Source organism: Oncorhynchus nerka, linkage group LG8 (assembly GCF_034236695.1).
Source record: "Oncorhynchus nerka isolate Pitt River linkage group LG8, Oner_Uvic_2.0, whole genome shotgun sequence".
Classification (NCBI taxonomy): Eukaryota; Metazoa; Chordata; class Actinopteri; order Salmoniformes; family Salmonidae; genus Oncorhynchus; species Oncorhynchus nerka.
The window spans coordinates 26,713,736-26,816,707 of NC_088403.1; the positions used below are offsets into that span (position 1 = coordinate 26,713,736).

General features: G+C 42.8%; 7 protein-coding genes across 7 annotated transcripts; 2 read left to right on the forward strand and 5 right to left on the reverse strand.

Annotated features, from left to right (window-relative positions):
* The first annotated feature begins 529 nt into the window (after positions 1-529).
* Positions 530-4,360, forward strand: LOC115133049 (V-type proton ATPase subunit E 1-like). Its single transcript, XM_029665879.2, has 10 exons — positions 530-635; positions 728-787; positions 1,445-1,510; positions 1,887-1,996; positions 2,211-2,277; positions 2,401-2,490; positions 2,916-2,984; positions 3,085-3,179; positions 3,353-3,440; positions 3,714-4,360. Exons 2-10 carry the CDS (start codon positions 755-757, stop codon positions 3,774-3,776), a joined length of 681 nt encoding a protein of 226 aa, XP_029521739.1. The 5' UTR covers positions 530-635; positions 728-754; the 3' UTR covers positions 3,777-4,360.
* Positions 4,361-4,462: 102 nt separating this feature from the next.
* Positions 4,463-8,234, forward strand: ada2b (adenosine deaminase 2b). The gene is made up of 10 exons (XM_029665878.2): positions 4,463-4,709; positions 5,318-5,708; positions 5,829-6,048; positions 6,178-6,388; positions 6,541-6,668; positions 6,786-6,876; positions 7,037-7,145; positions 7,284-7,441; positions 7,647-7,849; positions 8,095-8,234. Exons 2-10 carry the CDS (start codon positions 5,333-5,335, stop codon positions 8,192-8,194), a joined length of 1,596 nt encoding a protein of 531 aa, XP_029521738.1. The 5' UTR covers positions 4,463-4,709; positions 5,318-5,332; the 3' UTR covers positions 8,195-8,234.
* A 388-nt stretch (positions 8,235-8,622) lies between these two features.
* LOC115133047 (probable polypeptide N-acetylgalactosaminyltransferase 8) lies at positions 8,623-12,746 on the reverse strand. The gene is made up of 11 exons (XM_029665877.2): positions 12,493-12,746; positions 11,654-11,900; positions 11,247-11,413; positions 10,936-11,119; positions 10,657-10,854; positions 10,339-10,453; positions 9,973-10,158; positions 9,584-9,721; positions 9,248-9,343; positions 8,930-9,094; positions 8,623-8,757 (listed from the first exon to the last, which is right to left on the reverse strand). The coding sequence occupies exons 1-11, from the start codon at positions 12,686-12,688 to the stop codon at positions 8,623-8,625; spliced, it is 1,827 nt and encodes a 608-aa protein (XP_029521737.1). The 5' UTR covers positions 12,689-12,746.
* Positions 12,747-22,404: 9,658 nt separating this feature from the next.
* Positions 22,405-32,057, reverse strand: LOC115133045 (probable polypeptide N-acetylgalactosaminyltransferase 8). Its single transcript, XM_029665876.2, has 11 exons — positions 31,656-32,057; positions 28,250-28,496; positions 27,633-27,799; positions 27,318-27,501; positions 27,039-27,236; positions 26,721-26,835; positions 26,355-26,540; positions 25,951-26,088; positions 25,694-25,789; positions 25,375-25,539; positions 22,405-25,251 (listed from the first exon to the last, which is right to left on the reverse strand). The coding sequence occupies exons 1-11, from the start codon at positions 31,849-31,851 to the stop codon at positions 25,117-25,119; spliced, it is 1,827 nt and encodes a 608-aa protein (XP_029521736.1). The 5' UTR covers positions 31,852-32,057; the 3' UTR covers positions 22,405-25,116.
* Positions 32,058-39,363: 7,306 nt separating this feature from the next.
* LOC115133807 (probable polypeptide N-acetylgalactosaminyltransferase 8) lies at positions 39,364-74,819 on the reverse strand. Its single transcript, XM_065021602.1, has 11 exons — positions 74,580-74,819; positions 50,034-50,280; positions 49,414-49,580; positions 45,613-45,796; positions 45,332-45,529; positions 45,014-45,128; positions 44,648-44,833; positions 44,244-44,381; positions 40,579-40,674; positions 40,260-40,424; positions 39,364-40,131 (listed from the first exon to the last, which is right to left on the reverse strand). Exons 1-11 carry the CDS (start codon positions 74,770-74,772, stop codon positions 39,997-39,999), a joined length of 1,824 nt encoding a protein of 607 aa, XP_064877674.1. The 5' UTR covers positions 74,773-74,819; the 3' UTR covers positions 39,364-39,996.
* Positions 74,820-80,728: 5,909 nt separating this feature from the next.
* Positions 80,729-87,394, reverse strand: LOC115133713 (dual specificity tyrosine-phosphorylation-regulated kinase 4-like). The gene is made up of 14 exons (XM_029667200.2): positions 86,767-87,394; positions 85,737-85,826; positions 84,660-84,833; positions 84,384-84,498; positions 84,018-84,181; positions 83,755-83,891; positions 83,483-83,623; positions 83,144-83,282; positions 82,905-82,986; positions 82,613-82,785; positions 82,433-82,493; positions 81,794-81,923; positions 81,228-81,415; positions 80,729-81,030 (listed from the first exon to the last, which is right to left on the reverse strand). Exons 1-14 carry the CDS (start codon positions 86,821-86,823, stop codon positions 80,747-80,749), a joined length of 1,935 nt encoding a protein of 644 aa, XP_029523060.1. The 5' UTR covers positions 86,824-87,394; the 3' UTR covers positions 80,729-80,746.
* Positions 87,395-93,428: 6,034 nt separating this feature from the next.
* Positions 93,429-97,641, reverse strand: LOC115133714 (RAD51-associated protein 1-like). Its single transcript, XM_029667201.2, has 9 exons — positions 97,374-97,641; positions 97,079-97,125; positions 96,809-96,953; positions 95,977-96,083; positions 95,683-95,775; positions 95,398-95,535; positions 95,085-95,288; positions 94,827-94,979; positions 93,429-94,681 (listed from the first exon to the last, which is right to left on the reverse strand). Exons 1-9 carry the CDS (start codon positions 97,469-97,471, stop codon positions 94,554-94,556), a joined length of 1,113 nt encoding a protein of 370 aa, XP_029523061.2. The 5' UTR covers positions 97,472-97,641; the 3' UTR covers positions 93,429-94,553.
* Between the last annotated feature and the right edge of the window lie 5,331 nt (positions 97,642-102,972).

Genomic DNA, 102,972 nt, shown 5'->3' on the forward strand with positions numbered 1-102,972 from the left:
TTTTTTGGGGTATCTGTACTTTACTATTTATATTTTTGACTACTTTTACTTCACTACATTCATGAAGAAAATAATGTAACTTTTTACTCCATAAATTTTCCCTAAGACCCAAATGTACTTATTACATTTTGAATGCTTAGCAGGACAGGAAACTTCAGGAAAATTCAGGCACTTATCAAGATAGTCTCCCTGGTCATCCCGACTGCCTCTGATCTGGCAGACTCGCTAAACATACACAAATGCTTTATTTGTAAATTATGGTGGTGTCGGAGTGTAAAAGAAAATGATGGCGTCTACTTTTACTCAAGTAGTATTTTACTGGGTGACTCACTTTTTCTTGAGTAATTTTCTATTAAGGTATCTTTACTTTTACTCAAGTATGACAATTGTGTACCTTTTCCAACACTGTTTATTATATATTTTACAAATGTATCCACTGCACTCACTCGTTTTTGTAAATATATAATATATCCCCCTAACCCAACGTAGCATACAGTACCCGTCGTCACACATTTTAATGGTGGGTGAGACCGGAAGTAAACATCATGTGACGTTGAAAATCAGATGATCAAGTGTAGACATCTTTAGTCACGACTACAACGGTTAATTCATACATTCCTGGCTGTATTTCTCTGGTAATTAATTGATACATCGCACTAAAGGATGTACAATATTTTAAAGCATGTTGAATGTATTGTATTGAAATGACGGTGTTTATATTTTCAAGGAAACAAGATCCTAGACTGCTGCAACCATGGCGCTCAGCGATGCCGACGTTCAGAAGCAGGTACATTGCAATTACAGCCTTTTAACCTTCACCCGTCTATCCATCTGCTGCTCAATTTAGGCCTTTTTTCTTTCTTATCATAAATTATGGCAACTGTATATTTGTAAGGAGCAGAATTGTGATTGTATCATGCCAAGGTTGTCATTGAAAAAAACCTGAAATACTACTAAAATACAATCACAATGTCTAGTATGATTTAGACATCTAATTGCACAATACATTTACTCAGTGCGGTATTTGTGAGGGAGAGATGCAATATATGGTCACATGATGGTAAAATCCATGGTCAGCTGAGGAGTCCTATGTCCAGTTGTCTTATCTCGCCAACCCTTATCATGCACTGTATATAAAGTAGAATTGATTAGGAGGCTTCATAATTACAATTCCCTCTGTAGTTTATGGTTTAGAAACATGTTTTGTTACATGAACATTACATGGAAAATTATGGAACAGAAACGTAAGCTATACACCAGGCAGACACATTCCACACCACATGGTGGAACCAAAAGAGACAAGTTAATTCATGTACAGGGTAATGATGCTTTTTAAGTCAGCCTCTTGACTCTCTTCAGCATGAAATATGACTTGGAAAGCATGTGGTGAGTCTTTTACTGTCAACTAATCTCTAATTCCCACTATTTTTTTCCCACTGTATAGATCAAACACATGATGGCCTTCATTGAGCAGGAGGCCAATGAGAAGGCAGAGGAAATTGATGCCAAGGTACAGTGCTTATTCACAAGTGACTGGCATAGTTCAGCGCACACACACATTTTTGTGTGTTTTCAACAAATAAAAACTCAAAAGATTTGCATAGGCACATTCAACTGAAATAAGAAGGCATGATCCCTCCTCTAAGACATAGTGAGAATTTACTAAATTAAATCAATCATTTTAGTTGTACCTTTAACTGTTCTACTGGTTCAATGCTTCTTAAAATGTATCCTCAATAGTGAGGAATGACCCTACCATCATAAACATTTACATTTAAGTCATTTAGCAGACGCTCTTATCCAGAGCGACTTACAAATTGGTGCGTTCACCTTAAGACAGGGCCTCCTCATTGCATGCTCTGAGTGACAAGTGTCTCCCCCTGCAGGCGGAAGAGGAGTTCAACATCGAGAAGGGCCGTCTGGTGCAGACACAGAGGTTGAAGATCATGGAGTATTACGAGAAGAAAGAGAAGCAGATCGAGCAGCAGAAGAAAATGTTAGTCACTCTTTTTCTTTACAGCTCAGGCAGTGTTGCTGCTAGTCTCTCAGCTCCCTCAGAGACTTCCTCAATCTCTTCTTTCTCTATCTATCTCTCAACAGCTCATTCATTATAAGAAGCACAGTATATGTGCTATGGCTTACACCTACTTGGACTTGTGATGTGGTCCTGTGCCACAACCTCTTGTTTACTTACCTCTCTTCCTCTACAGTCAAATGTCTAACCTGATGAACCAGGCTCGTCTGAAGGTGTTAAAGGCTCGCGACGACATGATTTCAGTAAGTTTAATTTGTCTTGGCTGGCATATTATTTTGTTCAAACACAGCCAGAGGCATGATGTTCTGCTACAGCACCGCATTCTATGTAAATAATAGGCTAACCCTTTCAATGTGTGTCCTCAGGAAATGTTGAGCGAGGCGCGTCAACGGCTGGCCAACGTAGCCAAGGACCCAGCCAGGTACCCAGCACTGATGGACGGGCTGGTTCTGCAGGTGAGGCCTTTTTTTGTAATAATGCAATACTTGTCACTGACACAGTTTTAGTGTTTTATTAGGATTCCCATTAGCTATTGCTAAAGCATCAGCTACTCTTCCTGGCGTCCACACAGAACATAACACATGACATAATACTGAACATGAATCAACAAGAACCGCTGAAGGAGAACTACATGCGTGGAAAATAAGACCAACAGAACTTAAAAAGGTCCTGTACTGGGACAACGCTGAGAGAAACAGAGATAACTATTACTTTAGGCCTACATTCATATGTTACATTCAGTATAGTTTATCAGTTATACAGTCCTGCATACATATGCTGTACATAGGCCTGCATGTTATTTAGGTCAAAGGCGTTGTGCGGTGAGTTTTTGATTTGATTTAAAGCGAATGTTTTTAATGTGTCTGTTGTTTAATATTAGGGTTTCTATCAGCTTCTTGAGACCAAAGTGACCATCCGCTGTCGTAAACAGGACCTGCAGGTGCTTCAGGTCAGAATGATCCTTTTCACTCTAACAATTCAATGTTGTTCAAGTGTATTTCCTTTTATACCGGGTTGATGAATGATTCATATGTTCTATTCCTATTCAGGCGGCTATCCAGAAGACTATTCCTGTCTATAAAGCAGCAGTGAAGAACAATATTGAGGTTCGCATCGACCAGGACAACTTCCTGTCTCCAGACATGTAAGAGGACAGTCCCTTGTCTCAATGTGAACCCATTCATTTCAAATAGGTTTTACTTTGAATTAGTATTGATTGATTAACACATCATTGAAAAAAATGTCTTCTGTGGTCTTTCTAAGGTGTCAGTCAAGGGTTCATGAGTTAATTCAAAGTTGTTTGTATGTCTCCTTCAGTTCAGGAGGTATTGAAATCTACAACGCTGATGGGAAGATCAAGGTGTCCAACACCCTAGAGAGCAGACTGGACCTCATGGCTCAGCAGGTAAGGGCACAGGGACAGTCTCACAGGAACTATAGTGGCACTATGAACAGCTAGCACATCTAGTTCATTGACAGTTGTCCTATATAAACAACCAACAGTGTGAATATCCTCGCATAAAGCTATCGGCAAACCATCATTCTTTAGATGTATACACTGTGTGAAGTTTTGCACATGATTGTACTGCAAATTCTCAGATGTAGTTTGGCCCCTTTACTCTGTGGTTTTTCATGAGGTTCAGCTTGGCACTAATCCAGTGTTTGTCTTTCTGCTCAGATGATGCCTGAGATTCGAGTGGCTCTCTTTGGTCAGAACCAGAACCGCAAGTTTTTGGACTGAGTGTCTCCATCCATCGTCTTGAAGAGGAGTTATTTATTTTTGTCGTGTGAAAGTTACCATTCCTGTGTCTGTGAGAAGAATTCCAAAAACACAGTTAAAAATGGAAAAGACACCATTTGTTGTTTTGTCATGTATTGTTGTATTTCTGTGCATCTTGGGACAGTATAAAAGTTGAACTTCATTGCAGATGTGAGTAGGAGGAGCAACTTTTGCACAGTGGTAATGGATCTGCTGCTCCCCCTGGGGATCTTGGTTTACACACCGCAGTCATCTTTATTATGATTGGCTGGACAGTAATAATTTCAGTCTGATTGGTTCAGGCTAATAACATCTTCCTCTCATGAAAAAATATAATAAAAAGTTGCATGGAGCATTGACTCACCCGTAGCTATTTGCTCCCATCTATCACAATTAAAATGAAGTGATGCTGGAAAAACATTGAAGACCAACTATGTCCTCATTGAATCCAATTAATTTATTGATGTAATGTCTGCTCTTGTATCATGAAACAGAAGGAAGGGTCAATATTTCCATCTGAAGAGGTTATCGTGAAAATATGTTATAAAAAGTATAAATCGATAGTATCAGTTGCCTGCTCTTTTTTGACCTCCACATTTTTCTCTTATCGTATCGTAATACAATGCATTTTTTGTCTGACAAAGGAGCTGCTCTATAGTCTCTTGTTATTTATTAAATTGAATCATCCATGGCCCCTCCAGAGAATCTCATGACATGTTACATTTTTGGGCTGCAGTCTTCTGACTAGCAACAGCCATTAACTAAGTGGGTATAACACAATGGTATTGTGAGCCTGTCAAGTCAGACTAAATAGCATAGTACTGGGGTAGTTTATTGAGAAAGGTTTGCACACTTGAGAAGGAAAAAGTGAATAAGGAAAAGGGTAGAATTCTTTGCTTCTGTTGCTTTTCATTTGTAAGTATGCTTTATTTTATTAATGTAAACTTTGGTTGAATTCAATTGTCTGATTCAAATTGTATGATTATCTCAACATTCCTGTTCAGGGCTGTGTTTCATTGTTCTTAGAAATCCAATTTTATTTGTCACATGTGTATAGCAGATGTTATTGCGGGTGAAATACTTGTGTTTCCAGCTCCAACAGTGCAGTAACATCTAATACACACCATCTAAATTGAAGGAATATATACATATTTGGAGGAGCAATGTCTGAGCGGCATAGATTAAGATACAGTAGAAAAGGATAGAATACCATATATACATATCAGATGAGTAATGCAAAATATGTAAACGTTATTAAAGTGACTCGTAATGCTGGTGAGTTACCGCCGCTCTGACATCCAAAAGTTCTTCCCGGCTGTATGTAATAACACAAAAAAAGTCCTGGGCTAATAATGTAATAAATTATACGTAAAAAAGCAAAATACTAAGTTTCCTAAGAGCTTGAAGCATGGCAGCCCTACCCGTCGGCACCCTTTTCTCTAGGTGCATATGTTTGCAGTAGTAGTACCTTGTGTTCTTAATTACAATCTCTGAAAAACTCTTTGTTCATTGTTCAATTAAAGCTAGTATTCAGTTGAATGAGTGGCCCCAAGAAGGATATCCACAGCTGGTTCTTCCAACCTCCAATGACACTGCAGAACAAGGTGGTTTTGCCCTCTAGAGGGAGGTATACCATCACCCTCCAGTTGGCAGCTGTGGTGTGCTGTGTGACGGTATGCGGTGGGACCCCTGACCCCCGTCAGAGGGAGACGATGATGCACCAGGAGGCCTCCAGACAGATAGGGGGTCGTGTGCATCTGACAGGTGCAGAACAGCGGCTCGACGCACACCTTCGCAAGCTAAAAGAACAAGAGATGGCTGCGGCCCAGTTCCCTCCTGCCTTTCACTTCTTCAAGGCACGGCCCCTCATCCATAAGAGTCCCATCTTTAGCCTGCTGCAAAGGATGCCCAAGGGTAAGACAAGTAATACAGTCCCACTGCCCTAGTGCAGCTGAGGATCACCTAGGCTCACCTTATAAATATGTTTACCATCAATTTAACTGCATTTAGTACATTCTCGATACTGGGTCACAGGGGCAGCTCTCCACATCCACAGCTCATCCCTGGTGAGTGTTGATTGGCTGGTGAAGAACATCACATACAGGCCCCATTGTTACATCTGCTTCACATGGGGCAGGTCTGTACGGTTTGTCTTCTCTAGTCGCCGGCCCTTCCCTACCTGGGACTGCCTCTACTGGCAACTGTTGAAGACCTTGAGAGCCAACATGGTGGATCCTACAGACTTTGACTACAGGTATTCCACTATATCATTAGAGCCAAGCAATTCAAATAGGCGTCTTTGAATTAACACATGTAGTAGCAAAAAGACAACTTTCTTATTCATGGAAGGGTAGTTAATTGTCTTTTTGGATTTTTTTCCCAGCTTGATGCAGAACCTCACTCTGTTCACTGAGGATCCAGACACTACCTACCCGAGCCAGGATGCAGTGTGGGAGAGGTTTGAGATGGCATTCGTGGCCATAGCTGGGCTGGTCACCTACGCTCCTGTGTTTAAAGACTTTCTCTACAAGGGCTTAGAACAGCTGTTTCATGACAACATCATGTACCTGGAACTAAGAACTGGACTATCAAGAGTTAGTACTGTGGGCCTTAATTAAAAGTATATTGGGCAATGTAGTGAGCTGGAATTACATGTTACCTAGGCTATATTAGATACCTAGATTTTTTTCCCCCCAAGGGTTTTTGGTGATGTGTTTTGCCTGTTTTTATTCTTCACATCCTGCAGACATATGAGCTGGATGGAAGCATCCATGATAAAGCCTGGTCCCTGAGGACTTATCAGGAAGTCACTCAACAGTTTGTGGCTGAACACCCTGGCTTTCTGGGAGCTCGACTCATCATTTCCGTCCATAGGTACAGTACAGACAAATACTATTTATAATCATTTTGGGCACTATCTGTGCTTGATTGTGCTTGCCTGTTGCAATGGAAACAATAGAATGATTGGCACTGCCCTTGTGTGCACCTTAGGCTTCTAAGTGTGTCTGATGTTAAAGCAGCTGTAAAAGAGGCCATTCAGATGCAGAAGGATTTCCCAGAGTTTGTTGCAGGATTCGACCTGGTGAGAATTCTCTTGAGGGGTAGAACCAATCATTATGCCCACTTATTACGGAAAATAAATACACAAACAATTTCATGACTTAACACATTGACATAATTATTTATTACATTGCATCTATTCGACACACATTGCAAAATAAACTGTTCTTTTGTGGTTTTAGGTTGGCAGGGAGGACAGGGGAAGACCTCTCTGGTTCTTCAGGGAGGCCTTATCTCTACCTGCAGAGCTTGGAGTCACGCTGCCATACTTCTTTCATGCAGGAGAGACTGGTAAGCATAGGATGATTGATTTAAAACAATTGTGTAATTAACAAAAACAAATCCACGGTATATACATGTACACACTATTGTGATGCACTTATAGTATAATGTGTGTGTGTGTGTGTGTACGCATTCATACTTGCGCAGACCACGAGGGCACTGAAGTGGATGAAAACATTCTGGATGCCCTACTGTTCAACACCACACGTATTGGGCATGGGTATGCCTTGGCACACCACCCACTGGCAAAGGAGCTCTCCAGGAATAGAAACGTGGCCGTGGAAGTATGCCCCATCTCAAACCAGGTAAATGCCATATTGTCAGTACTCATCATAGTACAACTAATTCCCATTGGTTAAATAAAAAAGCAGCACTGTAGGGTATTTCAGTTGGATGACAATAAAGTAAGTAATCTTAACTGTAACTCTAGATATCTCTGTGTCAGTTGTCATTAGTCCATTGAGTTAAATGAGTGTTGACGTCTCTGAATCCCTGTGTGTCTATGACCAGGTGCTGAAGCTGGTGTCTGACCTAAGGAACCACCCTGCAGCTGTGCTGATGTCTGAGGGCCACCCCATGGTGGTCAGCTCTGATGACCCGTCCCTGTTTGGGACCACTGGGCTTTCCTATGACTTCTATGAGGTGTTTGTGGGCATCGGTGGCTTGAGGGCTAACCTGGGCACTCTCAAGGAGCTGGCCATCAACTCCATAAGGTGAGGTCAAGAGTTGTTTCGAGAATTTAAATGTAATAGTATTTCATGTACCTTTCATGTATCTTTATGGTATTACCTCTGTTTGCTCTGGATAATAAGTGTTTCATCTCTCATGACCGTTAACATAGCTAGCTAGCGTATGGGTGATTGGGTTCAGAGATGACCAACTGCTTAATTTGTAGTCATGAAAAGTATGTTTGACAAAGTTGTAGTTATATGTCCTAGTAACCACGACTCTACCATAGATATAGCTCACTGCCATCACAGTTGAAGGAGAGAGGGCTGGCCATGTGGCAGAGGACGTGGGATAAATTCATCTCTGAGAACTCATACAGTAATCCCTGAGCAGTCGAGGACGGGACTTCTTCAAAGCCACAATGTCAACTCAGCTCTATATGATGTCAATGCAGACATATATTCTATGACCCTCTGGTGAAAATCTACAGTGAATCAATAACAAACCACAAATGAGCGGAAAATACAGGAATCATGTTTATTCTTTGTTTGCATTTACATTCAGGACCAAGGAGAACACAGCTCAATAGCATTTCACATTCTGTGAGGAATGTCCCCATGAAGCTATGTACAACCAACAGCTCACTAAGATTACACAGTCATCTCACTGCTGACCACTGCTGACCACCAGCTTTTCAAAGCATGATGATAATGATGTGTTCATAACAAAGTGGGAAGGTGGTAATTACCAGTTGATAATAACTCCTATAGTCCCGCTGTATTGTCTCTGGTACAGTAGGCCGAACTATCTCTGTGTATCAGAAGTCTTTAATCAGATTCTGTATGTTCCAGTGCTGCCCACTACACTCCTGAATGATGAGCTGGTAGTAGGTGTCCTCCCCTGGGGCAATCTCCAGACATCTCTTTGTCTGTCTGTTCTGGATGGCTTTTCCCTGTAAAATACAACAAACATTCTACTGTACAGCATCCCACAATAAAAAACACTCAAATGTAAATTACAGTTCTTTTAGCCATGGTTTTGTGCATGTTGCCTTTGAAATTCACTGTGTTTCAATATGCTTATTAGTATACATTTTCCTATTTACAGAGTGTTGTAATACTCACCTGTTGGAAGTCCCAGAGCATGTGGAATCCCTTCTGCTGGGCCACCTTGCACTCATACAGTCCTGGGGTTCGAGTGCCAGTGTCCACCAGACAGCGATTACTGTCGTACTTATGAGACCTAATGCCTCCAATGTAGATCTCCCTACTGGCTCGATAATAACAGTTCTGGACAGAGAGTATAGATATTTAGGCTTTTCTGAGTCTGTGGTATTGACAGTACTTTGCATTGTGGTATGGGTTGAATCCCAAGTCTGCCATGGTACGAACCATATTATACATGTAGTTAAATACAAAATACAAAGCAATGATTGTACAAACCTGAGGACCATAATAATGGCATCCATATAAAATAGGTGTGTTCCCTGGAAATGGGCCTTGATCTATACAGAGATCCGTCTTCTGGTCATTGACCAGCTGTTGGTTTTATGGATACAGATTAAACAATTATAAAAGTGCAGATTATCATCCTGGTACAGTGTATATACATACAGTATAGATAATGAATGTGTTATGTCAAGTATGAATGTATTTCCAAATAAAAAGTGGGTAGTGTCTTGGTCGCGTAGTTGAAATAATAGTATATAATAGAACAGCAGAGTGGACTGTGTGTGTGTGTCTGTGCGAAGAACAATGATACATTTTAGCACGACTCACAGCTCCATAACCAAGCAAGTCACCCAGGGGGTCTAACATGGGATACACGTTATCCAGATACCACTGGAAGGGTTTGCAGTTCAGCCTCTTTCTCAACTTCTTCCTCTCTGAAACATCCCCAATGTCTATGCCGTGATCCTGTGGTGAGAACGAGGAAGATTTCTAAATCAGAAACACAGGCCATGTGAGCAATCCACCTATTATCCACCTACTTTTTTTTTACCCTCCAGATATTTACATAGATCATACTTCAATATCCTTATTGTGGCATTGAATAATGTAAACCTTTCACACGAAGTGCTAATTCTGACTGTCTAGTCTTCTTTCAAGCTGCAATAACAGTGACGATTGTTATTCTATATTTTGGAACCCTTTTTCTTAGAGTGTACCTTCAGTGGGATGTTCCAGGCAATGTTGACATTCTGTTTGTAGTCATCCATCCAGACCTCAGCCACTCTCAGAGCATTCCTCTTCATTGTAATGCTCAGGTCAGGGAGATAGGGTTTATGGGCCCTCTCGATGTGGGCTATTTTAGAACAAGGTATGACCTCGACACTTCCACCACATAGCCACACCTCGACACATCAAACACCAAGAGAGAAGGAAGAGTTTATAGATATGGACTGAAGTGTCTGGATGTTGGATGTAGATTGGTTTGTTCAAAATGAATGACTCAAGAACAAAAAGTAATTCTGCAAACACAAGTCTGCTTTGATTTCAAACATTCATTTAGAAACTGTAGCAGAGGGGCTTACCCGGATACCCAGTTCAACATTTTCCCCTCCATAGATCTTCATACCACCATCAAGAGCACCAATTTCCCCAAAGAACAGGCGATCAACCACTAGTATGCCCATAATGGAGGGGCTCCTGACAAACATACAGTACAAATCATGGTCATTTCCACATTGGGAGAAGTGACATTCATTTAATGAATATATAACGCAAAATAATAATCCAGGTGTAGATATTAGGTATGATTTTCATCCCAATGCTGTGCTTTCCTTATCGCCTATTCAAACAGATTTGTGAAACTGGACTATCATCCTATGATGAAATCACAACCAACTCACTTTCCTGGCTGTGACTCGTCTTTCAAGGCATACCACTCAGGTTTGAAGGGCTCGTACATACACCACAGGGCCCAGTCAAAGGTGTCTGCAGCAGGCCCATAACGTGTGACTGTCAAGTCATCGAAATGGACTTTGTCAAACACCGGTGTCAACACCAACGTGCGGTCCTCCTTTATCCGAGCTAACAGAGGCTCCGCCCTGTTCACACAAACACAGAGTCAAAACACCATGTTGAGGGGGGATTCAAAACGTCTCACTGAGATATTTCATTTAGACTACCATTCCACATGGACCTCTATGTGGGCATCCAAGATGGCCACCACATCTCCTTCAGCTTCCCTCCACCCTGAGAGGCGGGCCTGTGTGAGACCGAGCTGCTCTGAGTGTCTCACTCTCTTCACCAGGCCGGGACGCTCTTCATGGATGAAGCTGATGTAGGCATCCAACTTCTCCTTTAGATCCTCTGTGAAAGCACACAATTGCAAATCAGTGATACACAACAAAAGTTGAAAGCCACACCTACGTTCAATCTATATGTTACCAAATATTGAAATGTTTCTAAGAGGTGAGAAGAGACCAATTAGGCAAACCATTGGAGCTGTGGTCATCCACCAGTATAATGTCTTTGAGCAGGCGTTGGGGGGTCTTGTCTATGATGCTGCGGACGGCTCTCTTGATGATTGACAGGGCCTCGTCCAAGTAGATCAACACCACGCTGATGGTGGGCAGGTCATGGGGATACTGGTGCTTAGCACACCTAACAGGCACAACAACACACATTTGGTCCACCTCCTATCATTCATTCACTTCACCAAAGCTGCTGCTTCACTCTTAAAGTTAGTCCATTTCAATGTCATTTGTCAAACTTAAAAGTGCTGGAGATGGAATTGACCTCTGATGACCTCGGATGCAACAGACTGTGGTTAGAATTCAGAAGTCTTGAGTTAGACATAATTTGCTGTGTAGAGGTGGTGGAGGGATGAGGAAAATGATTTACTTAGGATCGCGAGTATCAGGGATTTCCCTGTTCAGGGGTAGTCGGTCACTCAGGAAGGCATTGTATCCATACATCTGAAACAGCCCCTCTGCCTCTTTCTGCTCCTCCTCTGAGAGCTCATCACCCCAGGTTGTAAACAGAGCTGAGTTGGGGTACACCTTCTTCACCACCTTCCTCTCCTTCTTGACCTCGGGAGCCTTCACAGCCTGCCCCTCTTTCAGACTGATCCCATTGTTGATTGACTTCACTGTGGACAAACATGACAGCTGCTCATCAAACGTAAATTAATTGGTTATTACTGAATAATTCAGATTGTTTAAGGCTGCCAAATCAATGAATTATAGGTGAATAGTTGAGCCACATGAGTCACTCCTTTTGATACTGTACAAACAAAGCATGAACTTATTTGCACTGTTTGCATTAGCTTCTTCAAAGTTGATTAATAAGACTTGATCTGCCTTGGAGGATTACCTTGACATAACTGTAAAAGTAAACATTGCGGAAAACTTTGGCACACAGACGTCGATAGAAAAATGTAACACGTTTTGTGCAACAATCAACAGTATACAGGATTAAAGAACTGTTTATTAAACTCTTTATTTAATTGAGAACAGATTCCCTTCTGCAATCATCACTGTGAAGTGTGAAATAACTTTTTCTGGGATCAACTCTACATGTTGGTTTGGTCTAGATTCTAATGATTCTCAAATCCTCCCCTCTAAATCTGCCCTACTATCTAGAACAGTGGCAGACTGCAGTCCAGGTACAGTACGTGGACAGAGCTACTGCCAATTCCCTTCCAGGTAAGTCACAGTTAAATGAAGGATACTGAGACTCACCCAGCTTCTCGATGTGAGCCTCCATCTTCTCCAGCCTCTTGAGAATGTCCTGGCCCCTGGCCGATTCATTCTGATGGGCCCCCTGCAGTCTCTCCCCATGAGAATGAACCTCCCACTTAATGGATGTGATGTAGAGTATTCCAGCAGCCATGGCCAGCAAAGGGGCCAGCCCTCGAACCCAGCCTAGCCTCATCATCCCTCTGCATGTGAGTGCTCAGCCTGGGGATACAGACAGGATAGCCTTCCTCTCTCACTCTCTCACTGAGATCCAGGCTCGCCTGAAAGGAGGGAGGGGTGATGTAAGACATTTCCAAGTGAACAAAAGAGAAGAGCAGTTGCAGATAGTCAATCAAAAATATATTTTGTTTATTACAAGTTGCAACAGGGAGAAACCTCCAGGATAGAAGCACAGAAAATGTCTAACTGGCCTTCTCTGAGAACACCCTTATATCCTAATCAGCATACAAATGTTCTGTAAACACCAGTCCGATAGGCTTGTAGGAAGTCAAATCAGAAGGCAGTGACTTTGTCAGCAGCTACAGAATCACATTGTTTCACACAATATAGTAATAATCAGTGTATCCTCTGTCCTTGTACCTCCAGTCTGGCGTCAACCTTATCAGCAGTTATGAGTTTAATCCATAACATACAGCCTCTAGTCTAGTGACCATCAACCCAAGTGTTACAAACAGAACACTGGAAATCACATGTATAACACAAACTCCAAATATACTAACATTTTTGTTGAGCCCTCTAATTTAAATATGAACCTTTGTCATCTTAAATATTCCCATTACAGGTGAGGTGCACCATACCTGGCTGGCACTCAGTGGGTGTGAGTTTCCCCTAGACCAGTGGACCTCTCCTTGCTGTCAATCACTCACTGTCCCTGGTCCTGGAGGTTTGGTCAATATGATAATTGCCAAAATGATGTGTAAATGTGTAAAACATAGGGCTTTTCAGAGGAAACATGCACTGAAGCAAACAGTCCCTTATATTTGTCTTAGGCCCATGAACGTGTTCCTTGTAACTTTATTAGCCTTTAGTCCTGAAAAATACATCAACAATGATAAACTAGGTTATAATGAGATACATCAAACATACATACTTGTGCAGACCAGGTGGGCACTGAAGCGGATGAAAGAGAAGGGAAAGGGGGCCTGGAAGTTTGCGCCATCTCAAACTAGGTAAATGCCACGTTGTCTGTCAGCACCTGTAATAATATAACTAATTCCCATTGATTCAATAAAAATCAGCACTGTAGGGTATTTCAGTTTGGGGACAATAAAGTTCCTCTTAACTTAACTAAAACTCCAGACACAGTCGCTACCCACTGGGCACACACTGGTTGAATCGTAATTTACCAACGTATGATGACGTGGAATCAACGTGCAAAATACATTTGATTTGAAAAAAGTATTCAACCAGTGCGGTTTTCATCTAATTTCAACCAGCGTTGTAAACATTGAAATTAGGGTAAGACTTCAACCTAAATACATTGACTTAACCTGACTATCAGGTTGTTACATCAATCTAAGTTCAACATAATCATCAGAGCTATGTATACGTTGAAATTACGTAGAAAATTCCAGGTAGAAACATTTTTTATTTTATTTATCATATTCCCGTTATATTGGGTGGTTGAAATTATATTGGTGGCCATCTTGGATGCCCACATAGAGGTCCATGAAATTAGAAATTTATATTTGATTATAAATGATTATATATTGATTATTGATTATATATTTACCTTGTTTCAATGCTGATAGTAAAATGCTATGTTTGAAGCAGCATCATTCTTTCAATATCATAATCAAAATAAATAGGTTTATTAAAATAAAATGTGAAGCCACATTGCAACTATTCTTGCCTGAACAGTGACTCCTACTGGAATATGTGACCCGTTTCAAGAAGCTAGGCATATGTCATACGTCACTACATCACTACTTCAAAATGCATTTTTGGGGAGAATTGCATTCTGGAACATGTGAACTTTCAAATGCCTTAATAACAACATTTTAAAGCATCTGTAAATACAGATACAAATTGAAAATGATAGTTGGTTTAGCCACAGAAAAAAACAGGAACCTTCCCACTAGCTATGATTGGCTGAGATAATGGATTGGGCTGGATGTGCCGAGATATGAGTATGGTTTGGTCTGCCATGTAGCACCCTTCTGTCTATAACATGAGCTGCTCAGTATGTGGAGATAATCCTTGCTACCACAGCTTTTTTGAAAGATATAACGTTAGCCATGGAGAACTGCAAAAGTGTTGCTACTGCTCTCAACAACATTGCTAACCAGAATTTAGCAGGTGCTATCAACAAATATCAGTGTGAAAAATGTGTGATGGACTACTTTCTGCACACGGTCCGTGTGGACCAGAGTGACTTGACACAACAACGGGCCAAACAAGCTTTAGCTAGCTACAAAACAATCGGAAAAGACATGCTGCCATGAAGCGCTCATCCATGTATGAGCGCTTCATTAAGAGTCTAGCTACATTTTCAGATATTATACATATCAAATTTAGTCAGAAAGTTGTTTTCATTGCAAGTTAAAGTGTACTGTTAGATAGCTAGCGAACATTAGCTTGCTGGCTTGCTAGCCAACATTACGTGTATGATCTGTGTAGTAATATTATTAGTATCTGAGAAAGCCATTTGCATTGCTAGTTATAGCCTAATGTTAGCTAGCTAACTAACATTGAACCTAGTTGGTTAGCTTTAGCTACCTGCAGTTTCATACTCTAGTAATTAATGGCTAGCTATGGCTAGCTATGACAATCCGTTTGTACTGTAACTATGGGTTGGGTTTATGGTTAATTGTTTATCTAGCTAACCAGCTAGCTACATGTCTTAACAAAAGACTCCACTTCACAAGAGAATGAAAGTTAGCCAGGTGTGTCTGGGGGTGATTACGGCCATCTATTTTATTTCATAAACATGTGTGGATGTCTAGACAATAGTGACTCATCCACTTAGCTAGGTGATGACCCATCATCCACTTAGCTAATTGATGACCCATCAATTTAGACAAGTGTCTGGGTAAGCATCATCTAATAATTATGAAATATTTGTACAATATTTTCATCTGGACACTTTAAAAGACAGATTAGGATATTGGCTAAGGACTAGAGAAAGTGTATTGTTACCTGGAGTTGTTCCTTATTGTAGGCTACTACTTAAATAACTTTTAGTCTTGAAATCTTTGGTTGTTTACTACACTACCTCTGTTTACACATGGCCTCACATGTGAATCCTTAAAAAGATTGGTGCGGCTAAGGATTAAGAGGGTGTGAACGATGCTGAATAGGTGTAGACAAAGAAGATCTCTCCAGTGGAACATATCTTTGATCTTTTATTTCAGCTCATGAAACATGGGACCAACACTTTACATGTTGTGTTTATGTTTTTGTTCAGTATACTTCTGAGGAACAGAAGAAGTGTGTGTTGGGTCTCACCCGATTCGAGAAGGTTGCTGTGTCATGCATTGCTCTTCTGAGCAGGGCACCTCTTAACTTCTTGGATATAGGGGGCGCTCTTTTAATTTATGGATAAAAAAACGTTCCCGTTTTAAACAAGATATTCTGTCACGAAAAGATGCTCGACTATGCATATAATTGACAGCTTTGGAAAGAAAACACTCTGATGTTTCCAAAACTGCAAAGATATTGTCTGTGAGTATCACAGAACTAATGCTACAGGCGAAACCAAGATGAAATGTCATACAGGAAGTGCCTCAGATTTTGAATGCGCTGTGTTCCAATGTCTCCTTATATGGCTGTGTATGGGTCACGAATGAGCTTAGACATTCTGTCGTTTCCCCAAGGTGTCGACAGCATTGTGACATATTTGTAGGCAAATCATTGGAAGATTGACCTTAAGAGACTACATCTACCAGGGGGCCGCTTGGTGTCCTCCGTTGCAATTATTGCGTAATCTCCAGCTGCGTGTATTTTTCGTTTGCTTCGAGGAGAAACACAGCTGCCTCGAATGATTTATCATCGAATAGATATGTGAAAAACACCTTGAGGATTGATTCTAAACAACGTTTGCCATGTTTCTGTCGATATTATGGAGTTAATTTGGTAAAAAGTTTGGCGTTGTAGAGACTGCATTTTCAGATTTTTTTCTTAGCCAAACGTGATGAACAAAATGGAGCGATTTCTCCTACACAAATAATCTTTTTGGAAAAAATTAACATTTGCTATCTAACTGAGAGTCTCCTCATTGAAAACATCCGAAGTTCTTCAAAGGTAAATGATTTTACTTGAATGCTTTTCTTGTTTTTGTGAAAATGTTGCCTGCTGAATGCTAGGCTTAATGCTATGCTAGCTATCAATACTCTTACACAAATGCTTGTGTAGCCATGGTTGAAAAGCATATTTTGAAAATCTGAGATGACAGTGTTGTTAACAAAAGGCTAAGCTTGTGAGTGAATATATTTCTTTCATTTCATTTGCGATTTTCATGAATAGTTAACGTTACGTTATGGTAATGAGCTTGAGGCTATAATTACGCTCCCGGATACGGGATTGCTCGACGCTAGAGGTTAATGTGAGGACAATTTTCAGCAGACAAAACATTACAAACAGCTAGCAGCAAAGTAAATTGGTCACGAAAGTCAGAAAAGCAATAAAATGAATCACTTACCTTTGATGATCTTCTTATGTTTGCACTCACGAGACTCCCAGTTACACAATAAATGTTTGTTTTGTTCCATTTATATCCAAAAACCTCCATTTGGTTGGCGCGTTTTGTTTAGTAATCTCGTGCTTAGCAGGCTCGTGCAGGTCATGACGGGCAGACAAAAATTCCAAATAGTATCCGTAAAGTTCATAGAAACATGTCAAACGTTTTTTATAATCAATCCTCAGGTTGTTTTTACAATAAGTAATAGATGATATTTCAACCGGATGGTAGCCTTTTCAATAGGAGAGAAGGAGAAAAGGTCTCGCTCCAGGCACTTGCGCATGCACAAATCTGCGGACACCCAGCTATCCACTGACGTGATGTGATCATTCTCGCTCATTTTTTCAGAATAAAAGCCTGAAACTATGTCTAAAGACTTCACACCCTGTGGAAGCCATAGGGAAAGGAATCTGGTTGATATCCCTTTAAATGGAGGATAGGCTTGCAATGGAACAGAGTAGTTTCAGAAAAACAGCACTTCCGGGTTGGATTTTCCTCAGGTTTTCGCCTGCAATATCAGTTCTGTTATACTCACAGACAATATGTTGACAGTTTTGGAAACTTTAGAGTGTTTTCTATCCTAATCTGCCAATTATATGCATATTCTATCTTCTGGGCCTGAGAAATAGGCAGTTTACTTTGGGAACATTTTTTATCCAAACATCAAAATACTGCCCCCTTGCTTCAAGAGGTTTTAAGGAAGTACCTCTAACAACCGACTTTCATAGTGCTTAAGATGCATGTAGATGAAGAGTCACAAAAGTACCTCACCATCACTACCCACATGGGACTCTACAGATACCACCACGTGCCTTTTGGAATCATGTCGGCACCTGTCTTGTTCCAAAGGGCCATTGATCAGGTTTTGAGCGACCTCCCTAGGTCACAGTGCTACCTTGATGATATCCTTGGTATCGGAAAGGATGACGAGGAGCATCTGCTGAACCTTGAAAATTGTGGCAGGTATGACGGCAGGTAGCCTAGAGATTAAGAGCGTTGGACCAATAACCAAAAGTTTGCTGGTTTGAATCTCCTAGCCAACTCAATAAAAAATTTGTGGACGTGCCTTTGAGCAAGACACTTACCCAATGTTCCCTCAAAAAAATTTTGCTCAAACTTCAACGTTGTGAAATGTTGTGCGCATGTTTACTGTGAACACTGAGGCTATACCCGTTTTAAGTTACAGTTTTAATAGTGGCCATGTAGGTTGCTGTGGCTATTTGATCATAATATAGGCCTACCAGAGTGGCCTACCATCAAAAAACAATTTTTACATGGAAATAGCTTTTCTATCATTCAGCCTACAGTAGTAGCTAATGTGTGGTGTTCAATGTAGGTCTACATTCCATGATACTTTTGGAAAAAAACATGCAGGGCTTGACATTAATATTTTCATCCACTTGTCCTTCGGACAAGGAGGTGATTGAAAATGTTGTTATGTTGTTTGATGCAAGAAACCACTTTACAAAATAAATACATTATTATTCCCATACCAATATTACAGAGAATCAGACAAATTATGCTACCCTCTGCCTATTGGCTACTTAGCTTATTCAAGCCTGTCTCAAAATACAACACTGCCCCTTTAAGACAAAAAACAGCTCTTTACCTGACTCGCATTTCAAAGATGTCTAGAAATGTATATGTTTTGTGCTCTTGTAGGAAGCAATCACTCCCGTATTGCTGACTACAAATGGTCTATAACTGGGATAATAACTCAATAACTAGCAAAGGATATGAACAAAGTATGCACATTTGGCTACATGCAGCTCTTGTTGTGATCTCAAAATCTACACATGACCGCTCATGCTGTAAATACAGTCCAGTTCAAAGTAAATGGCACAGATCCATATGGCAATGGTCTATTTGCATGTATACTGCAGCTCAGATTTGTTTATGCCGCACCAGTCTGTGTAGCATAGAGGCTGAGTAGTGTGTGTCAATGCAATAGAATCCTACTCTGGTGCGTTCTGCCTACCCAAAAATATTTTGCATTGTTTGTTTTGTTTCGGTATGTTGCTAATGGCTAATATTGCATTGATTCGATCACAATTGCCACAATAAAGGTAAACGTTGATGTCATCAAAGTCTGTCATTCTCTGGATGAAGTCATGCTGGATTGACAGCATGGCCAATGCATTTAACCTTCTCTAGCCTACGGAGTTGTGTATGAAGGTTTTTATCCATTTAAGGGGGGAAAAGTTTCTCCCTGATTTGTGATGAGGATTTTGAGAAGAGAGACCATCTGCAGGTGGTTCTCATAGATTGATTTCAATAAAGAAGGGCTGTGTTTCCAGTGTGCAGCTCAGGATGCCGGTAGACAGTGAACAGCTCCCTTTTCAACTTCTCCTGGTTGCCCAAAGGTCATAGCTTGGTAACACACTGGAGTTCTGTGATCGGAAAGAAATCCTTCAGTAGCGTTTGTACATGACCACTCATCACCGCTGCCCTGTTGTAGGTTTGTGCAAACAGCTTCTCCTTGACATTCAGTTGCGCTAGGACTTGTTTGATGGTGTTGGAGAGGCCAACACCAGTTTTTTACTCTACAAAACCTCTCACACACACTCTTGTCTGGTAACATATAGCACAGCACTATTACCATCTGTGATTTACAGGAGATGTCAGTGGTCTCGTCTGTTTGTATAGACGCAAAAGCAGTCTCAGACACCTCCTTAGCTATAGCTTCTCTGTACACGTCATACATACAATCCAAAAGTTAGTATTGGATCATGCCTGATGTGCCCTTAAAAATTGGTTGGTCGTCATAGTGCCTTAGTTGCCTGTAATCTCCTTCACGCATCTCAAAAATACACCTGAAAACGCCTGGGTTCAAGGTGTTGGCCAACTCGTCATGGCCCCACAGTGCTGCCACACAATTTAATGAATGCTATAATTCTGGCAAGCACCTACCTATTCTCCTCTGTTTGTTGGTTGTGGAGGTCAATGGCTCGTCTATCTGTGGTGTATAGCTGAGCCACGTTTAATTTATTTTAAATCCTTAAACCTAGACTTGGACCGCACACCCTCTCCACTGAATAGCAGGCAGGGGGAGCAAAATAGTGATTGCTTTGCAACGCTAGCACTGTGTCCTTCCAAACCACTCATTGTTGAATTTGCGACATGTTGTGTAATGTTTATGTCCAATGGCTGATGCGCACAGAGATGTTTTATATCTAATTTTACTTCACATGACAAGGATTGAAAAGGATTTGACAGTAGATTACAGACTTGATTCATGGTGATGACTGCTAGCTTGCTAGCTAAGATTTTGAAAGTATGATGTTGACATGATCAGTCCAATCAAAGCTACTGTAGATGTAACGTGATTTGACGTAATTTTATCTGTGACCAATGACCTTGAGACTTCTTGGATGGGCGCCTCTAATGTAACTCTATGGCAGCACCAAAGGGGATTGAATTTTCAAACTGTCCCCATAGATTTTGCGGTGACATAGTGTCCAAATGAGTGAAAGAACACTGAGACAATCAAGGCACAACTAGAGAACATTACCAATCCCGAAGCACTGTTTTTCCGCTGGCTGCCCTACCACCACAGAAAGCACTGATCTAGGCTGAAACACCTGCATTTTGGAGCTGTCTTAATCAAGAAAGCAAAAAAGAGACCATGTTTGTATGCAGCTTTATTAACTCAATATACATGTATATATTTTTTTTTACATTGTTTGCCAACTGATATGTGACACGTATTTATGCCAAAATAACAAAAATATATATACAGTGCCTTGCGAACGTATTCGGCCCTCTTGAACTTTGCAACCTTTTGCCACATTTCAGGCTTCAAACATAAAGATATAAAACTGTATTTTTTTGTGAAGAATCAACAACAAGTGGGACACAATCATGAAGTGGAACGACATTTATTGGATATTTCAAACTTTTTTAACATATCAAAAACTGAAAAATTGGGCGTGCAAAATTATTCAGCCCCTTTACTTTCAGTGCAGCAAACTCTCTCCAGAAGTTCAGTAAGGATCTCTGAATGATCCAATGTTGACCTAAATGACTAATGATGATAAATACAATCCACCTGTGTGTACTCAAGTCTCCGTATAAATGCACCTGCACTGTGATAGTCTCAGAGGTCCGTTAAAAGCGCAGAGAGCATCATGAAGAACAAGGAACACACCAGGCAGGTCCGAGATACTGTTGTGAAGAAGTTTAAATCCGGATTTGGATACAAAAATATTTTCCAAGCTTTAAACATCCCAAGGAGCACTGTGCAAACGATAATATTGAAATGGAAGGAGTATCAGACCACTGCAAATCTACCAAGACCTGGCCGTCCCTCTAAACTTTCAGCTCATACAAGGAGAAGACTGATCAGAGATGCAGCCAAGAGGCCCATGATCACTCTGGATGAACTGCAGAGATCTACAGCTGAGGTGGGAGACTCTGTCCATAGGACAACAATCAGTCGTATATTGCACAAATCTGGCCTTTATGGAAGAGTGGCAAGAAGAAAGCCATTTCTTAAAGATATCCATAAAAAGTGTTGTTTAAAGTTTGCCACAAGCCACCTGGGAGACACACCAAACATGTGGAAGAAGGTGCTCTGGTCAGATGAAACCAAAATGGAACTTTTTGGCAACAATGCAAAACGTTATGTTTGGCGTAAAAGCAACACAGCTCATCACACTGAACACACCATCCCCACTGTCAAACATGTTGGTGGCAGCATCATGGTTTGGGCCTGATTTTCTTCAGCAGGGACAGGGAAGATGGTTAAAATTGATGGGAAGATGGATGGAGCCAAATACAGGACCATTCTGGAAGAAAACCTGATGGAGTCTGCAAAAGACCTGAGACTGGGACGGAGATTTGTCTTCCAACAAGACAATGATCCAAAACATAAAGCAAAATCTACAATGGAATGGTTCAAAAATAAACATATCCAGGTGTTAGAATGGCCAAGTCAAAGTCCAGACCTGAATCCAATCGAGAATCTGTGGAAAGAACTGAAAACTGCTGTTCACAAATGCTCTCCATCCAACCTCACTGAGCTCGAGCTGTTTTGCAAGGAGGAATGGGAAAAAATGTCAGTCTCTCGATGTGCAAAACTGATAGAGACATACCCCAAGCGACTTACAGCTGTAATCGCAGCAAAGGGTGGCGCTACAAAGTATTAACTTAAGGGGGCTGAATAATTTTGCACGCCCAATTTTTCAGTTTTTGATTTGTTAAAAAAGTTTGAAATATCCAATAAATGTCGTTCCACTTCATGATTGTGTCCCACTTGTTGTTGATTCTTCACAAAAAAATACAGTTTTATATCTTTATGTTTGAAGCCTGAAATGTGGCAAAAGGTCGCAAAGTTCAAGGGGGCCGAATACTTTCGCAAGGCACTGTATACAGTACCAGTCAAGTTTGGACATTCCTACTCATTCAAGAGTTTTTCTTTATTTTTACTATTTTCTACATTGTAGAATAATAGTGAAGACATCAAAACTATGAAATAACACATATGGAATCATGTAGTAACAAAAAAAGTGTTAAACAAATCCAAATATATTTTATATTTGAGATTCTTCAAAGTAGCCACCCTTTGCCTTAATGACAGCTTTGCACACTCTTGGTACTCTCTCAACCAGCTTCATGAGGTAGTCACCTGGAATGCATTTCAATTAACAGATGTGCCTTGTTAAAAGTTCATTTGTGGAATTATTTATTTCTTAATGCGTTTGAACCAATCAGTTGTGTGGTGACAAGGTAGGGGTGGTAATACAGAAGATAGCCCTATTTAATAAAAGACCAAGTCCATATTATGGCAAGACAAGCTCAAATAAGCAAAGAGAAATGACAGGACATCATTACATGAAGACATGATGGTCAGTCAATACGGAACATTTCAAGAACTTTGAAAGTTTCTTCAAGTGCAGTCACAAAAACTATCAACCTCTATGATGAAACTGGCTCTCAAGAGGACCACCACAGGAAAGGAAGACCCAGAGTTACCTCGGCTGCAGAGGATAAGTTCATAACTGCACCACAGATTGCAGCCCAAATAAATTCTTCACTACCAAACATCAAGTGTTCAGAGGAGACTGTGTGAATCGGATCTTCATGGTCGAACTGCTGCAACAAAACCATCAAAAAAGGACACCAATAAGAAGAAGAGATTTGCTTTGACCAATAAACATGAGCAATGGATATTAGACCAGTGGAAATCTGTGCTTTGGTCTGATGACTCCAAATTAGAAATATTTGGTTCCAACCATCGTGTCTTTGTGAGACGCAGAGTAGGTGAACGGATGATCTCCGCATGTGTAGTTCCCACTGTGAAGCATGGAGGAGGAGGTGTGATGGTGGGGGGTGCTTTGCTTGTGACACTGTCTGTGATTTATTTTGAATTTAAGGCACACTTAACCAGCATGGCTACCATAGCATTCTGCAGCGATACGTCATCTCATCTGGTTTGCACTTGGTGGGACTTTCATTTATTTTTAAACAGGACCAATGACCCAACACACCTCCAGGCTGTGAAAGGGCTATTTGACCAAGAAGGAGAGTGATGAAGGGCTGCATCAGATGACCTAGCCTTCACAATGACCTGACCTCAACCCAATTGAGATGGTTTGGGATGAGTTGGACCGCAGAGTGACGGAAAAGTAGCCAACAAGTGCTCAGTGTATGTGGGAACTCCTTCAAGACTGTTAGCTTCACCTGGAATGATTTTCTATCTTAGAGAATGCCAAGAGTGTGCAAAGCTGTCATCAAGGCAAAGGGTGGCTACTTTGAAGAATCTCAAATATAAGATATATTTTGATTTGTTCCAACACTTTTTTGTTTACTAAACGATTCCATGTGTTATTTGATAGTTTTGATGTCTTCACTATTATTCTACAATTTAGAAAATATTACAAATAAAGAAAAACCCTTGAAAGAGTAGGTGTGTCCAACCTTTGTGTCACGAATCCCGCCGAAGGTGGTGCCTCTTCCTGTTCGGGCGGCGCTCGGCGGTCGTCGTCGCCGGCCTACTAGCTGCCACCGATCCTCTTTTCTGTTTCATTTAGTTGTGTCTGATTAGTTGCACCTGTTTTGTGTTTAGGTTTTGATTGTGGGCTATTTAAACCCAGTAGGCCCGCCAGCTTTTGTGCGGGCTTATTTTTCTGTTTATGGTGTGTGATTATTTTGTGGTATTTATTTTTCCGGTCAGTTTCCTCCTGTTGTTTGGACTGGGTCTTTACGCGCCCTTGTGTGTGTGGCGTGACCGTCTCTCTGGGTTTTTGGAAAATAAAAATCCACATCTAGTGAACTACCCTGCTCTCTGCGCCTGACTTCTCCACCCACTACTCATAGAAGCCGTGACACTTTGACTGGTACTGTATATGTTATATTTTTTGGATAAACAGGGGGGGCACAAAACACCTGCCCTGAATGACGCGTCGCCACTGTATACAACCAACAGCTCACTAAGATCACAGTCATCTCACTGCTGACTAAGATAGGATTTTCAAAGAATGATGATAGTGATGTGTTCATAACAAAGTGGGAAGGTGGTAATTACCAGTTGTGAAATCATAAATACTAGTTGGATGCATTCACGTGCTTTGAACTATTTGAGAAAAGCCGATTGGCTAATGGCCAACAAGTTGCGTCAACCATAAGCTATGAGTTCAGCTATCATGTTTGTTAAATTATAGTGTTCAAAAACATATTTATAGATAGATTTTTGTAAAGAATGTTTTGTTGCATTGAACTGCTGAAAATGCTGTTAAAAATGTAATTTCCTTAGTAGATGATGTCAGAGGTCAGCATGTGGGAGAAGTCGGAGCTCAGGGATGATAGACGAGTTTCCCACTAGTAATTACCAGTTGGAGGGACGTTCAAGTGGACTTTTACCAGTCGTATGTGGTAAATACCACCTTCCCACTTGTATTGTCTCTGGTAGGCCTAACTATCTCAGTGTATTAGAAGTCTTTAATCAGATTCTGTATGTTCCAGTGCTGCCCACTGCACTCCTGAAGGATGAGCTGGTAGTAGGTGTCCTCCCCTGGGGCAATCTCCAGACATCTCTTTGTCTGTCTGTTCTGGATGGCTTTTCCCTGTAAAATACAACAAACATTCTACTGTACAGCATCACAATAATTTTAAAAAGTCAAAGACATCTCTGTTGGTTCCAACAATTTTTAAGCATCAACTTCCCGAAATCATGTTAGAGTGCTTACCTGTTGAAATTCCCAGTGCATGTGGAATCTCTTCTGCTGGGCCACCTTGCACTCATACAGCCCTGGGGTTTGAGTGCCGGTGTCCACCAGACAGCGATTACTGTTGTACTTGTGAGACTTGATGCCTCCAATGTAGATCTCCCCACTGGCTCGATAATAACAGTTCTGGACAGAGAGTATAGATATTTAGGCTTTTCTGAGTCTGTGGTATTGACAGTACTTTGCATTGTGGCGTGGATTGAATCCCAAGTCTGCCATGGTACGAACCATATTATACATGTAGTTAAATTCTAAAATACTAAGCAATATTTCTACAAACCTGTGGACCAAAATAATGGCATCCATATAAAATAGGTGTGTTCCCCGGAACTGGGCCTTGATCTATACAGAGCTCCGTCTTCTGGTCATTGACCAGCTGTTGATTTTATGGACAGAGATAAACGGTTATAAAAGTGCAGATTCCTATCCTGATTTATGACCCTGCATCCTATTGAAAAAAGGATGCCATGCATGCCACTAAACACAGTTCGTGAGGAAAAAGTTCCAGAACAACTGTAACATTTTAGCATCACTCACAGCTCCATAACCAAGCAAGTCACCCAGGGGGTCTAACATGGGATACACATTATCCAGATACCACTGGAAGGGTTTGCAGTTCAGTCTCTTTCTCAACTTCTTCCTCTCTGAAACATCCCCAATGTCTATGCCGTGATCCTGTGGTGAGAAAGAAGAAGATTTCTAAATCAGAAACACAGGCCATGTGAGCAATCCACCTATTATCCACTTTTGCTTACTGCCATCATTTTACATGGATCCTCTGATCTTTATTATGGCATTGAGTAATAGACCATTGTTTTAATAATATTGACTGTCTAATCTACTTATTTTCAAACACAATGCATGCAAAACAGCAATCATTGCTATTCTATAGGAACAGCTGAACAAAACCTACTGTTTGATTGGTTTCTTGTGTACAGTACCTTCAGTGGGATGTTCCAGGCAATGTTGACATTATGTTTGTAGTCATCCATCCAGACCTCAGCCACTCTCAGAGCATTCCTCTTCATTGTAATGCTCAGGTCAGGGAGATAGGGTTTATGGGCCCTCTCGATGTGGGCTATTTTAGAACAAGGTATGACCTCGACACTTCCACCACATAGCCACACCTCGACACATCAAACACCAAGAGAGAAGGAAGAGTTTATAGATATGGACTGAAGTGTCTGGATGTTGGATGTAGATTGGTTTGTTCAAACTGAATGACTCAAGAACAAAAAGTAATTCTGCAAACACAAGTCTGCTTTGATTTCAAACATTCATTTAGAAACTGTAGCAGAGGGGCTTACCCGGATACCCAGTTCAACATTTTCCCCTCCATAGATCTTCATACCACCATCCAGAGCACCAATTTCCCCAAAGAACAGGCGATCAACCACTAGTATGCCCATAATGGAGGGGCTCCTGACAAACATACAGTACAAATCATTGTCATTTCCACATTGGGAGAAGTGACATTACTTTAATGAATATATAACGCAAAATAATAATCCAGGTGTAAATATTAGGTATGATTTTCCTCCCAATGCTGTGCTTTCCTTATCGCCTATTCAAACAGATTTGTGAAACTTGACTATCATCCTATGATGAAATCCCAAACAACTCACTTTCCTGGCTGTGACTCGTCTTTCAAGGCATACCACTCAGGTCTGAAGGACTCATACATACACCACAGGGCCCAGTCAAAGGCATCTGCAGCAGGCCCATAACGTGTGACTGTCAAGTCATCGAAATGGACGTTGTCAAACACCGGTGTCAACACCAACGTGCGGTCCTCCTTTATCCGAGCTAACAGAGGCTCCGCCCTGTTCACACAAACACAGAGTCAAAACACCATGTTGAGGGGGGATTCAAAACGTCTCACTGAGATATTTAATTTAGACTACCATTCCACATGGACCTCTATGTGGGCGTCCAAGATGGCCACCACATCTCCTTCAGCTTCCCTCCACCCTGAGAGGCGGGCCTGTGTGAGACCGAGCTGCTCTGAGTGTCTCACTCTCTTCACCAGGCCGGGACGCTCTTCATGGATGAAGCTGATGTAGGCATCCAACTTCTCCTTTAGATCCTCTGTGAAAGCAGAAGCTTGCAAATCAGTGGTGCCTAAGGAAAGTTGAAAGCCACACATATGTTCAATCTAAATGTTAACAAATGTAATTACAAATGTTTCTATGCAGAGAGCATTGACCAATTAGGCGAACCATTGGAGCTGTGGTCATCCACCAGTATAATGTCTTTGAGCAGGCGTTGGGGGGTCTTGTCTATGATGCTGCGGACGGCTCTCTTAATGATTGACAGGGCCTCGTCCAAGTAGATCAACACCACGCTGATGGTGGGCAGGTCATGGGGATACTGGTGCTTAGCACACCTAACAGGCACAACAAACACATTTGGTCCACCTCATATCATTCATTCACTTCACCAAAGCTGTTGTTTCACTTGTCAACTTCAATATCATTGCGAGAGCTTTGACTTATAAGGTTCTATCTGCATTTCTGTCAAAATGTATTTATTGACAGAACATTTCTGTTCAATGTTTTCTACCTATATAGTACTCTAAAACCCCAATCCATGTTGTTGAGTTTAAAAGAATACATGATAAAAATTGCTTAGGATCCAGTTATCTTAGAATCATCTTTTTACAGGTAGAACCTTCTAGTTCTAAGGTCACAATTGCTCAAATTGAATTCACAGTGCTGGAGATGGAATTGACCTCGGTTGGCCGCATTGCAACAGACTGTGGTTAGAATTCAGAAGTTTTCAGCGGATCCATCATTTGCTGTGTTGAGGTGGCGGAGAGATGAGGAAAATGATTTACTTAGGATCGCGAGTATCAGGGATTTCCCTGTTCAGGGGTAGTCTGTCACTCAGGAAGGCGTTGTATCCATACATCTGAAACAGCCCCTCTGCCTCTTTCTGCTCCTCCTCTGAGAGCTCATCACCCCAGCGTGTAAACAGAGCTGAGTTGGGGTACACCTTCTTCACCACCTTCCTCTCCTTCTTGACCTCGGGAGCCTTCACCGCCTGCCCCTCTTTCAGACTGCTCCCGTCGTGGATTGTATTCACTGTGGACACACATGACAGCTGTTCATCAAATTGTAATAAATGTGTTAAGGCTGCCAAAATCAACACTCCTTTTGATACAAACAGAGCAGGATCTCATTTAAAATCAAATCAAATCAAACTTTATTTGTCACATGCGCCGAATACAACAGGTATGAATACAACAGGTACAACCTCACTATGAAATGCTTACTTACAAGCGAGTTAATTAAGAAAATATTTACGAAATAAACTAAAGTAAAAAATAATCAAAGTAACACAATAAAATAGCAGTAACGAGGCTATATACAGGGGATACCGGTACAGAGTGAATGTGCGGGGGTATAGGTCAGTCAAGGTAATTTGTACATGTAGGTAGGGGTAAAGTGACTATGCATAGATAATAAACAGTGAGTAGCAGCAGTGTAAAAACAAATGGGGGGTCAATGTAAATAGTCCTAGTGGCCATTTGATTAATTGTTCAGCACTCTTATGGCTTGGGGGTAGAAGCTGTTAAGGATTCTTTTGGTCCTAGACTTGGCGTTCCGGAACCGATTGCCATGCGGTAGCAGAGAGAACAGTCTTTGACTTGGGTGACTGGAGTCTTTGCCAATTTTTTGGTCTTTCCTCTGACACCACCTAGTATATAGGTCCTGGATGGCAGGAAGCTTGGCCCCAGTGATGTACTGGGCCATACTCACTACCCTCTTTAGCGCCTTACAATCAGATGCAGAGAATTTGCCATACCAGGTGGTGATGCAACCGGTCAGGATGCTCTCGATGGTGCAGCTGTATACATTTTTGATGATCTGGGGACCGATGCCAATGTGACAAGATTTTCAGTCTCCTGAGGGGGAACAGTGTTGTCGTGCCCTCTTCACGACTGTCTTGGTGTGTTTGGACAATAATAGTTTGTTGGTGATGTGGACACCAAGGAACTTGAAACTCTCGACCCGCTCCAATACAGCCCTGTTTATGTAGTCCACGATCAGCTCTTTTGTCTTGCTCACATTGAGGGAGAGGTTGTTGTACTGGCACCACACTGCCAGGTCTCTGACCTCCTCCCTATAGGATGTCTCATCATTGTCGGTAATTAGGCCTACCACTGTTGTATCGTCAGCAAACTTAATGATGGTGTTGGTGTCGTGTTTGGCCACGCAGTCATCGGTGAACAGGGAGTACAGTAGAGGACTAGGCACGCACACCTGAGGGGCGCCTGTGTTGAGGATCAGCATGGCTGACGTGTTGTTGCCTACAATTACCACCTGGGGCCACCAGCCTTTCAAAGCACTTCATGGCGACCGAGTCGATTATAAAAGGAATTTAGCTTGTCTGGTAGGCTCGCGTCACTGGGCAGCTTACGGCTGGGTTTCCCTTTGTAGTCCGTAATAGTTTTCAAGCCCTGCCACATCTGACGAGCATCAGAGCTGGTGTAGTAGGATTCAGTCTTAATCCTGTATAGACGCTTTGCCTGTTTCATGGATCGTCTTATTAATGTCCCGCTCCTTGAAAGCGGCAGCTCTAGCCTTTAGCTCGATACAGATGTTCCCTTTAATCCATGGCTTCTGGTTGGGATATGAACGTACAGTCACTGTGGGTACAACGTCGTCAATGCACTTATTGATGAAGCCGATGTCTGAGGTGGTATACTCCTCAATGCTATTGGATGAATCCCGGAACATAATCCAGTCTGTGCAGTCCTGTAGTGTAGCATGTGCGTCATCTGATCACTTCCGTATTGAGCAAGTCACTGGTACTTCCTGCTTTAGTTTTTGCTTGTAAACAGGAATCAAGAGGATATAATTATGGTCAGATTTGCCAAATGGAGGGTGAGGGAGAGCTTTGTATGCGGCTCTGTGTGTGGAGTAAAGGTGAGTTATTTTTCCTCTGGTTGCACATGTGACATGCTGGTAGAAATTGGGTAAAACGGATTTAAGTTTGCCTGCATTAAAGTCCCCAGCCACTAGGAGCTCTGCTTCTGGATGAGGATTTTCTAGTTTTCTTATGGGCCTTATACTGCTCGTTGAGTGCGGTCTTAGTGTCAGCATCGGTTTGTGGTGGTAAATAGACGGTTATGAATAATGAGAACTCTCTTAGTAGATAGTGTGGTCTACAGCTTATCATAAGGTTCTCTACCTGGTGACATCTGTCACCAGCATTTATTGACAAAAAGACACACACCGCTGCCCCTCGTCTTACCAGACGTGGTTCTCTGTCCTGCCGATGCATGGAAAATCCCGCCAGCTCTATATTATCCGTGTCGTCGTTCAGCCACGACTTGAGGAAACAGTTTTTAACGTCGGTTGTTAGGATAGTCTTGATCGTATATTTTCATCCATTTTGTTTTCCAATGATTGTACGTTGGCCAATAGAACAGATGGTAGTGGAGGTTGACTCACTCTCCTACAAATTCACAGAAGGCTGCCCGACCTCTGCCCCCTTTTCTCCTTTTCTTCACACAAATTACTGGGATTTGGTCTCGTTCCCGAGAAAGCAGTATATCCTTCAAGTCAGACTTGTTACAGAAAAAAATCTTAGTTCAGTTTGAGGTGAGTAATCACTGTTCTGATGTCCAAAAGTTATTTTATGTCATAAGAGACGGTAGCAGCAACATTATGTACAAAATAAGTAAAAACACAAGTTACAAACAACACAGAAAAACAAAATAGCACAGTTGGTTAGGAGCTTCAGTCACTATTTGCATGTGTGTTTTTGACAATTAACAAAAGGTGATTAACAATGTTTGATCTGCCTTGGAGAATTACCTTGAAGTAACTGATGAATTTTTATAGTAAACGTGGTAAACTTGGGCACACAGAAGTTGGTAGATCAAAATGTAACAAATGTTGTTCAGCAAGCAACAGTATACAGGATTAAAGAACAATCAAATTATTATGGGCATATTTTATTTCATTCTTTATTAGTTTATTTAAACCCTTTAATTAACTGGGTACAAATTCCGTTTTACAATCATCACTGTGAAGTGTGAAATAACTTTTTCTGGGATCAACTCTACATGTTGGTTTGGACTAGATTCTAATGTGTTCTCAAATCCTCCCCTCTAAATCTGCCCTACTATCTAGAACAGTGGCAGACTGCAGTCCAGGTACAGTACGTGGACAGAGCTACTGCCAATTCCCTTCCAGGTAAGTCAGAGGTAAATGAAGGAGATTGAGACTTACACAGCTTCTCGATGTGAGCCTCCATCTTCTCCAGCCTCTGGAGAATATCTTGGCCCCTGGCCGATTCATTCTGATGGGCCCCCTGCAGTCTCTCCCCATGAGAATGAACCTCCCGCTTAATGGATGTGATGTAGAGTATTCCAGCAGCCATGGCCAACAACGGGGCCAGCCCTCGAACCCAGCCTAGCCTCATCATCCCTCTGGTTAGTGCTCAGCCTGGGGATACAGACAGGATGGCCTTCCTCTCTCACTCTCTCTCTCTCACTGAGATTCAGGTTCGCCTGAAAGGAGGGAGGGGTGATGTAAAATAAATTGAACAAAGGAGAAAAGCAGTTGCAGATAGTCAATCAAAAATCTATTTGGTTTATTACAAGTTGCAACAGGGAGAAACCTCCAGGATAGAAGCAGAGAAAATGTCTAACTGGCCTTCTCTGGGAACACCCTTATATCCTAATCAGCATACAAATGTTCTGTAAACACCAGTCCGATAGGCTTGTAGGAAGTCAAATCAGAAGGCAGTGGCTTTGTCAGCAGCTACAGAATCACATTGTTTCACACAATATAGTAATAATCAGTGTATCCTCTGTCCTTGTACTTCCAGTCTGGCGTCAACCTTATCAGCAGTTATGAGTTTAATCCATAACATACAGCCTCTAGTCTAGTGACCATCAACCCAAGTGTTACAAACCGAACACTGGAAATCACGTTTTTTACATTGTGTTGATCATTCTACATTAAATATGAACTTTAGTCATCTTAAATATTCCCATTATACTGTAGCTGAGGTGCACCATCCTGGCTGGCTGGCACTCAGTGGATGTGAGTTTCTCGTCACTCGCCTCCCCTAGGCTGTCAATTTTTATTTTATTATTTTTTTTTTTTAAATCACCTTTATTTAACCAGGTAGGCTATCACTCACTGTCTCTGGTCCTGGAGTTTGGGTCGATGTGACAATTAGCAAATTGTCATGTAGATAATGCATAAAACACAGTGCGCATTTCTGAGGAAAAGTGCATGGAAGCGCAGTCACTTATATTTGCCTTTGGCCCATGAATGTTTACCTTGTAACTTTATAGCCTTTTGTCCTGAAAAATATATCAACTATGATTAACTAGGTTATTATGAGGTACATCAAACATGCGTACTTACGCAGACGAGGTGGGCACTGAAGTGGATGAAAAAATTCTGAATGCCCTACTGTTCAACACCCAACGTATTTGGCATGGGTATGCAAAGGAGCTCTCCACAGGAAGGGAAACAGGGCCTGGAAGTCTGAATCATCTCAAACCAGGTAAATGCCACATTGTCTGTTAGTACTCATCATAATATCACTAATTCCCATTGATTCAATAAAAAATCAGCACTGTAGGGTATTTCAATTTGGGGACAATAAAGTTCCTCTTATGTTAAATGAAACTCTAGATACAGTCGCTACCTACTGAGCACACACTGGTTGAATCAACGTTGTTTCAACGTCATTTGTCAACGTATTATGATGTGGAATCAAAGTGGAAAATACATTGGATTTGAAAAAAGTAATCAACCAGTACTGTCCATCTCATTTCAACCAGCGTTGTAAACATTGAAATTAGGGTAAAACTTTAACTTAAATACATTGACTTAACCTGACTAACAGGTTGCTACATCATACAATCATCTGATTACAACATAATCATTAAAACTATGTATACGTTGCAATTGCGTTGAAAATGTAAAAAATATGTTTTATTTTATTCAGTTATATTGTGTGGTTGAAATGACGCTTCAGTAACCACTCCCTTTTGTGAGAAACTGGTAAATAATAATAGGCTACCTCGGGCATCAGGTAGCCAAGTGTTTACAGCATTGGGCCAGTGACCGAAAGGTTGCTGGATTGAATTCCCAAGCCGAGAAGGTAAAAATCTGTCTTTCTGCCCCTGAGCAAGGCAGTTAACCCAATGTTCCCCGGGCGCCGTAGACGTGGATGTTGAGTAAGGCAACCCCCCACACCTCTCTGATTTAGAGGGGTTGGGTTAAATGCGGAAGACACATTTCAGTTGAAGGCATTCAGTTGTACAACTGACTAGGTATCCCTCTTTCCCGACCTTACTCAGGATTCACATGACCTCACATGTGAATCCTTAAAGAGATGGGGTGGGGCTAAGGCTTAAGAGGGTGTTAATAGCTGTAGACTGGGGTTGAATGGCTGGAACACAATTATTGATATTTACTCCCCAAAACCACTCCCTTTTAAAAAATGGTAAATTATTTATATAAACATCATGATGTGTAATGGAACTGTTAAACGATATGCAATGTCTAAATCTGGATTCTCTACAGCCTTCTCTCTGGTCACTGCATGAAGAATCATCAACACTCAGGCTGGGGACCGACAGCCATGTAGACCCATCATCTCATCATGGTAACTTTTTTCATTGTGGCAGGTAGACCTATACTTCCTGCAGCATAGTCTATGCTACAGTAATATAAAGACAGACTGCGCGTCTAATTACACATCTCCATCTGACTTTCGGGGATCACCTTATTTTTTTATTGTAAAGATGTTTTTATTTTTAAAACTCCTATATTGTTGCTTCTCTCTTTCCATCAGTTCTATTCAGATAGCATCCAAAATAAATAATCCTGTTCAAGATTAATACAGTGCATTTGGAAAGTTTTCAGACCCCTTTAACTTTTCCAAATTTATTAAAATAAATACCTTATTTACATAAGTATTCAGACCCTTTGCTGTGAGATTTGAAATTGAGCTCAGGAGCATCCTGTTTCCATTGATTATCCTTGAGATGTTTCTACAACTTGATTGGAGTCCACCTGTGGTACATTCAATCGATTGGGCATCATTTGGAAAGGCACACACCTGTCTTTATGGAAAGGCACACACCTGTCCCTCAACTCCAGTGTATGATATACCATTCTGTAGCTCCGAGTCTACTTTTTCCAATGTAAATAATACCATTTGAAATGTTGCTACATAAGACCGAATCGAGGAGGTTGTTACGACTCTCGTGGGTTGAAGAAGGAGACCAAGGTGCAGCGTGGTAGGCGCTCATGATTTTTAATAAACTGAACACTACAACAAAATAACAAAGTAGAACAAAACAAAAGCGCACAGTTCTGTCAGGCAACAAAACAGCTCAACAGAAAATAACTCCCCACAAAACCCAAACGGAAAGTCACAACTTATATATGATCCCCAATCAGAGACAACGATAGACAGCTGCCTCTGATTGGGAACCACACATGGCAAAAACAACAAAGAAATAGAAAACATAGAAACAAAAAACATAGAATGCCCACCCTAATCACACCCTGACCTAACCAAAAATAGAGAAATAAAAGGCTCTCTAAGGTCAGGGCGTCACAGAGGTTGGTCACATATGAGAGGTAATGCACCTCAGTGAGAACAATTCTACCATCCAGATGCCTACCTCTTTGTACCCTGCTTAAATGTGGAAACAAGCTGTGTCCGCTTCAGTGACTATCATTTCAACACATTTACACATTGATCAGCTTCCATACTCATTGGGGTAGACTACCTAAATAAAATTGAATAGTTGAAAGTAACTCCTCTAACTTGTCTTTTCTAAGCTGTATGTGAAAGTACATTCGGAGTGAGGTTAGGTTTATGCTAATATGGATAAAATGGTTTGGCTAGCTAAACAACAACTGTAACAATGTATTTAAGAGGCAACAAGTGCTCATTGTGCAACTGTATTTATGTTTTCAATAAACATTAGAGATGAAATATAGTTGAAATGTTGTCAACAATATAAGCCAACCCCGTCTGTTTTGCCCCATAGTTGAACATGGGTTGGTTGCTAAACAGTCAACCCATCTATTAACTAGATCACACATGAAACATCTCCAAACACTCCATACTCAGTCCATTAGGTAGCAAGCATGGGTGTATTCACTAGGAACTCAATTGAACCAAAACGGAACGAAACAGGGAGGGACCTACCTGAATTTAAACTCTTAATTTTGTTGCAAAATGTTTTGGACTAATGATTATGCCCCTTGATTAGAAGCATGTGACCCTATTTAACATGTGCTGGGAGAGAAAATCCCCACCCCGATTTAAGTTTGTTGAGATGAAAGACAAATTTCCCGAATTGGACACATAATAAGGAATTCTAAAAATATATATAAAAGAGACTAACTGAACATTGAGGTTAATGCAACATTGAATGACACTCGATCGGCTTGTGTGTTGCTTAAGGAGTGAGGCAATACAGAAGTGCCTACTCACTGAATCAATGGAGCTAGCTGCAAATAAGCACAACAGCTGGGGGCTGTATCAAGAGTGCACAGTGCAGCAGCAGTGCAGGATAGAAATAAAGGGGGCACCATGGAAAGCAGGGTCATCACCCATCTGAATGCTGGGCAAAGGAGCTGACATGACGCCATTGTGAAAAGAAAGGACACATTGAGCGAGCTTGTAAAAGAAATATAGAGAAACCAGCAAAGGACAGCTAAAAGGAAATACCTGGAAAAGGAAACACAGCCAGCTGCACCCCAAGAAGAAACATCTGCATGCTGTGAAGCAGGACCAGTCATGCAACAGTGGCATAGACTCTGCGGAGGAGCCACCGATCAAGGAATTGACAGTAAAAGGACACTCTACTGCCAACGGTGTCACAACACCATAGGGAGGACATCGATACTGGAGCAGCTGTCTCACTTATGTCAGAAAAATGATAAAAAATAAGGCTGAACCACCTTTCACAGACACATACAAAAATTCACACTGAGAGATTGTCCCCATGATGGAATGGCAGAGGTCATGCTGGAACTAAACCGATAAAAAGCCAAACTTCCCATCTATGTGGTCAAGGTGCTGATATGCCGACCATGGTTTGAAAAGATTTGTCTGGACTGGGCGAAGGTGAATCGGTGACAGTTGAAGAAACAGGTTGTCAGCTGTGCTGACTCGACATGCAGCTGTTTTTAAGGATGAACTGGCTCCATTCCCCTGTGTGGAGATAAAGGTGAACATTAATCCTGTACTGATGGTGGAACAATACCCGCTTCCTCCAATTATCGAGGAACTACACGCAAGGTAGGCTGATGGAAAGCAATACAGCAAGATTGATCTCAACAAAGTCTTCCTGCAGCTGCATGTAGATGAAGAGTCACAAAAGTACCTCACCATCACTACCCACATGGGACTCTACTGATACCGCCACTTGCCTTTTGGAATCACGTTGGCATCTGCCTTGTTCCAGTGGTCCATGGAACAGGTCCTGAGCGACCACCCTAGGTCATATTGTTACCTTGATGAAATCCTCATCACAGGAAAGGATGGCGAGGAGCAACTGCTGAACCTTTAAAAGGGTGGCAGGTAGGGCGAAAGGTAGCTTAGTGGTTAACAGTGTTGGACCAGTAACCGAAAGGTTGCAGGTTTGAATCCCCAAGCCCACTAAGTGACAAATCTGCCGACGTACCCTTGAGCAAGGCACTTAACCCTAGTTGCTCTGGATAGGAGCATCTGCTAAATCGACTTGAAGAGTAAGGCTTACGTGTTTTCAATTAGAGAAGTGCACCTTTTTCAAGCATGCAGTGGAGTCCTTAGGCCATTTGATTGATGCTGGCGGTCTCCACACAGCCCCAACAAAAGTGACAGTCATTGTAGATCCTCCTACTCCCGAGAAAGTCGGCCAGCTGCGGCCTTTCCTTGGCGTCCTGAATGACTACGACGAGTTCATCCTGCAGCTGAAGCCTTTGCAAAACCTGGTTGTTTACAAAGGAGTGTAACACTACTTTCAAGAAAGGCAGCACTGATTGAAAAGGTGTTGACTCACTTTGACCCGTTCTTGCCAATTCCACTGGCCTGCAACGCTTCCCTATATGGAGTTCGGGCCGTCGTGTCTGACAGCACATCTGCAGGAGAAGCCCATTGCTTTCACGTCAAGGACTGAAATACCCTTATTATCTTATCTTCGGGATCACCTACCTGTTTGGAGATGTTTGGATGTCTCGGACTGCCTGAGCAGATAGTCACGGACAATGGCAATCTTTTGTTTCCAAGGAGATGAACATTTCCTCCAGAGCAATGGAATCAAACACATCCTCTCAAGTCCTTATCATCCATCCACTCATAGACTTGAAGAGTGAAGGGTTCAGACAAACATGCACTCAAGGAGTCCAGAAGTGAAGCACCACTAAAGTATTGTAATACCCCTCATGCAACAACTGGAACGTCCCCTGCTTATCTGCTCATGAAAAGAAATGCCCACCAAAACGGTGGTGTAAAACAAGCAGCAAGACCAAGTCAACCAGCCAACTAAATGGTATAAAGACAGGCAGTTCACTGTTGAAGATCCAGTCCTCACACGCAACTACACCACTACAGAAAGGTGGCCACCCGCAACTGTTCTCAAAAGACTTGGCCTGCCTCATACAGTCTGCACCCAAGACAACCAGACCTGGCAGAGACATGTTAACCAGTTGCTCCCACGAGAACCTGCAGCTTCAATCCCTGAAGCAGAGGCACCTTCACAAACGAGCTGACACACCACCAGAACAAGTCAGCAACCGCACCAGCTTCTTCTTCACTGCCGCCAACAGAGGCTACACCAGCCTGTGACTGAGCCTGATCCCGGGTTATGTCGCAACCCACCTAGAGAAAGAAAACCCCCTGAATGTTATACATCGTGCTAACCCTGGAAGCAAGGGGAATAATACTTATCTTTGGGTTTAGAGGGATGTTGAGGCAGTCTACCCTCTCTCACAAGTAAGAGAAAGTTTAGTTTGCTTATGTTAATGTGGACATGCCATTTAAGGGGGAGGAAATACTGTATTTTATATATTGGGACTAACTATTTATGTACTATGTGGGTTTCTGAAGCTGTAGTTCTAATGCTAAGCATTATGGGTATTGAAGTCGGTTGTTAAAGGGACTTCCTGAAGTAATGTAAGACATAACTTTTCAATAAAACACTCGTTGCATCTAAAACGATGTATCAGTCTTGGTCCCCATTCCCGAGTCTAAAGTTAATCCGAAGAGTCAAGATACAACATAGCCATTTTGTATAAACTCCCCAGTCCCTGCTAATGACAAGCATACTCTTAACCTGATGCTGCCACGGCAATACTTGAAAATACAGAGGATCAACAACATCGCATTCACTCCATATTTAATGGCTGTCTGAAACAGTAAAATGAAGGAAACCAACTTTTTATTTCACTAGGCAAGTAAGTTGAGGACTAATTATTATTTACAATGATGGCCTAGGAACAGTGGGTTAACTGCCTTGTTCAGAGACAGAATGACAGATTTTTACCTTGTCAGCTCGGAGATTCGATCCACCCAACGCTCTAACCACTAGGCTACCTGCCGCCCCTTAACTAAACTTAAATACAGTCCTTTTGCCCTCAAATCTCCAGTTTTTATATGGCACGCTGGGCACTCATATGACTTCTATGAGGTGTTTGTCTGTGAGTTGTAGTTATATGTCCTAGAAACCGTGACTTTACCTTAGATATAGCTCACAGCCATCACAGCTGATGGAGAGAGGGCTGGCCATGTGGCAGAGGATGTGGAATAAGTTCATCTCCAAGAACTCATAGAGAAATCCCTGAGCAGTTGAGGACGGGACTTCATCAAAACTACACTGATGTCAATTCAGCTCTATATGATGTCAATGCAGACAACTATTCATTGACCTTCTTTGGTGAAAATCAATAAGAAACTACAAATTAGCATAAATACAGGAATAATATTTATTATTTCTTTGCATTTACATTCAGGACCAAGGAGAACACAGCTCAATAGCATTCCACATTCTGTGAAGAAACTGTACATCTGTCCCCATGAAAATATGTAAAACCAATAGATCACTAAGATTACACAGTCATCTCACTGCTGACCACTGCTGACCACCAGCTTTTCAAAGCATGATGATAATGATGTGTTCATAACAAAGTGGGAAGGTGGTAATTACCAGTTGTGATGTCGTAAATGTATTCACATGCATTGAACTCATTGAGAAACTCAGATAGGCTAAGGGCCAAGAAGCTGCGTCAACCATAAACTGTAAGTACAGATATCATGTTTGTACAAAAATTATAGTGTTCAAAAACATATTTAAGGACATCTTTTTGTAAATAATGTTTTGTTGTTGCATTGAACTGCTGAAAATTATGATAAAAGGGTCATTTCGTAAGTAGGTGATGTCAGAGGTCAGCATGTGGAAGAAGTCGGACCTCAGGGAAGATAGACGAGTTTCCCACTAGTAATTACCAGTTGGAGGGGCGTACAAGTGGACTTTTACCAGTCGTATGTGGTAAATACCACCTTCCCACTTGTATTGTCTCTGGTAGGCCTAACTATCTCAGTGTATTAGAAGTCTTTAATCAGATTCTGTATGTTCCAGTGCTGCCCACTACACTCCTGAAGGATGAGCTGGTAGTAGGTGTCCTCCCCTGGGGCAATCTCTAGACATCTCTTTGTCTGTCTGTTCTGGATGGCTTTTCCCTGTAAATACAACAAACATTCTACTGTACAGAATCCCACAATAAAAAAATGAAAAAAGTCAAAGACATCTCCGTTGTTTCCAACAATTTATAAGCATCAAATTCCCTATTTCATTTTGGAGTGCATACCTGTTGGAAGTCCCAGAACATGTGGAATCCCTTCTGCTGGGCCACCTTGCACTCATACAGTCCTGGGGTTCGAGTGCCAGTGTCCACCAGACAGCGATTACTGTTGTACTTGTGAGATTTGATGCCCCCAATGTAGATCTCCCCACTGGCTCGATAATAACAGTTCTGGACAGAGAGTATAGATATTTAGGCTTTTCTGAGTCTGTGGTATTGACAGTACTTTGCATTGTGGCATGGATTGAATCCCAAGTCTGCCATGGTACGAACCATATTATACATGTAGTTAAATTCTAAGATATTAAGCAATGTTTCTACAAACCTGTGGACCAAAATAATGGCATCCATATAAAATAGGTGTGTTCCCTGGAAATGGGCCTTGATCTATACAGAGATCCGTCTTCTGGTCATTGACCAGCTGTTGGTTTTATGGACAGAGATTAAACAGTTATAAAAGTGCAATTCCTATCCTGCAGATTCCTATCCTGCAGAGTCCTATCCTGCAGATTCCTATCCTGCAGATTCCTATCCTGCAGATTCCTATCCTGCAGATTCCTATCCTGCAGATTCCTATCCTGCAGATTCCTATCCTGCATATTCCTATCGCGTTATTTGTAACTTATTTTGTACATAATGTTTCTGCAACCGTATCTGACGGCAAAAAATAGCTCCTGGATATAAGGACAGCGATCAATCACCTCGGATTAGACACAGATTTTTTCTTCAACAACAAGACGTACAGGACCTTCTCCAAACACCCAACAGGGCCAACATCCCCGTTATTTGCCAGAGGATGAAACGCAGGTACAGAGGACACAGAACGGGATGCCTCGTGAGGACCCGCAGAAAGCTGCCATTACCGTCAATATTACTCGCCAACGTGCAATCATTGGACAATAAATTAGACGAGGTACGATCGCAAATATCCTACCAACGGGACATCAAAAACTGTAATATCCTATGCTTCACGGAATCGTGGCTGAATGACGACATGGATATTCAGCTAGCGGGATATATGCTGCACCGGCAAGATAGAACAGCAACAGTAAGACGAGGGTCTGTGCATATTTGTAAACAACAGCTGGTTCACAAAATCTAAAGAAGTCTCTAGATTTTGCTCACCTGAAGTAGAGTTTGTTGTGATAAATTGCAGGCCACACTACTTGCCTAGAGAGTTTTCAGCTATACTTGTTGTGGCTGTTTATTTACCACCACAGACAGATACTGGCACTAAGACCGCACTCAGTCAGCTGTATAAGGAAATAAGCAAACAGGAAACCCCTCACCCAGAGGTGGCGCTCCTTGTGGCCGGAGACATTAATGCAGGGAAACTTAAATAAGTTCTACCAAATTTCTTTCAACATGTTAAATGTGCAACCAGAGGGAAAAAACTCCACACACAGAGACGCGTATAAAGCTCTCCCTCGCCCTCCATTTGGTAAATCCGACCACAACTCTATCCTCCTGCTTACAAGCAAAAATTAAAGCAGGAAGCACCAGTGACTCGGTCTATAAAAAAGTTGTCAGATGAAGCAGATGCTAAACTACAGGACTGTTTTGATATCACAGACTGGAACATGTTACGGGATTCTTCCGATGGCATTGAGGAGTACACCACATCAGTCACTGGCTTTATCCATAAGTGCATCGAGGACGTCGTCCCCACAGTGACTGTACGTACATACCCCAACCAGAAGCCATGGATTACAGGCAACAGTCGAGCTAAAGAGTAGAGCTGCCGCTTTCAAGGACTCTAACCCGGAAGCTTACAAGAAATCCTGCTATGCCCTGAAATGAACCATCAAACAGGAAAACTGTCAATACAGGGCTAAGATTGAATATTACTACACCGGCTCCGACGCTCGTCTTATGTGGCAGGGCATGCAGACTATTACAGACTACAACAAGAAGCACAGCCGCAAGCTGCCCAGTGACACAAGCCTACCAGACGAGCTAAATCACTTCTATGCTTGCTTCGAGGCAAGCAACACTGAGGCATGGATGAGAGCATCGGCTGTTCCGGAAGACTGTGTGATCACGCTCTCCGTAGTCGACGTGAGTAAGACCTTTAAAGCAGGTCAACATACACAAGGCTGCAGGGCCAGACGGATTACCAGGACGTGTCCTCCGGGCATGTGCTGACCAACTGGCAGGTGTCTTCACTGACATGTTCAACATGTCCCTGATTGAGTCTGTAATACAAATATGTTTCTAGCAGACCACCATAGTCCCTGTGCCCAAGAACACAAAGGCTACCTGCCTAAATGACTACGTACCCGTAGCACTCACCTCGATAGCCATGAAGTGCCATGAAAGGCTAGTAATGGCTCACATCAACACCATTATCCCAGAAACCCTAGACCCACTCCAATTTGCATACCGCCCAAACAGATCCACAGATGATGCAATCTCTATTGCACTCCACACTGCTCTTTCTCACCTGGACAAAATGAACACTTATGTGAGACTGCTATTCATTGACTACAGCTCAGAGTTCAACACCATAGTACCCTCAAAGCTCATCACTAAGCTAAGGATCCTGGGACTAAACACCTCCCTCTGTAACTGTATCCTGGACTTCCTGACGGGCCGCCCCCAGGTGGTAAGGATAGGTAGCAACACGTCTGCCACATTGATCCTCAACACTGGAGCCCCCAGGGGTGCGTGCTCAGTCCCCTCCTGTACACCCTGTTCACCCACGACTGCATGACCAGGCACGACTCCAACACCATCATTAAGTTTGCAGACAACACAACAGCCTGATCACCGACAATGATGAGACAACGATGAGACAGCCTATAGGGAGGAGGTCAGAGACCTGGCAGTGTGGTGCCAGAATAACAACCTATCCCTCAATGTAACCAAGACTAAGGAGATGATTGTGGACTTACAGGAAAAGGAGGACCGAGCACGCCCCCATTTTTATTGACGAGGCTGTAATGGAGCAGGTTGAGAGCTTCAAGTTCCTTGGTGTCCACATCACCAACAAACTAGAATGGTCCAAACACACCAAGACAGTTGTGAAGAGGGCAGGACAAAGCCTATTGCCCCTCAGGAAACTAAAAAGATTTGGCATGGGTCCTGAGATCCTCAAAAGGTTCTACAGCTGCAACAGCAAGGCACTACAGAGGGTAGTGCGTACGGCCCAGTACATCACTGGGGCTAAGCTGCCTGCCTTCCGGGACATCTACAACAGGCGGTGTCAGAGGAGGGCCCTAAAAATTGTCAAAGACCCCAGCCACCCCAGTCATAGACTGTTCTCTCCACTACTGCATGGCAAGTGGTATCGGAGTCTAGGACAAAAAGGCTTCTCAACAGTTTTTACCCCCAAACCAGAAGACTCCTGAACAGGTAATCAAATGGCTACCCGGACTATTTGCCTTGTGTGCCCCCCCAACCCCTCTTTTACACTGCTGCTACTCTCTGTTTATCATATATGCATAGTCACTTTAACTATACATTCATGTACATATGTATATACTACCTCAATTGGCCCGACCAACCAGTGCTCCCACACATTGGCTAACCGGACTATCTGCATTGTGTCCCGCCACCCGCCAACTCCTCTTTACGCTACTGCTACTCTCTGTTCATTGTATATTCATAGTCACTTGAACCATATCTACATGTACATACTACCTCAATCAGCCTGATTAACCGGTGTCTGTATGTAGCCTCGCTACTTTTATAGCCTCGCTACCATTTTTCACTGTCTTTTTACTGTTGTTTTTATATCTTTACTTACCTATTGTTCACCTAATAGATTTTTTTGCACTATTGGTTAGAGCCTGTAAGTAAGCATTTCACTGTAAGGTCTACCTACACCTGCTGAATTCGGCGCACGTGACAAATAAACTTTGATTTGATTAGATAATGAGTTGGATGTATGACCCTGCATCCTATTGAAAAAGGATGCCATGCATGCCACTAAACACAGTTCGTGAGGAAATAATTATCGAACAACTGTAACATTTTAGCATCACTCACAGCTCCATAACCAAGCAAGTCACCCAGGGGGTCTAACATGGGATACACGTTATCCAGATACCACTGGAAGGGTTTGCAGTTCAGTCTCTTTCTCAACTTCTTCCTCTCTGAAACATCCCCAATGTCTATGCCGTGATCCTGTGGTGAGAAAGAAGAAGATTTCTAAATCAGAAACACAGGCCATGTGAGCAATCCACCTATTATCCACTTTTGCTTACTGCCATCATTTTACATGGATCCTCTGATCTTTATTATGGCATTGAGTAATAGACCATTTTTTAAATAATATTGACTGTCTAATCTACTTATTTTCAAACACAATGCATGCAAAACAGCAATCATTGCTATTCTATAGGAACAGCTGAACAAAACCTACTGTTTGATTGGTTTCTTGTGTACAGTACCTTCAGTGGGATGTTCCAGGCAATGTTGACATTATGTTTGTAGTCATCCATCCAGACCTCAGCCACTCTCAGAGCATTCCTCTTCATTGTAATGCTCAGGTCAGGGAGATAGGGTTTATGGGCCCTCTCGATGTGGGCTATTTTAGAACAAGGTATGACCTCGACACTTCCACCACATAGCCACACCTCGACACACCAAACACCAAGAGAGAAGGAAGAGTTTATAGATATGGACTGAAGTGTCTGGATGTTGGATGTAGATTGGTTTGTTCAAACTGAATGACTCAAGAACAAAAAGTAATTCTGCAAACACAAGTCTGCTTTGATTTCAAACATTCATTTAGAAACTGTAGCAGAGGGGCTTACCCGGATACCCAGTTCAACATTTTCCCCTCCATAGATCTTCATACCACCATCCAGAGCACCAATTTCCCCAAAGAACAGGCGATCAACCACTAGTATGCCCATAACGGAGGGGCTCCTGACAAACATACAGTACAAATCATTGTCATTTCCACATTAGGAGAAGTGACATTACTTTAATGAATATATAACGCAAAATAATAATCCAGGTGTAAATATTAGGTATGATTTTCCTCCCAATGCTGTGCTTTCCTTATCGCCTATTCAAACAGATTTGTGAAACTGGACTATCATCCTATGATGAAATCACAACCAACTCACTTTCCTGGCTGTGACTCGTCTTTCAAGGCATACCACTCAGGTCTGAAGGACTCATACATACACCACAGGGCCCAGTCAAAGGCATCTGCAGCAGGCCCATAACGTGTGACTGTCAAGTCATCGAAATGGACGTTGTCAAACACCGGTGTCAACACCACCGTGCGGTCCTCCTTTATCCGAGCTAACAGAGGCTCCGCCCTGTTCACACAAACACGGAGTCAAAACACCATTTTGAGGGGGGGGATTCAGAAAGTCTCACTGAGATATTTCATTTAGACTACCATTCCACATGGACCTCTATGTGGGCGTCCAAGATGGCCACCACATCTCCTTCAGCTTCCCTCCACCCTGAGAGGCGGGCCTGTGTGAGACCGAGCTGCTCTTTGTGTCTCACTCTCTTCACCAGGCCGGGACGCTCTTCATGGATGAAGCTGATGTAGGCATCCAACTTCTCCTTTAGATCCTCTGATCTAAACTTGAACTTCCGGCGCCGACTGAGATGGCCGCCTCGCTTCGCGTTCCTAGGAAACTATGCAGTTTTTTGTTTTTTTACGTGTTATTTCATACATTAGTACCCCAGGTCATCTTAGGTTTCATTACATACAGTCGAGAAGAACTACTGAATATAAGATCAGCGCCAACTCACCATCAGTACGACCAAGAATATGTTTTCCGCGACGCGGATCCGGTGTTCTGCCTTACAAACAGGACAACGGAATGGATCGCATGCAGCGACCCAAGGAAACGACTCCGAAAAAGAGGGAAACGAGGCGGTGTTCTGGTCAGACTCCGAAAAAGGGCACATCGCGCACCACTCCCCAGCATTCTTCTTGCCAATGTCCAGTCTCTTGACAACAAGGTTGACGAAATCCGAGCAAGGGTAGCATTCCAGAGGGACATCAGAGACTGCAACGTTCTCTGCTTCACAGAAACATGGCTTACTGGGAAGACGCTATCCGACGCGGTGCAGCCAACGGGTTTCTCCACGCATCGCGCCGACAGAAACAAACATCTTTCTGGTAAGAAGAGTGGCGGGGGCGTATGCCTCATGACTAACGAGACATGGTGTGATGAAGGAAACATACAGGAACTCAAATTCTTCTGTTCACCTGATTTTAGAATTCCTCACAATCAAATGTAGACCGCATTATCTTCCAAGAGAATTCTCCTCGATTATAATCACAGCCGTATATATCCCCCCCCAAGCAGACACATCGATGGCTCTGAACGAACTTTATTTAACTCTTTGCAAACTGGAAACCATTTATCCGGAGGCTGCATTCATTGTAGCTGGGGATTTTAACAAAGCTAATCTGAAAACAAGACTCCCTAAATTTTACCAGCATATCGATTGCGCAACCAGGGGTGGTAAAACCTTGGATCATTGTTACTCTAACTTCCGCGACGCATATAAGGCCCTGCCCCGCCCCCTTCGGAAAAGCTGACCACGACTCCATTTTGCTGATCCCTGCCTACAGGCAGAAACTAAAACAAGAGGCTCCCACGCTGAGGTCTGTCCAACGCTGGTCAGACCAAGCTGACTCCACACTCCAAGACTGCTTCCATCACGTGGACTGGGACATGTTTCAGACATTGGCGCCAGATGGAAATATTGACGAATACGCTGATTCGGTGTGCGAGTTCATTAGAACGCAAGGTCAAGATGTCGTTCCCATAGCAACGATAAAAACATTCCCAAACCAGAAACCGTGGATTGATGGCAGCATTCGCGTGAAACTGAAAGCGCGAACCACTGCTTTTAATCAGGCAAGGTGTCTGGTAATATGTCCGAATATAAACAATGCAGCTATTCCTCCGCAAGGCTATTAAACAAGCTAAGCGTCAGTACAGAGACAAAGTGGAATCTCAATTCAATGGCTCAGACACAAGAGGCATGTGGCAGGGTCTACAGTCAATCACGGACTACAAGAAGAAACCCAGCCCAGTCACGGACCAGGATGTCTTGCTCCCAGGCAGACTAAATAACTTTTTTGCCCGCTTTGAGGACAATACATTGCCACTGACACAGCCTGCAACGAAAACATGCGGTCTCTCCTTCACTGCAGCCGAGGTGAGTAAGACATTTAAACGTGTTAACCCTCGCAAGGCTGCAGGCCCAGACGGCATCCCCAGCCGCGCCCTCAGAGCATGCGCAGACCAGCTGGCCGGTGTGTTTACGGACATATTCAATCAATCCCTATACCAGTCTGCTGTTCCCACATGCTTCAAGAGGGCCACCATTGTTCCTGTTCCCAAGAAAGCTAAGGTAACTGAGCTAAACGACTACCGCCCGTAGCACTCACTTCCGTCATCATGAAGTGCTTTGAGAGACTAGTCAAGGACCATATCACCTCCACCCTACCTGACACCCTAGACCCACTCCAATTTGCTTACCGCCCAAATAGGTCCACAGACGATGCAATCTCAACCACACTGCACACTGCCCTAACCCACCTGGACAAGAGGAATACCTATGTGAGAATGCTGTTCATCGACTACAGCTCGGCATTCAACACCATAGTACCCTCCAAGCTCGTCATCAAGCTCGAGACCCTGGGTCTCGACCCCGCCCTGTGCAACTGGGTTCTGACTTCCTGACGGGCCGCCCCCAGGTGGTGAGGGTAGGCAACAACATCTCCTCCCGCTGATCCTCAACAGGGGGCCCCACAAGGGTGCGTTCTGAGCCCTCTCCTGTACTCCCTGTTCACCCACGACTCGTGGCCATGCACGCCTCCAACTCAATCATCAAGTTTGCGGACGACACAACAGTGGTAGGCTTGATTACCAACAACGACGAGACTGCCTACAGGGAGGAGGTGAGGGCCTCGGAGTGTGGTGTCAGGAAAATAACCTCACACTCAACGTCAACAAAACTAAGGAGATGATTGTGGACTTCAGGAAACAGCAGAGGGAACACCCCCTATCCACATCGATGGAACAGTAGTGGAGAGGGTAGCAAGTTTTAAGTTCCTCGGCATACACATCACAGACAAACTGAATTGGTCCACTCACACTGACAGCGCCGTGAAGAAGGCGCAGCAGCGCCTCTTCAACCTCAGGAGGCTGAAGAAATTCGGCTTGTCACCAAAAGCACTCACAAACTTCTACAGATGCACAATCGAGAGCATCCTGGCGGGCTGTATCACCGCCTGGTACGGCAACTGCTCCGCCTCAACCGTAAGGCTCTCCAGAGGGTAGTGAGGTCTGCACAACGCATCACCGGGGGCAAACTACCTGCCCTCCAGGACACCTACACCACCCGATGTTACAGGAAGGCCATAAAGATCATCAAGGACATCAACCACCGAACCACTGCCTGTTCACCCCGCTATCATCCAGAAGGCGAGGTCAGTACAGGTGCATCAAAGCTGGGACCGAGAGACTGAAAACAGCTTCTATCTCAAGGCCATCAGACTGTTAAACAGCCACCACTAACATTGAGTGGCTGCTGCCAACACACTGTCATTGACACTGACCCAACTCCAGCCACTTTAATAATGGGAATTGATGGGAAATGATGTAAATATATCACTAGCCACTTTAATCAATGCTACCTTATATAATGTTACTTACCCTACATTATTCATCTCATATGCATATGTATATACTGTACTCTAGATCATCGACTGCATTCTTATGTCACTAGCCACTTTAACTATGCCACTTTGTTTACTTTGTCTACATACTCATCTCATATGTATATACTGTACTCGATACCATCTACTGTATGCTGCTCTGTACCATCACTCATTCATATATCCTTATGTACATATTCCTTATCCCCTTACACTGTGTATAAGACAGTAGTTTTGGAATTGTTAGTTAGATTACTTGTTGGTTATCACTGCATTGTCGGAACTAGAAGCACAAGCATTTCGCTACACTCGCATTAACATCTGCTAACCATGTGTATGTGACAAATAAAATTTGATTTGATTTGATTCTGTGAAAGCAGAAGCTTGCAAATCGGTGGTGCACAACAAATGTTGAAAGCCACACCTTTCAATCAAAGTTCCATCTAAATGTTAACAATTGTAATTTCAAATGTTTCTATACGTAGAGAAGAGACCAAATATACGAACCATTGGAGCTGTGGTCATCCACCAGTATAATGTCTTTGAGCAGGCGTTGGGGGGTCTTGTCTATGATGCTGCGGACGGCTCTCTTGATGATTGACAGGGCCTCGTCCAAGTAGATCAACACCACGCTGATGGTGGGCAGGTCATGGGGATACTGGTGCTTAGCACACCTAACAGGCACAACAAACACATTTGGTCCACCTCATATCATTCATTCACTTCACCAAAGCTGCTGTTTCACTCTTAAAGTGATTGCCAATTTCAATATCATTGCGAGAGCTTGGACTGCATTTTTGTCAAAATGTATTTATTGACATAGCCTCGCTCTGTTCAATGTTCGCTACCTATATAGTACTCTAAATACCCCCTTTCACATTGTTCAGTTTAAAAGAATACAAGATAAAAATTGCTCACACCGTTCAAACGAATGAGGGGTAGAACCTTATTAGATAGATAAAACCTTCTAATTCTAAGGTCACGATTGCTCAAATTGCATTCACAGTGCTGAGATGGAATTGACCTCGGATGGCCGCAATGCAACAGACTGTGGTTAGAATGTATGTTATCAACTTATCCATAATTTGTTGTGTTGAGGTGGAGGAGAGATGAGGAAAATGATTTACTTAGGATCGCGAGTATCAGGGATTTCCCTGTTCAGGGGTAGTCTGTCACTCAGGAAGGCGTTGTATCCATACATCTGAAACAGCCCCTCTGCCTCTTTCTGCTCCTCCTCTGAGAGCTCATCACCCCAGCGTGTAAACAGAGCTGAGTTGGGGTACACCTTCTTCACCACCTTCCTCTCCTTCTTGACCTCGGGAGCCTTCACAGCCTGCCCCTCTTTCAGACTGCTCCCGTCGTTGATTGTCTTCACTGTGGACACACATGACAGCTGTTCATCACACTGTAATAAATGTGTTATGACTGCCAGAATCAACATGATTCACTCCTTTTGATACAAACAGAGCATGATCTCATATACATAGCTTCAGTGACTGTTTTTAGGTGTTTAAAAAAAAGTTGATTGATAAGGTTTTTGTTTATTATTGTTTTATTTTATTTTTTGGGTAGGTCAGCTTTAATATTGCAGATAGATTGTAGCTTGTCTCATTGTCTCATCAGATTGTCTCATTGTCTACATCATTTCTAATCGTCAAAATATATTTTTGGTAAATATATAGAGTAGATTTAAATGTGTATATACATACACATACACTGTATATTTATATATGTGGGTATCACAAAAGTGAATACACCCTCACATTTTTGTAAATATTTGAGTATACCTTCTCATGTGACAACACTGAAGAAATGACACTTTGCTACAATGTAAAGTAGTGAGTGTACAGCTAGTATAACAGTGTAAATTTGCTGTCCCCTCAAAATAACTCAACACACAGCCATTAATGTCTAAACCGCTGGCAACAAAAGTGAGTACACCCCTTAGTGAAAATGTCCAAATTGGGCTCAAAGTGTCAATATTTTGTGTGCCACCATTTTCCAGCACTGACTTAACCCTCTTGCGCATAGAGTTCACTAGAGCTTCACAGGTTGCCACTGGAGTCCTCTTCCACTCCTCCATGACGACATCATGGAGCTAGTGGATGTTAGAGACCTTGCACTCCTCCACCTTCCGTTTGAGGATGCCCCACAGATGCTCAATAGGGTTTAGGTCTGGAGACATGCTTGGCCAGTCCATCACCTTTACCCTCAGCTTCTTTAGCAAGGCAGTGGTCGTCTTGGAGGTGTGTTTGGGGGCGTTATCATGTTGGAATACTGCCCTGCGGCCCAGTCTCCGAAGGGAGGGGATCATGCTCTGCTTCAGTATGTCACAGTACATGTTGGCATTCATGGTTCCCTCAATAAACTGTAGCTCCCCAGTGCCGGCAGCACTCATGCAGCCCCAGACCATGACACTCCCACCACCATGCTTGACTGTAGGCAAGACACACTTGTCTTTGTACTCCTCACCTGGTTGCCGCCACACACGCTTGACACCATCTGAACCAAATAAGTTTATCTTGGTCTCATCAGACCACAGGACATGGTTCCAGTAATCCATGTCCTTAGTCTGCTTGTCTTCAGCAAACTGTTTGCGGGCTTTCTTGTGCATCATCTTTAGAAGAGGCTTCCTTCTGGGACGACAGCCATGCAGACCAATTTGATGCAGTGTACGGCGTATGGTCTGAGCACTGAGGCTGACCCCCCACCCCTTCAACCTCTGCAGCAATGCTGGCAGCACTCATACATCTATTTTCCAAAGACAATCTCTGGATATGACGCTGAGCACGTGCACTCAACTTCTTTGGTCGACCATGGCAAGGCCTGTTCTGAGTGGAACCTGTCCAGTTAAACCGTTGTATGGTCTTGGCCACTGTGCTGCAGCCCAGTTTCAGGGTCTTGGCAATCTTCTTATAGCCAAGGCCATCTTTATGTAGAGCAACAATTCTTTTTTTTCAGATCCTCAGAGAGTTCTTTGCCATGAGGTGCCATGTTGAACTTCCAGTGACCCGTCAGTATGAGGGAATGTGAGAGCGATGACACCAAATTTAGCACACCTGCTCCCCATTCACACCTGAGACCTTGTAACACTAACAAGTCACATGACACCAGGGAGGGAAAATGGCTAATTGGGCCCAATTTTGACTTTTTCACTTAGGGTTGAACTCACTTTTTTGCCAGTGGTTTAGACATTAATGGCTGTGTGTTGAGTTATTTTGAGGGGCCAGCAAATTTACACTGTTATACAAGCTGTACACTCACTACTTTACATTGTAGCAAAGTGTAATTTCTTCAGTGTTGTCACATGAAAAGATATACTCAAATATTTACAAAAATGTGAGGGGTGTACTCACTTTTGTGATATACTGTACATACACTACCGGTCAACAGTTTCAGAACACCTCCTCATTCAAGGGTTTTTCTTTATTTAGACTATTTTCTACATTGTAGAATAATAATGAAGACATCAAAACAATGAAATAACACATATGGAATTATGTAGTAACCAAAAAAGTGTTAAACAAATGTTATATTTGAGATTCTTCAAATAGCCACCCTTTGCCTTGATGACAGCTTTGCACACTCTGGCATTTTGTCAACCAGCTTCATGAGGTAGTCACCTGGAATGCAATTCAATTAACAGGTGTTCTTTGTTAAAAGATGATTTGTGGAATTTCTCTCCTTCTTAAAGCGTTTGAGCCAATCAGTTGTGTTGTGACAAGGTAGGGGGTATACAGAAGATGGCCCTATTTGGTAAAAGACCAAGTCCATATTATGGCAAGAATGCTCAAATAAGCGAAGACAGTCCATCATTACTTTAAGACATGAAGGTCAGTCAATACGGAACATTTCCAGAACTTTGAACGTTGCTTCAAGTGCAGGCGCAAAAACCATCAAGCACTATAATGAAACTGGCTCTCATGAGGACCGACACAGGAATGGAAGACTCAGAGTTACCTCTGCTGCAGAGGATAAGTTCATTAGAGTTACCAGACTCAGAAATTACAACCCAAATAAATGCTTCATAGAGTTCAAGTAATAGACACATCACAACATCAATTGTTCAGAGGAGACCCCATGAATCAGGCCTTCATGTTCGAATTTCTGCAAAGAAACCACCACTAAAGGACACCAAAAAGAAGAAGATACTTGCTTGGGCCAAGAAACACGAGCAACGGTGTTTGGTCTGGTGAGTCCAAATTTTAGATCTTTGGTTCCAACCGTCGTGTCTTTGTGAGACACGGTGTGGGTGAATGGATAGTATCCGCATGTGTATTTCCCACCGTAAAGCATGGAGGAGGAGGTGTTATGGTGTTGGGGTGCTTTGCTGGTGACTGCCTATGATCTATTTAGAATTCAAGGCACTCTTAACCAGCATGGCTACCACAGCATTCTGCAGCAATACGCCATCCCATCTGATTTGGGCTTAGTGGGACTATAATTTGTTTTTAAACAGGACAAAGACCCAACACACCTCCAGGCTGTGTAAGGACTATTTTACCAAGAATGAGACTGATGGAGTGCTTCATCAGATGACCTGGCCACAAGACCTCAAACAAATTGAGATGGTTTGGGATGAGTCGGACTGCATAGTGAAGGAAGAGCAGCCATCACGCGCTCAGCATATGTGGGAACTCCTTCAAGACTATTGGAAAAGCATTCCGGGGAAGCTGGTAGAGAGAATGCCAAGAGTGTGCAAAGCTGTCATCAAGGCAATGGGTGGCTATTTGAAGAATCTCAAAAGTAAAATATATTTTGATTTGAACACTTTTTTGGTTACTACATGATTCCATATGTGTTAATTCATAGTTTTGATGTCTTCACTATTATTCTAAAATGTAGAAAATAGTCCAAATAAAGAAAAACCTTTGAATGAGTAATTATTCTAAAACTTTTGACCCCACCGGCTAGGTACAAGGTTGTCAAATTTATAATTATCAGCTTTGAGAATTTCCTTGGGGGGCTTTGGCTTTTAGGACCAACCCTGCCAGGCAGGCTCAGAATATTGAGGGGGTGGTGCTGCTTTAGTAGTTCTGTGGCTGCAGTCATCTTTCTGATTTGACTGCATATTTTGTATTTTGGTATTTTATTAGGATCCCCATTAGCTGTTGCAAAAGCAGCAGCTACTATTCCTGGGGTCCACACAAAACATGAATAATGACATAATACAGAACGTTAATAGACAAGAACAGCTCAATGACAGAACTACATAAAACATGTTTTAAAGGCACACGTAGCCTAGATATCAATGCATACAAAAACTATCTAGGTCAAATAGGGGAGAGGTGTTTATCTGTTTTTTGAAACCAGGTTTGCTGTTTAGTTGAGCAATATAAGATGCAACGGAGTTCCATGCAACAATGGCTTTATATAATAAGGGTACGCTTTCTCAAATTTGTTCTGAATTTGGGGACTGTGAAAAGACCCCTGGTGGCATGCCTGGTGGGGTAAGTGTGTGTGTCAGAGCTGTGTGTAAGTTGACTATGCAAACAATTTGTGATTTTCAACACATTCATGTTTCTTATAAAAAGAAGTGATGCAGTCAATCTTTCCTCAACTCTTAGCCAAGAGAGACTGGCATGCATAGCATTTATATCAGCCCTCTGATTACAATGAATAGCAAGATGTACTGCTCTGTTCTGGGCCAGCTGCAGCTTAACCTGGCATCACTGGACCACACAACTGGACAATAATGAAGATTAGACAAAACTAGAGTGTGGTGTCAAAAAAGCAGAGCATCTCTTTATTATGGACAGACCTCTTCCCATCTTTACAACCATTGAATCTATATGTTTTGACCATGACAGTTTACAATCTAAGGTAACGCCAAGTAATTTACTCTCCTCAACTTGTTCAACAGCCATACCATTCATTACTAGATTCAGCTGAGGTCTAGAACTTAGGGAATTATTTGTACCAAATATAATGCTCTTAGTTTTAGAGATGTTAAGGACCAGTGTATTACTGACCACCCATTCCAAAACAGACTGCAACTCTTTGTAAGAGTTTCAGCGACTTATTTTGCTGTGGTTGCCGATGCGTATATGGTTGAATCATCAGCATACATGGACACACATGCTTTGTTTAATGCCAGTGGCAGGTCATTGGTAAAAATAGAAAAGAGTAGCTACCCTGCGGTACACCACACTTTGCATGTTTGACATTAGAGAAGCTTCCAAAAAAGAAAGCTCTGAATCCATAATATGGCAGAGGTTGAAAAGCCATAACACATACGTTTTTTCAACAAGTTACTGTCAATAATATCAAAGGCTGCACGGAAATCTAATAGTACAGCTCCCACAATCTTCTTACTATCGATTTCTTTCAACCAATCATCAGTCATTTGTGTCAGTGTGTCACATGTTCAGTGTCCTTCTCTCGAAGCATGCTGAAAGTCTGTTGTTAATTTGTTTACAGAGAAATAGCATTGTATTTGGTCAAACTCAATTTTTTCCAACTGTTTGCTCAGAGCTGGCAGCAAGCTTATAGGTCTGCTGTTAGAACCAGTAAAGGCCGTTTTACTGGGTAGGGGAATTACTTTGGCTTCCCTCCAGGCCTGAGGACAAAGACTTTCCTCTCAGCTCAGATTAAAGATATGAGAGATAGGAATGGCTAAAGAGTCAGCTATCATCCTCAGTAGCTTTCCATCTAAGTTGTCAATGCCAGGACGTTTGTCATTATTGATCGAAATCAATAATTACTTCACCTCTCCCACAGAAACGTAAAATAATTCAAACTTGCAAAGCTTTTCTTTCATTATGCATGAATGCATGAACACAATGGCTTACTGTTTGTTGTTGGTATTTACTAAGTTTGCCCACTTTGCAAATTAAGTAATTATACAAATAATTGGCAACATCAAACAGTTGTGATGAATAAGCCATCTGATTCGATAAAAGATTCAGTTGAATTTGTCTTTCTGCCCCTAATTTCATTTAAAGTAATCCAGTTTTTTCCCATCATTCTTTATATAATTTATTTTGGCATTATAATACAGTTTTGTCTTCTTTTTGTTGAGTTTAGTTCAGCCAGTCAGATGTGCAGCCAGACTCTCTTTTTGACTCTCTCCTTTCAACCATAGTTTTTCAATTCCTCATCAGTCCATGGAGCCTTAACAGTTCTAACAGTCAGTTTCTTAAAAGGTGCATGTTCATCAATAATTGGAAGAAGCCATTTAATAAATTCATCAAGTGCAGCATCTGGATGCTCCTCGTGAATCACATCAGACCAACAAATATTTGTAACATTCTCCACATAAGAGTCACAACAAAATATTTTGTATGATCTCTTAAACACTAATTAAGGCCCAGCTGTTGGAACTTTGGCTTTCCTGGATATAGCTACCATATTGTGATAACTGCATCCAATGGGTACGGATACAGCTTTAGAACAAAGTTCTACAGTATTAGTAAAAATGTAATCGATACATGTGGATGATATTGTTCCTGTAGCGTTGGTAAACACCCTGGTAGGTTGATTAATAACCTGAACCAGATTACAGGCACTGGTTACAGTAAGAAGCTTCGTCTTGAGTGGACAGCTTGATGAAAACCAGTCAATATTCAGGTCAACAAAAAAGTACAAAAAAGTAGACCTCTCTGTTTACATCACATACACAATCAAGCATTTGACACACATTATTTAGAGATTGACTGTTAGCACTTGGTGGCCTATAGCAACAAAAGGCTTTAGATGTGCCAAGTGAACCTCTGTCACGAACCGGCTCAAAGCCCGTAACAAAAGGGAGACAACGTGAGGTAAGGAGAAACAAAATATATATTTATTAAATAAAGCAACTAAGGAAAATATACAATGGTGTGTGTAATCAGTAATCAGTAGTGTAAGTGAGTGTTTTGCATGCATGAATGTGATAATGCAGGGTGTTGAAAGGTGCCAAAGCAAACAACCAAAAACCACCAAGAAACACAACAAAAACTATCAAAGTTCTGCATGGAGAGAGTCTCTTCCATGAATGTGGAAGAGGTCTATTTATCCTGGGACACACCGGGCCCAGTTGTTTCCCATGTAGCTGACCACCCTCCCAACGCCGCCCACCGGCATCCTAATAAGGAAACAAGAACAAAGAGAGAATACGGCAGACAGAGTGGGAGGGTCGTCACAACCTCCAACCACAACACTTCAATAACACATTACAGGGATATGGCTCTGAATATATACAGCAACATCTCCCCCATAAGCATTTCTGTCTCTTCTGTAGATGTTATATCCTTGTATTGCTACTGCTGTATCATCAAATGAATTATCTAAGTGTGTCTCAGAAATGGCTAATATATAAATGTTATCTGATGTTAGCAAATTATTGATTTCATGAACCTTATTTCTAAGGCTACATATATTAATATGGGCTATTTTCAGCCCTTTCATGGGTAGCTTATAAGAGATAGACATAATATTGAAAAGAGCAAACAAAGCTAGAGAAAAATATATACATTCAGCAGTCCATTAATCAATTGTGTGTGTGTGTGTGTACGCTGCAGGATTGAAGCTATGAATCTATAGCCTTGGCTCTCTCATCCCTTCCATGCTTCTGGGAGGGAGGGTGGACAATGAGCCTGTTATGGCGAATGTAAGCAATTTCCCCATGCTGTCACGCCCTGACCGTAGAGATCTTTTTATTCTCTATGTTTAGTTGGTCAGGGTGTGACTTGGGTGGGAAACTCTATGTTCTGTATTTCTATGTTTTGGCCGGGTATGTTTCTCAATCAGGGACAGCTGTCTATCGTTGTCTCTGATTGGGAATCATACTTAGGCAGCCTGTTTTTCCACCGTAGTTGTGGGTAGTTGTCTTTGTTAGTGGTATAGCCATAGTAAGCTTCACGTTAGTTTTTGTTGTTTCTTGTTTTATTGGCGACTTTTATAATAAAGAAAAATGTACGCTCACCACGCTTGGTCTGGTCATTTCCTCGACGGCGAGCGTGACAGAACTACCCACCACCAAAGGCCCAAGCAGCGTGGAAAAAGGGACGAATGGACATGGGAGGAGATTCTGGACGGTAAATTACCCTGGAGGCAGGTTGGAGAATATCCCCGTCCAAAGGAGGAGATTAAAGCAGCAAAGGCGGAACGGCAACGATATGAGGAGGCAAGCCCGAGAAGCCACTCCCAAATTTTTTGGGGGAGGCACGGCAAGGAGCGTGGTACTGGTCAGGCACCGTGTTATGCGGTTTAGCGCACAGTGTTCCCAGTCCGTGTGCACAGCCCGGTGCGCTCAGAGCCAGCTCTTCGCAAGTGCCACGCTAGAGTGGGCATCCAGCCAGGGCAGATTGTGCCAGCTCAGCGCTCTTGGTCTCCGGTGCGCGGTTTCGGCCCAGGGTATCCTGCGCCGGCTCTGCGCACTGTGTCTCCGGTGCGCTGTGACTGCTCAGTGCATCCTATGCCTGCGCTCCGCACGTGCCGGGCTAAAGTGGGCATTCAGCCAAGAGGAGTGGTGCAAGTTCTAAGCACCAGATCTCCAGTGCTCCCCACAGCCCGGTTCAACCTATGCCTGCGCTCTGGAGGTGTCGGGCTAAAGTGGGCATTCAGCCGGGAAGAGTGGTCAAGGATAAGCATCAGATCTCCAGAGGGTCCCCAGTCCGGGGCCTGCAACGAGGGTCCCCAGTCCGGGCCGGCAGAGAGGGTCCCCAGTCCGGGGTCAGAGACAAGGGTCCCCGCACCAGAGGCACCGCCAAAGTGGGGGGAGCCAGAGATGGAGCGGGGTCTGCGTCCCGCACCGGAGCCGCCACCAAAGTAGATGCCCACCCGGCCCCTCCCCTATAGTGTCAGGTTTGCGGCCAGAGTCCACACCTTTTTTTAAATGACTTTAAATGGCCCCACAAACCGCGGACCCAGCTTCCGGCAGGGCAGGCGGAGGGGCAGGTTTCCGGTCGAGAGTCAGACCCGGTCCCCCGGTGCGAACACTGGGTCCTCACTGCGGTGACGGTCTGCGCTGGATTTCTGGCGCAGCACGGCGCGCTGAAGGTGAACATGAGCGGCGTCCCATGTCTCCTCCGTGCGCCGGAACCAGTCGTACACCGCATGAGCCTCGGTCTGACTCTGATGCCAAGGAGCCAGAACCTGCTGATGCCCCAGTACTCACTAGAAGGGGGAGAGGTTAGTGGAGGAGTGGAGGAGTGGCGGAGCGAGTTCTGAGCCATCTCTGCCAAGGGCACAAACGCAGCCCACTCTCCAGGCCGGTCCTGGCAATAAGACCTCAGAAACCTACCCACATCCTGGTTAACTCTTTCCACCTGCCCGTTACTCTCAGGGTGAAAGCCTCAGCCAACCACTGCAAGCGTACCGGGTCCACCTTCAGCAGTGAGGTAATGGGAGCCACTACCTGACCAAAACACAGGTTAAACCTCCGGTAGTAATTGGCAAACCCTAGGAACCTCTGCACGTCCTTTTCCGTGGTGGGAGTCGGCCAATTACACACGGCTGAAATGCTGTCACTCTCCATCTCCACCCCTGAGGTGGAAATGCGGTACCCTAGGAACGAGATGGACTGAAAAACATACATTTCTCAGCCTTGACGTACAGGTCATGCTCCAACAGTCGACCAAGCACCCTGCGCACCAGGGACACATGCTCGGCACGTGTAGCGGAGTATATCAGAATGTCATCAATATACACCACTTCACCCTGCCCATGCAGGTCCCTGAAAATCTCATCTACAAAGGCTTGGAAGACTGATGAAGCATTCATCAACCCGTACGGCAAGATGAGGTACTCATAATGCCCTGAGGTTGTACTGAACGCTGTCTTCCACAAGTCTCCCTCCCTGATACCCACCAGGTTGTAAGCGCTCCTGAGGTCTAGTTTGGTGAAGAAGCGCTCTCCTTGCATTGACTCAATCGCACTGGCGATAAGAGGTAGCGGGTAACTATACCTCACCGTGATCTGATTTAGGCCTCGGTAGTCAATACACGGGCGCAGACCTCCCTCCTTCTTCTTCACAAAAAATAAACTCGAGGAGGCAGGTGAAGTGGAGGACCGAATGTACCCCTGACGCAGGGATTCGGAGACATATGTTTCCATAGCCGCCGTCTCCGCCTGTGACAGGGGATACACGTGACTCCTGGGAAGTGCAGCGTCTACCAGGAGATTTATCGCACAATCCCTCCGTCGATGGGGTGGTTTTTGAGTCACCTTCCTTTTGGAGAAGGCAAGAGCCAAATGGCATATTCGGGGGGAATGCGCACGGTGGAAACCTCATCTGGAATTTCCACCGTAGTAGCACCATCGGAAACCCCTAAATACCTCACTGAGCACTCTCGCGACCACCCTGTGAGAGCCCTCTGATGCTATGAAATGGTGGGGTCATGACGAGCTAACCAGGGAAGGCCTAGTACAACGGGAAACGCAGGAGAGTCAATGAGGAAGAGACGTCACCATACCCAGGAGGATGGTAGCTTCCCTAATTACCCCGGACCCTAATGGTTGACTGTCCAGAGCGTGAACTGGGAAAGGCCTAACCACTGGAACAATAGGGATCCCTAACCTATGGGCGAATGCTCTTTGATAAAATTCCCAGCCGTGCCTGAATCGAAGAGCGCCTTATGCTGGGAATGCTGGGAAAACACAGGAAAGGAAACATGCACAAACAGGTGAACAACAGAAGGCTCTGGATGAGAGTGGTGCATGCTCACCTGGGGCGACGCCAGAGTGCCCTGCCTGCTGCCTCGGCACCAAGAAGAAACAACCCGGCACCGACCAGCAGTGTGACCTCTGCGGTCGTCCGCGGGTGACCAGCAGGTTATCCAACTGAATGGACAGGTCCACCAGCTGGTCGAAGGTGAGGGTGGTATCCCTGCAGGCCAACTCCCGACGGACATCCTCGCGCAGGCTGCAACAGCAGTGGTCGATAAGGGCCCTGATGTTCTATCCCGCTCCGGCAGCCAGGGTCCGAAATTCCAGGGCGAAATCCTGGGCGCTCCTCGTCCCCTGCCTCAGGCGGAAAAGACTCTACCCTCGGGCGGGTGGTCGAAGACTGCCCGGAAACGGCGGATGAACTCTGTGAAATCGTCCAACAACTCCTTCCCCCCACACAGCGTTAGCCCACTCCAGATCTCTCCCTGAGAGGCAGGAGATGAGGGCGGACACCCTCTCCCTTCCTGAGGGAGCCGGGTAAACGGTGCCCAGGTATAGGTCCAGCTGTAGCAGGAACCCCTGGCACCGTGCCCTGTCCCTTCATACTCCCCGGGAAGGGCGAGACGCATCCCACTGGAACCGGGTACAGGAGGGACGAGTAGTGGGAACGCCTGTTGTGCTGGGGGAGGCGCTGGAGGGATTCTCTGTCTCTCCCAGCTGTCCAGGGTTTGGGCGATGCGGTCCATGGCGGCGCTGAGATGGTGGATCATCGCCGCTTGCTCCTGGACACGCTCCTTAACCGCTATATCAGGGGCACCTGTGCCTGCTGACTCCATGGTGCGGTGTGGAATTCTGTAAAGGCGTGTGTAACTGGTGGCAGTTGTCGTGACGTTGTATTATTTAATGTGACGACTGTTGTTCATCAAATGATTAAAAGTTTCTAATTATGTGATTATCTGAATCAAGCAATTATTAACTCATTAACCTGGGGCACCATGGGAAAACTAGTTTTTATTGAGTTCCTAAATTTTTATTTCCCAAATTAACTCAAAGAATACCAGAATATTGATTTTACAACAGCCGCTAATTAACCAGTTGCCCCTACCAATCTCGTTCTGAACGTCGTATAGCCCGTGAATCTGCACGGACCCGGGTCTCACCAATGAATTCGTACCACACCAATCTTAGTTTAATATTTATTTACTAAAAAGCTAAAATGATAATAAAAGATACACATAGACAAGACACATTATAGGCTATTGATTAGAACTTAGTATACCGGGCCAACACACTATGGCGCGTGTTACCCACAATGAGGATTTCAAAAGAGAGAGAAAAACAGAAAGTACACAAGAGAAATGGGTGAATTTGTCTGCTATGCTATTCCAACCCTAGCCTTGCCCCAAACTGCCGCTCTTATGGGTCAGAATATAATTATGTAATTACGTGGTGATGATCTCCGAGGATTCTCTGCGTAGGCCTTCAGCTGTTCGATGACGCGCTACTCTGGCTCACATCTCTGAGAGTCCTCCCGATGTCAGTGTCCTTTTTGGTTTAGGAGTCTGTTCCCTCACCCTTTGCTCTGGAAGGGGTCTTCTGAGGACAGACAGCTCTGTAGCTCAGAGCTCACAGCATAGGAATGAAACCCTCTAGATACCACGATTCGATGGGAGATGGAGGCCAGGTGGTTCGACTTGAATTCACCCGCTTAGACACAGCTACTCATCCGTAGCTTGGGTAGAAAAGGATTTCTTTGTCCTCAAACTTGCGTTGCATTCTGGGTTCGTTGACTTTTTAGACCTTGCTGCAGCTGGGGTCACGTAGTCCTGCCTGTAAATTCTATACTCACAGGTTTTATACCCTTGGGTCAGAAGTGGGCGTAACCGCCTTTAGGGCAATTCTCTGGGCGTACCAAGTTAATGAGGCAAGGTCTAGATTTGATTCAAATCCAATTTTAGACAACTAACTTAACATTTCCTCTTCCCCAAAACATTCTCTTTGATTTGGATATTTTCCATACACCGTACAATGTATAAACGTCAAACATCTACTAGGAAAACTCTTCACGTTACAATGTTTTTGTAATAACGTCATCTATTAACCTTTAATAACAAAACAAAAATGACATACATTTTCATATTCCATCTATCGTCATGACCACCATTGCGGCTGACAGAAACCATTGTTCCAAAGTCCTTTTATTTCATGCTGGTTCTCCATAGTAACAGGACAAAGGAATTTGTCTGTGGCCTGAGATTTACCAGAGGCGTGAGGGGTCATAAAAAAAACACATCTTCAGACCACTAGATCTCTCCTCCTCTGTTGGGGTTGAGAGATAATCTGTAGGGTTGTGGTCTCCTGTAACCTGACCTGATCAGGACAGTCATGACACAGTGAAGTCAGACGCAGGAGAGCAGAACTAGGTAATAGCAGGAGCAGTTTAATACAAAACCAACAGCATCAAAATAACCATAATTTGTACAAAACCCGACTCAACAAATGTGCATAAGCACTACAAACAAACAATTCCACACAAAGACATGGGGGAAACAGAGGGTTAAATACACAACACTTAATGAGGGAAATGAGAACCAGGTGTGTAGGAAAAGAAGACAAAACAAAATGGAAAATGAAAAATGGATCTATGATGGCTAGAAAACCGGTGACGCCTACCACCGAACACCACCCGAACAAGGAGAGGAACCGATTGGGTGGAAGCCATGACACATCTAGAATGGTATAGTGTAGTTGTAGTTTATTTCTTTAACAATTGTTGTATTTTATTGCTTTTCTCTACATTTTTCTATTACAATCCCTATTATGGCTGTCACAGGGGAACACCACAATCCTGGTCGTTGTGGATCGGTTTTCTAAGTACTGCCGTCTCCTCCCTTTGCCCGGTCTCCCTATGGCCCTACAGACCGCTGAAGGCCCTGTTTATGTGACAGGTTAAAGGACATATTCATAGCCTGTTATACATTGAAAAGTATTAGTAAGTTCATAGTATGTGAGGATCTTAAAACATCTAAGGTTAAAAATATGCATTCAGTATTAGTTGATAGAGATTGATAACATTCATATAATTGTGTTAAAGTTCAAATCTGTCAAAGGGTACGAATTGTGAGAGTAATGTGTAAACGTTATATTGATTACTTTATTTTGTGGTGCCTAAAAGTGTTAATCTGTGATCTACGAAATGCTCTTAATCTATGAGCCGGAGATCGATTGCTCTGGTCTCCACGCATATTCCTGGGGAAATTCGAGGTCTTTTCTCATTGAACTAAATGTTGACTTGAGAATACAACACCGTATCACTCTCGTGATTATTTCTCCCCTGTTTTCAGGTACTTTATTGATGATAAAAATAGTAATTTAAATGTTATAACTAGCGAACATGTCAAGAGTGTTTAAGGTGTGTTTTAGTAACGTCTTGAGGAAGTTAGAGTTAAGTTTGAAGAGAGTAATATTAGCCCTGCTCGGTTGAAGTGAAGGATAGCATCGTACTGAGAGTAGCTGCCATTTTATGTCGATTGTGAACGAACATGCGTGTTGTTAATAAGATATTTTGCTGTGTTATTTGTATAATGGGTTTTCTGTTATGTAATGTGTTACTTTTGTGAAATGATTGAACTATACGTTGAATTGAGAATACAACACCGTATCACTCTCGTGATTATTTCTCCCCTGTTTTCAGGGGCGTAACATTTTTGGAGGCTCCGCTGAGATAGCTGCTCAGATGTCCAGTTTCCACATCCTGGTCGCTGAATTCCGAGCCAGCTAAATCTCCACATAACAACTCAGGCAGGCTGCAGTGAGGAAAGTGTTGCTGTTTGGAGGAAGTTGGAAGTTAGTGGTTAAGTACGTGTCAACTGAGGCCATTGATCGACCATCAGAGACAGTAAGGACCATCTAATTCAGAGTCAACTCCTGCACAGTAAAAGTTCCTCCTGTTCTGTCAACATGACAAGCGCCTTGGAAGAACTACAGGAAGAGGTAGTAGGAGAATTACACACCCTGACTAAAGACAAATTACTAGAGATATGTGATTTCCTTGAAATATCAGGCGAACAGAGAAGAGATGTTAAAGACAAATCCCGCATAGCATTAATGACTCGCATTATGATGTTCCTTGAAAGAGAGGAAGTCACAGAGTTAGAAGATGGCGGCATGTCGGAATTGTTGCTACTTAGAGACGAAATGACAGAGATGATCAGTGGCAGAGATAACAAAACAGGGCAAGTTGACCATGATATTGAACCAGCCGGAACACATCACAGAATAAGAGGAAATGAGAACTGTAACCCCACAACAAGGGGTGGGAACTGAGCAGATTACTGCAGCCAAAGTCAGTGATTCTCTGCGTCAGCCCCAACACCATGTCAATCTTCAGGGGAGCGTGCCGCTCTCACCCAATGCACAGCCCAGCCCATACTGGCGCAAAGAGTTTAAAATTTCTGGTCAGATAGGTGAACCGGGCCAAAAAGAAAAACTGATTTTTTCCAGCCTTGCCCATCAGATTGAAAATGGACTTAACAGAGGATATCCTGAGGTAGAAATAGTAGACGCAGTAGTCAGGGCTATTTCTCCAGGCTCACAGCTACGCAGCTACTTGGAAGGTAAACCCCAGCTAACTCTTCCCACACTTAGATGTATCCTGCGTTCCCACTTCCAAGAGAAGAGTGCAACAGAGCTTTACAAACAGCTAGCTTCAGAAGCACAGCATAGCAAGGAGACCCCTCAAAGCTTCCTGGTGCGTGTTTTAGATTTGAGGCAAAAAGTACTGTTTGCATCCCAGGAGTCAGAATCAGGGCTTAAGTATGACCCTGCTCTAGTCCAGAGCATGTGTTTTCACACAGTCCTTACGGGTCTCCAGAGTGACAGTATCAGGATAGACATGCAGCCTCTCCTGCTAGAGAGCGAAACATCAGATGAGGTTTTGATAGAGAAGCTTAACATTGCTTGTGCTAATGAGAGAGAAAGACGAAACAAAAAGCGTTTTAATGCCCCACAGCCTGCTACAACTGTAAGTGTAGTCCAGTTAGAGGATATGCCATCTGCAAAGTGTCCTGTGAAGGAAGCCAAAGCTACGATACCCGCAGAACTGTTAACAGAGTTAGCTGAACTTAAGACAGGTGTAGCTTCTCTAAAAGGTCTCAGTGCAGAGATTGCTCAGATTAAGGAGACATTACAGCAGCCTATGTTTCAGTCACAGCCTTGTGCCTATGCCCCACCCCCAGTTAGGAGGCCAGATAGGGACCCCCAGCCACCTGTTTCCCAGCAGCAGTATTACATCAACTACAGCCGGTCCCAAGCACTTGACCCTGCACAGCATCAATATGCACCTAACCGGTATACCAACCACTCTGCTCAAGCTCCAAGGAGGTGTTTTGTCTGCCAGCAGGCCAGAACAGATGCACGCTGCACACACTGCTTCCGATGTGGGAGTGGAGAACATTTTCAAGCTGGATGTAAAATCCGGGGAGCCAGACCATCAAGGGAGGCCCCTTTAAACGGAAACGGGTTACCGCTGAGGGACGAGTGTTAACCGTAGCTACCAAAAAGTCCCAGAAATGTGCAAATTGTGCCAGAGAAGAGTCATTTGAGAACCTGAAACAATGTTCATCATGTAAAGAGACACTGTACTGTTCCAAAGTATGTCAAAACCAACATTGGACTAAACATAAGGAAAAATGCACTCACCTGAAAAGTGACTCTACCAGTGAAAGGTTTTCCTGCACAGAGGAAAATGCCCACTCCTTACCATCCCTAGCTCAAGGTTGCCACCCCGTAAGGTCACCTCGCTAGTCGGCAGACAGTGCCTTATTGAGTGTCACCTGAATCGCCACCACCTCCAAGCTTTATGGGACACAGGCTCTCAGGTATCGGTCATTGATGAACGATGGAAAGAGGAATCTCTCCCAAACGCAAGGCTGAGAGATGTTTCAGAAATCCTGGACTCACCTGATGATCTAAGGTTGACTGCAGCAAATGGGACTGAAATGCCGTACCTGGGATGGATTGAAACAACTTTTCGTCTAGCCTCTGAAACTGACCAAACAAAGGAACTGATCATCCCAGTGCTGGTAATGAAAGGCTGTCACCTATCTCATCCCATCATAGGTTTCAATGTTATCGAGCACATCTTGACAATGACCGAAAAGACTAAACGATACAGTACAGTAAAAACAGCTTTCCCAAGCCTCAAAAGAAACAAGGTGAGAGCTTTTATACAGGCTGTTAGCGCAGAACAGACAGATGAATACGCAGTGAAAACCAAGAAAGAGAAGGTTGCTGTACCAAAACACAGTAGCATTCAGATTGAGTGCCGTGTAGCTTCCCAGCCTTTCAAAGATGACATGACAATGCTTTTCCAGCCAGACCTGAACCCGCAGTGGCCAGATGACCTTGAGTTCTTTGACACACTAGTCAGAGTCAGTAAAGGTGTTTTTCCAGTTATCCTGCTTGATGTCTCTAACCCCACTGACCACGACATTGCCCTGCTAGGACGCACAATAATCGGTACAGTACAAACCATTATGACTGTGTTACCTGCCCAAGTCTTTGAAAAAACTGTCACCTCAGCCACAGTGAATCACACCAGCGTTCGAACCCCATGTACTGCTACTGAACAGTGGGATCCACCAGTAGGTTTAACTCACCTAACCGAAGTACAGAGAGGTTGTTAGGAAAATGCTTAGAGAAGAGTGTCACTCCTTCTCCAGATCAGACAATGACATTGGCTGCATTGAACGATTGAAAATGACTATTTCTCTAAAGGACTCTGAACCAGTAAAGCGCACATACATGTCAGTGCCCAGGCCACTGTATCAGGAGATGAAGGGTTACATTTATGACCTCATAGTCCAGGGCTGGGTTAGGAAGTCAAACTCTTCATATTCTTCACCTGTCGTGTGCGTTCGTAAGAAGGACGGGACCCTCCGGTTGTGTATAGATTACAGAGACCTGAACAGAAAGACACATCCCGACCGCCAGCCCATCCCTCGGGTCCAAGACATCATGGACAGTTTAGGTGGTAATTCCTGGTTCTCCCTCTTAGATCAGGGGAAAGCGTATCACCAGGGGTTCATCTCTGAAGAAAGCAGACCACTGACAGCATTTGTGACACCGTGGGGACTCTATGAGTGGATACGTATGCCATTCGGCCTCATGAACGCTCCTGCAGCTTTTCAGCGGTGTATGGAGGAGTGTTTGGAAGGGCTCCGGGATAACATCTGCATTCCTTATCTGGACGACACGCTAGTTTTCAGTAAAACATTCAACAGCCATGTGAATGATGTGCGAAAAGTTTTGCAGCGTCTCAGAGAGTATGGCATTAAACTCAAACCAAGTAAGTGTGATCTCTTTAAACCCCAGGTCCGTTATTTGGGCAGAATAGTGTCTGCAGAGGGCAGCCGAGTTGACCCAGCCGATTTTGAAGCAGTAAGAGCATTGAAAGAAATCAGACCAGAGACTGTGGGCCAGCTCAGAAAAATGCTTGGTTTACTCACGTACTACAGACAGTACATCAAAGACTTTTCTAGGAGTGCCAGCTGCCTGTATGACCTCCTGAAAGCAGATTCAGAGAAATTACCTGACCACCCACGGAAAACAAAAACAAAGAAAGTAAGTCATGTGGTGCCCTCAAACAAGCCAATCCTGTGGACTGACCAGCATCAACAGGCACTTGAACAGCTGATTGAGTGTTTGCTTCACCCACCAGTTTTAGGTTTCCTGATTTCACTCAGCCATTTGTTGTACACACTGATGCGTCACACCAAGGCTTGGGAGCAGTTCTTTATCAAAAGCAAGAGGGGAAGCTTAGGGTCATTGCTTATGGCTCTCGAACTTTAACAGCAGCTGAGAAGAACTATCACTACCACTCGAGCAAGCTAGAATTTCTAGCTCTAAAATGGGCAATCACTGATAAGTTCCATGACTATTTGTACTATGCTCCGACCTTCACTGTATACAGCGATAACAACCCGCTCTGCTACATTCTGTCTACTGCAAACTGAACGCAACCACTTCCAGGTGGGTTGCAGACTTGGCTGATTTCCACTTTACAATAAAGTACAGGCCAGGCAGAGAGAACGGTGATGCAGATGCTTTGTCAAGGATGCCACTGGATGTAGAGTCACTGATGAGAGAATGTTCTGAGGAGCTTCCACCAGACACCATCGCCGCCACGATACAAGCAGTTGAGGTACAGAAAGAGGCTGTTGTACCTTGGTCATTTTCAGCTGCATCTATGTCAGTATCAGCTGAAGGTGAGACAACCACTGCAACAACCAGCTCGATCCCAAAAGATGGGATTAGAGAAGCACAAGAATCTGATCCAGTCATCCGTCCTGTGCTCAATTTCAAACTGTCGGGTTCCAAACCGCCAGTTAAAGAGCAAAAGAAATTCAGTCCAAAGACAAAATGCCTATTCAGAGAATGGGACAAATTGACAATAGACAGTGATGGCATTTTGTACAGAATCACTACAGCCCGCAAGCAGTTAGTTCTACCAGAGCAGTACAAAGGTAAAGTGATGGAAGAGTTGCACAATAACATGGGACACCAAGGTACTGACCGCACTGTATCACTAGTACGTGACCGCTTCTTCTGGCCATATATGCAATCTGACATCGAGCACTATGTGACTAAAACTTGTAGCTGTGTGTTACGGATACAGTTATCCTGTGTGTGTGTGTATCCTGTGTGTGTTTCTTTTCTCTCCTTCTCCCCTCACAGGTGAAAACCATCACTCCCCAATCAGTCAACAATCAATCAGAAGACACACCTCCTCCTATTTCCTACCCTATCACAGTTCCTTCCCCATGGTTTAAAAACCCCATCATTTGTTTGTTCTAGAGCAATCTCTAGCTCAATCTCTAGCTCAATCTCTCTGCAAATGCCATGTCTGTAGGTCTCTGTGTTTCACTCTCGCTTTGTGTCTTAACCTCTCTTTTGTTTGAGCACCTCCATAGCACTTTGTCATCACCTGTGAGTATTGTTTTTGGGTTATGGTGTTTGTTTGTTTGCTGGTGGGAAAAGGAGAAACCAAGACAAGTCGCCCATGGGCATACACTACCCGTAGGTGAACTTTGTTAAATACACTAGTTAGAACTGGGCGGACCACCCACTGTATTTTTGGTTAGTTAGTTAGCTGTTGTTAAAGTAGGCTAGTCTAGCTTAGGGGTGTTTTTGAATACTTATTGTTTCTTTCCTTGGGTCCAGCTCAGCCCCTTTTCCTGCTCCCCCCCGTTACCATGTGTTTATAAATAAACCTAGAGTTTGACGGTAGATTTCTGTTGTCGTGGTTATTTCGTGCACACTTTTACTTTGTCACAATAATAATTTGCATGAGTTATGTTACGGGTCTCATTACCATCCCCCCTAGACTGTCGGGCCAAAAGGGATTCGTAACACTGTGTCAAGCAGAAAAAGCCAGCCCATGCAACAAGAGCTCCTCTGACAAACATTGTGACAACACAGCCATTTGAACTGGTATGTATAGACTTCCTTCATCTCGACAGATGCAAAGGAGGATATGAGTACATCCTCGTGATTGTTGATCATTTTACACGTTTCACTCAAGCCTACGCCACCACATCAAAGTCAGGTAAAACTGCTGCAAATCTCATCTTCAATGATTTTGCCCTGAAGTTTGGGTTCCCGTCCCACATCCACCATGACCAAGGGGGAGAATTTGAAAATCAGTTGTTCCATCAGTTAAAGAAACTCAGTGGCATGGCGGGGTCCAGGACAACACCCTATCACCCGATGGGAAACGGTCAAGCGGAACGCATGAACAGAACATTGTTGCAAATGTTAAAGACACTAACTGAGACACAAAAGTCAAATTGGAAGGAGTCTCTGAACAAACTGGTTTATGCCTATAACTGCACCCGTTGCGAAGTGACTGGCTATTCACCATTTTATCTTCTGTTTGGGAGATCACCCAGGCTTCCAGTTGATATGCTCTTTGGATTGTGCACAGAGGCAGGTTCCAGTAACCAGCGAGAATACGTGGAGAACTGGAAACGAGGGATGGAAGAAGCATACGCCATTGCAAATGAAAATGCTCAGAAAGCCGCTGAAAGAAGTAAGAAGTACTATGACACTAAAGTTAGGAGTTCAGTGCTACAGCCTGGCGAGCGAGTTCTGATTAAAAACCTGACACCAAGAGGAGGACCAGGAAAACTCCGTAACTATTGGGAAGATAAAATTCACACAGTGGTGAGACAAATGGGTTCAGACCTGCCGATTTATGAATTGAGACCAGAAAAGGGTAGGGGACGCTCCAGGGTTCTGCACAGAAATCTGCTCATGTCCTGTGACCACTTACCTTTTGAGACACAACCAGAAATGACCAAAGTGGACAAAAGTCAGAAAACGAGGAGACACCAGCCTGTATCACAGACTCTAGATTCTGATGAAGACAGTGGGGATGAATATGACCTTCATCATGAGCCGCTACAGGTTCCCACATCTCCTACAGTACCTGAGGAGAGGAATGCTGAACCAGCGAGAGAGTGGGAACACGGGCCCCCAACAGTGAAACGGACAGTTGCAGTGCCAGTCCCTGATACGCTACCAGCACAGCCTCTTGTTGAAAAGCGGCTGGAGGAGACAACAACAGTTAAAGACCTGCCTGCTGAAAATTTGCCTGATGATCGTCCACCAAGTGCCTTTCCTTCATATACTGATGCTGCTGAACCTGAGGAACCAGCCTACCAGCTGCCACAAAGAGAGAGACACCCTCCAAGACGTATCACCTATGATCAGCTTGGTATCCCTTCCTGCTACAGTATACAGCCACAGCCACAGTTGTTCCCTGTCTACTCTGCACCAGGACTGGTTCCATGGCTGCCATCACTACAGCAATGTTACTTTCAGCCACCTTACATGTATGGGCTTCAGCAAACATGAGGCTACAGAGTTGACATGTTTGACCATGGACTACTGTCAGATTTCACAGACTGTCAAAAGAGACAATTTACAGACTATGCATATAGATCATTAAAATTGATGGACTGTTGATCAATAGTATGAGAAAATACTGCTTATGTTATATAGCTGGTCAACAGATATGGACTGTGAATATAACTTGTTAGTTATATTTGAACTGTGACCCGTGACTTCTGCTCAAGTACTACCTTACAGAAGAGGATTTTCTAGGTCCAGTGCATACGAACTGTTGAAGAAGACAATGTTGGTAATGTTGGGACAACATTTATTTTGTCGGGGAGAGTGTGACAGGTTAAAGGACATATTCATAGCCTGTTATACATTGAAAAGTATTAGTAAGTTCATAGTATGTGAGGATCTTAAAACATCTAAGGTTAAAAATATGCATTCAGTATTAGTTGATAGAGATGGATAACATTCATATAATTGTGTTAAAGTTCAAATCTGTCAAAGGGTACGAATTGTGAGAGTAATGTGTAAACGTTATATTGATTACTTTATTTTGTGGTGCCTAAAAGTGTTAATCTGTGATCTACGAAATGCTCTTAATCTATGAGCCGGAGATCGATTGCTCTGGTCTCCACGCATATTCCTGGGGAAATTCGAGGTCTTTTCTCATTGAACTAAATGTTGACTTGAGAATACAACACTGTATCACTCTCGTGATTATTTCTCCCCTGTTTTCAGGTACTTTATTGATGATAAAAATAGTCATTTAAATGTTATAACTAGCGAACATGTCAAGAGTGTTTAAGGTGTGTTTTAGTAACGTCTTGAGGAAGTTAGAGTTAAGTTTGAAGAGAGTAATATTAGCCCTGCTCGGTTGAAGTGAAGGATAGCATCGTACTGAGAGTAGCTGCCATTTTATGTCGATTGTGAACGAACATGCGTGTTGTTAATAAGATATTTTGCTGTGTTATTTGTATAATGGGTTTTCTGTTATGTAATGTGTTACTTTTGTGAAATGATTGAACTATACGTTGAATTGAGAATACAACACCGTATCACTCTCGTGATTATTTCTCCCCTGTTTTCAGGGGCGTAACATTTACACACGTCTTCCGGCACTATGGGGTTTCTGATCGGGGTCCCCAGTTCACGTCAAGGGTCTGGAAAGCGTTCATGGAACGTCTGGGGGTCTCGGTCAGGTTTCCACCCCGAGAGAAATCGGCAGGTGGAGAGAGTGAACCAGGATGTGGACCTGTCACCGTTTCAGTGCGTGTTGGGCTATCAGCCGGTCCTGGTACGGTGGCAACAGAGCCAGACCGAGGCTCCTGCGGTGGAGGAATGGGTGCAGCACTCAAAAGAGGCCTGGAGAGCCGTCCAGGAAGCCCTGAAATGGGCCGGTGGGCAGCAGAAGGAGAGCGCTGACCGCCATCGCAGTGAGGCCCCTGTGTTCGCATCGGGGGTCTGGGTCTAGCTCTCGACCCGAAACCTGCCCCTCTGCCTGCCCTACCGGAAGCTGGGCCCGCAGTTTGTGGGGCTATTTAAAGTCCTGAGGAGAATAAACGAGTTGTGTTATAGGTTACAGCTCCCCCTTACTATCGTATTAACCCCTCATTTCAGGTGTCTCTCCTCAGCGTACACTGTACATGCCATCCTGGATTCTAGTCGTCGGGTGAGGGGCCTGCAGTACCTTGTGGATTGGGAGGGGTACGGTCCGGAGGAGAGGTGCTGGGTGCCGGTGGGGGACATCTTGGACCCATCTCTGCTGGGTGAGTTCCACCGCCTCCACCCGGATCGGTTGGCGCCTTGCCCCCCGGGTTGCCCTCGAGGCACGGGGGGGTACTGTCACGACTCCCACCGAAGGTGGCTCCCCTGCCTGTTCGGGCGGTGCTCGGCAGTCGTCGTAGCCGGTCTGCTAGCCGCCACCGATCCCTTTTTCCTTTTCTGTTGGTTTAGTCTTAATAGTTGCACCTGTTCCTTTTTGTGTTTCTGGATTTTTGGTCTATTTAAGCCTGTTAGGCCCACTTAGGTTTGTGCGTGATTAATTTTGTTCACTGTCGGTTGTGGATGTGTTCTCCTTTTCTCCAGACCGTTTTGTCCTGTGTTTTGGGCTGGTCAGTGTTATGCACCCTGTATTTGGCGTGACTGTTTTGTGCCGGAGAATAAATACTACAAATCAACCTTCTGCTCTCTGCACCTGAGGCTGTCATTTGTTTGGGTTGCGTTTTGGTTTGTTCTGTTGAACAGGTGTTTTTTCTGGACTGCGTTTCTGTTGTTCTGTGGCTACTGTTGTGGTCTGTTCCTGTTCTTTGGACTTGTAAATAAAACGCCCTTTCTTGCAATTCGCTCTCTCCTACGCCTGACTCCACACCCACCTCTCCTAGGGAGAATCTGACAATCAGTGCATTATGACACTCACCAGGACTCCATCATCTCCTTGATTACCTGCCCTGTATATGTCACTCCCTTTGTTTCTTTCCCCAGGCGTCATTGTTGCTGTTTCATGTCTGTGCGTTGTTTGTGGTTCTTACTTTGTATTGTGTTGTCTTTATTTATTAAAACATTCACTCCCTGAACTTGCTTTCCCGACTCTCAGCCCGCATCATTACACTTTCTGTCTCGGATTTGGTTATCAATAAACAGTTTATCATCTACAAGAGCTACACGTTTCCCTTTTAATTTATTCTCCTTGAAGATTGGGTAAAGAACTTTGCGCCGTTCTGCAATTTTTTATGTTGGAGAATTACCTTGATATAACTGTTGTAAAAGTGTTTTCTTTTTTGTAAATGTAAAATGAAGCAATATGGCAAACTTTGGCACATAGAAGTTGATAGATCAAAACTGAATAAATGTAGTTCAACAAGCAACAGTATACAGAATTAAAGAACAATCTAAAATGGTAATTTTATTTAAGCCTTTATTAGTTTATTTTAACCCTTTATTTAATTGGGAACAGATTCCCTTCTACAATCATCACTGTGAAGTGTGAATGAACTTTTTCTGGGATCAACTCTACATGTAGGCTCAGGCTAGATTCTAATGTGTTCTCAAATACTCCCCTCTGAATCTGCCCTACCAGCTACAACAGTGGCAGATTGCAGTCCAGGTACAGTACTTGGACAGAGCTACTGGTATTTCTCTTCCAGGTAAGTCAGAGGTAAATGAAGGAGATTGAGACTCACCCAGCTTCTCGATGTGAGCCTCCATCTTCTCCAGCCTCTTGAGAATGTCTTGGCCCCTGGCCGATTCATTCTGATGGGCCCCCTGCAGTCTCTCCCCATGAGAATGAACCTCCCGCTTAATGGATGTGATGTAGAGTATTCCAGCAGCCATGGCCAGCAAAGGGGCTAGCTGTCGAACCCAGCCTAGCCTCATTGTCCCTCAGCGTGTGAGTGCTCAGCCTGGGGATACAGACAGGATGGCCTTCCTCTATCACTCTCTCAATAAGATCCAGGCTCGCCTGAAAGGAGGGAGTGTGAGGTGCACCATACCTGGCTGGCACCCAGGGGTGTGAGTTTCTTATGCTAATATTCAAATGAATTTTTGACTAAAAGCACACAGTTACTTTTATTTGACTTTGGGCCATGAATCTTTACATTGTAACTTGATAGTCTTTTGTCTTGAAGGATGTAAGTACAATGAAATACCAACACCTTTTTAAATATTTGAGAAAGGATTCAGGACATGTTGTATCCTGTTAGAATGAATTTGCACAACTGAACAGGTTCAATTCAACCATTCATTTGGCATTCAAGTCATTGTTGATTGGAATAAATGCTGAAAGTCACAATACTACAGGTATACTAAAAGTATCTGTAATAAAAAAAAAATGTCCCGAACAACAATTCAAGCAAAGCCAACATAAAGTGATAATGTATTGGGCCTATAGCTTACTGCACAAACGTCATTGCTACAATACTGTTTTTAATTGGTTAATTTAGCATAGGCTTACATTTTTTAAGTTGTGTAAAAGCCATTGAGACTATTCTTGACATGCCATTACTGACCCCTGAAGAAGATGCCCTTCTGAGAATGAATTGCACTATGTGAATGGTTGAAACTCAATAACAACAGAGGTCATTTACTAAGTGTAAGAAAGTCTTTCATTTTTCCTCATGTTAATGCTTGTTTAATGAAAATGCTTGTAAGTAATTTTCTATTAGGTTGAGACTTAGTCTCAAAATGGAGGAAATATCATGGAAAATTACATAGTTAGTCATGCTATCCCGTGTTTTACTATTTAAAGAATTGTCTCTTGTTATATGCTAGTGTGCGCAGCTTAGAGTGAACATTGCAATTAACATGAATTGCTCCTGTAAGTCGCTCTGGATAAGAGAGTCTACTAAATGACTCAAATGTAAAAGACTCTAAATCTACTCGAAGACTAAGGCTTACATGTTCGCAGAAAGAGAAGTGCAACTTTTTCAAGCATAGCCTCATCATCCCTTTGAGCGTAAGCACTCAGCATGGGGATACGGACAGGACGGCCTTCCTCTTTCACTCTCCCAAGATCCAGGCTCGCCTGAAAGGTGAGAGTGTGAGGTGCACCATACCTGGCTGGCACTCGGTGGGTGTGAGTTTCTCACCCTAATGTTCAAATGAGTTTCTGAGGAAAAGCACACATTCAATAATATTTGCCTTTGGCTCATCAATCTTAACCTTGTAACGTACAAGCCTTTTATCCTGAAAGATGTAAGAACTGAACAGGTCAAAAACCTGCACCTAATGGATCCAACCTTTCATTTGGCATTCAAGTCATTGTTGAAGCCAGGAGATAAATGCTAAAAGCCACAATACTACAGGCTGCAAAGGTGTGGCTCTCTGAAAGTCTTGGCTGTCACTAGCACTTTGTCTTGTAATTCAAACTCAAGTCCACAATAAAGAGCAGCTGTAGCTCTTCTCCATTCTAGGTTGACCACCTGCTTTTAAGAGGTACAGGTCTCAGACCATTTCAAATGATTCTGTATTTAAATCCGAGACACTCCACTTATTATGAAATGTTAAGTTTCGTATGGTATGTATTCATTTGTGGTTGTCCATCATCCATTCAGTAAGATAAAGTATGTTCCAAACTCTAATTTGTTCAATATGTTGCGATTTTGCAAGTCGTATGATACTGTATGTTACGAATTCCAATTAGCTAGGTGGCTAACGCTAATGTTAGGTGGTGGCTAACATTAGCTAGGCTGGGGTACCTGCATGGTAATCATCTATTATTTCACTACCTGCATGGTAATAATCTATTGTTTCATTAACTAGCTGAATGTTTGTGTTATACAGCATCAAAATGATCTGAGGTCCAATCAAATGGGCAGAGGCAACCAATTTATTCAATTACATGTTCATAAATGTTTTCGTATCAATATACAGTTCATCAAGTGGAATGCCTTAAATTAAATTATTTCCAAATAGACCACAATGGCTGATTGTGAAATAATTTGGTTGAAATGAATGCACACACTTTCTTTTTGTTGTAGTACAGTACAATAAAAATCAGCAATGTCCTGGCATGCTATTATACTGACTTATAGAAAGATAGCAAAACAGTTACTCAGTACATCACACAATATCATCATTAAGCGCACCAGCTATTGTCTGTGGGGCTCTCTTAAATAACAATGTTCAGCGAGCACTGAAAAATAAACAAGAAAACCATTCAAATTACAATTGAAACATGGTAAAAAAAATACATATTTCATTTAAGACATTGCCAATGTGACCTGGTTATGTATACATACAGTGCTTGAGATATAAACTCGGCCAAAAAGAAACGTCCTTTTTTCAGGACCCTGTCTTTCAAAGATAATTCGTAAAAATCCAAATAACTTCACAGATCTTCATTGTAAACGGTTTAAACACAGTTTCCCATGCTTGTCAAATTAACCATAAACAATTAATGAACATGCACCTGTGGAACGGTCGTTAAGACACAAACAGCTTACAGACGGTAGGCAATTAAGGTTAATTAAGGTTACGGAATTAAGGACAACTTAAAGACACTGAAGAGGCCTTTCTACTGACTCTGAAAAACACCAAAGAAAAGATGCCCAGGGTCCTAGCTCATCTGTGTGAACATGCCTTAGCTGTGCCTCAGCTGCATGCCTCAGCTGCGTGAACGTGCCTTGCATGCTGCAAGGAGGCATGAGGACTGCAGATGTGGCCAGGGCAATAAATTGCAATATCCGTACTGTGAGACGCCTAAGACAGCGCTACAGGGAGACAGGACGGACAGCTGATCGGCCTTGTAGTGGCAGACCACGTGTAACCATGTTCATACAAATATTCACACATGTTAAGTTTGCTGAAAATAAACGCAGTCGACAGTGAGAGGACATTTCCTTTTTGCAGAGTTTATTACCCCAAATATTTCATATACAGGTCACACCTTAAACCAATAAGTTAATCATAACAAAAGTGTAAAATGTACATTAAATGATGTACTGTTCAAAAGGAAATATATTCCATTTCTGAACATGTTACAAATATAAAAACAGTTTTAAAATGACTTTCTCTAACTGGAGCATGTGAAAAGCATCAGCACCAGTTTCCTTAAAAATAAGCTTACAGAGAACAAAAAAAAGCTACCCTCCTTCATTTGGCCCAGGTTTTATTGAAGAAAGCTGAACATTGTAGCAAATTATATTTTTGTCAAGGTAAGAGAAGTTAATCAAAATAGATGGAACTGCTTTTTTGAAGAATTAAGAGCTTTTTAAAAATGACATTTGTGTGAGGAATAAAAAAAACAGACGATGCATTGTGGGTCAGAGAGAAGTCACTTTGGATGCTGAAAGGCACATTTGAATAACAAGTGGTGAGGATCACTGGTCAGAATATTCCTGTTTTGTAGACACTGGGAAACTTTGTATATGACAATGGCGTATGAAGAATATCAAACCATCCAATCCCAGTCCAAGCTTGGCATTTCAGGTCAGGAAAATAACATTCCTTTACATTGACCACTTGAGGGCCCTGTTTTTGAGCTAACAGTTGTCAGCTCGACAGCCCTTTCACTGACTTACAAGTGATTGTCATTTTATTCAGTAACACCTAGAGTTTCATGAATCTTCATAATAAACTAGTAATGAAACAATATCAATAATACTATGGTCAACAACCACAAATGATTGAGTCAAAGTCAAACTCCATAAACATGGTAAACTCTGAGTAATCTCAAGATCAGTTTGTGCACACTAGTGCTTTACGTTTTTCCACTATCACCATCAGCTCCGTGCATGGGAGATGCTTTGTGCTGCTAAGAGCCTTAAACATCGCATCCATGGCACGGGCAACTCCTTGGGCTTGCCATGCGTATTTCAATGCAAACACGTGGGCCGGGGCTTAACCTACGTATATTTTGGGTCAGACATCCGTGTTGTCAAAGCCAAAACTTAAATTCCAGTAGAAAACTTGCAGGGAATTAGCCTACTCAAAGAGCTTTAAACCTCTGGCAAAATTACAGTAAATGTGGCTCGACCTAACCTGGCTTTACCGAGAGTGGAAAACAGGAAAATCTGGGCATTGATCTGGATTCTAAGCCGAGGGATCCCACCTCACAGAATCTCTCAGCCATTTTAAACTAGTGCAAGTGACCTGTGCTACTTTACAAGCTTATGACAAGGGAATGTGGCCACATTCTAGATGCAATAAGCCCATTTGTGACTACGGCAATACTAGAGAAGACCAACATTTGCTGACACATAGCTCATTTAACTCTACCCAAAGACAAACCGAAGACTCTGTGTTCCAAAGACCTCTGCAGCTAGACAGAGTCCAAGCGCTAAACATACCGTTGGACTAGGAAATATATTCTATAGTGCAGCACATACAGTGGGGCAAAAAAGTATTTAGTCAGCCACCAATTGTGCAAGTTCTCCCACTTAAAAATATGAGAGAGGCCTGTAATTTTCATCATAGGTACACTTCAACTATGACAGACAAAATGAAAAAAAAAATCCAGAAAATAACATTGTAGGATTTTTAATGAATTTATTTGCAAATTATGGTGGAAAATAAGTATTTGGTCAATAACAAAAGTTTCTCAATACTTTGTTATATACCCTTTGTTGGCAATGACAGAGGTCAAACGTTTTCTGTAAGTCTTCACAAGGTTTTCACACACTGTTGCTGGTATTTTGGCCCATTCCTCCATGCAGATCTCCTCTAGAGCAGTGATGTTTTGGGGCTGTTGCTGGGCAACACAGACTTTCAACTCCCTCCAAAAATTTTCTATGGGGTTGAGATCTGGAGACTGGCTAGGCCACTCCAGGACCTTGAAATGCTTCTTACGAACCCACTCCTTCGTTGCCCGGGCGGTGTGTTTGGGATCATTGTCATGCTGAAAGACCCAGCCACGTTTCATCTTCAATGCCCTTGCTGATGAAGGAGGTTTTCACTCAAAATCTCACGATACATGGCCCCATTCATTCTTTCCTTTACACGGATCAGTTGTCCTGGTCCCTTTGCAGAAAAACAGCCCCAAAGCATGATGTTTCAACCCCCATGCTTCACAGTATGTATGGTGTTATTTGGCTGCAACTCAGCATTCTTTGTCCTCCAAACACGACGAGTTGAGTTTTTACCAAAAAGTTCTATTTTGGTTTTATCTGACCATATGACCTTCTCCCAATCTTCTTCTGGATCATCCAAATGCTCTCTAGCAAACTTCAGACGGGCTTCTTCTTCTTCAAACCAAGCTGCTTACCTATTGCAGATTCAGTCTTCCCAGCCTGGTGCAGGTCTACAATTTTGTTTCTGGTGTCCTTTGACAGCTCTTTGGTCTTGGCCATAGTGGAGTTTGGAGTGTGACTGTTTGAGGTTGTGGACAGGTGTCTTTTATACTGATAACAAGTTCAAACAGGTGCCATTAATACAGGTAACGAGTGGAGGACAGAGGAGCCTCTTAAAGAAGAAGTTACAGGTCTGTGAGAGCCAGAAGTCTTGCTTGTTTGTAGGTGACCAAATACTTATTTTCCACCATCATTTGCAAATAAATTCATTAAAAATCCTACAAATGTGATTTTCTGGATGTTTTTTTCTAATTTTGTCTGTCATAGTTGAAGTGTACCTATGATGAAAATTACAGGCCTCTCTCATCTTTTTAAGTGGGAGAACTTGCACAATTGGTGGCTGACTAAATACTTTTTTGCCTTACTGTATATAACAAATTGATGACCCACTACATCTACAAAACAGGATACACTCCAACCATGACCCCCATTTAATGTTATAAATATGTGTCTTATGTTTGACCTCTGATGATATTAACCATGATGTGACCTATGCATGTGACCTATGCATCCCCCCTCCCCTCAACCCCCTCCCAGCCCCAAGCCCTCTGTCCCTGGGGCCTTCATGTGATGGGGGACAGGCCCTGCTGGGGCTCCAGACTGTCCCTGTCTGCGTCTACAGTGTGCTCCAGCCGGGGTCTGATGACGATGTGGACTGATCTCTCCCTAGGTACCTCCTGCTTGCTGCTGCTAACAGCCCTGGTGCTCTTGGTCTTGCCCTCGCCCATCTGGCCCTCGACCGAAGCCCCGATCGGACGCAAGCGCTCGGCGGACGCCAGCTTCACAGAGTTCTCTCTCTTGGGCCTGTCTGTGGTGTTGGAGAACGGGCTGTAGAATGCCTTGTCAACTGCGTCAGAGAGGGGGAAGTAAGATGCCTGTTACTTCATGTCAATCATAGAGATGTGGAGAAAATGTAGTCTTTGTGTCAATTTGCCACTCTCAAAGACTAAAAAATGCCTAGTGCAGATGTTTTTTGTTTTGTTACATGTAAACACATACATATGAGGGCATGGTAGTAGTATGGTAGATGACTGCTCCTCTTACCTATCTTGTTGATGAGGGCTGGGTTGTGGGGAATGTGCTGCTCTATCTTGTTGTTCTCCACGTTGCTCAGGCTCTCGCTGGGCCTTCTCACGGTGCGGGTCTTGGGCCGAAACTTGTTGGAGCGGGCCTCCTGGATCCACTCATGTTGCATGGCCTCGTCGGGCGTCATGCGCTTCTTAGGGTCCCACCTGACAGAGAGAAGAGAGCAGAGTCAGTCAGAGGGAGAATCTCAATTGAATACACCTCGCGTGCTCTCTCGGAGGTCCCTCCCCTCTGACCTTCTTCCTCCATTGGGTTTTGAGATGGAGGCGAGGAGAGAGAAGAGAGGAAGTGAGGAGTATTCAAATTAGATTCTCCAAGAGAGAAACAAAGGTAAAACCCCACACTGGGCTTCCTTGTAGATTTCAATCTCAATGAGCCTCACTTGGATGAGTAAAAGGTAAATAAACTTAAGTCAATAATAATGCGAAAGAGGGCTCGCTTCACATGACTCCTTAGTAAATATTTGAGATTGGGTAATTCTATGGTTGTGTTATTGACAGGTGTACAGTGTGTACAGTACATACGTGAGACAGCGTTTGATGAAATCCAGAAAGACAGGATCGTTGGTCTTCAGGACACTGGCCAGATCCTTGGAGTTGGGCCGTCTCTTTCTCCCCCTGCTGTTGGTGATGTTCCTGGGGTTGCCCTTGGAATCTGCACAATCACAACCAGTGATTATCAACAAGAGGATCTCTTACTAAGAATTATAAACCGGGTAGTTTGGGTCCTGGATGCTGATTGGCTGAAACAGCATTTCAGCCATGTGTATATCATACTATATACCATGGTTGTGATGTAAACATACTTGTTTACTGTTCTATTTATGTTGGTAACCAGTTTATAATTGCAATAAGGCACGTCGGGGGTTTGTGGTATATGGTCAATATACCACAGCTAAGGGCTGTATCCAGGCACTCCCTTTCACGTTGTGCATAAGAACAACCCTCAGCTGTGTTATATGGCCAATATACCACACTCCCTCAGGCTTATTGCTTAAACACCCTCTGACACTAAAATTATACAAATCCCTATGTCAGAAATATACACACTTAACTGTGATCCTATTGGTACATGAGTAGAAGTGAAAGGTCTCAGTTAAACAGAATTTCAATCGAACAGTCAAAGAGAAAACCATGTGACTGTACTAGATCAAAAACGCTTACCAAAAAAATGCCTTTTCCTGGTTGCTGTCGATAAGAAATCATTTGGAGGCATTCCCAGCACCTGAGAACAAATCAGGTGAACACACACAGTGATTAATACGTCAACGTTGCTAGCCAAACCACAAGGTTGAAAGAGCCATTAACAAAGAGAACATGATATTGTAGGTACTAGGTAGGTACCTCCATGATGCAGGCAATCTGCTCCACCTCACTCTCCCCAGGAAAGAGGGGGAAGCCAGTGTAGAGCTCAGCCAGGATGCAGCCAAAGCTCCACATGTCGATGGCCATGCTGTAGGGATGGCCCAGGAGCACCTCTGGGGAACGGTAGAAGCGGCTCTGGATGTAGGTGTAAACTGTGGAGGAGAGCCAGGAATTAGGTATGCTATAATGTGATACTATAATGAGTTTGTGCCCCCTGTTTGCCTACTTGCTCTAACCCTACATTAGGAAATCTACAAGCTAAGACACTCGCCTCTCTGCTGCTCGTAGCAGCTGGAGCCAAAGTCAATGACCTTGATGTTGCCTTGGCCTTTGTGTGACAGAAGGATGTTTTCCTGGAAAATAAATACCCAAGTATGAGCATATCCTCTCCATCTCCTGTGGCACCATTATACTGAGCCAACAATGAATATGTGTGCAAATATGCTTCACTTTTCATGAAGTGATGTGTCAAGATTGTTAGGGGTTAAAGGTCATGGCTAGGGGTCATACCGGTTTCAGGTCACAGTGGATGATCTTCTCTTTGTGCAGCATCTGCAGGCACTTGAGGAGGGAGTAGGCAAAGCGGCGCACCAGGATCTGGCTGAAGCCCTTGAAGTTGTTCTTCTTGATGAGTTCGTACAGGTTCACTCTGCACGATCAAAGATAAGCAAACATCCTTTAGATTTAAATGCCCAAATAATCTTCATACTACATGTTTACCTCCTGTGGATGAAATATAGCAGACGTATTCTCTCCTGAACTAAATAAACAAATAACAAAAAGGTATTATTGTATTTCTGAATATGATCTTATATTTGGCCCTACAGTGTCTGTGTCCGTCAAGCCTACCCCAGGAGCTCGAAGGAGATGCAGAGATGGTTCCGGAAGTAGAAGTGCTCCTTCATGTGAATGACGTTGTGTTTGTTGTCTCTGTCCTTCCTTCTCAACGCATCCAGGATCTTCAACTCCACCATGGCCTGGTGGTGGAACCTGCAGCCAATCATAACAGAGAAGCAGTGTTATAACGTGTCATAGCGTGTCATACGTGTTATTAGTGAAATGTTGGTATTTGACAACCCAGCTGTACTACGATATGCTAGCTAGCTAGTGGTGTTAGTCACCTTTTCTTGTTGCGAATGACCTTGATGGCGACAAGTTCATTGGTCTTGTGATCCAGGCACTTCAGGACCTGTCCGAAGGATCCTTTCCCGATCACCTCCAGCACCTCAAACCGGAAGCCTATGTGGTCATGCGCGACCTGCAGAAAAAAGGGCATAATTTACTTTAAAGCAATACTGCAAAAAGTTGACTCTATATGGCACTAAAACTGGTTCTGAAATTCACAGTTTCTTTACTGCCATCTTTGTGCCCATTTTTATGTTACCTTCAGATAGCCTCCGCTCTCATCGTCGTAGCCAGAGTTATGGGGTAGGCTGGGGGAACCCTCCATCTTCTTGGCATCCAGGCCCAGGTACCAGACCTCGGAGTAGTCCATGACCTCCTCCTGCTCATGCTCAGTCAGACGATCTTTGAACGCCTTCAGGACCTCTGTATAGGAGGGAAAGGAAATTCCTGTCAGCAAATCTCAGTTTGCATTTGTTTCTTCCTGATTAAATAAGATCAAGGGACAGAAAACTCTTTCTCCTTTAGAATTGCCAATACTAAATCGCCAACAACAGCACCTTCCACCAACGCTTCCCTACTCTCCAACTCCTACTCAGACCTAGTCCTACCCTTAGCCCACACACACCTGCAGGAGACATGGGCAGATTGTGTCCCTCAATATTCCTCTCCTGCTCCTGATTGTTCTTCCTGTTGATGGACTCTGGCAGACTCTCCACTGTGGAGCTCTGTGATCTCTCATCCTGTCAATTGTAAAACATACAGGAAATTAACTAGTTGCAGAGGTTGTGAATGGTAACAATTTAACACTTATAATTTCTCAGCAGAATGTTTCATTGCTTCAATATACTAGGCTCTAAGTACATAATACCAAGAGATTAGACTAATAGTAACAAGGACTCACCTGGAAGCTTTCCTGGTGCCTAGTACCTGAAAGCTGCCTATCACAGGTGTTCTGCAGGCCCTTGCTGGTGATGTTGGGCAGGATGCTTTCGGACAGGTGATGGTACTTGACATTGTTTACAACCAAGGGCTTAGTATCCAGCTTGGGCAGGGTGCCTTTGCCCGAGCCACAGTTCTACAGCCAGAACAAGAGAGAGAGGGAGGCAGAGAGAGAAGGACCCATATTTAGAGGGTCATCCAGGTTAAATCTACAGAGATAATACAGGTGTTGTTACATAACGAGGTTTGAGGCACTAGGTGTTTCTAGTTTTCCTGCCGATTCAGTAATGAGGAAAGTAGCCTGTGGTGCCCAGAAAGGGCATAGAGTTACGTGCCACGGCGAGAGTGAATCAGGGTCTAAAGCCGTGGAGGTCTGCTTTTCGACAGAAGCTTTCACTGCAGCCCGACTCGGAGTCTCTCTCTCCATTTATTTTTCCTTCACTCTCTCTTTGTTTATAGGCTGCTAGTCTTTCTCGGTACTCTATGCAACACATCCTCTCAAAAGCTGCCCAAAAGGCTAGGTTATACCAGGGCACCACCTCTGACTGAAGGATAAAGCTGTGCTGCAGTTACAGTAGTATGGCTCTCGTGGCCTTATTGATTTGAACTGAAACAATGCTGCCAAATCGAGAGGGGAATTTCTATTAATAGATCGCACTGTTTAATATCCAGGGCTTTACTGCAGTGTCTGCAAGATTAATTATTCATAAAGAGCTATATATAGCAACATGGTACCGAAGACAGTTACCTCTGCACCCGGCCGGCACGTTCACACTGTTATTTAGGCCATTGAATAATTTTGGGATAAGGCAAATTACTTTTAAAACTCAGGATCCAATCAGCAGGGACTAACTGGTGATAACTACCCTGCACCGTCTTTTCAGAGGTGCGGGCTGGGCTGTTCCGTCATACAGTATTCCCCTACAGCTCACACTAGTCATAGTACTCCTCCACATGAACAGATCATGACACATCAATCGTATTCCCCGCACACCCACATACAAGAGCAGAACACTGGAGGATCAGGGAGTAGGTTTACCTGCTGCTGCTGGTAGGCCCGGCTGGACCCAAGGCGTGTGCATTCAGGCTGGAGTTTGTGTTGCTGGGAGTAGGCATCGGGATTCTCTGTCTGTGGGGATTAGATGAGAAAAGGATGTCATATAATATGCGCTAGCTGAAGATGAACACACTCGTGCACACACCTACACATAGGCACAAACTATTTCGCTTGGCCCCAGCACTTATGTGCGCACACACACACCGACTGCATATAGAAAATCTATGAAGGCCAACGTCCTAATTAAATTGCAATGTATTTTTAGAACTAGCGATGATTCTCAAATGTGGTTCATATGCAGCTGTAGTCAATACTGCATAAATGCATGGGGGGGGTATTCCACTATGGCTACAGTAGAGGGGGGTATTCCACTATGGCTACAGTAGAGGGGGTACAGAGGGGGGTATTCCACTATGGCTACAGTAGAGGGGGGGTATTCCACTATGGCTACAGTAGAGGGGGGGTATTCCACTATGGCTACAGTAGGGTATTCCACTATGGGGGGGTATTCCACTATGGCTACAGTAGAGGGGGGGGGTATTCCACTATGGCTACAGTAGACACAGTGAGCCCATTTTTGAATACTGCAATATAAAAATGTGCAGTGGCCCAAATAGATTGTGAATCCAGTGCTGAGGTGTCAGCCGTGACAAAAGGATCATATTAACCCAGTAGACCCCAGGAAGCCAATGATCCATTCCTGAGCACACTGAGCTGTAGATCATGGGGATTGAAGTGGGTTAGTCCATCTGAAGGTTAGTGGAACCATGAAACCATGTGAGTAATTGTGTCAATGCATTGGCATCTGATTCTGAAAACTGTTGGAATGTGTTCAGACCTAATTACGGTCTGTCTGTCCAGTACAGTCTGTACAGTACACTTAAAGTTAGCATGAAAGTGCAGAGGTTCCAAATACAGTACTGTGAACTAAAACAAAATGCAAAAAAGACCATGTTGAATTTGTATCCAATGAGCCACATAAAACAAAGCAATATCATTCTTTATACCTCACCTTGATATGAATTTCTGGAAACATTGCGTTATAACCCGGGTGAATTCCAATTATCATCAAGAATCACTCCTAGTTGGTCCACGTGAGCGCACAGCTTGAAAACATTCCCAGGCTAAATGTTATTCCCGAGTAAACGCAGAAACCAATATTCTGCTTCGCATCAAAACGATGTTGGAGCTCGGTGGTAACTGCAGAGTAGTGCTGCTGAATAGTAATGAACGGACTGTAGATGCAGAAAAAAGCTTTGTCAGCCGAAGATTATGGAGAGTGTGCAAGCTGTTGTTAGACTGACGCGCATATCGTCGGAGAGCCACCTGTTAGGGTATTCTAGGGTCACAGTTTATTCCACATCGATAAGCGACACCTTGGACTCCCGGTATAGATTGTTTGTCAATTCATTCAACTGTCCAACTTCACACAGACTCCTCGGGTACCGCATACATAACTTTCCAAGCATGAGAATCAACATTGCGCGTAAAACCGTTATGTAGCTAGTAGCCTATAGAACCATGTACAGTATTTGCCAAGTCCCCCAGCAAAACAAAATCCATCGACCGTTTGTGACCAAGCTCAAACAACAACAAATCCCCTCTCTCTAGCTCGTGTATGACACCATTTTTCCTTAAATCCCCAAATCCTTGGGTTGAGTCTTCGCGGTTTTTATCTCACAGTGTAGGCCTACTACAGAGAATGAGATGCACCTACACTGGATCAATGCTCACGTGTCAGAATCACTGTCCGGGAACTGAAACTCAGAGCAACACTGCTGAATAGCAACCACACATCTGAAGCTAATGATTACTACATAACTTTAGTCTCCCACGAAGGTACCATCCAAATAACCACATTTAACATGGAATATTGAATGATATCACGACAGCTTTACAGTAGTAAAGATCTTTAGGTTGTAAAAATGCAATTGTCAAAAACCAGTACTAAATCATCAAATGTTTAATCATTGGATCAGTTTATAATCACACACACACACTCACTCACGTCTTACTAAACTTGTGAGGACTTTTGGGGGGGACCAACAATTGATTGCCCTTAACCTAAAACAGCCTTTTCATAAGTGAGGACCGGAATGTCCTCACTTCTCAAAATTGTAGTTGGTTTACCATTCTTGTGAGTACTTCTGGTACAGGTATTGTAAAAAATTAAACAAATATTTAAAAATCACGCACACCTTATATTTGAAAGTGAATTACACATCAAGGCAAACCATGTGCTAGCTCATCCAGAGTGGAGAATCCTTTGAGATGTGTGGGAGAGGCATCTACACTTTCACATGATTCATCCTACATTCCCCAAGCGTGAAGTGGGTGGTACAGTATGTTCTACTGAAGCCTACATCGGCATGGTCAGTCATCTCGGGGTAGACACGACTAGATAACAGTGGTTATTTCATAACATGTTTTTTATTAGTGCTAACAGAAAATAGCTGTTTTCTTTCAATTGCTACCCAGTGTATTTCTCTCACCTTTGACATACCATCCATATATGTTTTTTTTTGCCATTACACAAGCTGCAGTCTCCATGGTGATAGGATTTCCAGCTTCAGTCCATGATATTGAAGAAGCCTATAGTCACAACCAGTCCTCACTAGTAAGCCTCCAGCCTTAATCTGTTCATGGCTATAGGCTAAGCCCAGGATTTTTTTTATAAAGACTGACTTCTTAATTCAGTGTACAGTGGGGCAAAAAAGTACTTAGTCAGCCACCAATTGTGCAAGTTCTCCCACTTAAAAAGATGAGAGGCCTGTAATTTTTATCATAGGTACACTTCAACTATGACAGACAAAATGAGAAAACAAAATCCAGAAAATCACATTGTAGGATTTTTAATGAATTTATTTGCAAATTATGGTATTTGGTCAATAACAAAAGTTTCTCAATACTTTGTTATATACCCTTTGTTGGCAATGACAGAGGTCAAACGTTTTCTGTAAGTCTTCACAAGGTTTTCACACACTGTTGCTGGTATTTTGGCCCATTCCTCCATGCAGATCTCCTCTAGAGCAGTGATGTTTTGGGGCTGTTGCTGGGCAACACGGACTTTCAACTCCCTCCAAAGATTTTCTATGGGGTTGAGATCTGGAGACTGGCTAGGCCACTCCAGGACCTTGAAATTCTTCTTACGAAGCCACTCCTTCGTTGCCTGGGCGGTGTGTTTGGGATCATTGTCATGCTGAAAGACCCAGCCACGTTTCATCTTCATAGCCCTTGCTGATGGAAGGAGGTTTTCACTCAAAATCTCACGATATATGGCCCCATTCATTCTTTCCTTTACACGGATCAGTCGTCCTGGTCCCTTTGCAGAAAAACAGCCCCAAAGCATGATGTTTCCACCCCCATGCTTCACAGTAGGTATGGTGTTCTTTGGATGCAACTCAGCATTCTTTGTCCTCCAAACACGACGAGTTGAGTTTTTAACAAAAAGTTCTATTTTGGTTTCATCTGACCATATGACCTTCTCCCAATCTTCTTCTGGATCATCCAAATGCTCTCTAGCAAACTTCAGACGGGCCTGGACATGTACTGGCTTAAGCAGGGGGACACGTCTGGCACTGAAGGATTTGAGTCCCTGCGGCGTAGTGTGTTACTGATGGTAGGCTTTGTTACTTTGGTCCCAGCTCTCTGCAAGTCATTCATTAGGTCCCCCCCGTGTGGTTCTGGGATATTTGCTCACCGTTCTTGTGATCATTTTGACCCCACGTGGTGAGATCTTGCGTGGAGCCCCTGATCGAGAGATATTGTCAGTGGTCTTGTAAGTCTTCCATTTCCTAATAATTGCTCCCACAGTTGATTTCTTCAAACCAAGCTGCTTACCTATTGCAGATTCAGTCTTCCCAGCCTGGTGCTGGTCTACAATTTTGTTTCTGGTGTCTTTTGACAGCTCTTTGGTCTTGGCCATAGTGGAGTTTGGAGTGTGACTGTTTGAGGTTGTGGACAGGTGTCTTTTATACTGATAACAAGTTCACCAGGTGCCATTAATACAGGTAACGAGTGGAGGACAGAGGAGCCTCTTAAAGAAGAAGTTACAGGTCTGTGAGAGCCAGAAATCTTGCTTGTTTGTAGGTGACCAAATACTTATTTTCCACCATAATTTGCAAATAAATTCATTAAAAATCCTACAATGTGATTTTCTGGATTTTTTTTTCTCATTTTGTTTGTCATAGTTTAAGTGTACCTATGACGAAAATTACAGGCCTCTCTCATCTTTTTAAGTGGGAGAACTTGCACAATTGGTGGCTGACTAAAAACGTTTTTGCCCCACTGTAGCAGTTATACCCAACAGTGCGGTTGAGGTAATTGGGCAAAGGTTCATTGTCCACAGTGCATAAAATACCATTGATTTATTTGACAATATTTTTGGGCTTATAAGACTAACTGGAAACAATTGTGCAAAGGTAAAGGATAGCCCTTTTTATTTTCTAGTGGAAACAAAAGGTGTGTTTCTCCTGCAGCATGATGGAGTGCACCAGTAGACCTGTGTTGTTGTAGGTGGGTGTTTATTCTCTAACTTTAGTAGTAGGAGGCATCCAAGGCTAGAGAGTAAGGAGGGACCACCCACTGGTCTAATCCAGATCAGGCTAAATCCCATTAGTAGCCTGCCATGGACTGACTGCCACAGAGACACAGAGAGGAAAACCACTCTGGAAGGAGCAGAGCTAGGAGCAGAAGCACTGTGGTGGACATCAATAACTACACAACCCTGAGAGCACACAATGCAGTGTTAACTATAGCAATAAAACTAAAACACAGTGGCCAAGCCTACATCTCTATTGTTAAAACCTCCACACACACACAAAACAAATGCACTTCATGCAGTTTGAATTTCTAAGATCAAGTCCAAGGTAAATCCGACAATAACCAATAGCATTCAATAACAACCATCTCTTCACTGCTGATCCAGAGAATGTCATAACAGGCATTAGTAAATCAGCCCTGTTTGGAGTCTTACCATGTCACCATCCTCGTGTCCCAGAAAAGGCCGGGGACAGACAGGCTTGGCCTGTGTAGCTGGCCTTTCCTAAGGACCCATATTAGAACACAGATTGTATCCACTTCAATCTGCGTACAGAGACAGCTATACACAATATTATCTTGAGTAGACTAATCAGGCACTGCTGGCTTTACCCTAAACAATGCTGTCGGTCTGTCTGTCAGGGGTCAGAACCGGTCTAACCTTGCTGGTCAGAGTGAACTCTATCCTTTTGACTGAGCAGTGGTGGTGACACAACTGTCCCAGACAGACACCTCCGGCAGGCAGTGGCTGAGGAATGTGAAGTGAATGATAGAGTGGGCTACCTTCAAAGTTCATTCCACTGGGAATTTGTGGGTTATTTGACTTAGCTACAAGGGGTCAGAGAACGCATATACTTCATTTTCTGTGTGCTGTAACATAGAGATTTATCTCCACAACATAAAATGAGGGGGGTACTTTAATGAATAAAATGTAGCCTTCATGATTAGAAGATCATGCTTCATTTCCAATTTCCAACTAAATAGTTTGATGAAAATGCCTCCAACAAGACCAGGAAAACACCAGACACTCACCACAGACAAATCAACAGAAATGTCCATCGCCATGCATTAAAAGACTGCTCAGCAGACTGTCTATATAGCATGCATACCATGTTGTTGAGCACCCACACCTTTGGCTTATCACTCCCCCCTAAACCCTGAACACAGTGTAAGCGACCTGTCTGCATTGTCTACTACTCTGAGCCATCTGTCGGCACATCCGCCATGTGGTGGGGTGGGGTGAGCTGCACTGTCTGTTCCCCCGTTCGCTGTCCATGGTGCTGGAGATGAGACAGGCAGTCGGGCTCCATGTCAGCCAGGTAAGCAAAGACAGGTTTCGGTCACCTCCTACACTCCCTGCCGAGGGCAATGGACTAGTGCTCTATAACAAGCCATTTTTGGCTGCCACCGTTAGCAACCACATATGGTAACAATGTACAGCCATGAGCAATTTACAGGAAACAAAATATATAATGTGATGTTTCTTTTGAGTCCAATAGGGACCAATGAAAGAAAGCTTTTATCAAGCTAGATTCATAATACAATGTCAAAATGACATCTCTCTGCCTTTTTTGTATTTCTTCTAGGCATTGCATTGCTGATGTAGCCGCAATGCTCGTGTCTTTTTCTTCGCTTTCATCATCAGCCCTGGTTGAGTTCTGACAGTACATGTTCCAGAGTTTGAGGTAGATCGTGCCGCAGCCAGCAGCCCTAAATAGACATTTGATCAGAAGAGCAGTCTGTATAACGACATCTCTAGTAGCACAGAGATGTTTCCTGAGTGCATGGCATGTAGAGGGAATTCATCATCGCTCACTATCTCATATTCATGCCTTTGGTTTCAGGCTTCCTCTCATTGGTATTCTACAGGCAATGAATTAGCACCACTGGATCAGGGAGTCTCCCACTCTCCTTTTCTTGTTAATTTTATGTGGTGGATTTTTTTCCATTCCACATTTTATATCCTGTCCTCCAGTGGTCCAGCTATTTTTTTTAAATCCCAAATCCCAGGTGGCCTACTGCAGATCCCATTCAGAGGACATGGACTATTGTTTAATTTATTTGGGACTGCAGCATTGTACATAGAATTCAGCCTGTGCAGAGACAGAGACTGTGCTACTCAGATATCAATCAATGTGCTTTTTTAATTGCCAGAGGATTGAGATGTAACTGGGGGTAGGGCTTCAGGTTGATGGTAAACTTACCTTCTTCCTGTGGTAGGCCTGGTTGGATCCAAGGCTGGAGTTTTGTTAGGCAACTCTGACTGTTGGATTGTGGGTGATCTCAGGTGGTCCAGATATGATCTAAGAGTGTCTGCTAAATGTCTATATTGTAAATGTCAAGAGAAATACAGTACCTTTTTCAACAACGGGAGATGTTGGTTCCTGTTTTCGATAAGTCTCTTCAACTTCTTTTTCATTTCTTTCCTATTGAAAACAGAAAGGTCAACAACTTGAGAGGTTTATGGAGTCTTTGGAGATTTTTGACATACATGTTTTTTTGTGTTTAAATAGTGGAATTATCTTTTTTGAGCGATAGTTTTTTTAATCCTATTTGTCTATTATCTCTTTAGATGTTTGCATAGTAGATTTGAGTAAATAACACAGCAATAGAATGGAAAAAAATGAAAATGCACTAGAAAATTAGGCAAATTCGCGATAAAACAAGGATTGATAACCAAAATCAGAAATGGAAGTCATACAACTAATTCACACTTACTTTCGCTCATTGGATGGATTTTCTTCGCTCATGTCCGGTGGTTTACTGCTGCAAGGTAACGGAGTAAACTAAATATTGAACTGTCAAACGCAATGGTCAAACTGACTATGCATACATACGCGTCATGTCATTGTGATTTCATTATGTCGTAATGGAGATGCATTCGGACTGACGACGGCGCGCTGTTGACTGATAAGCGCTAAAAGTGAAATCAACACGTAAAACAACGCATTATGTAACGCAAAAGAATAATGATAATCCCTGTGATTTACTTTCCATTTCTGGTTTTGGGAGCAATGAGAATTATCATTCACTCAAAAAGTAGCTGTCCACAATGTTCCACAACACACGGAGATGCTGAACAAACTCATTAGACCTATACAGGCTATACTGGAAACATGCTCACTACTTAAAAGGTTATAGTTTATATTGAATCTTTAATGTTTTATATTTACACATTGTACAAAGCTTTCGCTAAACAAACAAAAATCCACAAAACTTTAAACACAAATAGAACACGTACATAGCCTATTCTACTGGATTTTCATAAAATCAAGGTAAAACCTTATATAAAAGGGGCGTTCTGTAGTTGCTACATCCATTATTTTACTTTTAAAATTAATGATATTAGCCCATTGAGTCTTGAAGAATATAACTTGTAAATGGCTCATGAGGTTGGTTCAATGGTCATACCCCATCAGACCCCAAAATATAAACAGTTTTAATCCCAATGTTCGTTCATACATTAAATGCAAACAAACACTACTCACTGGGCACAGCCTTCAGTTCAACTTCTCATTTTGATTTACATTTAGTTTAGTTGTCGACTAACGTGAATGTAACATGAAATAACAAAAAATGTCATGTCGTTTTAGGTTAAAATTTGGGTGAAAAAAAGTATGAAATACCCTTACCTTGACTTTTTGAAAATCCAATTATCTATGTTGATTCAACTTCATCACATAGATTATTTTTTGGTTGAAATGGCTGAAAATATAGTTGATCCAACCAGTTTTTGCACTTTGGGTATATAGCCTCAAAACATGGTTAAAACTAGTTTTGATATCATGAATGGTCAGTCCTTGCATCCACAGCTCTATCTATGAATTTCAAAGTGGTTACATTTCTCCAGCCTCATCCCTCAGCTTTTTACCCACTTTAACCATGTTCATTTAGCATTTTAAGATTATTGTATCCAGCAGAGTGTGCCATTGCACCACACGTTTGAGTGAAAACTAAACAGACAGAAGACAAAAACCTCTCTGAAATAATAAGACACAAAAGGTTTGAAATCTGAAGGCTTTGCTGTAGGCCTAATAACAGAAAAAGTTGGGAACTAACCTTTGTTAAGTCAAATGGTCCAAAAGATGAGCTGTTATAAAAGGAGAGCATGTATGACACCAGACTAAAAATAATTAACAGTACAATTTGAATGCCTCTTATTTAAAATAGACAGATCTAGAGGATTACAAAAGGAATCTTGAAAGTCAACTGTCAATTACGCAGAGAGGCACAGAGCTCCTCTCTGATAGATAGGTGGGGTCAGTGACTAGCAACACTGGGGTGTAGGGATTTGACCCGCACCATGCGAGACAGTCCAAGTCTTAGACCCTGCCCTGGAGACTTCACTGGGGCACTCTGTGATGAGCCGGGACTTCGTCCAACGTGACCTGATGACAAGTTGTATAAGAAAAATAATGGTTGAACTGGGTCTTAAAATGCCTGAATACAAGGCACAACCTTGTTTCCAAACATGCAGTCCTACACCTGTTTATGAGATTACGATGACCTCCTTGACCTTTCAGTCAGTCTTACCTGGAGGATTCCACTTGGGTATTCTGCCCCCTGCTGGACTGCCAGAGACTGCAGGTCTGGAGACAGGAGAAGCGGCAGGGGACCTCTTGGGCACGGAGGCTGGCTTGGCAGTTGGACTTCTACCTAAGGTGGGAGTTTTTAGACTGGGAGACCCTGTGAGGCACAGAAGGACAATTTGATTGAAACTCGGCAGGCTGGGAGCATAAAGAGATTGAGTTATTAGAATGGCAGTTCACAGTTCATAAAGCTATTAAGTACCTGTGAAATGTGGTTTGGTTTTTGATGGTTTTGATGGCTGCTTTTCTTCCTTTGAGGCCGCCTGAGGTTTAGCTTTTGGTTGCTCCTTCTTGGCTGTCTTCACTTTTGTGTTTTTTTTCTTTTTCTCTGGTTTCTTTACTGTGAACTCATCATCATCATCACCACTTTCAGCTGGATCACTGAAATCAGCATCACTCTCTGAATCTGAATAGAAAGGAATATTCAGTATACAGTACACAACCAATGTGTGTCATGAAATACACCTGGAATGTAGAAAAACAAAGAGCATACGCCATTTTGTTGATATGACAACCTGGTGTCCCTTTGGGATTGTAGTCCTCATCGCCATCCTTCAGCATGCTCCTTTGCTGCTCTGTAGCCTTGGAGGCTGCCTTCCTCTGTCTGGAGGGGGCGCAAGGGGATCCCCGATCATTCGTGATCTGGTCAAGGCCTAAGGGAGGAGATTATCTAATCACAAAGGGATCACTAGTGTCTGTGAGATGCAAAAGCATGGGATCCAATAATATTACATAGATTTGTCAGTGGTGGGCATGTGTAGCATCACCACCCATGCATTTTAGATATCAAAAATAAATACCCAAATGGTTGATGTCCACACTGCAGTTGGAAAGGCGTAATGATGGATCCAGATTTTCACCATCTCTTTGTGGTTGATTCTTGACACATCTTTCTAAAAAATAAATAGAATAAACTAAATTGCAAATAATTGTTGACAGTGAGTGAGACATGAGAGTCATCTCTTCTCCACTGTATGTAATGTGCACATTGTGATAAATCTACCAATGAGCCAAACCACTCCAAATTGCTGTTTTGCTGTTGAACAGCAATGTTTCAAACACCAATTGTAAAGAAATAACAGTCCAATGCAAACCTGGATTATAAGAACATTGTTTCTCATTTATCTTGGTGGTTTTAAGCAACGACAAAGTAAGAGCTGCTTCCAAATCTCTGTTATACAGCTTCTCATCCAATGGTTTCCTGAAAAACACAGGTACAATTCTGATACATTAAAAAGCCTTCTCAAAGAGACATGTGACAAAAGTGTGACAGAGTTGACATGTAACACGTGATATGTGTAGGTGAATTCTGGTCATCCTGACCTGCACTGCTGAAGTTTCACAGACAATATTGATCAACATAGAGCAGATTGATCACAAGGTTACATTCAGAGTGACTGTCACTCTGTCTCACCATGACACATCAAAACACCATTACTGCCACTGGCCTCAGAGACCTTGCCAATGATTCACCACACATTGTGTCTTTTTGTGATTTGATGCATGGCAGATCACAAGCAACGCGTCTGGCTAAAAGACTCATTTGAGTTTGAGCACTGATTTATGGAGTTCTCTGGGCCAGTGGTCAGCCTTATGTCATTACATACACCATCTAGACACAGTGTCCCGAATACTGCCTGCAACTGGCTATTTGTTATTGTTCATCTGTCACTATACAGAATAAGGTGACGGGGCACTGACAGAGGGCAACAAGGACATTCAGTGTGTTTGTGTTCTGCATGCATGCTTTTGTTTACATAGCCGCGGTCACACACTACAAAACTGTTAAGAATGTTTCATAACTTTTGTCTCCACAACATATTTATTGAGGAACAAAGCAACAACAAGAAATTATATTGAATATATGGTGTTGTTTAGTAAACCCTTTAAGGGTTGTTTCTGCTTGTTTCTGATTCAACGTCCTACCTGTCCTTGTGGCCTAAGGGCTGTGAGCCAGTCTCTTGACTGGAGGTCTTGCTTGAAGATTTCTTGCTTTTCGCCTGTGCTGGTTCTTTCACACTCTCCTTGGCTTTTTTGCTGGGTGGTGCTTTCACAGAGGCAAAATCATCATCTGTTGCACATGATCAGAAACAGTGGAACACATGATTACATACAAACCATAAAAGGAGAAGGGAATTGCAACACCAACTGGCTATTTACACCATAAATTTATGGAATACATTGGATTTGACATACCATCACCCAAGTCCTGGAAATCTGAATCATTTACAAGCTTGGTCTTCCTGTCAAAAAATGAATAATAAATCAATAAAAACCACATGCGCGCGCACACACCTTATAAGTGACAAGATTTGGCAAAATCAAGTAGTCTCTCTAGACAGACGGGTTGCCACCCACAATGTATCAATGTAGGTTTGGGATTTCCGAGACTAAAGATCAAGCAAAGCAATACAATTCTCTAGTCTGTCTAACGCTACTGTAATAGCTAGCGAGGCTTAGCTAATGAAGAAGGTAAGCTTTGGTTACAAACCTCGATGGTCGCTCCATATCAGTTTCCTTTTCTTTAGCGATGGTCAAAATTATATTATTGCTCAAATGTTTTACTGATCGTATCGTAAAAGTAGCCATAAAACATACTATGCAGATTTTCAACAGTGGTCACTGGTCCACAAAAACAGACTTTCAATCATCCCGCCCGAAAATGTGATTACAAATCTGACGATTCAGATTCGATGATTCGTCGTTTGTTCTTCCCTTGTGTGAGACAGAGAAATTTCAAAATCGTTGCGTCCTCTCTCTTCGTCTCCTTCTCAAAACCGAATGGAGAAGAATGTCAGAGGGGCGGGACCTCTGGCTTTCTCATCCAATGTGTTATGAGAAGGAGACGAGGACAGAGGACGCAACGAGAAACAATGGAGATCTTCCCAAAGATATTTATAACCAACCCTCCTTGTTCCATCTGCGTGAGCTGGTGAGAAGAGGCGAATCTGCTGAGAAGAACTTTCACAAATCTATAACCGCATCATTAAAGATGAATCAACAATCATTAATCAATGAACAATTCGAGACGTCTTGTGTGGTACAAATATTTTTGGTGCTTTGTAAAAAATGTAATTGTAAATTATGTCATTGAACTTGTAGCTGTAGCAAGTGTTGTGTGGCCTCTGTTTCAGGGCTAAAAATCGCCAAAATTAGATTAGCTAAATAAGTTTTTTGTTGTGTAAATTAACGATATCAATTTAATTAGAGCTGTACAGGTTTAGCTACATAAATATACATTTTATAATAGCAATGGTTTAAGTACTTAAGTAAAAATACTTTAAAGTACGACTTAAGTCATTTTTGGGGGTATCTGTACTTTACTTTTACTGATAAATCCACTATAATTGAGAATTTCAATAAGCATTTTTCTACGGCTGGCCATGCTTCCCACCTGGCTACTCCTACCCCGGTCAACAGCACTGCACCCCCCACAGCAACTCGCCCAAGCCTTCCCCATTTCTCCTTCTCCCAAATCCAGTCAGCTGATGTTCTGAAAGAGCTGCACATTTTGGACCCCTACAAATCAGCCGGGCTAGACAATATGGACCCTTTCTTTCTAAAATGATCTGCCGAAATTGTTGCCACCCCTATTACTAGCCTGTTCAACCTCTCTTTCGTGTCGTCTGAAATGATTGCCTCGCCTGGTTCACCAACTACTTTTCTGATAGAGTTCAGTGTGTCAAATCGGAGGGTCTGCTGTCCGGACCTCTGGCAGTCTCTATGGGGGTGCCACAGGGTCCAATTATTCGACCGACTCTCTTCTCTGTATACATCAATGATGTCGCTCTTGCTGCTAGTGAGTCTCTGATCCACCTCTACGCAGACGACACCATTCTTTATACTTCTGGCCCTTCTTTGGACACTGTGTTAACAACCCTCCAGGCAAGCTTCAATGCCATTACAACTCTCCTTCCGTGGCCTTCAATTGCTCTTAAATACAAGTAAAACTAAATGCATGCTCTTCAACCGATCGCTGCCTGCACCTGCCCGCCTGTCCAACATCACTACTCTGGACGGCTCTGACTTAGAATACGTGGACAACTACAAATACCTAGGTGTCTGGTTAGACTGTACACTCTCCTTCCAGACCCACATCAAACATCTCCAATCCAAAGTTAAATCTAGAATTGGCTTCCTATTTCGCAACAAAGCATCCTTCACTAATGCTGCCAAACATACCCTTGTAAAACTGACCATCCTAAGAATCCTCGACTTCGGCGATGTCATTTACAAAATAGCCTCCAATACCCTACTCAATAAATTGGATGCAGTCTATCACAGTGAAATCCGTTTTGTCACCAAAGCCCCATATACTTACCCACCATTGCGACCTGTATGCTCTCGTTGGCTGGCCCTCGCTTCATACTCGTCGCCAAACTCACTGGCTCCATGTCATCTACAAGACCCTGCTAGGTAAAGTCCCCCCTTATCTCAGCTCGCTGGTCACCATAGCATCACCCACATGTAGCACGCGCTCCAGCAGGTATATCTCTCTGGTCACCCCCATAACCAATTATTTCTTTGGCTGCCTCTCCTTACAGTTCTCTGCTGCCAATGACTGGAACAAACTACAAAAATCTCTGAAACTGGAAACACTTATCTCCCTCACTAGCTTTAAGCACCAACTGTCAGAGCAGCTCACGTATTACTGCACCTGTACATAGCCCACCTATAATTTAGCCCAAACAACTACCTCTTTCCCTACTGTATTTATTTATGTATTTATGTTGCTCCTTTCCACCCCATTATTTTTAATTCTACTTTGCACATTCTTCCACTGCAAATCTACCATTCCAGTGTTTTACTTGCTATATTGTATTTACTTTGCCACCATGGCCTTTTTTTTGCCTTTACCTCCCTTATCTCACCTCATTTGCTCACATCGTATATAGACTTGTTTATACTGTATTATTGACTGTATGTTTGTTTTACTCCATGTGTAACTCTGTGTTGTTGTATGTGTCGAACTGCTTTGCTTTATCTTGGCCAGGTCGCAATTGTAAATGAGAACTTGTTCTCAACTTGCCTACCTGGTTAAATAAAGGTGAAATAAAAAATTTAAAAAACTTACCTTTCCTTTTTGACATTTACTTCTACTTTACATGAAGAAAATACTGTACTTTTTACTCTACATTTTCTTTCACACCCAAAGTACTCATTACAAGTTGAATGCTTAGCAGGAAACAAAAATGGTCAAATTCACACACTTATCAAGAGAAAATCTCTGGTCATGCCTACTGCCCCTGACCTACTCCCTAAACAGGAATGCTTTTGTAGCTTTCTTTTGTAAATATGATTTTATTTATTTATTGTTTGGGGGTGCTTTGTTTGTAAATTATGTTAGTGTTTAAAACGCATACATTTAAAAATAAATAAAACATTGTGCCACCTGGTTTTATTAATTTTAAATGATTTATAGTTTCACTTTTGATACTTAAGTAAATTTTTGAAATTACATTTACTTTTGATCCTTAAACCTCTCTGGGATTTGTGGGACACTAGCGTCCCATCTCGACAACAGCCAGTGAAATTGCAGGGCGCCAAATTCAAACAGAAATCTCATAATTAAAATTCCTCAAACATACAAGTATTATACACCATTTTAAAGATACACTTCTTGTTAATCCAACCACAGTGTCCGATTTCAAAAGGCTTTACGGCGAAAGCACACCATGCGATTATTTTAGGACTGCGCCTAGCCCCAAAAACCATACAGACACTTTCCAGCCAAGGAGAGGGCTCACAAAAGTCAGAAATAGCAATTAAATTAATCACTAACCTTTGATGATCGTCATCTGGTGGCACTCCCAGGACTCCATGTTACACAATAAATGTTTGTTTTGTTCAATGAAGTCCCTCTTTTTGTCCAAAAACCTCAGTTTAAATTGGCGCGTTATGTTCAGTAATGCATTGTCTCAAATAACATCCGGTGAAATTGCAGAGAGCCAAATCAAATTACAGAAATACTCATCATAAACATTGATGAAAGATACAAGTGTTATACATAGGATTAAAGACAAACTTCTTGTTAATCCAGCCGCTGTGTCAGATTTTAAAAAGGCTTCACGTCGAAAGCAAACCATACTATCATCTGAGGATAGCACCCCATCAAACACACAGACAATCATATTTCATCCCGCCAGGCGCGACACAAAACTCAGAAATAACTATATAATTCATGCCTTACCTTTGAAGATCTTCTTTTGTTGGCACTCCAATATGTCCCATAAACATCACAAATGGTCATTTTGTTCGATTAATTCCATCGTTATATCTCCAAAATGTCCATTTATTTGGCGCGTTTGATCCAGAAAAACACCTGTTCCAACTCGTGCAACATGACTACAAAATATCTAATAAATGATCTGTAATCTTTGTCCAAACATTTCAAACAACTTTCCTAATACAACTTTAGGTATTTTTTAACGTGAATAATCAATCAAATTTAAGACTGGATAAACTGCGTTCAATAGCCGATAAAAACAAAGTGGAGCGAGCTTTCAGGTCACGTGCCCCAACCACAACAGTACACTTCACTCGACCCTCGTTCTGAACAGGGCTACTTTTTCATTTCTCAAAGGAAAAACATCAACCAATTTCTAAAGACTGTTGACATTCAATCGGAAGTGATAGGAACTGCAAGCAAGTGCCTTGGGAATCTAGATTCCCATAGAAAACCCATTGAAAAGAGAGTAACCTCAAACCTCTGGGTTTCGCCTGCCAAATAAGTTCTGTTCTACTCACAGACATCATTCAAACAGTTTTAGAAACTTCAAAGTGTTTTCTATCCAAATATACTAATAATATGCATATCCTAGCTTCTTGGCCTGAGTAGCGGGTAGTTTACTTTGGGCACGCGTTTCATCCGGATGTGAAAATACCGCCCCCTAGCCTAGAGAGTTAAGTATATTTAAACCAAATACTTTTAGACTTTTACTCAAGTAGAATTTTACTGGGTGACTTTCACTTTTACTTGAATCATTTTCTATAAAGGTATCTTTGCTTTTACTCAAGTGTGACAACTCACATCGGCTGATGTGAAAAGGGCTTAATAAATACAATTGATTAATTGGGTACTTTTTCCATCACTGTATAAAAGGTTAGTGCTGGCTGTGCTGCCGGAAATGTTTGAGGTGGTTATTGGTAAAGTAGTCCTGGCAGATGGCACTATTATTTATTTTTTGCCGTTTGTCATGTGTTTACAACTGGAATGTACTTGTGTTCCCTGGCGACCGGCTTGTACATAAAACATCCTCCATTCAGGATGCAAGGGTGTCGATTTCCTTCTTAACTAGCTTTAATGGCGAGCCTCCGGAAAATAAACTGGAAAAATGATGCATACCGTGTTCATAACAAATACACGCCATTCAGCCAGGGGTAAACACTAGACTGCTGCAACCGGATTGGCTGAACATCAAGAAGTAGCGTTAGCCACTCTAGCATGGTGGTGGAACATTGTGTTTTATTTTTAAGAGATTAAGCATATTTTTCCAGCTTTTTCCTGGCAGCTTTCCATTAAAGCTGTGCGTCAATCTAAGTAACATAATAAAATTAAATAAATCCCTGTCAAAATTAGTCAGTTTAAACTAGAGATTTCTGTTCTTTGCATGGCCTGCATCTCAATCTGCCACATCCACATATGTCGCTTTTCGCAATTGCGGTGGAAAGAGGTCAACCATGAGTGTCAGACCATGAGACTTCCCGAAAAACAGTCTTCTCACAAAAACGTTAGTAGTGTTTGAATGGTTTGGGCTACAAACTAATGTGACCACTTTATGGAAAGATGAGACTCTCACTCATCTGAAAGTAACCTCAATCGCACTGCACATTGCTCTTTCCCACCTGGACAAAAGGAAAACCTACAGTGCATTCGTAAAGTATTCAGGCCACTTGACTTTTTCCACATTTTGTTAATTTACAGCCTTATTCTAAAATGTGTTAAATATTTTTTTCCCCCTCATCAATCTACATAGAATGCCCCATAATGACGCAGCAAAAACAGGTTTTTAGACATTTTAGCAAATGTATATTTATTTTTAATTTTTAAATATCACATTTACATAAGTATTCAGACCCTTTACTCAGCA

What these genes read in the sequence shown, in the direction of transcription:
- ada2b (XM_029665878.2), top strand. Translation starts at nt 5,333, where the DNA reads ATGAGTGGCCCCAAGAAGGATATCCACAGCTGGTTCTTCCAACCTCCA. An exon ending in GCTGCAAAGGATGCCCAAGG is followed by an intron (nt 5,709 to 5,828) that starts GTAAGACAAGTA and finishes ACTGGGTCACAG; the next exon opens with GGGCAGCTCTCCACATCCAC. An exon ending in CTCATCATTTCCGTCCATAG is followed by an intron (nt 6,669 to 6,785) that starts GTACAGTACAGA and finishes TGTGCACCTTAG; the next exon opens with GCTTCTAAGTGTGTCTGATG.
- LOC115133714 (XM_029667201.2), bottom strand. Translation starts at nt 97,471, where the DNA reads ATGGCTACTTTTACGATACGATCAGTAAAACATTTGAGCAATAATATA. An exon ending in CCCTTAGGCCACAAGGACAG is followed by an intron (nt 96,084 to 96,808) that starts GTAGGACGTTGA and finishes TGTGTTTTTCAG; the next exon opens with GAAACCATTGGATGAGAAGC. An exon ending in ACCCAAGTGGAATCCTCCAG is followed by an intron (nt 94,682 to 94,826) that starts GTAAGACTGACT and finishes ACTTGTCATCAG; the next exon opens with GTCACGTTGGACGAAGTCCC.
- LOC115133049 (XM_029665879.2), top strand. Translation starts at nt 755, where the DNA reads ATGGCGCTCAGCGATGCCGACGTTCAGAAGCAG. An exon ending in CTCGCGACGACATGATTTCA is followed by an intron (nt 2,278 to 2,400) that starts GTAAGTTTAATT and finishes GTGTGTCCTCAG; the next exon opens with GAAATGTTGAGCGAGGCGCG. An exon ending in TGGACGGGCTGGTTCTGCAG is followed by an intron (nt 2,491 to 2,915) that starts GTGAGGCCTTTT and finishes GTTTAATATTAG; the next exon opens with GGTTTCTATCAGCTTCTTGA.
- LOC115133807 (XM_065021602.1), bottom strand. Translation starts at nt 74,772, where the DNA reads ATGAGGCTAGGCTGGGTTCGACAGCTAGCCCCTTTGCTGGCCATGGCT. An exon ending in CCTGGAACATCCCACTGAAG is followed by an intron (nt 44,382 to 44,647) that starts GTACTGTACACA and finishes TTCTCACCACAG; the next exon opens with GATCACGGCATAGACATTGG. An exon ending in TGTTCTGGGACTTCCAACAG is followed by an intron (nt 40,132 to 40,259) that starts GTATGCACTCCA and finishes TTGTATTTACAG; the next exon opens with GGAAAAGCCATCCAGAACAG.
- LOC115133047 (XM_029665877.2), bottom strand. Translation starts at nt 12,688, where the DNA reads ATGATGAGGCTAGGCTGGGTTCGAGGGCTGGCCCCTTTGCTGGCCATG. An exon ending in GACGAGTCACAGCCAGGAAA is followed by an intron (nt 10,454 to 10,656) that starts GTGAGTTGGTTG and finishes TATGTTTGTCAG; the next exon opens with GAGCCCCTCCATTATGGGCA. An exon ending in ATGTTGAACTGGGTATCCGG is followed by an intron (nt 10,159 to 10,338) that starts GTAAGCCCCTCT and finishes TGATGTGTCGAG; the next exon opens with GTGTGGCTATGTGGTGGAAG.
- LOC115133045 (XM_029665876.2), bottom strand. Translation starts at nt 31,851, where the DNA reads ATGATGAGGCTAGGCTGGGTTCGAGGGCTGGCCCCGTTGTTGGCCATG. An exon ending in GGCTCACATCGAGAAGCTGT is followed by an intron (nt 28,497 to 31,655) that starts GTAAGTCTCAAT and finishes GTGTGTCCACAG; the next exon opens with TGAATACAATCCACGACGGG. An exon ending in CCTGGAACATCCCACTGAAG is followed by an intron (nt 26,089 to 26,354) that starts GTACTGTACACA and finishes TTCTCACCACAG; the next exon opens with GATCACGGCATAGACATTGG.
- LOC115133713 (XM_029667200.2), bottom strand. Translation starts at nt 86,823, where the DNA reads ATGATAATTGGAATTCACCCGGGTTATAACGCAATGTTTCCAGAAATT. An exon ending in GGCACCAGGAAAGCTTCCAG is followed by an intron (nt 84,499 to 84,659) that starts GTGAGTCCTTGT and finishes TACAATTGACAG; the next exon opens with GATGAGAGATCACAGAGCTC. An exon ending in GTCATTCGCAACAAGAAAAG is followed by an intron (nt 83,624 to 83,754) that starts GTGACTAACACC and finishes GATTGGCTGCAG; the next exon opens with GTTCCACCACCAGGCCATGG.